This window comes from Podarcis cretensis (genome assembly GCF_951804945.1).
Source record: "Podarcis cretensis genome assembly, chromosome: 10".
In the NCBI taxonomy this organism is placed as follows: Eukaryota; Metazoa; Chordata; class Lepidosauria; order Squamata; family Lacertidae; genus Podarcis; species Podarcis cretensis.
This window is the reverse complement of record NC_137179.1, coordinates 28,807,015-28,949,506: the sequence shown is the minus strand read 5'-3', so window position 1 is coordinate 28,949,506 and position 142,492 is coordinate 28,807,015. Positions and strand designations below refer to the sequence as shown.

General features: G+C 45.5%; 6 protein-coding genes across 10 annotated transcripts; 4 read left to right on the top strand and 2 right to left on the bottom strand.

Moving 5' to 3' along the window:
• The first annotated feature begins 2,678 nt into the window (after positions 1-2,678).
• C1QTNF6 (C1q and TNF related 6) lies at positions 2,679-11,837 on the top strand. 2 transcript variants are annotated; one of them, XM_079993078.1, is made up of 3 exons: positions 2,679-3,071; positions 6,223-6,472; positions 8,084-11,837. In XM_079993078.1, exons 2-3 carry the CDS (start codon positions 6,229-6,231, stop codon positions 8,629-8,631), a joined length of 792 nt encoding a protein of 263 aa, XP_079849204.1. In that variant the 5' UTR covers positions 2,679-3,071; positions 6,223-6,228; the 3' UTR covers positions 8,632-11,837. The 2 variants fall into 2 exon arrangements, with proteins under 2 accessions (XP_079849204.1, XP_079849205.1); XM_079993079.1 differs by lacking the exon at positions 2,679-3,071 and adding an exon at positions 3,378-3,533.
• Positions 11,838-31,241: 19,404 nt separating this feature from the next.
• On the top strand, positions 31,242-53,746 carry IL2RB (interleukin 2 receptor subunit beta). 3 transcript variants are annotated; one of them, XM_079993767.1, is made up of 10 exons: positions 31,242-31,310; positions 34,232-34,354; positions 37,581-37,695; positions 39,999-40,074; positions 41,852-41,957; positions 46,530-46,675; positions 48,251-48,422; positions 50,002-50,122; positions 51,413-51,497; positions 52,438-53,746. In XM_079993767.1, the coding sequence occupies exons 1-10, from the start codon at positions 31,277-31,279 to the stop codon at positions 53,233-53,235; spliced, it is 1,776 nt and encodes a 591-aa protein (XP_079849893.1). In that variant the 5' UTR covers positions 31,242-31,276; the 3' UTR covers positions 53,236-53,746. The 3 variants fall into 3 exon arrangements, with proteins under 3 accessions (XP_079849893.1, XP_079849894.1, XP_079849895.1); XM_079993768.1 differs by having other exon boundaries at positions 31,292-31,536; XM_079993769.1 differs by lacking the exon at positions 31,242-31,310 and adding an exon at positions 34,081-34,150.
• Positions 53,747-69,020: 15,274 nt separating this feature from the next.
• TMPRSS6 (transmembrane serine protease 6) lies at positions 69,021-98,730 on the top strand. The gene is made up of 18 exons (XM_079992426.1): positions 69,021-69,063; positions 70,645-70,805; positions 73,026-73,162; positions 73,821-73,888; positions 75,780-75,964; positions 82,852-82,893; positions 84,628-84,832; positions 85,960-86,096; positions 88,232-88,344; positions 88,981-89,090; positions 91,381-91,526; positions 92,056-92,154; positions 93,165-93,278; positions 94,357-94,473; positions 95,287-95,455; positions 96,063-96,334; positions 97,320-97,456; positions 97,642-98,730. The coding sequence occupies exons 2-18, from the start codon at positions 70,655-70,657 to the stop codon at positions 97,801-97,803; spliced, it is 2,364 nt and encodes a 787-aa protein (XP_079848552.1). The 5' UTR covers positions 69,021-69,063; positions 70,645-70,654; the 3' UTR covers positions 97,804-98,730.
• A 752-nt stretch (positions 98,731-99,482) lies between these two features.
• On the bottom strand, positions 99,483-119,598 carry KCTD17 (potassium channel tetramerization domain containing 17). Its single transcript, XM_079993081.1, has 6 exons — positions 119,359-119,598; positions 116,242-116,350; positions 108,868-108,959; positions 106,940-107,035; positions 106,146-106,271; positions 99,483-103,147 (listed from the first exon to the last, which is right to left on the bottom strand). Exons 1-6 carry the CDS (start codon positions 119,572-119,574, stop codon positions 103,007-103,009), a joined length of 780 nt encoding a protein of 259 aa, XP_079849207.1. The 5' UTR covers positions 119,575-119,598; the 3' UTR covers positions 99,483-103,006.
• Positions 119,599-124,478: 4,880 nt separating this feature from the next.
• On the bottom strand, positions 124,479-133,494 carry LOC307225170 (3-mercaptopyruvate sulfurtransferase-like). 2 transcript variants are annotated; one of them, XM_079993014.1, is made up of 3 exons: positions 133,342-133,494; positions 127,521-128,173; positions 124,479-125,216 (listed from the first exon to the last, which is right to left on the bottom strand). In XM_079993014.1, the coding sequence occupies exons 1-3, from the start codon at positions 133,356-133,358 to the stop codon at positions 124,918-124,920; spliced, it is 969 nt and encodes a 322-aa protein (XP_079849140.1). In that variant the 5' UTR covers positions 133,359-133,494; the 3' UTR covers positions 124,479-124,917. The 2 variants fall into 2 exon arrangements, with proteins under 2 accessions (XP_079849140.1, XP_079849141.1); XM_079993015.1 differs by lacking the exon at positions 133,342-133,494 and adding an exon at positions 131,950-132,669.
• Positions 133,495-133,510: 16 nt separating this feature from the next.
• On the top strand, positions 133,511-140,736 carry LOC307225193 (thiosulfate sulfurtransferase-like). The gene is made up of 2 exons (XM_079993049.1): positions 133,511-134,303; positions 140,239-140,736. The coding sequence occupies exons 1-2, from the start codon at positions 133,706-133,708 to the stop codon at positions 140,535-140,537; spliced, it is 897 nt and encodes a 298-aa protein (XP_079849175.1). The 5' UTR covers positions 133,511-133,705; the 3' UTR covers positions 140,538-140,736.
• Positions 140,737-142,492: the final 1,756 nt, after the last annotated feature.

Sequence of the window (142,492 nt, the reverse complement as noted above, 5' to 3'; positions counted from 1 at the left end):
AGACTTCTTTCCCAACATTGTTGTAATTTGTTGTTTGATTTCAGCACTGAATAAATTTCTGCCAACAATCCAGAGAGTCTTTTATTGTCACACATGCTTCCCACATTTTTAAATATAATACATTATCTTATACAACATCACTCTAGTCTATGCCATATATTTTATTTCCAGTCCTCTACTGGTGGAAATTCCTGTTTCCTTCCATTTTGAGCCATTAATACTTGAGCAATGACAAACATATTGCCTAGCCTTTCCTGATACTTATTATGAATTAGCCCAGCCAGTCCACCAAATATGATAGCAAAACTGTGAGAACTATTACCAGCTTGCACCCCAGATTACTTTAACTGCACACATCCAACATTAAAAGGTACCCAATCTTGAGCTCCAACAGGATATGTTATGAAAGAAACAATTCACACAACCTTTGTTTCCTCCCTCACAACACCAGGACCTGGGTTCATACAATGAAGCTGAATGGTAGAAAATAATGGTTCAGTAGCACCTTGAATTATGGTGCTGGAGGAGACTCTTGAGAGTCCCATGGACTGCAAGAAGATCAAACCTCTCCATTCTGAAGGAAATCAGCCCTGAGTGCTCACTGGAAGGACAGATTGTGAAGCTGAGGCTCCAGTACTTTGGCCACCTCATGAGAAGAGAAGACTCCCTAGAGAAGACCCTGATGTTGGGAAAGATGGAGGGCACAAGGAGAAGGGGGCGACAGAGGACGAGATGGTTGGATAGTGTTTTCGAGGTTACCAGCATGAGTCTGACCAAGCTGCGGGGGGCAGTGGAGGACAGGAGTGCCTGGCGTTCTCTGGTCCATGGGGTCACGAAGAGTCGGACACGACTAAACGACTAAACAACAACAACAACAACAGCACCTTAGTAGCATGCACACGAAAGCTCATAAGCTCATACCAAGAACAAACTTAGTTGGTCTCTAAGGTGCTACTGGACACACACACACACACACACACACACACACGTATCTACTGTGTCAGACCAACATGGCTACCTACCTGAAGGTAGAAGATAGGAGCAGTCAAAACATAGTGCGTAGTTGAACTATGGAATTCACTGCTACAAGATGTTGTGTTGGCCATCAATCTAGATGGCTTTAAAAAGGCATGAGGGAAATTCCTGGAGGAATCATAAAATTATAGAGTTAGAAGGTCCTCCAAGGGCCTTCTAGTCCAATGCCCTGCAATGCAGGAATCTCTACTAAAGCATCCCTGATGGATGCCACCCAACCTCTGCTTTAAAACCACAAAGGAAGGAGTCCACTAACTCCCAAAAGGAGACCGTTCCACTGTTAGACAGCTCGTATTGTCAGAAAGTTCCTCCTGAGGTTTAGTTGGAATCTCCTTTCTGGTAACTTAATCCATTGAATCCTATCTTCTGAAGCAGAAGAAAACAAGCTTGCCCCATCCTCCACATGACAGCCCTTTAGATATTTGAAGATGACTATCATATCTCCTCTCAGTCTCCTCTTTCCCAGGCTAAACATACCCAGCTCCTTCAACGGTTCCTCATAAGGCTTGGTTTCCAGACCCCGTGATAATCTTGGTCACCCTCCTCTGCACAGGTTAGAAGCTGTCTTTTATTGAATCAGACCACTAGTCCACTTTGCTCAGTATGAAGAGGCATCTAGCCAAGTGAGGTGGGGAAAGGGCCACTCCTTTGTCACTATAGTAACAGAGCTTACTCTATGAGATGCTGATGGGTACTTAGCTGAGTGGTACTTAGCTGAGTGGGATGTGGGTGGCACTGTGGGTTAAACCACAGAGCCTAGGGCTTGCCGATCAGAAGGTCGGCGGTTTGAATCCCTGCAACGGGGTGAGCTCCCGTTGCTCGGTCCCAGCTCCTGCCAACCTAGCAGTTCGAAAGCACATTAAAGTGCAAGTAGATAAATAGGTACCACTCCGGCAGGAAGGTAAACGGCGTTTCCGTGCGCTGCTCTGGTTCACCAGAAGCAGCTTAGTCATGCTGGCCACATGACCTGGAAGCTGTACGCCGGCTCCCTCAGCCAATAAAGCGAGATGAGCGCTGCAACCCCAGAGTCGGTCACGACTAGACCTAATGGTCAGGGGTCCCTTTACCTTTACTTAGCTGAGTGGCTAAGGCCATGATCTTAACAAAGGGGCTGGTTTGACTGGTTCAGCAGGCTTCCTCTTATGGATCCTAACCTTACATACATTGGATCACAGGCCTAGATGGTACCCACAGATATCATCCAGACTAAACCCTAGAACCATAAAATTGTAGAATTAGAAGGGACCCCAAGGGCCATTTAGTCCAACCCCCTGCAATGCCCATGTGAGCATTGAACCCATGACCCTGGCATTATCAACAACACGCCAGCTAAGCTAACTGCCAAACCCACAACAATATTGTGAAATCTGGACAGGAATATGAGCTGCCACACCAGCCACCTAGTTCACCTTCCCCACTGTGATGAGCTGTTTCTAAAGCCACATCTATATCTAACAATTAGCAGCAGAAAGTGTTGTGGAAATCTTTTGGAGTGAGGCATCTCTTTTTGGGCGGGTGATGCTAAGATAATTCACCTCGGTTCTGACACTAAGGTCAGCATCCATTTCTGTGTTCCAACAGGCTGCAATTCCTTCACTTCCTTCCCTGGGCTGGGGGCCCAGTCCGCCTGCGCTTACTCCCAAGTAGACATGCCTCCCTCCACCCTTTCTCTGGCTCTCACCGGGCCCAGCAAAGGGGCCGGGATGATCAGGCACGGAGCCAGGAAGGAGGCAGGATCTGCTCTTTTTTGCAGAGGAAAGAGTTAACGCGGCAGAAACCTAACACCCGCAGGAGCCGTAGAGCCCAAACGCGGAGGGGAGAAAGGGGACGGGACGGGAGCCTCGCAGGCGGGCTGTGCCGGCGGTTTGAGTTTCCTCTGCCAACAACAAGCTATTAAAGACATGGGACTCCGGGCTGGCTTGGCTAGCAGAGGGGATCCAGTGTGCAGAGGGGACTGACCGGCAAGGCAGAGGAGCGGAAACTTTCAGGGATTTTGAAAGAAGGCGGCGGCGGCGGCGACGCACCACTCTTCCAGGGTGAGCCTGCTGGTGGTCACGGGCTAGGTGTCCCGAGGGAGGGATCCTTGGCCTTCCGCCCCTTTGCAGCCCCCCGTTCCCTCCTCCGTGTCACTTTTGCGCGCGCGCGTGTGTATGCTTAGCTTGCAAAACTCCAGCCCGGACGCCCCTAATCAAACGCACATGCCTCGGCAGCAGCAGCTTTTGCCTTCCCCTCGCGCTCCAGCCGTGCCAGCCCCTCCGCCTCTTCTGCAAGGCTTGCATATTCCTGCTTCCACAACCGCTCTGCAAACTTCCAAAGGGGTGGAGGGTCAAAAGAACACATGGATTATTATTTCTTCTTCTTCTTCTTCTTCTTCTTCTTCTTCTTCTTCTTCTTCTTCTTCTTCTTCTTCTTCTTCTTCTTTCAAATGCAAGGGGTGCTGCCTCACCAGAGGGCAGAAGTCAGCTGCCTTTTAGACAGTTTTCCGAAACGCACGCGAGGTAGGTCTTCACAGGCACGGTTTGCTAGAGCGGAAACGGAGCTCTTCTCTCCTTCCCCATCCCTAGGAGAAATAATATTTTTTAAAAAAATTTTAAAAATGTGCAAATGCCCTGTCAAGCAACAAAACTTCCCTTTGAATGAGGGTGTTTGGTTTGTGTTCTGGGTTTTTGTTTGTTTGTTTGTTTGTTTGTTTGTTTTGCTCCAGCTTTCCTTCCCATTTTGCAGATCACAAAACTGAGGCAGGCTATTATCTGGAGTTCTCAATTGCACACATGGGCAGACTGAAATTAAAACATCCTTTCAGATGTTCGGTTAGGGTGGGCACTGCAGATAAACTGCCCCACCTAAAAATTGATAGGGGGAAGGGCTCATTGGTACAGCATCTCAGGGAGAGAACACCTTTGCTGCATGCAGAAGGCCCCAGGTTCAGTCCTCTCAAGCATCTCCAGGTAGGCCTGGGAATGCCCCCTGCCTGAAACCCTGGAGAGCTGCTGCCAGTCCGTGTAGACAGAACTGAGCTAGATTGACAGATGGAACTGACTTGGTATAAGTCAGCTTCCGATGCTACTATGTTCATAAGATTTAAACACACACATACACACCAGACTTTTAACATTTCTAATACTACTGAGATTTCATTTTTAGAATAGGAAACTTTCTGGCAAGGAAGAAAGATCAGTTAATCTAAACTCTGCCTTCCTGACTGGATGAGCTGTGTTCATCCAAAATGCTCCCTGAATGGGAGGGATCTTTCAAGATCACTATAAATAATACTTATCTCAGTTAAGTCATCCTGGAGGGAAATATCCCCTTGTAATTACTGTGATGTCTGTAATCATGGCAGGGGGCTTAAGAATGATGCTGAAAAGGGGTAACTTAAGAAGGTTATTATATAAGGAAGGTGTACATTAGCACATATTATTGTTTTCCCGCTTATGGTACCTTTCTAAAGGTAACATGATAAATTATAGGAACAAGACTAAATGTAATGTGGAAGGTCTGTTGATAAGATCTCTTTATGGCTTCTTGTTTGGTTAAAAGCAACTGCTGGAGGAGGGGGAATCTGGATTGCAGGGTGGCAAAGAGGGACTACCCATCACACCCACAATCCACACCATTTCCCCATCTTAAATAAAGATGCGAACAAACAAAAAAGCGAAAGGGAGATACAGGAACAACACAGGTCCCTGTGGTTAATAACAATGCCTGATGGCAGCTGTAAATCAGAGAGACTTCACAGCAGGGAAAGTTAATCTCCTCCTCCTCCATTGCTGCAACCCTGATCCGAATCCCACTCCCATGGGTGCTTTTAACTGAAGATAAAGGACTCTGAGAAATCCAATCACAGATCTTCCACACCACATCCTGTTTGTCCCATGTGTAGCCTCTTGCCCTTATCAAGCTTTCCGTTGGCCAGTGAAGGAATTACTGGTTTTCAAGTTGTTTCTTTGAAGCTCCTGGTGATGTATCACCTCTACTACATGTTCTGTACAACCAATGGAGCGATCCTGTGCAGGTCTACTCAAAAGAAAAGGTCCATTGAGGACGTATGCAGAAGATTATGGCCCACAGGAGCTGTTCATCATCTCTGAGTGCAGAAGGAACAACCGTGTCACTTGCTGTAAAGTAATTTACCATCTGTGCAAACAGGAAATACCTAGAAAGAAGAGAGAGAGAGAGAATCGTCTTCACAGAGGTGCTATATCAATGCCTTCAGGTTTCAAAAACATGACTGACAACCTCTAATCATAAGAGAACAACACGTTTGGTATTTTAAGGGGGCTTGAGAGGTTGGGTTGTATAAACTCTTACAGTGGCGGGGTGGTACTCAACTAAGTCTTTACTTAGAGTAGACTGAAATTAACAGACTTTTAAATTAGTCTACTCTGAGTAGAAACTTAGTTGAATACCACCCCTACACTGTAAGACATGGGTAGGCAAACTAAGGCCCTTGGGCTGGATCAGGCCCAATTGCCTTCTGGATCTGGCCTGCGGACAGTCCAGGAACCGCTGCATGGATCGCCAGCATGCACGCTCTTTCCCTCTCCCTCCCTCTCTCTCACAGGGCAGCGGTGGCAGCGGTAGCGCCGGCGCCTCCTCCCTCCCTCCTCCTGGCTTCTCCCCGCCCTGCCTAGAGAAGGAAGGGAGCTGGGCTTTGTTGGTGCCAGCAGCAGCAGCACTTGAGCAGATGCCATTTTAAGCAGGCCCTCTCTGGAGCCCTTTTGTGCGCCGCTCATTGTCCTGCCGCCACCGCCAGCCCCTGCCGCTCACAAGACAGAGGTAAGCAGCCATGGGGGCTCATGGTGCTCTTGCATCATTTCTTTTTTCAAAATATAGTCCAGCCCCTCACAAGGTCTGAGGTACAGTGGACCAGCCCCCTGCTGAAAAAGTTTGCTGACCCCTGCTGTAAGAGTTTATCCAACCCATCTCCTCAAACCCCCCAAAATATCAAGAATGTTCCCTCATAACTAGAGGCACTCAGCCATGTTTCTGAGACCTGAAAGGACTGATATAGCACCTCTCTGAAGAGGATTCACTCTCACTCTTCTTTCTTTCTGCTTGCTTGCCCTACCTTCTCCTTGCTTCTGAGGCATTTTTAGTCACAGAGAATCGAGGCCCAGAAACACCCTGCCCTTTCACATCCTCTCGATTTCAGCTGCCTTTGTGTTTCCTTCTCTTCTCTGCCAGGCCACTATGGAAACCATCCAAATGCAAGTACCTTTGGTCTTCCTTGTACTCCCACTATTTGTATTTGGGGCTCCCGCTGATGCGTCTGGCCCCCAAGAAGTCACCATCACCTCGAGCAGTTGCAAACGTTGCTGTGATTCCCTGGATACACCTGGCTCCTCTGAGGCCAGTCCCGGCAGAAACAGTCCCCACTCCTTGCCGTATATTATTCCAGAGGTGCGTCCATATATCAACATTACCATTCTGAAGGGTAAGTGTATATTAAGCTGCCACTCCTCTCCCTTCATTCTTTCCTCCCAGCTTCACCTCAGTGCCTAAAATCATATTTTAAACTTCCCAATGGGCTGGGGGATGTACTTGAATTTTGCCTGTTACTTTGTAAACTTCCGTGTGAAGTGTCGTTACTATATACAGTGGTACCTCGGGTTACATACGCTTCAGGTTACATATGCTTCAGGTTACAGACTCCGCTAACCCAGAAATAGTACCTCGGGTTAAGAACTTTGCTTCAGGATGAGAACAGAAATCGTGCTCCAGCAGCGCGCCGGCAGCAGGAGGAGGCCCCATTAGCTAAAGTGGTGCTTCAGGTTAAGAACAGTTTCAGGTTAAGAACAGACCTCCGGAACGAATTAAGTACGTAACCAGAGGTACCACTGTATACGCTTGTGTGTATATAACATATATAGAAATGTAATTTGAGTGGTTTAATGTACAAAGCAACTGGCCATTGTGCATATTTACCAGGCCTCATGGAGAGCACATAATCCTTCCAAGAAGAGGAAAATGTGCACATTTCCTGGTCAATCAATGAGGCTTGTTGGGGATTATGCATGCTGGCCAGAGAATGTACAAAATTCAATCAAGATATGCACATTTCCCAACGTCTGTTGGCAATTAGGCATATTGACCATGAAAAGTGCACAATTTCCTCTTCATGAAAGGATTATGGGTAGAATTCAATGCCACACTAAGGCCATGTTCCATCAGCCCAAGCTTTTCAGATTGCCAGCTAAAACAATCTCCTCCACCACTGCACAGTGTTCAGGGTGTGCACAGTGTTCAGGGTCTCCTGACCATCCAAAGCAGAACTGGGGAGGGTATGGAGGGAGGAAATGTTGGTGGGAGGAGCTAGTGGGATTCACTGCCCTGGCTTTCCTAAGTGCAGCAACCCAAATGAATCTGACCCTATGTGAACATTCTCCATGAGACCCGATGAATGTGCACAATGGTCAGTCGTTACACATATTAACCATTCAATTCACATTCCCCTGAATATGTACAATATGATTGTGTATAAGTGTGTGTGTGTGTGTGTGTGGTGTGTGTCTAAGCCCAGTACAAGCTTGTTTGTAACTAAACTTGCCCACAAGTAACATTCCTCAATGCTGGGTAAGTTGCTCATCTGTCTGTAGCGGAACCATAAAAGTCCAAGGAATGGCTCCATTTGGTTAGAAAAGCCTGAAATCAGTTCAGGCCCAAGACCAAAAGTTATCCTCTTCAGGCCAAATGCAAAGCAGACAGAGGTTGCCAGCCTGCAACTAATTGAGGAAAGTCTGCCTAGTGGCAGCATATGTTTTACTTGGCTGCAGCCTCCTATCTCTGAAGGCTTCCAAAGACTTTCCTTCTCCAGCTGTTCTTGCATGTGGGACATAGCTGCTGCTTTTGCCCCGCCTTTCGTCACAGATCTTTCCCCACAGCCCACCTCCTTCGCTGGCAGCTGTGTCGCCCTTTTATCACGATGACTGCCAAGGATGCTGCAAAATGCATGGAAACACATTGCAAGGGAGGGTTCCAAGTCCACCCACCAAACCATGGGTGCCTTAAGCTTTTGCTTTCTCTTTCTCTCTCCCCCCCCCCACAGGAGATAAAGGAGATCAAGGAGAACCTGGGATTCCTGGGAAATGGGGCAAAGAGGGGCCCCCGGGTGAACGGGGAGCCCCGGGCCCGAAGGGCAGCAAGGGGCAGATGGGTGCCCCTGGAGATCCTTGCAAGCACCAGTACGCTGCCTTCTCGGTCGGCCGCAAGAAGGCGCTCCACAGCAGCGAAGGCTACCAGGCCTTGATCTTCGACACGGTCTTCGTGAACCTCTACAGCCACTTTGACATGTTCAAGGGCAAGTTCTACTGCTACGTGGCCGGCCTGTACTTCTTCAGCCTGAACGTCCACACCTGGAACTTCAAGGAGACCTACATGCACGTCATGCGGAATGACCAGGAAGAGGTCATCCTCTACGCCCAGCCCAGCGACCGCAGCATCATGCAGAGCCAAAGCCTGATGCTGGAGCTGCGGGAGAACGATGAGGTCTGGGTGCGCCTCTACAAACGAGAGCGCGACAACGCCATCTACAGTGACAACGTGGACATCTACATCACCTTCAGCGGCTACCTGATCAAGCCCAGCCTTGAGTAGCTGCTTGCCTCTCAAGCACCTCCGCTGCCCTCCTAAGCATTACTGTAACACTGCCTGTAAGCTGCTGCAAATCATACACAGAAGGACTGGAAGCATCCGAAGAATGCGGGGCCATTTGAGAAGACCATTTCACTAGAGAATTAAGATGGAAGAAGGGAAATGTTTTGCTGACCAATTCATAAGCCTGCTTGTTTTCAGACAAGATCGTGAGGTTAGAGCTGGGCTTTCTAGATTATCTGAAATCTTCACACCTGCTACCCCAGACATTTCCCTCATGGGAATATTGGTGCATGGAATTGGAAAGTGGTGCTTCCTTACTGGAATGCCCTAAGTGCTCTTGTTGTACATGAAGGACACAGCTGAATTGAGCAGTCTCAAGTGAGTGACATCTTCATATAAATTCCAAGCTAAACACACCCCGGCAGCCACTATTTTTGCACAACGAGTTCCCCTGGTGCAATGAGACCTTCCTCCCTCTTCTCCAGAACCTGGTTGGGAGGGTCAGGAGAACCCCCAATGTAGCTCATGCAGAGAGGGGAGGCAATTCTGCCTTGCAAGCAGAAATGCTTTCTCTGATGGAGCAATTGCCATAGCTCAACTCAGAATCCCACCCATTGTGTGCATGCCATGCTCGTCTCTGAACAGGTTTTGTAGCTCTGTAGGCTGAAATTTAGATCTCTTCAGTAGGCTGTGCACACAAAGGTCAGAATCCAGCCCACAAATTGTGCATGAGTTCAATGGGGCTTACACGACTGTGAACTGGATCGTATCCTGTAATTTTAGAGCTTGTCAGCTGAACAGTCATGGTTTAAAATAGGTGTGCAAAAGATACAGGGAAGTGTAAAGAAAGGAATGGTGCAACTATATTTTTTGTAAACTTCTGTTTGCCATTGCCATGCAGGGACATTTGCACATATGGGGAACATGGGCCTAGACTGGTTTAACTTTGATGATGTCTTAAGTGTTGAAGAAATAAGTCAGCTCAGGCTGGGGCAAACATCAAAGGAAAGAAGGCTTTTAGAGAGAACATTTTTTCTGGTTCTCATAAGTGAGACCTGCATCGATGTACAGGCAATGATCATTTTGCGTGGGGGTTGCTTTCATGATCCCCCCATACATATTGACAGAGCCCACTCCACCCCATTATATCCCCACCCCCTTTTCCAGCCATTTCCAGCTTGCAGTGATGCACATGTGCACAATCATGCATGCTTTAAAGCACTGTTGCCTCTACTACACTGTAGAGTGCTTTTGTTCAAGATTCCAACTAGCCAGCCCTACCCACTTTGAAGATACTCCATTCCATGCCCTTATTTCCTGCTTTTCCATCCCTCCCTTCCATCAGTTAGTCAGTATTCTGTGCCCATTGAGCATGCCCAGTCCTTAGGACTTTTTCCTTTAAAAAATGCGCACCTGTGCAAACCTTGGGTCCCGGTCCCACCCCCCAGCTCTCTGTAGCTATCACTTTTTTGAGTATTGAGGCTGCTCTTTGCTATACACCATGATCCAAACAAAGATCACGAATTCACTATTAATAATATATAGCACATTAATCCTGGGTTGCTTTAAAAAAAATGAAAGTCATATGGCAGGCAGTGGCACAGCACTGTCTAGCTCCTATTCCTGCAGGCAATTCATCAGGAAGCAGTCCGGGATAGAGCAGGGAATGGGTAGCTGTCCATCATAGGAAAGAGACCATAGCTCAGTAGTAGAAAGCCCCAGGTTCAGTTCCCCATGTCTACCTAAAAGTAGCAGAGCTGGAGACACCTTGTCTGAATATTTGGGAAGCTGCTGTCCTGGACTAGCCAGTCCTGGACTAGATGGACTGACTCGAGAGAAGGCAGCTTTAATGTTCTTCATCAGAAGAAGGAGTAGCAGATGATTTCTCTATTCACCTTGTACTACCATGTGGGCACGGTAGGTGGTAGCCCCCCCACGGTTCTTTGTCTTATGCATATCCAGCAAGCTGCAGCCAGTTTAGAAGCTAGCAAAAGCAACAACCCTTTCCCACCCACTGGCAAGCTAGTTTCACTCATCCAGAACCCTGCTCCTCCTGTGTTATATAGAGATGATGTTGCTGATCAGCCTTACAGGGATTTTGCCAGGACTGCAGATAGGGCTGGGCAATATCTGGTTTTCAACATCATGATATATCACCAGCTAAACATGATGTCTGAAATAAAGTTGGAGCTATCTAGAGGCATTGGCTGGCTTCACAGTTTTTCCTACATTGTAAATTTCACATAGCACACACAAACACATCATGATTCGTGATACATCATGATTCACAGCCAGGTCAAAAATTATGAAACCGATATCACAATATCGGTTTCAATCCAGTTTTGGACAATGTATTGATATATTGCCCAGCCCTAATTGCAGAGGTACTTTGAGTAAAGCACTCTGAAGTTTCTAAAGGGCTATGTAGTTGGCACATGGCTGTGCACAATGTTTAGCTGATAGTTTTTATGCACAAGCTGTGAATCTGCACATGCCCACCAAGCATACTCGCTGCCTCTCCCACTGCCATGTGGCCAAGTGTGCAGAGACAGCAGATAGGAAAGCAGAGCTCTCCTTCCAAGTTGACAGGTCTCTCAGGGGGCAAAGGACTATGTGGGGGCAGACATTTTTGCTTTGACCCCCATGGAGAGCCCTGCAGAGCAAGGTTATGAGAAAGAGTCAGGAAAGGGGGCTTTCTTCAGATGGGGAAGTCCGGGACTGATTGGACAAGGAACCAAATTCCTCCTCTCTGCAAGGCATAAACGGAGAAACCAGCTGTTGTATATTTGCAACGCGTGGCGTCCCTGTGTCTCTCTAGGGAACAGCAGGAATTTCTAGCACTGAATCGCTTCCAGACCTGAGCTCTGAATTCCTCGAGCCTCTGCCTCCATTCCAATGTCACCAGAGCTCTCAAATGTTCCTACCGAGAAGTTCTGCATTTAAAGTCAATAAGGCAAAGTGTGTGGTGTGTCGGTGTTTACTGCTTGCTTTTTGGTGCAAAAAAGAGGCTTCTGACTTTTAAAGAAGCTCCTTTGGTGCTAAACCAGGATCCTGGAGAATAATTGGTGCTTAATGAGAGATATATTGCAGATATAGTGGACTGTGGAATTTATGGTGCTTTATAGAGAACCCAAATCACCCAACCAGATTTCTTGTGTGTGTGTGTATATTTTCCTAAATATTAAAACTTCTTTATTGCACTTTGAGATGGTTTTTCTCCTTTCGTTCCCACCCTGTTTCTCTGTGAAGCAGCTATGACACTGTGTTGTGCAAGAGCCACGTTACATCCTTTCTACTTCTGCTCTGCAGGATCTGTCAAGATTTTAGCTGCTTAAGAATTGAACGTTTTGTTTCTTTGCAAAAGAGGGGCATTTCTAAAAAGAGGGGAGACCCGGTATAGAGGTATGGCTGGAAGACTGGAACTGGGGGAAAGCTGTAGCTCAGAAGTAGAGTATCTGCTTCCTACACAGGATGTCTCGCGTTCAAGCCTCAACATCTCCAGGTGGGGCAGGGAATGGCTCTTACCTGAAACCCTTGTGAGCTGACAGCCCTGAGTACATGGAGCAATGCTCTGACTCTGCTTCCTGTGTTCTTATGAACATGGGAAACCTCAGGCTCTGTTGCTCAACAGGAACATGAGCTCAACAGTTGACTTTGGGCAAGATACTGCCTTTCAGTCTTACTTGCCTTACAAATGTTGTGCGGCTAGAAAGCTGCTCCTTGGAGGAAGTGCAGGATAACATTACATAACATGAAAGCTAACTTAGGAGTAGCCCCATTCAGCTCATTGTGATTATCTTCTGGGTAACCATGCAGCGGCAGCTGTATGTTTCAGAATGTCTGGGACTGTTTACTTTGGAGAAAGGGCAGATAAGAGGTGACATGATAGAAGTTTTATCAAATTATTTATGGCATGGAGAATGTGGAACAAGACAAGTTTTTCTCCCTCCTAGCCCTAGAACTCTTGAAGAACCAATGAAGCGGAAGGTTGGAAGATTCAGACAGTACTTCTTAATGCAGCACAATCTTAAAATATGGAACTTGCTCCTGCAGTAGACGTGATGGACCACCAACCAAGGTGGCTTTGAAAGACAAATCCATGATGGCTATGCTTTACCTGCATACTTGAAGGCAGCAATGCTTCTGAATGCCAGTTGCTGGGAATGGCAGGAGGAGAGAGTGGTCTTGTGTTTGAATCCTGATTGCGGGTTTCCCACAGGCATCTGGTAGGCCATTTTGAGAGCAGGATGCTGGACTTGATGGACCATGGGCCTGATCCAGCAGGGCTCTTCTTGAATCCCAGAAACTAATCAGATGTTTGGCATAGCTTCCAACTCCACATGGTCTCGGCTTAGAAAGGATAACATCTCATGTCACACAGCCACAACAAATGCCACACGGCTAAATACTCTATAACTGCCACCTTCACCACAGCACATTTTGATTCTTATCAGTAATAAGGCAGAAGGCAAAACATTTAGCTTCTAGACTTCAGTATCTCTGGTGCTAGTCACCTGATAAATATCTGGTTTTAGTGGTTAACTGCATCCTTCCAGGATCCAGAGCACACCTAACAATCATATCACAACAGCAACAACAACAACAACTGGCTGATAGGTGAGGCCAGGCTGGTTTTCCCCTTGCCCTGATGTTGTGCCTCGGAAGCAGAGGGTGCAGTTTCCCAGTGGCCCTTGCTGCCCTGCTTGGTGGGAGAGGCCAGAGGATGCCTCCCTTTGGTTCTGCAGTCCTGGGACAACTTGCTGTTGGACCAGAATGTTCTTCCTTGTGGAAAGAGGGGAAGCAAACTCACTTTAGAGAGATATAATGCATGTATGCAGAACTGCATGCCTTGTGTGGTTAAACTCTAGAATTTGGGTTTCCATAACACAGAATTTGAATCTTTGTTTTAGTGTGAATGGTTTGCCTCTGACCTCAAGACTATTGCCCTGGTCCTCGCTGTGTGACATCAGGTCAGGAGTCACTAATACTGCTCCATCTCTCACTCTCCTTCTCTGGATGTAACTTGGAATTAGTGACCTTCACAAAACTCAACCTGCAGGGGTCACTAGAGAAGTACTGGGAAAGAGGAGTGCAAAGCCACTTGATTGACACTTTGGCCCTATAACTAGCACTTATGAAGCTGGAAATAAGAGTCTCATGGAAGAACAGGAACCTTTTTCTAATTGGCTAGGAACAGCAGTATTTCCTTCTGGATTTTTTTTGTATGTCCATTTTGTTTTAGGAACTGGCCACTTGATTGACACTTTGGCCCTAAAACTAGCACTTAAGAAGCTGGAAATAAGAGTCTCATGGAAGAACAGGAACCTTTTTCTAATTGGCTAGGAACAGCAGTATTTCCTTCTGGATTTTTTTTGTATGTCCATTTTGTTTTAGGAACTGGAAGTAGAGAAAAAACACACACACACAAAATCTCCAAATCGACTTTTACAAGCTTTGAAAATGATTACATGGGAAGAGCTGTGGGGTTTGATTCAAGGGCATGTGGGAAAGGGAAGTTTTGAGGCATCTCATTCATGGTTGTGGGTGAAGGGCTTGGACAAGCTGCAGAAATAAAACAAGTCAGATTGAATTGGTTTTGCTTGAGGGATCAAGGATAACACACAAAGGTCTTTCTGAATTTCTTTTCAGGGGTGCTGAGTGTGTTTAAATAATGTGTGTCCAAAATAATGTGACAGAAAGTGGAAGGACAACTGAAATATCCTATATTCCCTCAGGCCCAGCTCATGTAAACAGAGGAGACTGTAAACCTGTTTCTAGACTGTACTACTTTTAGATATAGGGACTCCCTATTAAAAATAATACAGTGGTGCCTCGCAAGACGAAATTAATCCGTTCCGTGAGGCTCTTCGTATAGCGGTTTTTTCGTCTTGCGAAGCAAGCCCATTGACAGCTTAGCGGATTAGCGCTATTAGCGGTTTAGCGGCTTTTAGCGATCAGCTGTTAAGCGGCTTATCAGCGGATCAGCTGATAAGTGGCTTAGCGGCTTAGGAAAAGGGGGGGAAGGGGGGAAACCCGCAGGAACTCGCAAGACATTTTCGTCTTGCGAAGCAAGCCCATAGGGAAATTCGTTTTGCGAAGCGCCTTCAAAACGGAAAACCCTTTCGTCTAGCGGGTTTTCCGTCTTACGAGGCGTTCGTCTTGCGGGGCACCACTGTAATAAAATCCCTTCATGTGGAAAACTCTTGTCAGGCTTAAGACTTCCAGCTTCACTTTCTCTCTGACATGCCATTTTCTCTGTGTATAAATATTTTCCCCTCTCAATACCAGTTTCTGGGGATACAAGGAAGAGTGGGCTGCGGCACTCAGGTCCTGCTTGTGGACTTTCCATGGGCTTGATCAATGCGAGAACAGGATGTTGGACTAAATGGTTCTTTGATTTAACTTAGCAGGGCTTTTCTTATATTCTTAAGTAAGCCTCAAGAGGGGGACATGGTAGAGATGTATAAAATTGTACATGAGGAGAAAGTGGGCAGAGATAAAAAATGTTCTCCCTTATAACACTGGAGCTCAGGAACATGAACAAAACTGAACGTTGGAATATTCAGGACAGACAAAATAAAGTTCTTCTTCACACTGTGCCTTGTTAAACTATGGGATTCACTTCCATGAGAGATAGTGGTGGCTGCCAACTTGTATAGCTTTAAATTTCATGAAAGTTAAGACTATCAGTGGCTACCAGCCATGGTGGCTAGGTTCTGCTTCTTCTGCTGGCCTCAGATTGAACGCAAGTTGCTGGAAATCCCAAGGGCAGAGTGTACTGCTGTTGACCGCATGTCCTGCTTGTTGGTTTCCCAAAGGCAGCTGGTTGGCCTCTGTGAGAACAGGATGCTGGACTAGATGGGCCTTTGGCCTGATCCAACAGGGGCTCTTACATGTTTCTGCTCTGTGTCTACCGCCAGTGTTGAACGAAGTTCTGTCCTACTTCTTGTATTGAAGGAAGCTTCAATAGCCCAGTTTGTTTTCATACATGGAAGGAGAAGAGAGGGCATCATTTTGTCCTTCACCTCAGTTAGCAGACCTAACTTGAACTGAGAAGAAACCTCTTTCGCCGGCCCTAATCTCCCTGTGAATTGTCACCTGCATTGCCTTTTCCCCACCTAACCCAACTCTGCAATTGACTGGGGGAGAAATGCCTGGGGTAAAGGAGGTTAAGAGAGGGGAAAGTTGCACTCCCCTCATTTTTTAGCCCCTTTTTGATGTTGAAAACACACATACACTTTGTTTAACAAAACCTGGCTGATGGTATCATGTTTCATTTGGCCTTCCAAATACTGACCCCAATGTGTGGTTTCCTCTTTCTTACAAGCCGTGAATCTGATAAAAATCTATACAAACAGAAATAGACTTTCTAGAAGGAAAGTGCTTTCTTCTTGGTACAGAAGTGTTTGGTGCCTTGTATATGTTGGCTAGGTCAGCCAGGGATGGTTCCAGGTTTGAGCAGGTTCTGGGCAAAGTGAATCCTGGGGGTGCTCATCAGGCAACAGTGGCAGCAGTGCTCTGAGCTGCACCAAACAACTGGGTCTAGCCACCACTTACATTAAGGCATCACTCTGGGGCAGAGGTTTTCAACCTCTTTGGGTCCACGGCTCCCTTGACCACATTCTTTCTGTGACACCCCTGTGGGTCTCAGGAGCCCAGTTATGTCACCCCTTGCCTGCAGAGCCGGCAGCCCCTCATCCCTTTTCGAACACCCTCCTTTGTGGAGTGTTCCTTCAGCCTCCTCTCTTCTCCCCTCTTCTTGGGAGTCCTCTGGGCAGCTGCAACCTCCACCCCGGTCTCTGAGCTGCCCCCTCCTGCCCCAAAGAGAGGTGCCTCCTCACACTGCCCCACAGGGACCCGGGAAGCACCCCATGGCCAGCCCCAGAGGCACCATTCGCCTGGGGAGCTTGTAGCCAGAGCTGCTGCAACAAACAGCTGTGCAAGCCTTTGGGAGGCAGAGGTGCAAGAGTGCATCAGAGGAACAGAGGGTAAAAAGGAGGGACAGAGGTCAGTGTTGCCCACGGCACCCCTGATCATCATTCAAGGCACCCCAGGGTGCCAGGGCACACTGGTTGAAAACCACTGCTCTGGGGCATTGTGAGAAATTTTAATGACTGCTGGACCCAGCAATCCAGCACTGCTCAAAGAACTAAAGCAGAGCTGATGTTTTCTGACAGGTGAGCCCAAGACAGGTGTTAGCTGGGGCTCTAGGCAGTGTAGGAAAGCAGTGTTTAATGTGGCCAGCAGCATGCTTTTGCAGAGGGCAGTGCTGCTGTGCCTTCCAAAACCTCAAAACCTCTCCCCTTTGCTCTGCCAGCTTTTCATATTCCAACAAGGCCAGACTTACACTAAAGCACTACCTGGTCACCATGAGCAACAAGGAATTACATGTTGATGAACGAGTGGGCTGGCAGAAGAGGGTCACAGCACCCTCACTAGGCTAGCATTTATTCATTCATTTATTTGCTTATTGCAGACTAGCAATTTTTGTAGACTTACTTATATGCAAGTCTGGGCAAGACTTCTGGACCTTTTAACACTTACAAAACCAAACAATTTAAGCGGTGAAGCTTTCTCCATCACTTCATGGCAAGGAAAGCCCTGCATCTACCTTGCCAGGCAGCTGCTAAAGTCACAGGAACTCTGTTGGAAGAAAAGTTGGCAGCTTTTCCATCATCAGTGCACACAGAACCAAATGGCAGAAGGCATGTCCTGGGCATGGAGCAAGAGGAGATTGCCAGGACATCTTGAAATGCACTATAGGGGTTAGAAAGCACCCCCATTCCCCATTAGAACTCATATCCTTTTCTTCCTCCCACCCCACATTTGCCTATAGGCTGTCATAACAGAAACTTACTTTCTTCTATACCCCACCTTTATCTTCCGAAGGATCTCAAGGTGTACATTATTCTCCTCCTCCCCATTTCATCAGCACAACAACCCTGTGAGGCAGATTAGGCTTTGAGAGGCAGTGGCTAGCCCAAGTTCCCCCAGCTTCATGGCTGAGTGGGGATTCAGATCTCCTAGGTCCTAGTCCGACACTCTAACCATTTCACCACACTGGCTTTCATGTACAAAATCATGCCATTCAAATTACAGAAAAACCACAAGGGAATACAAAGAAAGTATGCTAATTTAAACATGCCTAGCCTGTGCATTCCTGGTTTGCATATATTTTGTGGGCCCCATATTTCTTGCACTGAGATTTCCCTCTGTTTCCAATATTGCTTTCTAGCAGGGCTTTCTGGTAGTGCTCCTGGAGAATGGAATCCCTTCTTCTGGCTTCAGCAAATCACACGTAAATCACTTCCTTATTAATTCTAAGGCTGGGACTTACACAGCACTGAAGTAATCCACATTCTGTGCTAAGAATAAATTGCACAGATTAAGGACATTTGCATCTATTTGCTTTGCATAATTTGTTCTGCATCCATGGTTTGGTTCTTAAAAGAGGTCGACATTGTTTGACCGTGAAAAGAGTGGCAAAGGTCGGAAGTTGGGGGGGGAGGGAAGGCCACAGAGACAAGAGGGACCAGAAGAGACAGCAGACAATGCCCACCTGGCTGCAGGATTGCCAGTTCACAAGCTGGACACCAAGACACATTCTCTTAAATCTCCCCCACCCCAATCCCCCAGGAGGCAGTCCTACCATTAGGCAGAATGAAGCAGCTATCTCGGGTGGCAGATGTGGGGAATGAGAGTGGCAGCAGCCCCAGGTCACTGCTCCCTTTGCAGCTAGCCTGCCCTCAACCACATAAGCTCTGCTGTCCTCAGGTGGGGTAGCAGGGCACTGTCCTGCCGCTATCACTGACTAAGACGCAGGCAATTTGGTTTGATTCAGGCATATAATCCTTCGATTCAAGCAGCAAAATGCCTGAAGGTGGGGCCAGGCCTCCACCTTCCATCCTCCATTTCCATTGGCAACTGGGGAGAACTGGACTCTCTGTAGGCAAATCATCCCATGAGAATGCTTCTCCCCGCCCCCAAGATCTAGGTCCCCAACCCCTCCCTGCCATGGTGCCCATGCTGCTGCTGGTCCTGCCACTACAACTGTACCCTCACCTGCAACTGTGCCCATGCCACCGCCATAGCGCAGCAGCAGCAGCAGCAGCAAGGGTGCAGGGCAGTAGCGAGGGCAACAGGTCTGTGTTGGTAGTGTGAGCAAAGACTTGGCGGGGCTGGCAGCAGCCCAACAGTGGGGAGGGGTGAGGGTAGGATCTGCCACCCAAAGCAAATAGCTTCACCTCACCTAATACAGAAGGCCGCCCCTTACTGGACCCAGTGGCGTAGCGTGGGGGGTGCAGGGGGGGCGGCCGCACCAGGCGCAACATCTGGGGGTTAGGGTTAGGGATAGGGTTAGGGGGCGCAAATCCAGGGTTAGGGGGCGCAAATTACTTGCCTTGCCCTGGGTGCTGACAACCCACGCTACGCCACTGACTGGACCTCCTGGAGCAGCTGAGGGGGTCACTGCAGGTGAAGCCAACTTGTTTTGGTTCCTCCTCCTTTGTTGTTGTGTCAAATCAATGCTGTAGTACACTTACCGTATTTTTCTGTTTATAAGACGCCCCCATGTGTAAGACGCCCCCTATTTTGGGGGACTCAGATTTAAGAAAATGGGGGGAAGAGATGTATCTGTGTATAGGTAAAGGTAAAGGTACCCCTGCCCGTACGGGCCAGTCTTGACAGACTCTCACTTAATAGGCCAGGGGCCAGCGCTGTCCGGAGACACTTCCGGGTCACATGGCCAGCGTGACGAAGCGGCTCTGGCCAGAGCCAGAGCCAGAGCCGCACACGGAAACGCCGTTTACCTTCCCGATGGTAAGCGGTCCCTATTTATCTACTTGCACCCGGAGGTGCTTTCGAACTGCTAGGTTGGCAGGCGCTGGGACCGAGCAGCGGGAGCGCACCCCGCCGCAGGGATTCGAACCGCCGACCTTTCGATCGGCAAGCCCTAGGCGCTGAGGCTTTAACCCACAGCGCCACCTGCGTCCCGCATCTGTGTATAAGACACCCCCTAATTTTGGACATTTTTAAAAGGAAAAAACCTAGTCTTATACATGGAAAAATACGGTACTTAGCATCTAACCAAATTTGAATAGTGTCTGTCAGGATCCAGTGACTTGGCTTCCTTCCCCCCCCCCCTTTGGCCATAGATAAGCGGGACAATGCGAAACGAGTCCTTTACCATTTAAAGAGTCTTTAATAATCAAAGATCCATTTCTCGGAATAAAGGTGTTCCCAATTAAGGATTCTACCCACTTCCCTCCTAGTCACTTCCGTCTTGCAACCTGATCTCGCAACTACCCTGCTTTTTGTGTAGCCACCTTATCTGCTCTATGTGACCTCAGACTGATAGGCTGGACACTCTCCAGTGAGAAAGAGTCTGTTAGCTCTCTCTCTTCCAGCTCTTCTTCATTTTGCTGCTCACCCCTCAGTTCTTCCCAGCTTTTGTCTTCAGAACTATGCCCCTCTGCAAACCACTGTTCCGAATCTCCACTGCTCCTGGGCAGCTTCAGGATCCTGGTCAGGAGTGGAGGGGGAGGCTCCCCCCATTCCTCATCAGAGCAGTACTCCTCAGCCTGGTCTCTGACAGTGTTCCTCCTTTTTCAGTCTTTAGCAGATGTATAAAAGAGGGAACTTAAGCAGCTAAAGGTGCTCTTGAGTTACCCTAGTTGCAGAATAGGGAGAAATTCAGCAGGTGAATATTTTTCATGCATGAGGATGATAGGGAAGCTGGGCTTGAAAGATTTCTGCTTGCCATGCAACTGTTTCCATTTATTTGCTGCATTTTTATCCCATCCTTCCTCCAAGGAGCTCGTTGACTATAGCATTTGGAAGTGGGTCCATCTTCACAACTCTATGAATTCTCCCTTCCGCGTCTACCAGGAGGCACCCTTAGGAAACCGGCTTGCCACTGCAGGTGATGGCAGCAGGTGAGTGACAAGTGCAGGTAGGAGACATCAGGGCTAACTTCCCTCCCAGTAAATCAGGGGTTTCTACTGTCTGGGTTGCAAGATGGCAGCCCTATCCCACTCTCAGTTCCAGTTAAACAGGTTTTTCTTGTTTTCGTTGAACTCTGCAAAATGTATCTAGCTAGAGAGGTTGTGGGGCAAATATATATATATATATATATATATATATATATATATATATATATATACATACTATGTACATCAACCTTCCCAAACTTGATACTCTCAGGAGTTGTGGTCCAAAACATCTTATCATCCCTGTTCAGACATTATCAGGATACAGATGAGAAGATTATTAGGGGAGTGAATCTAAGATGTTGCATCACCACATTTTGAGAACTATGCTGTCACTCCAGGAATTTTGACAGCTACGTTTTGCTTCTCATGCCCTTTTATGGTGTGCCGTTCTGCATTCCACTTGTAGAAACCTTTCCTTGTTTGAAACCTTTGAGAAACACTTGACCACACCTTATTTGCATAAAGCTCTAGCCGTGGTCTCTTGACCATTTGGATCTTATCATCATGCCCAGCCTACTGAGGCTTCACCAGCACTTCCTCACCATATTTCTACCTGCACATCTCATGCAAATATTCCTTGGTCTTTTTAGATATTGGACCCACATTTTACTTTTTTACCTGCTGTTTCCCCCATAGTTGGCAATTGTGGCAAGTAGGATCCTACTCCTGCCTCCTTTTGAAGTGATAAGTGCTATTTTCTAGAAAAAAAGGAGCTGGTAAAGGTAAAGGACCCTTGGACAGTTAAGTCCAGTCAAAGACAACCATGGGGTTGCGGTGCTCATCTCGCTTTGAGGCCGAGGGAGCTGGCGTTTGTCTGCAGACAGCTTTCCAGGTCATGTGGCCAGTGTGACTAAACTGTGACAGAAACCAGAGTGCACGGAAATGCCATTTCCCTTCCCACAACAGTGGTACCTATTTATCTGGCATGCTTTCGAACTGCTAGGTTGGCGAGAGCTGGGACAAAGAAATGGGAGCTCACTCTATCATGGGTATTTGAACTGCCAACCCTCCAATCTGCAAGCCCAGGAGGCTTGGTGGTTTAGAGGAGCTGGGACTCACCATTGACACCTCCCTTGTTCAATAATGATGATGATGATGAAGATGATGAAGATAATAATAATAATAATAATAATAATAATAATAATTACTATACTCTGCCCATCTGGTTGCATTTCCCCAGCCTTGCAGAATATATAAAACATAATAAAACATCAAACATTAAAACAATGGCACCCACCTTCCCGCTGGGAAAAAGCCCTGGAAGTGATAGTATATATTTTTAAATTGTATCCTCCATTCTTTGTTATCTGTTCCAAGCTTGTGCAGCTGGTGTAAACAAAGGATACACCTCAGGAGGGACTGCCTGGCCCAGCCTAACCTTTTTAGAGCAACTCTGGCGCCGTTTAAAACTTGAAAGGGTTCTGTTTCAGGAGCTGCCCTTTCAACTGGATTCCTGTTGTCGCTTTTATGGTTATTTGCGGTTTGCACACAGGTTTAAAGTGGCAAATGGGGAAAACACCAGGCAAACCAGTTGTCTTTGCAGCTGGAAGAATGGTGACAGGATGCCACACTCAGCCAGGGAGCAGAACAGCTGGAGAGAAACTGTGGATCTCTCTCTCTCTCCACTGCCACGTGTTAAAAGGAAAGAAAGAAAGAGAAGTGGAGATGTAAAGAAAACCCTGAGAGGAACTCAGAAGGGAGGGGCAGGAACTCCAAAGCCAAAAAACCAAACCAAAACAAAGAGTCACTGAAAACAGAACTTCAAAATCCCAGCTGCAAGGGGGTGCGTTTAAAGGCAGTGACTGAGGCCAGGGGAGAAGGCAGTTCAGGTCTGCATCTTGAAAGGAGAGCAGGCACAGCACAATGAGAACTGGGGGATCAGAACTGGGAGGCAGAAGAAAATCCCCTTGTCTGTTCAGCAACTTCTTAACAGGCACAGCTAGGAATTCCTTCCTCCTCTGTTCTCCTGATTCTCAAAGACACACACACACACACACACACACACACACACACTTTACATGTGGTGTTGTGTTTCCAGGCCAGCTGTGTGATGTGGCTGATTTAGGACTGCCAGCTGGCTGCTATTCCATTTGTTCATTTGTTTTGCCTTCTGGGTACTGCCCTACCCCCTCCCTGCTTCCAAACCTTAGTGCTAGTTAGGGGAAACTTTGCAAACTCTTTAATGAATTATCAGTCATACGGAAAAGAGCAATGGGAGGCCTGTCTCATCTCCTCCCCCACCCAATCTGGAACGGCCAGCAACCCCTGGCTCAGCTAACATAATTCAATAGTACATCTGTGAGCCGGGAGGAAAAAATAGCCTAGCAGAATGGAAAGAGGATATGAAATCTTTGCAGTCCAGGCCAACTTATTTCTTGTTGGCCCTTGAAGCATGTGAGAAAAGCTCATGTGTGTGAACATGACAGAAAACCCCAGAACCTTTCAGAAATGTCACCCATCTTAGTGAAACCTCTAGCATCCCTCAAAATTTCTCAGATATTCTTCTCAAGCAACTTGTTGCCTGCATTGTGCCTTGAAAATCTCTCAAGGGAATGGAGGTGTATGACATTTCTTGGACATTTTGCTCAAGCGGGAACCTCCTGGCTTGCCTCGATTTTCACTTTAGGCGAAATCTGGTAGCAGCTCTAAGCTCCAGAGCAGCCATGCCTACCCCTTATAGAGGCATACAGTGGTGCCTTGGGTTAAGAACTTAATTCGTTCTGGAGGTCCGTTCTTAACCTGAAACTGTTCTTAACCTGAAGCACCACTTTAGCTAATGGGGCCTGCCACTGCGTAATTTCTGTTCTCATCCTGAAGCAAAGATCTTAACCTTGAGGTACTATTTCTGGGTTAGCGGAGTCTGTAACCTGAGGCGTCTGTAACCCGAGGTACCACTGTAATGTGTTCTCCTGCCTGGGGAGGCTCAATGCCTGCAACACTTTTCCACCAACGCTGTCTGCTTGTTAGGGTGGTCTGTGCCCACTTCCTGTTTTCCTTTCTGCCTGAGGTTACTACTATTATTTATCACCATAACAAGACCAATGAGACATGTAAAAGATACATCAGACACTATAAGTGATTGTTCCAGAAGATTAGCAGGCACCATCAATTTAGGCTGCATACACACCGTACCTCACCCACCCATAAAGGTTTTGTAGCAGGTAAGGCTATTCGTTGTATGTTAACTACAGTATGAGAGGCAGTACAGCGCTTTCCACTCAAGTTCTCATAGAAATCTTGTTGGCCATTGTGGGAACAAAGTGCCTGTCTAAATGGCTTCTTAAGGTGTTATACAGTTGTGTCGCAAATCCACTATCTTCTTTAGCACGGGTCCCTATTTTCCAGATCTGGATCATTATTTATTTAGGTTTTCAGTTTTACAGTAGTGTGTCTATATATAAAGGTTTCTGGTGCTGGCATGATCACATCACACAGCTTGACTCTTCTCTCTCTCTCTCTCTCTCTCTCTCTCTCTCTCTCTCTCTGTCTGTCTGTCTGTCTCTTTCTTACCTACCCAGACTCAAACTCTGGCTGCAATGGATAAACAAATATAGAGATTCCAGGGCTTTGCTTCTGCTCAGTTTAGATAGCACATTGGCCAACTCTATTAAGACCTCAAGTATGGGTATCAATGGGAGAGGGGGCAGGCAAGAGTGGCTGGCAGGTGAAGTGGCAGTTATTGACTTCAAAAGCCAGTGAAACTTCAGTCTTTATTGCAAAATCATAACAGGAAAAGATGGCTCAGTACAGTAGGTATTCAACCATTCAGAAATGTGAAATCGTAACAGTTTCTTACTCTTGAAAAAGCTTTCTCCCCACTCATCTAGAGAGACATTTCACATGAACAGTTGCCAGTAAGTCAAAGTGTTAAGCATTACATTCGCAAGATTTGCAAGCCTCAGCCACCCTTCCCTCCTGTGTAGCTGTGAGAAGGTTGCCATGGCCCCAGCCTCAGACTCTGAAGCAGAGGTAGATGAGCTGAGTGAGTCCAAGAGTTCCCAACACGGAGTCTGAGGCCAGCCTCCAGGACACCTATTCCCTGAGCCTGATTTACCGGAGGAGTCAAGTACCTCGTGCTCCACTTTACCCACCTCCCAGGGCAGGAAATACGCAAGGCAGGAAGACATAGAAAGGAGAAGTACTTGGCTTCAAAGTACTTGGATAGGGGGACTCATAAAGTAGGAGTGGGAGATCTTTCTCAGACCACTTTGGCTCCTGGACAGCCTCCCAAGGACCACGTGCTGGTGGTGGGTAGGGACACAACAGGGCCAGCCCTCCCATTAGGCAAGCTGAAGCAGCCACCATGGGCGGTAGAATCCCGCAAGGTGGTCCCGCATGGGTGCCCCACACACACACACACACACTGGTGTCACATGGCTGCAATCTCTTCCACTGAGATCTTGCAGTGGTGAATCTTCATGAGGCCTTAAAAACAAGAACCACAGGCTGATGTGTAAATGTGGAGAGCTGTACTTACAATTGGGAAAACAAGATATGGAGAGAAACTGAAATTGACAGATTCGCCCATCCTACTCGCACCAAAGCAATAATGCTACAGAAGCTGCTTGAGATAATCATGCCTTGAGATTCTGAGGCAGAAAAGCAAGAATATGTCAGGTTTAGACAGGGAGAAGTAGTCTAAGAGATGTAAGCATGTACATAAGGGGCAATGCTCCCCCCACTCATCACCGCGTAAGCATATTTATTTATGCACCTGGTTTCAGTTATTTTTGAGTTTTAGAAGTGACTATAGCGGAGGAGATATGGTAGGGGAGGAAACTGAGCTGGCCAGATGAGAAGGTAAAAGGGAAAGCGGAAACGGTCATTGACGCAAACACCAAGCCAGTGGCCCCATGTGCACACCACACTGCTGTTACTTTCCGCTTTATCTGTTTTAGCTACAATGCCTTGGCCGTCTTTACTTCACACACATGGGGACCACAGCCCCCTCCACCACCCACGCTCTTCCTCCCAGGGTCTGCAGCAAAGAGAGGTGTGTGTGAGAGAGAGAGAGAGGGGGGGGGGAATTCAACAAATTCAAAAGGTCACTATTAAGAGGCCAGTGACCTCCTTAATGATGTTACACACTGGTGTTCTGTTTGGCTGCTTTTCTGATGGGTAACTGTGAAGAGAAAAAGTCTCCCTAAAATAGCAGCTTATAAAATCTTTGGTTTTGTGCTGTCAAATTGCAGCATGAGCTTCAGAAAAAGCAAATTTCTAGCCAGTTACCTGCACATAACAAACAACCCAGTCGTTGTTCTAAATCCAGAGAAGTTAACATCCTGTTTATGTATTTGGAACAACAAACCACAAGGTGTTGAAACCTCAAATTAAAAAGATTTGGACTCCATTAACACAGCAGCCCTGTGATGGGGTATTCCTGTGTACTGGGAACTTTCATCAGAGGTCAGATATCATTGCTTTGTGTAGCAGGAGGCATGCAGGGGTGTTGTCACTCTTTTCCCCAAAAGAGCTGTTCACTCCATATAGCATTAGATTCACTTATTATATTGGTTGAGTGGAAATTTTGTCATGAAAAGAACTGGGAAGAGTATGTACATCTCATGGTTTGATTATTTATGTGTGTTTTAAAGTATTTTCATAAGATTTATATCCCAGCCTCTAAAAATACTTTCCAAAGCATCGAAAGAACATAAGAAGAGCCCTTTTGAATCAGGCCTAAGGCCCATCTAGTCCAACATCCTGCTCACACAGTGGCCACCCCAATGCCCATGGGAGACCTGCAAGCAGGAGTTGAGCAAAAAAGCACTCTTCCCACTTGTGATTCCCCACATCTGGTATACAGAGGCACACTGCCTCTGACAGATAGCTCTGTCCTCCTTGAATTTGTCTAATCCTCTTCAAAGTGTTGGTGCTGACCTTTAAAGCCCTAAACGGCCTCAGTCCAGTATACCTGAAGGAGCGTCTCCACCCCCATCATTCTGCCCGGACACTGAGGTTCAGCGCCGAGGGCCTTCTAGTGGTTCCCTCACTGTGAGAAGCCAAGTTACAGGGAACCAGGCAGAGGGCCTTCTCAGTAGTGGCACCCGCACTGTGGAACACCTCCCACCAGATGTCAAAGAGATGTCAAACAACTACCAGACTTTTAGAAGACATCTGAAGGCAGCCCTGTTTAGGGAAGCTTTTAATGTTTAACAGACCACTGTATTTTAATATTTTGTTGGAAGCCGCCCAGAGTGGCAGGGGAAACCCAGCCAGATGGGTAGGGTATAAATAATATATTATTATTATTATTATTAAAGCCATCCAAGATGGTGGCCATAACTATGGAGCAGACAATCTCACACAAACTGAGCACTTATTGTGCTCATCCAGCTTTGCTAGGCTGTGAAGTTGATCTTTAGGTTTCTAGCATATTTTTTATCAAATAATGTTCAGCTCTTTGATATACTGATTGCTGGTAATTAAAGGCCAATGATAGGGGGGGGAGGAGCTCCCGGGTTTCTGTTCCTTGATATGGTGCGTTCAGAATCTGAGTCACATCACTTCTGAAAGGAGTTTCATGCAGCACAGGTCCGGGAGGATTCTAAGACTGTGAACAACTGCAAGGTCCAAAGAGCCTAAGGAGGCTGTCCAGCGAGGTGGTTATGAATAGATGCCACCATCAGAGTCTAAACAGGTCCTTATTTGGGGGTTTTCACTGCAACTGCAGTGGTGCGTATTGTTGCTGAGTTGCGCTCAATTTGAAACAATTGTTCTATGGAAAAGAGCTTCCTGGAAATGCTAAGAAACAATGCATAAACATACCCACAGAGTTGCAAGGGTTGCTTTTAACCCAACTTCACTCCTGTGCCTTGCACAGCTTGCAGAGCTTTGCCTGCTAGGTCCTGCACATCGAGCTGGTGCTAAAGGCACAAGAGCAGATGTGTTTCCAGGTCAGTTGGCTACTCTGCATAGCAATCCAAAATACTGAAGGAGAGCAGCACAATTATTACCTGCTCCAAGAAGCCCTTTCAGTGCTTGGGATAGTCTCCTCTGAAACACATATGGAGCTCTCCTAATCCCCACTGGTATACAAAGCCATCCAAAAGATGCTATAAAGGTAATAAGCAGCTGGAAGTCTTCATCTAGTCTTGCATGCCAAAATCCTTTCTGTGTCTCAGACTGTAAAGATTCTAGCTTTTGAAAGTTATGGCAACATGCCATCTATTGTGAGTAGAGGGTAGTAGCATCTCTTCAGTGTTTGGTTCAATGGCTTTGGGTCAATGCAAATACAACATTTGCCTGATGCCGTGCCCATCCAAGAAGTACCGTTTTTTACTGATGCTAAAAAGCCTTCACTTTGTAGCTTTTTCAGTTTCTCTTGCACTGGGTGGCTGAGGGCAGCGAGACAGTTTTCTTCATAGAAAAGGGGTTGATTATAAACCACTTGGGAATTGTAGCTGTGTGCAAGGAATGGGGTCTTCTAACACTTCTTGGCACCCTTAATAAACTACAGGATTATTTGGAGGAAGCCATGACAGTATTCTGTGGTCACCGAGCATGCTCAGTACTCTTTGGGCAGTTGTGGGGGGGGGAGTTTGCCGTTTAACCCCCCTCCCCAAACCTTTCCTACTTCTGCAAAGCTTAGGGTTCCTATCCGCATGCAAATACCTCCCTCGCATTTCACAGTGGCTCTGTTTTGACTGCAGTCCTACTGGCACTCACCAACCGAGATCGCTGTTGGAGGGAATGGTACCGAAAAATAAATGTACAAGCACTGCTATGCGTGAACTTACCTCTGTGAGGACCATTCTGTCTCACGTTTGGAAGGTGAGGGGAAAAACATTTTCTGTATCTCAGAGTCCTTATGGTATTGGCTCTTCCAAAATCCTTGCAAAAGTGGGATGAGACAGTACAAACAGAACTGCAGAGAAATTAGAGGTTTCTTTTTTTCAGAGAAGGGGTAAGAAGCAGATTTAGGGATGGGCATGTATTGTTTGCAATATAAGTCTAATACATGTCTATATAATGGGTTACCAATGTGGTGCTTTTGTGTACACATGTGTCCCCAAAGGTCCACCATGGTGTTCCCAGGGATCCTCTCCCCTCAGTGGAATTAACTTTGAAAGAAGCGTTCTGTTACAGCCTATATAATAAGTTGCAGCATGTGTGTAATGCCTGCAACAATTTATCCGGTTTGCAGTGTGCAGAGGGGCAACTTCTGGTCTCTATCTTTATGGGCATGTTTGTGCAATAAATTTAAAGCTCTGCTGAGAATACATCTCTTCAGTCTGGCTTTTCCTGAATAAGCATGCAAGGAATACATGCTTGGTTAGAAGTAAGTCCCACCAATTTCAGTGGGACTGACTCTGAGCGTAGAATTGCAGCCTGACTCTCCTTTCACTTTTATTTCCCCAATTATGAGCCTATAGTCAGTGCTTTTTTTTTCTTACCTTTTAAAAATCATTGTATAGCACAGTCTGATAGAAGCTGCTGTCCAAAACATCTGACCTTGTAATTTGAAATTATCTTCATTATAGTGCTACAGGTTTGCAGGTTGCTTTCAATGGTCTCATTGGGTCTGCTCCATCTTCATAGGCGCCGACTCCATGGGGCCTGAGGGGGCCCGAGCCCCCTCAAAAATTCGTTTGGGGGGGGCTCTGCCCCCCCAATAATTTAAGAAAAACAAAGCCACTCCCGATCTAGAGAGGGGGTGGGGTTGCGGGCTCTCGACCCATCAACAATCTCGCGGGGCTGGCGTCCCTAGGGATTCCCCCTAGCTCATTAATATTCACCGCCCACGGCGGCAGCCAATCGGCTGCCGCAAAGGGCGGGCCCTCACAGGTTCACTTAAGGTCGGGGCAGCCCGGGGCTCGCCCCTTTCGTTCCCCCAGCAGCAGCGGTTTGGAGGTCTTGGGCCCCCCCAATATTTTTTATAAGTCGGTATGGGCCCCCGCCCCCCAATATTTTTTATAAGTCGGCGCCCCTGTCCATCTTATCTGTAAGATGGGAGTCTGTAGTAGAAGGAACAGCTGCAGTAGTCAAACCAGTCTCTTTGTTCATTTAATGACCCCAACTGAGCCTGCTAAGCGCCTTTTTCACATGTCTAATGAGTTGGCCCAGTACAGATGTGTTGCCATAAAAAACGATAAGCCAAGGGCTAGTCTGGGCTAGTCTCATCTGGAGCTGGTGGTTGAGAAGACACAGAAGTTTGACTTGCACCCTGTACTGAAATCAAAGCTATGGCTTTGGGGGCCTCGCTGGAAACCTAATAGGGGAGCAAGAGCTGCTGGAACATCAATGCCACAAGTCAGCTTATATATATGCATAAATAAAACTATATATCTAAAAGACCCCACCAACTCCAGTGACCTTAATTTCAAGGAAACTGAAACTGAGTTAAGCCCTACCACCCATGATGTCTTTCACCACTCAGAGACTAGGGCACACATAGCACTGACCTTAGAAGTGGAATATTGTTTCCTGGGAGAAGACCTGTGAACTAAGTGTTAAAATGGAAGAAGGAACAGCAGTGCTCTTGGAGCAGATTAAGTTGATGCTTCAGTAGCAAGTAGAGCAGCAAACCCAGTCTTAAAGGAGCAATGGAGACTTTTCACATGCAGCTGAAGGGGTGTTCCCACTTGAGGTGGTGAGGGTCTGTCTGATCAGCTGCTCTGAGGCACTGTGAAGGACCCAGAAGCCCAGTGCTTTAGATGTGTGGTGCAGATGTGGCCTGAGTTGGAGATGATATGGATATTCTGGCTACAAGTGATGTGTTTTTATTCTCTTTTTGCCTTGCCTCTTGGCTGATAGCCCCTGTGGCCATTTGAACTGTGATGGTTCTTTCACACATGCAAAACCCCTCAGTTGACAATGCACTTCTCAAGCAATGAACAATGTGCATGCGTAAACTCCTGGGATCTTCTGGTCCTAGTACTGCAGTTGACTGGCTAAGTGGTAAACAGAACCAGTCATTGCAAAACCTCTTTGTGCAGATTTTTTAAATGGGGATAGCCCCGGCTTCAGAACTGACTCAGTCAATCGCACCTGCATATGTGTCTTTTGAAGTGCTGACACTTCTTGATGTATGTCCTTGAATCACACAAAAACAAGAGCCCCACACCCTTTAAAACCTTATGTAACAAACATTAGCCTCTTCTTGGAAATGTTCAACCTCAACCTTCCCAGGCAGCTTAGTCAAGAGCTCAACTGCTCAGATGGTTAGGAACATTGTCTGATTATTAGATCATAGGACAAACAGAAAGGAATGGCCAGGAGCACCGTGCTTTACAGGCATGCTTCCCAGAGGCATGTAGTTGGCCACAACCACTAGATGGACATTTGACCTGATCAAGGATGGACAAAGGCTTGAGGCAGAAGACCTCCAGAGCCCCCGGACAGTATTGTCTTGGCAGTGAGCCCAGCTAAAGGCTTCCAGGCCTTTGACTCATGTTTAGGGAATGACTGAGGCTCCTTCTCCCTTGCCAGGGCCATGCAAGGTTAACAGGGGGCTATGGGGGGGGGAGAGAGGCCTGTCTCTTATCTATCAATCGTTTCAGTCTACTCTATGCTCGACACTTTTTGACACTCGATTCCCCACCCGTACACATCACCTTTACGAATCAGGAAGTGGGATGTGGTGTGGTCTGGGGCTTTCTCACTGTTGGCCTTGCGAGCCCTATTGATACTTCAGGGCCTCATCTCGCTCTGAGATGGCAAAGGAGCTGCAGTTTCCTGTGTCAGAGAGTAAGTACCAGAAATGAGTGAGTATGAGAGGGAGCTAGTTCGCTGTCTGCTGACAACTCGTGCCTTTCTGATGCCATCAACGGTCTACTCTGTAGGGTAGTGGTCTCACTGCAGCAGGCTGAATTCCAGACCAGCTGTCCTCATATACTGGGCAATCAGCCTTTGGCATGGCAGCTCCAACCTGACTCATGAGACTGCGAGACAAAGAGCACCAGTTTGCAGCCAGGTAAAGTACATAGGTATTAAACAGTTCTCTGCATAGGGATGACTTAAAGAGAGAAAAGCTTTTCAAGTGAGCTTTTGATCTGACAGGTTCAGCATGACTGAGAGTGCTTGTTTAATTATTGTGGCAATGCACAAAAGGAGACCTGTCGCGCAGTTGGTCCCATCTCCAAAGGCTCTTAACTTCATGGGACCCCTGCAAAGACCTAGGTCCCCCACTCGCTAGTGGGTAAACCTCATTGAGTAAATAATGTGTACGATTGTGCTGCACATCCCATTGGAAACACTGAGACTTAAGCTAACCAAAATTCATTTTTATCCATTTATTTCAAGGGGACTTAGTCACAACTTTGACTGAACATCAGCTGTGTAGATGAATGCTCCAGCTTCCTGACATACTGTGGCTGAATTCTTGGGGATAATTTTCACCCCCTTTCTTGCTAATGTAGCGTGACCACTTACACATCACCAAAAAAAAAGAAAAGAGGATACAGACTTATAATTTAATTTAGATGTATAATTTATATGCAGTGCTATTTTTCTAGAAAAGAGGTCTGGAACTCACCGTGAACTCCTCCCTTGTTTTCTTATAACGGCAATGGCACCTAGCTGAGAGGTGCCGTAACTGAGTTCTGGCTGAAGAAAAGCCCTGTTTATATGTATAAATGGAGATTCAGAAATATGATAATCTAATACATCTCACCATAGCTTGGAGGACTATGTCCAGGTGACCTGTATGCTTGCTCAGTCTGTTGCCCATGTGCCAACTGCGTTGCTATCTTAGTTGGCTAGGGTGTGGTGCGGTTAATGCCAAGGTTGCAGGTTCGACTCTCATATGAGACAACTACATATTCCTGCATTGCAGGAGATTGGGTTAGATGATCCTCAGGGTCCCTTCCAACTCTACAATTCTATGATTCTATGATCAAGGCTGTTGTTCTCTCTTCTTATGCTTCTTTATCTTTAAGCTTGACTTGGACCAGACAGCCCTACAAACAGGGGGTTGTCTTCTGAAGTTCTTCCAATGAAGGACTCACCTTTGAAAAGTAAGAACACATTGTCACCCTATCAGAATGACCTGAGGCTTCAAAAACAAATGACAGCACAAGCCTGTGAATGCTTGTTTCGAAGGAAACCCAACTAAAGGCCTCTGCTCCCATATACATGTGCATAGACTTTGATAAACCCATAGAGGATAAATCTATTCATGTCTGTTACCCATCTTGGCAAACAATGGCTTCAGAAGCAGTATGGTCGCCAGGTGCTGGGAACAAACGGTGGAATATCGCCAACTCCAGCATGCCCTGCTTATCTGGCTGGCCACTTCTAAAGGAAGGAGGCTAGGCTAGGCTAGACCTTTGTGTGATCTAGGAAGCCAGTTCTTACATTCTGATTCTTATCCTTTTGGAATCAGTGCTCATTTTACAAGTCAGTCATGGGCTCAGTTCTTCGAGGAACAAAAGTTTTATTCACACCTCTCATCTCTTCATAAAACAAATTCTACTAATGCTTGTGGGTATCCTGCTTTCATGTAAATGGTAGGACATATGTAGAAATAAATTATAATGTATTATAATTGTAATGGATATTATAATGGGTTGGGGGCTTCTGAATGATCTCTCAATAATTCTACTCCCACCACCCCGACCTATGAAATTGGTTGTAAAAAGAGATGGTTAAGGAGGTCAAATCAATTCAACAAGGTTAGCCTTGTAGATTCCATTTTGTTGGAATGGTGCGCTTTTGAGTAACTAAGGAGATGACCAAGTGTAGGTGATTTGTTGCCCTGGAAACAAATGGTAAGAGATGCTTTAAGAAAGGATCACCTGGCTGGATATTATGTCAACAGATCAGTGTTTGTGAATGAAAGAAATACCCTGGAGTCCTGGAGCTAAGTCCAAAAGGGACACAGACATGACTTGCTCCCTGTGAGAATACAGAGAATACAGCTCTTAGCAGTGTTGAACCAGTCATTCTGAGTCAGCCTTTGATTGTGAAATCTTCCACTGCAAGTTTAAATGTCATCACTGCTGATTAGTCTGTAATTACTGAGAAATGCAACCAGGAAAGGAGATATATGAACATCAGCCTAATTGATGGGGTAATGTCATCTTCTGATAAACTGGGGTCAAGGGAAAACCCAAGGAAAGTATGGGCCATAGTATTTTGCTGTTTCACATCTGTTTAACGTGTGTGTGTGTGTCAAGCTCCTTCCACAGAGAATAGAGCTGCACCAAGACATTTTGTTGCCCGAGGCAAAGAGCAGACTGCCGCTGCCGCCTCATTCAACTTAGAGAAGGGAACTGGACTGGCAGATAAATCTTACTTCTACACCGACAGTGGAACAGCCAGCAGAGCTGAAAAGGCTGAGTAGAGTCCCAGCTCTGATCTTCAACAGAGGGGAATGGACAGGGGATTAAGGAGGAATAGCCAGGAGGGCTGTGGCCCCCTAGCACCTGCCACCTGAGGCAATTGCCTCATGCTGCCTAATGGTAGGACTGGTCCCTAGCAAATAAACATGCAGGGCTTGTTCTCAGTCAGAACTCGCCAGAACTCAGTTTCGGCACCTCTCAGGTGGGTGCCATTGCCACTCTAAGAGAATGAGGAAGGTGTTCATGGTGAGTTCTAGAAAAATAGCACTGGGAATATGTGTGCTTGCTGTTGAGACTCCATCTTGATTGCCACTTTTTATCCACCAGTGTTTCACTCTGCAGTCATGAAGACCAGCCCTCCAGCACTGCTCTACATTCTGTCAATCTTGATGGCATTCACCGATATGTCTGCACCATGTTTGCAGCCTGCCCCATCTGGGCCTTCTCCAGGTAAGCAGCAGTGACACTGATGTTGGAAGAATGGCTCTGCCTCACTACAACAGCTTCTACTGTGTTCCCCCATAAATCCATTTCATATTAAGCTACTGTTATGTACTGAAGTTCTCACCCTGGACCAGCAGGGGGATACTGTAGATAGTTTTCACTCAGGTCCACATATGCAAATAAGGGATTGAAAATGATGTTCAGTGATTGGATAGTTACAGAAAATGGTTACTGTTGCATTCTAGTGGAGCTCTATATAAGCAGGTTGGCTGAACCCTTCAGTTCAGTTCTGTTCTGGCCTGTGAATAAACAAGAGCTGTTTGAAGAATCGCTGTGTCGGCTGATATGTTCACCCACAACTTAACAGCTACAAATGTTTAAAAACAAAACACAACATTTTTTAAAATTTAACTAGCTATAGAACATGTATTTTCTCTCAAAATATACATTTCAAAACCTATTTTGATATCCCTTTTTGAACTGAAAACTGAGTTGCAGCCTTCAGAAAAGTGAGCTGGATAGCTTTATTCCAATCCACACGCTGGCCAGGGAAGTGAGGATCAGACTGATTTGTATCAGAATATGCAAAGAGTGGTTTCTTTAGGTTTCCCCAAATGTGCCAGAAAGCAGGCCCTGAAATTCTCTGCCATGCACTGAAGTTCCACAGCAGGAGTTCTTCAACAGTCCAGTTAATGTGGGAAGGGTTTCCTTGAAGGTGGAAAATCACCAAACACCCCACCATAGTAATAAAATTTGTTGCATATAGCCAAAGGCCTTTGCAAACATCACTTAATTCATTCTGCAGAATTAACAACTGACAATATATGATGTACATCAATAGCATTCAAAAATACGTCATTGATAAAATCCATATCTACTATATTCACTGCTCATGTAACTCAACTCCATAAAAGCCATTAATAAAATGCATTTTTTAAAATGTGCATGTGATTTCTTGGCACCTGTGACAAATGACAGCACCATATAATAAGTTCTATAAAAATGGTTTATCTAATAATCACTCTGTCACAGTCTTGTTAGATGTTTGATCCGCCCACTGTAGAAAGATGAATGCTAACCATTTTTCTCATGGGTCAGCATATAACGGGCAGAATAATAAACTGTGAGTTGTATCACCATATAATATAATTGGAGCCAAAGTAACATTTGGGCTTCTGTTGTGGCATGCATATATTATATCCCTTGCAAGATACATAAATGGAATTATTTTGAAGGCAAGTCCTGTGAACACCCTAAGTAATTAGAGGAAGGTTACTGTCTGAGTATAATGTGCCCTCATATACAGCCCCTCCAGGCTTGTGTGGGGTTTTGCAGATGTATGTTGCAAAATGTCATTGACACAATAATATTGCATTAGTGGTGGCATTATGCAGAACCATCCACACATCATTCCAATTTATTCATTTTTGTTCAACACTTCCCTAGGGTTACCACATCTGGAAGGTCCCTCTTGTGCTATAGTGTGACTCTCTTGGCTGTGTGTATATGAATAAAAGCCAGTCTCCACTTGCAGCTGGAGTTGGGAATACGTAGAGGCCTGATATGCTCTCTGTGAGAATCCAAAGCAGTAGCTTTGGTGACCTCCAGAACCCTAATGGGGGACCGAGAGCTGTTGAAGTGTTAATACTCTGAACCTTATGCTCAGCTTGTGTGTGTGTGTGTGTGTGTATACCGTGAAGAGGTCACAAGCTCCCAAGGAAACCATACCCAAGATTTGCACAGAGACCCCGACTTCCATTTCTGCTTAGAGATTGGGGTGCATGTAGCACCATATCATAAATAGATGAAATTGTTGTACATGTCTCTGACAAGCCCTTTTGAGAAGCATATTGTTGCACACCACCCCAATCTGTGAGCAGTGTGCTCACCCAGAGTTTGTGTTTCTTCTTGGATTGAGGCTTAGTGGAGACTGTGTTGTCTTTATGATATATGGTTTATTTGCACAAATATACAATCTGAGCCTATGATGGAAGGGTCTCACAGCATTAGCACCCCCAGTAGCGGAAGAAGGGGGTGCAGGGGGTGTGGTCTGTCCCAGGTGTGACAAAATGAGGGGAGTGACAAAATGAGTTTTTTTTAAAAAAAAAATGGGCTCACGAACATTTTTAGGAGCAACGTGGTGGCTTAGGCGCCTGCAGGTTCTGTGCTGTCTGAAACAGCAGTGTGGGACTTGCATCTGCCTACTGCCTCTCCCTCAGCTGCCCTACAGTTGAGGGGAAGCCGGCAGAGAGGTTCCAAGCGTCAGAGAGGCTCACCCCGCCCCCATGGGTGGATCACCCCACCTCCATGGGCATGGATCGCCTGGCCCCCAGCTACAGGACATGCCCCTGAACCAGGCACCCAAGAGGCTAGGTACGCCACTCAGCACCACCAGAGAGTCTTGTTTCTCCCATAGCTGCAGCCTTGGATTCAAACAGAAATCAAATGTTGCTCAGGCTTGCTGCTTTGCTTCTAGCTCACATCACTGCCACTCAATTCCAGACTCTGGCTTCATCTTTCTCTGAGGAGAAGAAGAAGAAGAGTTTGGATTTGATATCCCGCTTTATCACTACCCAAAGGAGTCTCAAAGCGGCTAACATTCTCCTTTCCCTGCCTCCCCCACAACAAACACTCTGTGAGGTGAGCGGGGCTGAGAGACTTCAAAGAAGTGTGACTAGCCCAAGGTCACCCAGCAGCTGCATGTGGAGGAGCGGAGATGCGAACCCGGTTCACCAGAATATGAGACTACCGCTCCTAACCACTACACCACACTGGCTCCCGCCAGTGTTGAAGGAGGGACCCCACCCATTTGCCATCTCATACAGAACTCCTTTCCTTTGTTTCCCTGAATGGCCCATAACCCAGGCTATCACCCCAACAGGAAGCTAGCCTGGCTATATTTTAACACCAGGGGTTAGGAGGGCCTCTACATACAGCCTACTTCCTCCTCCCCCCAACCCCCCAACCCCTTATAACAACATTAAAAACAGTTTTCAGTGGGCAAAGAAAAGAGAATTCTGGTTGGAAAAGATGGTGCCCTTGCCTGTATTCAAGGTCCAGGTGGGCCACAAAGGTCAGCCAAAGGCAAATGGGATGCCCCAAAATGAAAGTAATTCTCTGAGCTTGTGTGAAACCATTCTTATACTCCCCAAACAGAATAACCTATCTTAGTATTTTTCACAGAGCATCAAATGAAACTCCGTGCTATTTAGCCTCACCTTTTCATTAACAGATTCCTCGAGTCTCAGTTGCTTTTATGACTCAGTGGAGATTCTCTCTTGCACTTGGACTCCAATGAAAAATATCACTGAAGCACAATGTCAGCTCGAGGTTCGACTTGAGTCAACGTGAGTAATGAGTGAAATATATTTATGAATGATAAAGAACAGCCTTGTTGTTCTATCAGGACTATTGTCCTCTCTTCGGTCTTGTTTTTAAGGATCATATGCTGCCTTGTAGCTCATGCCCCATCTGCACTATGCATTTAAAACAGTATCGTAGCACTCTAAACTTTCCCCAAGCAATTTTGGGTTCTGTGATTTGTAAAGGGTGCTGAGAGTTGTTAGGAGACTCCTATTCCTATTCCTCTTACAGGGACGCAGGTGGCGCTGTAGTCTAAACCACTAAGCCTCTTGGGCTTGCCGATCAGAAAGTTGGTGATTCAAATCCCTGTGACGGGGTGAGCTCCCGTTGCTCTGTCCCAGCTCCTGCCAACTTAACAGTTCGGAAGCATGCCAAAAAGTGCAAGTAGATAAATAGGTACCGCTTTGGCAGGAAGATAAACGGTGTCTCTGTGCACTGCTCTGGTTTCAGAGTTCCATTGCACCAGAAGCGGCTTAGTCATGCTGGCCACATGACCCAGAAAAACTGTCTGTGGACAAACACTGGCTCCCTCGGCCTGGAAAGCGAGATGAGTGCCGCAACCCCAGAGTCATCTGCAATTGGACTGTCGGCGCAGTGACGGAGGAACCCTCTCTGGCACCCGGGGCGGCACAGCCCGTACGGACTGCACATGTGTGGCGACCGTACGGGATGCCACACATGCACAGTCCTTATGGGATGCCAAACATGTGCAGTCCATACGGGCTGCCGCTTGCTTGCAGTGGCTGTACAGGCTGCCGCACGAGTGGCATCCCGTATGGACTGCACACGCGCAGCAGCCCATACAATCACCATGCGAGAGCAGCAGCCGGTACGGATGCCCATACGGACAGTGCACGAGAGCGGCAGCCTGTATGGATGCCGCACAAGCGGCGCTCGTACAGACTGCGGGCGCCCTCAGCCACTCAACAGCTGGGGGAGAGGCAGGGGCCATCTTGTCACCCCTCCCAGAGTGGCATCCGGGACGGCCCACCCACTCCGCCCCCCCTTCCTACACCACTGGTCAGGGGTCCTTTACCTTTTTTTATTCCTCTTACAGAGCTACAGTGGCTTAACAATTGATCCCTCTTCCCAGGGAACTCTGGGGATTTTAGTTCTGTGAGGGGAATCCTACCAATTCTCAGCACCCTTAACAAACTACAGTTCCCAGGATTCTTTGGGGAAAGCTATGACTGTTCAAACTAATATGATACTGCTTTAAATGTGTGGTGCAGATAGAGCCAAAGAAGACTGCTATTGCAAAGAATATTTACAGTATGTTTGCCTCTGAAAGTTATTGCAGTATTCTATGCTACTCCACCTATTTGAGGAAATGTTCCAGCTTGTTTTGAATATCCCTTATCATTTGCTCTGTGCTTTTAGTACTTTTAAGTACAGCTGGAATCTGGAAAAGCATATTGGGAGATAGCAGCTCCTCCCTAACCTCTAAGAATTCATTTAGCACTTGACTTGGTTCATCACACATAATGGTTTATTGCCTGACAACAAGAGCATGTCAAGACTTGCATATGTGAGCAAGCCATAGCAGGAATGGCTTGGTTGCTATGATTCATGTCTTGGTTAACCTCACGATTGGGCTACTGCAATGCACAATGCCCTGCCTTACAACAACAACAACAACAACAACAACAACAACAACAATTTATTTATACCCCACCCATCTGGCTGAGTTTCCCCAGTCACTCTGGGTGGCTCCCAATCAAGTGTTAAAAACAAAACAGCATTAAATATTAAAAACTTCCCTAAACAGGGCTGCCTTCAGATGTCTTTTAAAGATAGGATAGCTGCTTATTTCCTTCACATCTGAAGGGAGGGCGTTCCACAGGGCAGGCACCACTACCAAGAAGGCCCTCCGCCTGGTTCCCTGTAACCTTACTTCTCGCAATGAGGGAACCGCCAGAAGGCCCTCGGCGCTGGATCTCAGTGTCCGGGCTGAATGATGGGGGTGGAGACGCTCCTTCAGGTATACAGGACCAAGGCCGTTTAGGGCTTTAAAGGTCAGCACCAACACTTTGAATTGTGCTTGGAAATGTACTGGAAGCAGATGCAGATCTCTCAGGACCAGTGTTATGTAGTCCCAGCGGCCAGTCCCAGTCACCAGTCTAGCTGCCGCATTCTGGATTAATTGCAGTTTCCGGGTCACCTTCAAAGGTAGCCCCACATAGAGCGCATTGCAGTAGTCCAAGTGGGAGATAACTAGAATGGATGAAACAGCCACCAAACATGAAGATTCAGGAGCAGAGCACCTCACAGGAATTGTTTCTTACAGGTCTGACAGGTACAAAGGACCGGAGACATGTCAACTGCAAGGTATAGCCAACAGGAGCTGTGAGCTGAACGTTTTGGTGGGTAATCTAATAAGAAAATGCTAGCTAATGAGGAGAAGCTGTTTGTTGCTCTCATTATAATTGTTTGAAAATACATTTGCTGAAAATACATTTGCTGAAAATACATTTGCTGAAAATACATTTCAAGTGCCCCTAAATCAGGAGTCAGCAAACTTTTTCAGCAGGGGGCTGGTCCACTGTCGCTCAGACCTGGGGGGGGGGGGCGGACTATATTTTGAAGAGAGAAAAAAATGAACAAATTCCTATGCCCCACAAATAACCCAGAGATGCATTTTAAATAACAGGACACATTCTACTCATGTAAAAACACGCTGTTTCCCAGACTGTCTGTGGGCCGAATTTAGAAAGCGATTGGGCCAGATCCGGCCCCCCGGGCCTTAGTTTGCCTACCCATGCCCTAGATCCGGAATAGGCAAACTTGGGCCTCCAGATGTTTTGAGACTGCAACTCCCATCATCCCTAGCTAACAGGACCAGTGGTCAGGGATGATGGGAGTTGTAGTCCCAAAACATCTGGAGGGCCGGGTTTGCCTATGCCTGCCCTAGATTCTTCTACAATTTTAGTCTGTTTTCCCTTTGTGAGCAGCTGTGCCATAAAGTTGAAATTTCTGCCCCAGCAGCAGAGAATAGCTCAAAATTATTTACTGTTAGGATGCAGGGAACCAGAGGTTATACCACCATTACTCCTCTCTCCATGTTGTTTTGGTTATCTCCTTCTTCCTTGGAAGGGGGAGGAAAAAGGGGCAGCATTCCTCTGATATTCCTCCTACATCAGGTGCAGGGAACCTCTGGCTCTCCAGATGTTTCCAAACTGCAAAACCCATCATCCCTGGCCATTGGCCATGTTTAGTGAGGCTGATGGGAGTTGTAGTTTAGCAACATCAGGAGTGCCAAAGATTCCCCACAGCTGCCTCACACCATTCTTCTATGGATATATCTCTACAGCCTGAAAACTAATCTAATAGCCCTAGGATATGTGTTTTATTTTTTATTTATCTGTTACATTCATATGCTGCCTTTCTGCAATGAGAGCGGTCCTTAAGGGGCCTTACAATCACAATCCATAAAATTACTAAAGAGTACAAAGTGTTTAATGTCATAATAAAGCAACTCACCATTGAATGATGATGATGATGATGATGATTAACTTCATGATGAACCTAATTTGCCCTTTCCAAAATAATGCACAAACTGAAATGGGACAGCTCACCTAGTTAGAGCATGGTGCCGGTAATGCCAAGGTTGCAGGCTTGATCCCAATATGGGACATATGCATATTTCTGCATTGCATGGGGTTGGGCTAGATGATCCTGAGGGTCACTTCCAGCTCTAAAATTCTTTGATTCTATACATGTATTCATGAAAATTACATTATATTATAGGAAACTGCTTTGTAAAAATGTGCATGTTAGGCAAAATTACGTATTAAAATGTGTGTCTTAGGATAAATTCACACTAAAGTGCTGATTAATTTTCATGAAGGCTTTTTTGGGGGTGGGGAGGAAAGCGATATGGAAATGCGGAGAACTGAACTGGGAAAGTGAGAAACAGAGAGAGAGAAACCAAAACTGACACGTTCACCCATTGCTACTTCCAGTTACAATTTGTGAAGCTGGGTGGTGGGGTGAGCAGGTGTGGCACAGCTGTCAGGAATTTTTGACTCGCCAGCTGATGGGTTCAAATTATAGATACTAGCCTTTCCAACTATTATTTCCAACATCCCTAATGATAGTATAACTGATCATGATCACAATAATGCTTTTATTTGTCTTCAGAAATTTGACATGAGTATTACACACGCTATTCTTGTGGAAGTGTATTGCCATACTGGGCAGAACTGGGCGTGGATGCAGAATCAAAGGATGTGTCCTTTTCAGAACCGTGAGTTTAAAGTGCCTACATTTCTTGATGTGATGCACTGTGCTATCTTTTTGGACCATATAACAAGGTTCCTTCCAGATGTTGCTGGACTACAGCTCCCCTCGTCCCATGCTAGCTCAGACAGATGGGAGTTTGAGTTCATCAACATCTAGAGGGTACCATGTTGACTACTCTGATATCATGCCTTTACCTATTCACTGCACCTGAGCTCCCATTTGACAGCTTCTACACAGCCAGTTTGTTGTTCAGCTGTGGATAATAGGACATGAGTTCATCTCAGGGCAAATAATCTTGCCTGGATGGAAGCCATTGTGATGCTTCACAATCCATTGTAATGCACAGGCACCCACTGGGCAGCTATAACCCCAAACTGTCCTTGAAACCCAATCCCAAATATATATTCACACACACAACCAAGGCTGTGCCCTGCCTTGGTTCACATGATCAAATCTGGGGATTGAGCTCTATGCATCTACCCTCAGCCCCTTTACTCCAGCTTTGATCCTCCTTTGCACAGACCAGAAACCATGGTTACATGAAAACTGGGAACTATGGTTAATGGCTTCCAAATAATCCAGATCTAGAAACCAGCTTTGTACCAGGGTATAAAAGTTGGTTTCCAAATTCTGGTTTGTTTAGAAGCCAGTAGCCGTACTTCTCCAGTTAGCACATAACAAGAAGCCATTGTTTTACTGCAGGTTCTGGGTTTGTTTCATTACTTGGGTGGTGGAAGGAGTAAAGTGGCAGCAACTGGACTATGTGTGGGTGCAAGTTAGTTGTGCAGATCCCTGTAGAAGGGCTGTAACCCATTGGTATAGCATAGACCTCGGATGCAGAAGGTCACATCTCCAAATAGAACTGGGAGAGACACTTGCCTGAAAGCCAATCAGTGTGGAAAATACTGAGCTAAGTGGACCAATGGTCTGTCTCAGAATAAGGCTGCTCTCTGTGTTCCTGTATTATTAAATCAGGATTTGATTGTGTGAACGCAGTTGCTGTTTGTGTACCTTCATAAGGAGAAAGACACGTGGCAAACAACAGCCCCATGCACCTAAACCCTAATGATCGATGAATCATTAGCATCATAGAATTTTAGAGTTGGAAAGGACCCAGAAGACCATCTCATCCAACCTCCTGCAGTGCAGGAATCACAACTAAAGAACCCATGGCAGATGGCCACCCCTCCTCTGCTTAAAAGCCTCCAATGAACAAGAGTCCACCACCTTCCAAGTAGCACCAAAATAAGGTTGCAAAAAAGAGGTGCTTTATTTGTAACTAACTTGACATTAGCAGTCATCAAGGTCAGGAAAGGACAATGTGTGTGTACCAAGTCCATATAACTTAGAATGGGCCAAAGATAAGAGTAGGGCTGAGCCCAACCACATCTTCCCTCTTGTCATTTCATGTAGTATCTTATCCTGCCATCAGATCTCCTGTTCTTGGGCGTCAAACTGACAGTAAATGAGACAGACAAGATACTATGGCCAGGGTGGAGGAACTTCTGATTATCAGCCACAACAAACCCAATAAACTTACTCCTGTTATGGCTGTGACTCCTTTAAGATGGACTCCACTGGCCCCTAGACATGCAACAACAAGCGTTCAGCTCTTTCATTTCCTAGGTGGGCAGGGCTCTTTTGCCAAAGAATATGTAGTTATTTGCCCTGGTGGCTATGTTCTATGCCCACTGTCAGTGGACGTAATGCCTCTGAATACCAGCTGCTGGAAGCCACAGGAGGGGAGGGTGCTCTTCTGCTCAGGCTCTGCTTTTGGGCTTCCCACAGGCATCTGGTTGGCCACTGTAAAAATAGGATGCAGTACTAGATCGACTAGTGGCCTGATTCAGCAGGACTTTTCTTATGTTTAACTCTACACATTTTATTGGTGTTTTTCTTTCTCTCATTGTAATTCTATCTGCTGTCCACCACCCTGCTGTGTTTTTTAAAAAATAAAAATGTGGTCTATAAATTATTTTCATAAATAAACATTAAGTCAAAGGGGAGAGCAATGTAAATGGTAAACGTCTCTCTCTACCACCCCCTTCCCCTATAGCTGTTACAGCTGTGACTCCTGCAAAGGGACCCACCCCCAACAGAAACAGAGGGAGTGTGGCATTGGTTCCTGACTGTACAGCAACAAACACTTGGTTATTTCAGTTCCCCTACCTGCAAAGAGGGGACGCGGGTGGCGCTGTGAGTAAAACCTCAGCGCCTAGGACTTGCCGATCGTCAGGTCGGTGGTTCGAATCCCTGCGGCGGGGTGCGCTCCCGTCGTTTGGTCCCAGCGCCTGCCAACCTAGCAGTTCGAAAGCACCCCCGGGTGCAAGTAGATAAATAGGGACCGCTTACTAGCGGGAAGGTAAACAGCGTTCTGTGTGCTGCTCTGGCTCACCAGATGCAGCTTGTCACGCTGGCCACGTGACCCAGAAGTGTCTGCGGACAGCGCTGGCCCCCGGCCTCTTAAGTGAGATGGGTGCACAACCCTAGAGTCGGACATGACTGGCCCGTACGGGCAGGGGTACCTTTACCTTTACCTTTACCTGCAAAGATGTTCCATTTATTGTTCCTCCAGTAGTGAGTGACAGGTGTAAGTTAGATGGGAGGACAATGTTGTTTGTCTCACTGCAGGCATTGTAGCTGTGATCAGGGGCGGGGGAAGGGGGTGCAGTAGGGGCAGTTCTCTCTGGGTGTCTCTCCTGGGAGAGACGTGGTGGCTTGGGCAAGCGCAGGCTCCCCGCTGCCCAAATGGTCTGCCCGCCACCTGCCCCTCAGCTGTAGGGCGGCTGAGTAGGAGGAGGCCCCTTGGGGGCCCTGCGGAGTGCCCTGCCCTGGTTCACTCCTCCCCGCAGGCAGCTGGCCCCACCTGGGCTTGCTCCACCACTGGCTGTGATTTTCTATCTGTGAGACAGTCATGCAGAGAAGAGTGGAGCAAGGCCCGTTTTCACTGAGAGATTGAGGCTTACTGCTACAACAGACTGTGCTACAAGGACTGGGAAACTGTGGACTCCAACCTCCATCATCCCAAGCCAAGATAGCCAATGACTGAGTATTATGAATATTGTAACTTAACAACATATGGAGTGTCATAGGTTCATTCAGTTCAGCTTGCATTTTAATGCAAGCCTACATAAAACAAGGGAAGTAATAGTATCGTTCTATCCTGCCTTAGACCACACCTGGAGTACTGTCTAGTTTGGGGCGCCACCATTTATGAGCGATATTGATATGCTTGAACATCTACAGAGGAGGGCAACCAAGATTATAAAGGGTCTAAAAACCAAGACTTGTGAGGAAGGTTGAGGGAGCTGAGTATGTTTAGCCTGGGAAAGAGGAGACTGAGAGGGGAGCCATTTTAAAATATCTACAGGATGTCACATGGAGGATGGAGCAAGCTTGTTTTCTCATTTCTTCAGGAGCTAGGACTTGAATCAGTGGCTTCAAGTTACAAGAAAGATGATTCCGAATAAACATAGGAATAACTTTCTGATGGTATGAGCTGTTGGGCAGTAGAATGGACTCCCATGGGAGGAGGTGGACTCTCCTTCCTTGGAGGTCTTTAAGCAAAGGTTGAATGGTCATCTGTCATGTATGATCTAGTTGAGAGTCATGCATTGTAGGAGATTGGACTAGTTGACCAAGAGGTCCCTTCCAACTCTACAATTCTATGTTTCTATGATTCTGTGTAGCAAACCTTAGAAATTTGTACTTCTCCACATTTTGAGATGCAGTTCTCAACCCCCTAGAAATGCATTAAACTGTGTATATTAGTAGGAAAGGTGCATAAAAACACATTAAAAAGAGAATATTTTATAGTCTTAGCAAACTGCTTTAAGGTTTCATTTACAGTTAAGTGATATACAATTTTTTCTTAAATTGCATGCGTGTTTGAAAATAACACAAAATGCATTGCATTAGGGGAAACTGCAAAAATGTATGTATTAGGGAAAATTGTATGTGGCAATGCGTACTGTATCGTAGGAGAAATGCACACTTAATTGCTAGCAGATTTTCGTGAGGAGGATTTTTTTCTAATGCAAATTGGCCTACAACTGTTTTGAGCTGAGTTGAAGATTAGAAAAAGGAGAAACTGAGAAGAACTGAAATTGAAAGATTCATCCATCGCTACCTTTGGCTAAGGCACACAGTAGAGGCTTAAAATGCTGCATTTCATGTTGTGATTTGCATGCTGTTCTATACACTAGAGAGTCTTCACCTGGTGCAGATTACCTGTTGGATTTCCCTGCCCCTGCAGCCCCCCTGAACTGTCAATCATGAAGGTGTCATCTGCACGTGTGCAATGCCTGTCTCAAATGCACACATGTCAGCTTAACTGCCAAGCGGGTGTGGCTCAAGTTTTCCTTTCAGATTGAAGCTGGTTTCAGAGAAAAGGCACCAAACAAGATCATTTCTCGAGAAGCGACAGGATAGCTCTGTGTTGCGGGTAACTTCATGTGTAGACAGATTCAAAAGTCAGCAGTGGAAGAGCACTGGAACCACAGCAAATGTTAAGGTGTACCCAGCTCAGCAGTTTTGTTGTTAATGTTACCTGCTGGTCCTCTCTTCTTCTCTTTAGTTCAACTGCGGTCTCCTTGCAACGTCCAAATGGAAAATGACGACAAGCTTTCCTACAATTTAACTTGGAAGCTCTGTGCTCTCTCACGTTATTTAAAAAATGAGGTGGAGTACGAAATACGATATAAAAAAATAGATCCTAGCAAGGTGAGTGTGAAGAGACATCTATATGGATGGTAAAGATTTGATCGGGTTTATTCTTTTTCAGTCCACTTTCCTTTCCTTGGACCCAGAAAGCCATTTTAATACAAGATCCAAAACAATAAAGTGATACATTTTAGAGGTGCAGCAGAAATGCTACCTTCTCTTGAGAAAGCAGGGGCACCAACTATACCTTCCACCCCCTCAATATTGGTGGGTAGGGGACTGAACCCCCCAGTTTGGAGGGGGCTGACATCTCCTGCCACAGCCATGCGTTCCCCAGCCCCTACCTGGGAGATCAGGAGCGGGGTGGGGGCTGGAACGAGCAAAGGCAAAGATCGCCCTCCAGGTGTCCTGCCCCCACCCGGCACATGCTGGGCGACATCATGTGACACGTCACATGGCTGGGAAGCCTCAATGTGGGGGGCAAGTCGGTACCCCTGTGAGAAAGTGAAGTATTTATTGGTTAGCTGCCCATACTTTTTGTATTAGTAGTTAAGTTAGAAGGTCAAAGACGTCAGGCTCTTGTGCCTCAATCAGTTGATCAACCCTAACAGAACAGATCAGGATAATCACTGAGTGTGTGTCCATATAGAGATTAAGGAATTGTTGGGCAGGTCCCAGTGCAATACCTCAAGGAACACCTCTCTCTATATGAACCCACCTGGACCCTGAGATCATCATCTGAGGCCCTTCTATGAGTACCTCCTCTTTGAGAAGTCCCGAGAACGGGAGTTTTCTGCAGTGGCTCCCCATATGTGGAATGCTGTTCCCAGGGAGGTTTGCTTCGCACCTTCATTATACACTTTTAGGTGCCAGGCGAAAACTGTCCCCTTCAACCAGGCTTTGGGCTGATTGACATCCAATGCCCTTTTAAATGTGTTGTGGAAGGAGGGGATTATTGGATTGTTGCTGTTTTTATATTTATCATGTATTTTGCAGTTTTTATAGTGTATGTTGTGAAGCACCCTGAGATGGACAGATGCTCTACAAATTTAATGTAATAGTAGTAGCAGTAATGGATACAGCATTTGGGACTTTGTCATTTAGAGAAAAGGTGAGCTAGAGGAGATACGGTAGAGGTGTATAAAAACTCTGCTTGGTGCAAAAAAAAAAAGTGGCTTGTGAAAAGTTTCCCTGCCCTCTAATAACATTAGAATTTGGGAACATCCAATGAAGCTGATTGTTGGAAGATTCATAATTACTCAAGAAAATACTTATTTACAGAGTGCATAATTATACTACGGAATTCAGTCCCAAGAAGTAGTAGTGATGGCCACCAACTTAGATTACTTTAAGGGAGGCTTAGATAAATTCATGGAGGATAAAGCAATCAGTGGCTACTACCCAGGAACTACATCCACTGCCAGATGAGAACAGAATGCTGGACTAGATGGGTTCTTCTTACGTTCTTCTTACGTTCTTCTTACGTTCTTCTTACGTTCTTCTTACGTTCTTCTTACGTTCTTCTTACGTTCTTCTTACGTTCTTCTAGAGGGCAGCAATGCACAAACATGTTGGGTATAATCAAGGAGTGCACACAGTCTGAAATCATTCCCCATCTTTGACTCCATCTTGCAGGCTTACATAATCCACTCCAATATTCAGGATCAGAGGTGGATGAAATTTGAGACTCTTTCTCCTGACACAATGTATGAGGCCGCTGTTCGTGTGAAGGTAAAAAAGATCACGGCTCTTTACAACAGCACATGGAGCGAATGGAGCATGCCTGTAACATGGACGACCCATAAAGGTAAGGCTCACAGAACAAAACCTATAGGGTACTTGAAAAATGGGTCAGATAAGGACCCCAAAGCCTTTATAAATTTGGGGGTGGGGTGGAATTAGTGTCAAACAGGCTCTGAGCATGTAATCAGGGATGTATCTATGTACTGGAGCATGGGGGGGGGGGGAATCTTCAAGAAAAGCATATACTTTCCACCCTGGCTAGATCTACACAGCTGTTCAAAAAACGCTCTGAAAACACTCTGGAAAAAACCCGTTTTAAAGCTCACAATGGAAAATACTGAGTTGAGATTTCAGCTCTGCAGCGCCATCTGGTGCCTCTGTGTTACAACACATTTATAACGTAATTTGACTAATGTAGCTGTCAGTGTAAAAACATCTTGCATTATCACATACAGCCTGCCACTCTAGGAATGAGCAAATCAGACTATTTTTAGCCTGTGTCAATTTCACATGAGATCACCCATAAGTCTGTTCAGTCTCATTCAGACGTTAATTTGAGATACTGCATTTTTTAAAAAAAATTGCATGAAGATTCACGCTTAAAAGTGTAATTTTTTACATTTCCCCCCTTCAAAGTATGCATTTCCAAACCTTTTTGATCCTTGCAGGTTGCAGGCCTGAGCATATTTACTACATCAAGGTTGTCTACATGGGGCCCCTGAGTCTCCCCTTGCTGAAATTAAGTATTCAAAAAACAAAAACACAAAAAACCCTTCTGTGGTTGCCCATAAAATAGGATGCAGCAGTCAGGGGTGATGGGAGTTGTAGTCCAGCAACACTGGCAGGCCACAGGTCCCCCATTCCTATTCCATAGGTACCGTTTTTAGGCCCTTCTCAATTTTTCCCCCTTATTGTACATATCTGCTTTTAATCTGGAAGCCATCCTGGGACACTTTAGAGGTTATCAAGGTGTGTGTTCTCAAGGGAAGAGCAACAAAATAAAAGTGCAAATATTATTTGCTATTAATTATTCAAGGCAGCACTACAAAAAGTGCTTCAGCCACCCATATATAAATATTCCCTTCCACTTTTTTTGTTGAATGGAGACCAACACTTGCAGGGGTGCATTGAATTGCACACCCTTAAATCCATGCACTCCATCTGAGGATGAAGGCTGAGCCAAAATTTCCCAGAAGACATTTTTTTTCAGAGAAAAATTCTGAGATTGCGCTCTCTCTTTTCTAACCCCTTAGAGAAAATAATGCCACTTTGCAGAACTTTTCCTGAATACTCTCCACTGTAGGGGTGGGTGGGTGGGTGGGTGGGTGTTAGTAATGCCAACCATTCCTCCTCCCTTCTTCCCTCACAATTCCATGGAATGACAATAGCCCAGGATACTGTGGAGGTTGTAGGAAAGGGGCTAGCCTAACAAAACAGCACCACATGCAAAAAGAATCTTAGGAACCAAACACTGCTAAGAACCAACCCTGGGTTGGTGAATTTCTCCCACACCTGGAGAAATTCTGTGTCTCTGCACACCAATAGGGTGGATAATTTTAAGAGGCGATTTGTATACACCTGTTCCTTTGGTTCAGATGGGAATCAACTGTCTTCCATGAATGGCTAATTCCTCCTCTTTGTAGGGGATGCATCGTCTCCAAGTCTGCTCCTGACCGTTCTTCTCACCCTTTTGGGGATTCTCGTCTTCATCTTCCCCTTCTTCATTGCCATTTTCCTGAGGGGCAAATCACCGGCATCAAAACGGTAACAGGGAACAGAGATCTTGCTTCCATACTCTGACACTAACTGTTTCCTTTGCCAACAGCTAAAGTGTGATAATGATCACTTCTGCATGTGATGGGAATGAGGTGGTAGAATGGGCTGTAGCTTCTGACTGCAGCTGGAAAATTCCACTTTTAATGATCCTTGATGTGAGAACTTCCTAAGCAGAAAATTAGCTGAGCAAGGAAAGGACTCATCTTCAACCTTTCTCCCCTAGGCTTTAGTTTTCTTTGTGCAAGGAGTTTTCTTCTGAAGGGGAATCTTCAGACATGATACCCACACACACCTGCAGTCTGAAGGAGTACAGACTGTCTTCTCCACTGCCTCATGTTTCTACCACTGCACTCTGCTGAATGGGCAGAACCAGCCTGAAAAATGGCATCAAGGTTTTCTCTGAATTTTTGAGACCTAAGTCAGAAATCTCACATGGTTCCCAGTCATCCAAATCCTCTGTTTCTGTTGTTGTTGCTGAGGGAGAGGGAGAATGATGTGTCCTTAGATTTCATTCATAATAAGGACACAGGTGGCGCTGTGGTCTAAACCACTGAGCCTCTTGGGCTTGCTGATCAGAAGGTCTGTGGTTTGAATCCGCAAAACGGGGTGAGCTCCCGTTGCTCTGTCTGAGCTCCTGCCAACCTAGCAGTTTGAAAGCACACCAGTGCAAGTAGATAAATAGGTACCGCTGTGGCAGGAAAGTAAACTGCGTTTCCATGTACTCTGGTTTCCATCACGGTGTTCCCTTGTGCCAGAAGTGGTTTAGTCATGCTGGCCACATGACCCAGAAAGCTGTCTGTGGACAAACGCCGGCTCCCTTGGCCTGAGAGCTAGATGAGCATCGCAACCCCATAGTCACCTTTGTCTGGACTTAACTGCCCAGAGGTCTCTTGCCTTTCTTTTACCTACTAGGCAGAGGCTTTATGTTGCTGTTAATACCCTTTTTGCAATTGAACAAATTACATTTTTTATTATTTAATTGTTAAATCTGTATACCTCCCTTTACCTGTAGATCTCAGGGTGGTTTACAACATAAAATTACAATATAAAAAGCCCACTAATAAAAATAAGAACAAAGACAACCTAATAATCCCCCCTTCCACAAAATGTCTAAAAGGGCATCAGATGTCCATCAACCAAAGCCCTGGTTAAAGAGCTGCCAAACATTCACACGACTAGTCCACCACCCTCCTCCATTCCTGGCTACGCTTAGTTGTACTGTTGTCCAAACCCATATTCCCTTTGCATCCTTCTCACCCGAAGTTCTGTTTGCTTTAGCTTAAGGAAGGTACTGAAGATCCATTTGCCAGACCCTGCTGAGTTCTTCCCATCTCTCACTGCTGTCCATGGAGGAGATATCCAGGTAAGGTGGACTTGGAGGTTGAGGGGGTAAGGAGATGGAGGACAAGACTGCTGCCTGTAATTCGGAATGGATAGTTTTTGCTTATCTTAAGCTTCTCATTTATCCAACCTTAAGTGCAGCTTGCAACATTTCACTCTGCATGATTTTTTTGTGTGGCGCAGTAAAGACTCTCGGTCCCTCCTATTGTAGTATTTGTATTCAATCTGATTTTTGTCTGTCTGAAGGTTGCTATTGGTAAATTTAGACAAGTCATAATCCACAAAAATACTGCATATCTGTGGTAGGGATTAATCCATCAATTTCATTTTTTTTTCTCAGTTTCATATTTTTCCAGTCTTATGTTGAGTTTGCCACATTAGTGCTATTGAAAAAATAGTCATCACAAAAAATAATAATAGTGTGCATTTCTCCTGATATACTGACATTTATGTACAATTTCCCTTAATATAGTGTATTTTTGTACACATTATTTGCATGGAGAACTGCATCTCAAAATTCAGAGAAGTGTGAATGTTGAAGGAGGGAGCTGCTTTTCAGCCCACATGTTGTTTCAAGGAAGTGCAAATTTGGTAGAGTCATGTGAAAATTCAAACTGAAACACATTTCCCCCCCTCCAGTTTTAGCCCTTATTGTAAGTAGCATGACCACAGTTGTTGCTATTATTTATTTGTTGACATGTTTTAAAACCACCCTGCATCAGTTAGAAATCAGGGTGTTATACAAAAAGAGATAGCACCTGTGAAAATGGGTCCTGCCAACTGGATCCAATTCCCCAGCCCTGGATTATAGATCAGGGGAAGCTATTCTGTATGAGTTCAATTTATTGAACTACGTGAATGGAACACTCACCAACTTCTGCTTGTTTCTTTGATGGTGGCATCGCAGCTGTTTGAATGTTACCCTTTATTTTCTTTTTGTGCTTCCTCACTAAAACCAACAGAAGTGGCTGTCCTCACCAGCGCCCATGTCTTCCTTCTACCTGGCTGCAGCAGTTCCAGATGTTTCTGTGCTTGAGGTGATGCAGAAAGGCAATCAAGAGCCTTGCCTCCTCCTTCCCAAGGAACATCCTACTAATACAGATGCACCAGAGACTAGTGGACATTCTTCATCCAGCTGCTTTACCAACCGGGGCTATTTTTTCTTCCACACCGATGATTCCCTCGAGATTGAGCCCTGCAAGGTGTATTTCACCTACGACCCTCTTACCCAAGAGATCAGTGGCAGTGAGGACAGTGACCCTGACTCCTACAAAGTGCTCCATGAAACTTGGGATGACCGGTCGCCACCACCTGCCTACAGCATCATGGCAGACCAGGAGAGTGAGTCTTTTCTGCAAGAAGCAAAGGTCCCAAACCAGAAGGTTGGAGGTTGTCCAAGGACTCTTCCATCAGCAGAGAGCTTCCCCGTGACATCAGAAGTGAAAGAGGATGAGAACAAAGAAGGGAGTGAGGCCATTGCTCACCCCAACAAATCTCCGGAAAAGTATTCCATGGACTTTTCATGTGTCTGGGAGCCGTGTGGCAGCAATACTGATGGAACAGAAGCAATTGGAAGGGTAGACCCTTCTACAGGCTCTGTGGAAGACAATGGGCCTGCATTTCCCCAGCCTATGATTCAGAACTCAGGCCAAGCCAATGATCTCTGCAGAGCTGCATCTTCCAGTCAGGTGCTGAGTTCTTCAGAAGCCTACCTGACCCTGAGGGATCTTCAGGGCCATTGTGGCCATCACTCAGTCTGAATTCTGAACCGTCCCTGAAAGCAAGAAAGCATCAACACCATCAGTTAAACGTCATCAAAGAAAATGGAAGGGAACATAAGGCTTTTAACAGGCAATGGGACTTACATTTTAACTCTCCTCTCCCCCTCTCAATATGCAATAGTGACCCCCCACCCCGTAGTGTTGGGAAGCCAGGAGAGCAACAGAGCCCCACCCTTACCGCCTCACTGGATGCTACTGAAGTATAAGGAGAAGGTTTTGAGGTGCTGTAAGGGGGAGGGGGTTGGTGAGTTATAAGGGCGCGGTGAGCAAAGAGGGCAGGGGTACAGCCCCTAGTAACTAATGAAAACGGTAATAGGAACCAGATTTATGACACAGGGTGGGAAGCATATGGCTGCATTTTATCTTGAAAGTGGTTACCCAGAAACTTATAAATGGAGCCCATTGGCATCTGTTAATCCGTTTTCTTGAATAAATTCTTGAATTTTGGGAGCAAGTGATATGCCACTGAGGCATGTCTTTCCCACAGAAACCTCTGCTTTCTCCACGTGGTACACCCTACTGTGGATAACATGGACAATGGCATTCTTGTGCCCATTAGGAAGCAAAGATCCTACCTCGGTACAGTGGTACCTTGGTTCTCGAACTCGATCCGTTCTGGAAGTCCTTTCGATTTCCAAAACATTTGCAAACCAAGGTGTGGCTTCTGATTGGCTGATTGGCCCCAGAAACAATGCCGACAGCCAAAACGGACATTCAGCTTCCAAAAAACATTCGCAAACCGGAACGCTTACTTCTGGGTTTGCAGCGTTCGAGAGCCGATTTGTTTGGAAACCAAGCAGTTTGGGAACCAAGGTACAAGGTAGTGAATTGTTGTCTACAGGTCTAAAAGAATCCTACAAGTCTATGAAGCTCCAGTGGAACAGCACGTGCCCAGTAAATTGTTGCTCAGGAATGTAACTGAAATTTTTCTGGTGCTTTTTATTATATGGTTTTATACCTAATTGCTACTACAAAAGAATCTGATGCACTGAAGATGTGAGGTGCATTACCTTCTGCTGGTCTAAAAAACCCTCTATAATTCCATATGTTAAAAACGGATGAACATAGTTTACTGAAGTCATTGCATCATTTTAGCTAAGAGTATTGAGTTGTATCTGGTAGACCCACTGAAATGAATGAACCTAAGTTCGTCGTGTGTATTAAGTGGGTCTTTTCTGAGTAGGACTAGCATGGGTACAACCCATTATTTGTATCTTGGCTGGTTGTTTTAAATTGCTTTCAATGTTTGATCAATTGGGGTTACCTTTCTTTTTACAATTTAAGCTTCTTTACAGCAAAGGGAAAGGGCTTACTTCTAGCAATAACTTGTTTAGCTTTTGAATACAACTTTGAAAGAATCCCACTTTCACTCCAATTGTTGATTTTAAATTTTCCCTTGTTGGATGTGCATATGCCATTGATGTTCATTATATCAAGATCCCAAAATTTAATGAGCCATTTTCTTAGATGTAGGGCATCTGCAGTAGTCAGCATATCGCGGTTGTGCTACCAGGATTGTGTGAAAGAGTAATGTTCCTTTGTCTCTAGGAACTGCTTCCTTTAAAAAAAAAAATTCACTTGAAGGTCCAGAATCTTCTTGATCGTCTACAGAATGTGTAGCTTCTTTCTCAGAATCTAATTTGGTGTGGGTGGGTGGGTGGGTGGGTGTGGGTGGGTGCTTTTAGTTGTATAGCTTTATACTTGGAGGCTGCTACAAGACGGCACTATGGGCTACAAATGTGAGGCAGAAATTCTATAGATTAAAAGTTTTGTTAAGCCTACGCTGATGCTTGTTGAATATTGCAGAGCATATGCAGACTGTCCAGAAGCGTTCGGTTGCAAGTTGGCAGGATGAAGCAGGAACAAGATGCTGCTACTAGTAACTTGGTTACTTAGAGGTTTATTGCTTACAGCAGACTCACAAGTTGCTATATACAAGACACAGACACGGATCTTAACTCTCTCTCTGAACAAACTCCAACTAACTCTCAAACAACCACTGACCAACCAACCAACCAACACAGGAAAGTCATGAGTCACCATGCCTATATGGGTGACCTTATGCAATAGCAGAGTTGTATCCAAGGTTCCATATCACTAGGCAGAATAACTCCCCCTGCTCAGTCTTCCTGGCCTTCGGCCTACTCCTTAATTGTTTCTGTGGGAAGCTGCACATAGGCAAAGTCCCAACACCCCCTCACAGCTTCCCACAGGATCGCTTACCTGGCCCACTCAGTCGGCTCCCGTGCGCTGCACTAAACCGGTGCAGAGCAGAGCGGGGTCTGCCTTCCGCAATTCTGGCCAGCTTCCCATTGGCTGCAGGAAGCTCCTGCAGCCAATGGGAAGCTGCACATGCCTCCTCCGCGCCGGAAGGAGCGTCAGAAATAGCATTTGCACATGCGTGCATACGCACACACACACTCCAGCCCACCGTGGTGTCTGCGGGACCGTGAACCACAAAAACTTTGATGACCCGTGGTGTATGTGATAAAGGGTAACCATATAGGGGTGAAGGAGTCTTCTTCTATTTTCCCCCATGTCAGTTTCAGTTTGTTGGTTGAAACACCAGAGAGTTACCTGGCTGAGGCTGCATTTCTAAATGCACTTACTAAGGAGTAAGCTCCGTTGGATACAGCAGGATTTACTTTTGAGTAAATATACACAGGACTGCACTGCAGAGCAGACCTGGCTCTAATCATGGGCAGGCTAATCCTATGCTTGCTTGCTCTGAGGTAAGTCCCATTTGACTTCAAATGGCACTTTCCCCCCACAGAGGAAGCTGCCATATCAGATCAGACCCTTAGTGCGTCTAGCCCCACATTGCTCACCATGACTGGCAGTGGCTTCCCAGTATTTGCTACAGAGGGTCTTTCCTTTGCTCTGTTTTGCATGCAAGGCTCTACCACCGAGTTTCACTCTCTTCCTCTTGACCTTTGGGTCCAGACACGAAGCTGAATGAGTCAAACGACTACAGTTAAAGTGATTCAAAGGTTGATGATTCAAATTGAGAACATGACACTGTAATTGAAACAAAGGCATTTATTCACTTTTATTTTTACTGCCGATGAAGTGTAGTTTCTTAACAGCCTGTAAATCTTACTTCTGTTTTTTGCTCTCTTCATAATAGTGTTTTTGATGTACTGTGTTGAATATTTTGATGGTTACGCTCTTAGTTACTTAGTTCCTTTTGCAGAAGAAAATCAGACTAGAGAATATGCTAAATGCACTTACAACAGAACCATGCGTGCATGTTCTTCCATGTTTGAATACAGGAAACATTTTCACAGCAAAAGCCAATCTAATTTCCCATTTCAGCTGGAATATTCTAGTGATGTCACTCTGCCTTGCAGGACAAAATATCCCTCTTTCATTTGATTATGATAAGATTATTACAGAGCAGCACAGCTCATAGCCTGTGCCAGTGAAAAATCATCTTAATTGATATAGCCCATTCCATTGTTTCCCTTGCTTGAGGAAATAATCACATAATTAACAGAGATGATGGGTGAATCATCTCACAAAAATAAATACAGATCTGCACCTGTGCCTGAAACCAAAACCAAATTATTTACTTCAAAGCATTAAATATTCAATTAACATTTGACATGCTTTCTCCCTGCTTTGAGGAACATATACTACCATCACCATGATGCAGCACAGAGATACTACTTTTACCATGATGCAGTGGAAGGGTAGATAGCAAAAGATTGATTGCGTGGCTGCTGTGATGGCCATTTTCAGTAATCGCAATGTATTCTTTCTTCTTCATCATCATCTCTTTCTTCACTTGTGACAAGAATCAAGAAATATCAGAAAATGAATTCCTTTCACTTAAAATTTTCCAGAAATATCTAAGGATGGAATGAGCATTTAAGGAACCTCTCCAGTATTCTATATATATATATATATTCATTTAAAAACGGAAAGAAATGTGCTTATACAAATGTGCTGAAGTTAGGATTTTAGATCGTAAGCTCCTTGGGGCAAAAACTTGTCCTCTGTAAGGCAATATGCACCTTCTCTCTCCCTCTCATATCTTTTAATTCTATTGATCATATAGGAAAGCCAAAACATCTACATAGTTATATTAGATGCCTGTTACGTAAAATTTTGTCAGGCGAGGGAGAATTTATTGGGTGTGAATCTTATGATGGGGAAAATATTGCACTAAAGAGTTTGTCCTGGTTATAGAACAGGAAACCACGAAATACCAATGCATTTCTGTGCTGCCACCTCTGCAGCCGTGCATTGGTGGGTGGTTCGCCTGTTAATATTGTGCTTGCCACAGTGTGAGGCTAACCTCAGTTGTTTCCTATGCTCTTTGTTCTAAAAACAGGAAGTGTGTGTCAACACATTTAATTTTTGATGGTACTGATCTAATAACAAGCATACACTGTGTACACACAGGGTTGTTTGTTTGCTTGCTTGCTTGCTTGCTTGCTTGCATGTATGGGCATTCACAGGGCTGGATTTAGGTTTGATGAGGCTCTAAGCTACTGAAGGTGATGGGGCCCTTTATATATCCAGCTGTCCTTTGTCAACAACAAATTGTCACTGTTTTTTGTGTTGAATATATGCTATATGGTAATTTATGGACCTAATAGGCATCTAAAGCCATTTGCACATAACAAAATATGTATTTTATCAAAGTAATTATTGAACTGAAATACAATTAAGAAAAAGTATATTAATAGTGAAATGGGGGGGGCAAGAGAGTGGGGCCCTAAGTAGTAGTAGTAGTAGTAGTAGTAGTAGTAATTTATTATTTATACTCCGCCCATCTGGCTGGGTTTCCCCAGCCACTCTGGGCGGCTTCCAACAAAATATTAAAATACAATAGTCTATTAAACATTAAAAGCTTCCCTAAACAGGGCTGCCTTCAGATGTCTTCTGAAAGTCTGGTAGTTGTTGTTCTCTTTGACATCTGGTTCACTGTAACTTGGCTTCTTGCAATGAGGGAACCACCAGAAGGCCCTCAGCGCTGGACCTCAGTGTCCGGGCAGAACGATAGGGGTGGAGACGCTCCTTCAGGTATACTGGGCCGAGGCCATATTTCTCTAGCTTGTTTAGCTTATACATAAATACGGCACTGGATGTTCATTTGCACACTAGAGATGATTAAAAGAACCATTGAAGATGTATGAAGAAGTAGAGAATTTACTGACAGGGTGGCTACAGTACCACCAAGTTAATGAGATACTAAAAGAAGATAAAAAGAGGCTGGGATTTGAGGACAAGAAATCAAAATTTCATATAGACATTATAGAAGGTAAAAACAAATTACTGTCAAAAATGTATGATTTATTGTTGAACTGGTATACTAAAGATGAGGAGGTAAAAGAAGCCATGATTAAGTGGGCCATTGATTTTGGGCATAACATTGAATTAGAAGCATGGCATGAATTGTGGAATGTAAATTTGAAATTTACGACCAGTACGACATTGCAAGAGAATATATGGAAAATGTGACTGGCAGAATCCGAGACCAGGGAGAAGAGTCGGTGGAAGAAGATTGGAAAAAAATTAAAGATTATTTACAGAAATATTGTAAAATTACTTACCAAAGGGGTGGAGGGAAGTCTGAAGCTCGGCAGAGCCAAAGATATATGTGAAATTTATTTGTATAATGAATGTACATTTAATGAAAATCAATAAAAAATTATTGGTAAAAAAAAAAGAACCATTGATCATATCTTTGTGAAGTTCTTTAATAACCCTGTAGGGGGCTTACCTCTCTCTCAGCTGTAAAGTTGACTGTGATCTTGGGCCATTGAGTCTCTCAGAGATGTTGCATGGATAAAATGTGGGAGGGGGGATCAATGTGTGCTACCCTAAGCTCCTCAGAGGAACAATGGGATGCAAATGTAGCAAATAATAAAATTCCTGTATTCAAACAAGATTGCATTTATTGTGCTAATTTCAGAACAATTGGTTAGAGGGCAGCTCTCCCATGCCACACTGTATCTTACGATGCTTGCAATATATCTGCATTTCCATACTGGCTGGGAATTCATTTTGACTCTCTTGGCTCTCCTCAAAAAACCTCAAAGGGGAGCTACTACCCCCCTTCACAAAACAATTCCTTTCAGGATCCTTTGCTTGGGAGCCATGGAAGTGAAACAGACTTGGCACTAGGGTTAAGTGAAGAGATTCACTTGGCTTCTCATTTTTCTCGTCTCTCCATATTTCTACATCAGTTTGCAATTTTCTAAAAAACACACCCTCGTAAAAATTCATCATCTCTCCTAATGTACACATTTTTGAAAAGCAATTTCCCCTAACATAAAGCATTTCTGTGGTATTTTCACTAATATGTTCCATTTTCATGCACACTCTCCCTTGGGATGGGTGTTTTTGTACGCATTACTTGGCTGAAGAACTGCTTTGCAAAATTCAGATACGTGTGAATTTCAACAGAAGCCTGGGTTCCGATTTGCATATTTGTCAGGGAACTGCCATCAGTGCCGGAGGGAGAGAGCAAAAGCCAGAGGGATTCCAGAGAGCGTCCAGGGATCGGGAGCAGCAGCCCATCTTCTGGGGAAGAGAATCAGCGTAGCACCAGTGGAGAAGGGGGGCAGATGGGGGAAGCAGCGAGGCGGTCCCATGACTCCTTGCCTGGGACCAGCGGGGAGAGTAGGGGTCCTCCGCTGCCCACGCCCTCCTTGTGCAGAAGGCTTTCACGCAGAGAGAGTAGGAGGAGACTAGGCATCAAAGAGCTTCTTTGCTGGAAGAAGTTTAAGAAACGCCCACTCACGGATTCTGCCAGCGATTGAGTCAGGGTGAGTGGCTGTCCGGACAGAAAAGGTTCACTTAGGCAACCCAGCCAGGTGTTTGCACCCAGCCGGGGAGATAAGCACCGGCTTACGCACGAGCAACCCCTAGAACCATTACAATATTGTTTCAGAAAATGTGAGTTTGGTGAATCAAATTTGTCCCCCATCCATACTTAGAACTGAATTAAAAGTGGCTGTGTCAACAGTCACAGTTTGGGAGATTTGTCATCACTTTGCTTCAGGGGAGGGAGACTTCAGGCCCTGGGACCAAAGTAGGTGGTGAGCCAGGGGACCTTTGAAGATTATGCCTAATGGCTGAATAATGCATTAAATTCAGTAAATATATGCACATTCCCTAAGGCCAGTTAGGGATTATGCACAAAGTGCATATGTACAAAGGTCAGCTGAGACATGCTCATTCCCCAAGGAGTATTGTAGGTTGTATATATTGACCGGGAAATGTGCACAATTCCCTCTTCATGGGAGGATGATGCATGCATTTTCCATGAGGCCTGGTGAATGTGCACAATGGCCAGTTTTTATGCACATTAACTGCTCAGCTTACATTCCCCTTAAGGCATAAACTCCTGCTGCAAGTAAGTGCTATGCTTCTGCTTGGTTAATAGTGTCCAATGCATCAGGGAGATGGGCTAAAAGGCAACACTATACAGATCCCACAGAAGTAGAGTCAAGTGTTATCTACTCTTAATGCCAGTTTTGTCATCTAAACATGCCAGAGCCTGAAACTTCTGCTTGAAAAAGGAATGATCTGTAGCTGGCCTTCCTTCCCAGGAAGCCGAAAGGTCTGGCATGGAAGACCTTGGGACTGTGGTGTTTCAGCACTGCCATTTACTACACACAGTCTCCAAGGAAATGAGTGCTTGCAGAATGTCCATTAGCCCTCCTCAGGTGGGCGCCTTTGCGGGCGGGCACTGCGTCTCCTCTGTGAACTGGCCTATTGCTGGCCCAATCATACTCCTGCCGTCAGATTGGCCAATGGCAGCAGGAATCTAGGGGGCATTCACCTGAGCGCAGTGCCAACTGATCTATAGCTGCGCTCAGCATCACGTCCAGAGGAAGGATAAATACCCGGTTGGCAGGGCCTTTTGGAGACATTGTTGGAGCAACAGCCCCGACCCTGCTAGCATGAATCAGGAATGGAAGCAGACCAATCGCACCATCGGTCGCAGGATGGAGCGTTCCAATGGCCAGGTGATTCATCACCCAGACATCAATGTTAATCAGGAGGTGCTTTTCCACCGAGGTGGGGTCCACCTCTCGGATTCTGGCAATAATATCTGGCTATGCAATATAGTGGAGGGCACTGAGTGTTAGTTGCAGGCGTGAGTGCTTTGGCAGGAAGCCAAGAATGCCTCAATTGGTGGATACGCATTGGGTAAGCCAAGTCTTGGTTGGAGGGGAGGTTGTAGCCTCTGCCTGCCCCCTCCACAGGTAAGGATATCCTGTTAAAAGGATCCAGGAGGAGTGGCTCCTGTCCGATGCCCAGGTGGGGGCTAGGGCCATTCCAGTCCTCCAACGTGGACCGCTTGGGGGATGCCCTGATTTGATGTAGGTCATAGGGCATTCCCTCCCCCCCCGGCTGGCTTCACCCTTAGAAACACTCCCAGTGGACGGGCAGGAGTGATATGTCCTGTTGCTTACCTTAATGACTATGATCAAACCTTTCACATCTGTAACTGATAAAGTTGTGGCCTTATTTGATCCCCAAAGCTGTGTGTTGTCTAGTTATTTGCACCTTAGGGAATAGGGTGGTCGCAGGGCCATGCAAGTAACATAAGCAAAGCTGCAAAGAGGAGTTGACACAGCACAGCGCCTCACCAGCCATAGCAGAGAGGAGGCATTTTAATGGCTACTAGCCACAAGGTCTATGTTCTGTTTCCATGGCTGAAGGCAGTAGGCCCAGTTTACAAGAATCACAAGTATGGGAGAGTGCTGTTGTCCTCAGGTCCTGCTTTCAAGCTTCCCATCAGAGTCTGATTGGACACTGTGAGAACAGGATGCTAGACTAGAGGGGCTTCTGTAAGCAAGGCTCTTCTAATGTTCTCATCTTATTGTTTATCTTGTGGAGCAGGTGCAGCATGGGCAGGGGCGGTTTGGCATTCCCATTCAGCAACACCTTGACATCCTTGCCAGCGTGCCCTTCGCTTGTGGTGTACCCAGTGACGCACAACATTCCCATGGAAACATGGCTGTCGAGAAGCAAATTCAGCTCCGGTGGGTGGGTACAATTCCTTTGCAACCGGGTCTAATTTTGGCCTGCTGTGTCCTTGTCTTATTCAGACATTTGGATACCATGGCGATGAGCAAGCTATGAACGTCTGCATAGATTCACATTTGCTTCATTTTTCTTTGATGATCAAAAGCCCAAGAAGAATGCATTCCATAAGAGCACGAAGTTTTGCAGTGGCTGACATGCAAGCCTGGTGTCAAGGGAATCTAGATCTTTTTCTACTCCCCAGGATAAGTTTTTTTAAATCTCATTTTGGTAGTTACGCCAGGGATGGCAAAGGGCATCCTCTGGACTATGAATCATTTTCTTAAATATTTTCAGAATATTCTTAAAATTTTACCCTACCTATTGCCTGATGTGCATCATTATCATCATCCATCTTATTCTATCCACAAAGCACCTAAGCTTATTTAAAACTTAATGTCATTTCCTCAATCGTTCCAACTGGTTGCTGCAGTTAGGGTTAGGCTTCCCCCAGCCCACAAAATATTATCAATGGCATTTTTTGTTTCACTAGTCATCCAAATTGCTCTAGGCAGTGCTTCTCTCTGTAAAGGACCACTTCTCTTCACATGAACCTATCCAGACAGTGAGATTATCATCTGCGTTTGTTCTCTATGTGCCACCTACAAATGAGATCAAGAAAGAAACCACAAAAGCCAACGACAGAGTCCCAATGAGTCCCAATGAGACCTCTTGGAGGGGTTGGTCAGATCAAGATGAGGGATGAAAGGAACTGATGGAGTTATCAGTTTATGACCCTGGACATCATGCTTGCCATACTAAAGTCATACCCACTCCTATATAAGGGGAACCTAGGAGCAATACTGACCATTGGATCAATGTCTTAGCTTGTGTAGTCATGCCTTGCACCTGCTGCACTCCTGGTACAGTTCTCAAAAACCTTGGTACTCAAACAACTTGGAACCCAAACACTGCAAACCCAGAATTAAGTGTTCTGGCTGGCAAACTTTTTTCAGAAGCTGAACGTGCTCTGTTTTGAGTGTTAAACTTCTGATTTGAGTGCCACACTTCTGTTTTGAGTGTTACACTGAGGTCTGTCCTTTTTTGCTATTTATTTTGTGTTTTTCTTTTTGCGTCTCTTTTTGTTTGTTTTTTTGACTGTGTGGAACCCAGTTCAGCTACTGATTGATTGATTGATTGATTGATTGTGTGACTGCAGTACATTGTTTATTGCTTTCATTTTGTGGCTCAGTTACAGGTAGGTAGCCGTGTTGGTCTGCCATAGTCAAAATAAAATAAAAGAAAAAAAAATTCCTTCCAGTAGCACCTTAAAGACCAACTAAGTTAGTTCTAGGTATGAGCTTTCGTGTGCTTGCACACTTCTTCAGATACACTGAAACAGAAGTCACCAGACCCTTCTATATAGTGAGAAGGTGGGGAGGGGTATTACTCAGAAGGGTGGTGGGAATGGGTGATTGGCAGATAGCTGTGATGAGCCTGTTGACGACTCTTAACAACTGCAATAGGTCTTACAGGAAAAAGCAAGGGGTGAGAAGGTGAAAAATGGCTTTGTCATGTATAATGAGATAAGAATCCAATGTCCTTGTTAAGACCAGGTCTCTCCATGGTTTTAAGTTTGGTGATAAGTTGCAATTCAGCAGCTTCTCTTTCCAGTCTATTTCTGAAATTCCTTTGTAATAGAACAGCTACTTTGAGATCTTGTATAGAATGTCCTGGGAGATTGAAGTGTTCTCCTACTGGTTTCTCTGTCTTGTGATTCCTGATGTCGGATTTATGTCCGTTTATCCTTTGGCGTAAGGTTTGGCCTGTTTGTCCAATATAGAGAGCTGAAGGACACTGTTGGCATTTGATGGCATACACAATGTTAGACGATGAGCAATTAAATAGTCCCGAGATGGTATGTGTGATGTTGTTGGGGCCAGTAATGATGTTGTCCGGGTGTATGTGGCAGCAAAGTTGGCATCTGGGTTTATTGCAGGCTCTGGTGCCAGTGTCCGTGTTAAGTCTGGTAGTAGTATTATTGTGGGTTAGGAGTTGTTTAAGATTGGGTGGCTGTCTGTAGGCAATGAAAGGTCTTCCTCCCAGAGCTTGAGAAAGAGAACTGTCATTGTCCAGGAGAGGTTGTAGATCTCTGATGATGCGTTGTACTGTTTTAACTTGGGAGCTGTATGTGATGACTAGAGGTGTTCTGTTATTTTCTTTTTGGGGTCTGTCTTGCAGCAAGTTCTCTCTGGGTATCAGTCTGGCTCTGTTGATCTGTTGTCTAACTTCATCTGCTGGGTATTTTAGTTCTAAAAAGATTTGCTGTAGATCTCTTAGGTGAGAATCTCTGTCTGTAGAATTGGAACAGATGCGGCTGTAACGTAGTGCCTGGCTATATACAATGGACTGTTTGGTATGTTTGGGATGGTAGCTAGAGGCATGTAGATATGTTTGTCGGTCAGTTGGTTTACGGTATAAGGTGGTGTCTATGCGCCCATCCTGTATTTTTATAGTAGTGTCCAAAAAATGTATTTCTTGCATAGATTGATTCATTGTTAGGTTGATTGTGGGGTGAAAATCATTGAATTTCTGGTGGAAGGTGTCCAGGGTCTGTTGACCATGTGTCCAGATGATAAAAATATCATCAATGTATCGCAGGTACAAGAGAGGTTTGAGTGGGTAGGAGTTTAGGAAACGTTGTTCTAAATCTGCCATGAAGATGTTGGCATACTGTGGGGCCATGCGGGTGCCCATTGCTGTGCCGCTGATCTGAAGGAACAGGTCATCACCGAATTTGAAGTTGTTGTGGGTAAGGACAAATTGGCAGAGTTTGGTAGCAAAGTCCGCTGTGGTTTTATCTGAAATGGTGTTCCTTATAGCTTGTAAACCATCGTTGTATGGGATGTTGGTATACAGAGATTCCACATCCATAGTAGCTAGTATAGTATTGTTAGGAAGATTATTTAAAGATTGTATTTTCCTCAGAAAATCTGTGGTGTCACGTACATAGCTGGGAGCACTGATGGCATATGGTTTCAGAACAGAGTCCATATAACCGGAGACATCCACTGTAATAGTGCCAATACCTGAAATGATGGGGCGTCCTGGATTTCCTGGTTTATGTATTTTAGGTAGAAGATAGAAAGTTCCTGGTCGAGGTTCTGTTGGTGTGTTTGTGAGGATCTGTTCTTGGATGTGTGGGGGTAGCTCCTTAACAATCTTGTTCAGTTCTTTTTTGTATTCTTGTGTGGGGTCTGAGTCCAATTTTATGTAAAAGGCGGTATTGGAAAGTTGTCTGTGAGCCTCCTGAATGTAGTCAGTTTTGTTCATGATGACGACAGCTCCACCTTTGTCCGCTTCTTTAATTATAATGTCTGGGTTGTTTCTGAGATTATCTATGGCTCTCCTTTCAGCATGGTTTAGATTTTGTTGTAAGCGATGGTGTCTTCTGGTCACATCTGTTTGGATTCTGTGGCGGAAGCAGTCAATGTACAAGTCCAGTGTGGTATTGCGTCCATCAGGAGGGGTCCATGTGGAGTCCCTTTTTGTGTAACACTTTTTCGGCGGTAGTTGGTGGTCAGTGTTCTGTTGGGAGGGTGGTTGTTGTTCTCCAGTGGGTTGAGAGGTGTTGTGTTGTGAAGTTGTTGCTTGTTCTGCTTTGTCTTGTTGTTGTGTGTGTTGAAAATACTCCTTCAGGCGTAAACGGCGGAAAAATGCTTCCAAGTCCCCACAGAACTGAATCATGTGCGGGGATTTGGCAGGGCAGAATGACAGTCCACGTGAAAGGACTGATTCCTCAGCTGGGCTGAGTGCTTGCTGTGAGAGATTGACAATATTGTTGATCTTGTTTTGGTTTAAGGTACTACTGGAAGGAATTTTTTTTCTTTTATTTTATTTTGTGGCTCGATGGTCTTGTTAGATAATAAAATTCATTTTAAAATGCTGTTTTAGGGGTTGTTTTTGAAAGTCTGGAACGGATTAATCTGTTTTGGATTACTTTCTATGGGAAAGCCGCCTTGGTTTTGGAACACCTTGGTTTCAGAACAGACTTCTGGAACGGATTAAGTTTGAGAACCAAGGTACCACTGTACTTTGCTGAAGTACCATGCTTATTTGAGTATTAAAAGTTTTTGGCAGGAAATGTAGCCTGAGTCCTTTGTCCAGAGGGAGCCAGGACACAGGGTCCATTCATTCTGGTTTTGTTCTCCCAAGGGCAAATTGAGGTTGATGGGGCAGTGCCACATTTGCCTTTATGGGCCAGTCTTCAATCAGCCAAAGGGGATGGCAACTTATGCATTCCCCAAAAGGAGAAAATGCATCACACCCCACCAAAGAAAAACAGGACACAGATGTGTAGAAAAGATGGCACTCAATGCTAGTCCTACCTGCTGAAGTTAATGGATGTGATTCACTTAGGTCCGTTAATAACAATGGGTCTCCCTTGAACAGCTGAAAATAGCCCCAGATTTGCCAATGTATATGAATAGACACACATTTTAAAACTATGATTACACCTTAATTAGAAATACAGTATGTGTCACTGCAGTGTATGATCTGTGTGCCTGCTCAGTCTTCTCTCCAGGTGCTAACTGCTGATGGGCAACTTCGGTTCATCTGCAGCTCTCCTAAGAGTTCTTCATCTTTAAGCCAGACTTACTGGATAGCCCTTCAAATAAAGGACACATGCAGATAGATGAATGTCATTTGCAAAGTAGGACACATGGCCACCCTGCCTCTTTGCCTGTGATTAAACAGGTTTTGAAAGCCTATTTCTTCTATATAGGTCGCCGGTGACTGTTTCTACAGTCCTGCTGTTTTTACCTGTCATTGTGTTTCAATGGTTCTTTAATTGTTTTAAATTATTTTTGCAAGCCACTTTGCATAGATGTTATCCTGAAAGCTGGGGTAAAGGTATACACAATTTTAAAAATGCATTAAAGAAAGAATGATCGAAAGAGAAATTTATCAGCTGTGTGGCAAGTAGAAATGCAATTGGCATGGCCTGCAGATGCACAAAGGGGAAAAGATTCACTTGTTGGGTTTCTGTCAGGGAAAAATAAATGTTGGCAACTCTAGTTATGAACCTCAGGGAATTTTCACAGGGCTCCAAAATATTTGCACCCAGTAGGCACTCTGACTGTATCTAAGTTGGTTAGTGGACCTATGGACCAGACATCAGTATATAGCCATAGTGGCCCACAAGGGGCAGACATCCAGTTTGCCAGAGAAATTATTTGGGGTGATCCAAAGGTTGTTTTTGGATGAATTTTTGCTTATAGCCCAGTTCCTTTTTCAGTCAGTACCTTTTGAATGAGTAATGCACCAGGAACTGCAAATAAAGAACGAGAAACAAACACCAGCCTCATACAGGGCTATAATGAGTAAATGCGATTTTGTCTTCAAAACAGAAAGTGAGGATGAGGGAAGCAGAGACTCAAAGGGGTTCAGAATGTCAGGGCTGGTTGTATGAGACAGACTTTTGCTTGAGCTTATCAGCGCTGTCTGTTTGGCTAGGACTCTGCCAGCCTATCACTGCTGAGCCCATTTCATCACTCTCTCTGCTGCTCACTTCCCCTCCTTTATCCCCTCTGCTGACAGCCCTCTAGCAAGGCAGCAGAGATTTGACTGCCCCTACTCACCCCTGACTGTGCCTTTTACCAGCTGTGCAAGGTGCAGATATTTAAGGAACAAAAAGCACACTCCAGCATCTTCTTGAGGGGGAGGCTGCACCTGTTTGATTTGTGTCTGTTGCACAGCTATTGAAAGTGCAAAAGCTCTTCCAAGGGGGGAGAAACATAGCAGCTCTAAGATGGACATATAGGCATTAGTTCCTAGCAGAATGCTTCAGCCACCCACCCATTCAGCCATATTTTGACTTTATCCCCTTGGAGCAAATGAGTGTAACTAAGACAGGGAAAAGTTGCCAGGCAACTATTCAGCAGCCCTCTAGAGGGGGGACCAGAGGGAGGAGGAGGAGATGGTTGGGAGTAAGCAGTGCGTTACCTTGGCTCTTCAGAGCATCATTCATTCCACATCTTGCAAGCTGTTGTCCTCCAAACTGCCCTTCCCCACTCTCCCCAAGTGCTCTCCTCTGGCACTCCCCCATTTGAAAAGCTACAATGTCTTCCGCTTTTTGTAAGAAGAATTGCTACAAGATTCTCATGGAATGAAAGATATCAAATAGGTAAGGGGATGGCTTTTCATTGGGAAAAACATTGTTGTTATTATTATTATTAAGATTTTTAACTGTCCTCCACCACAAAGTCATATTTGCGCACACTCACACACACACAAACACAATTTACAATCAAAAGTCTAGAGTAGGTCCCAAAGCATCTTGCACAGGTGTCAAAAGCCCAGGTAAAGAGGTGTGTCTTCAGCATGTAATGAAAGCTATCCAGCCAAGATGCCAGATTTAGGGGCTGCCACAGAGAATGTCTTCTGCTGAGATGCTACACTGCTGAATTTCCCAGGGTGGTGAAACTACCGAGAAGGTCTCCCCACTGCCATTCTTAACACCCAAGAGGGTTTTTAGGGCACTAGCCACACATAAGCTATTGAGCGACACAGAACACTTTGTGAGGAAGAATGATGTGGCATGAGAACATTTAAGCACAGCTTTCAGTGCTGATCTGGAATAGGGCAAAGGCCGAAAACAGAGGACAAAAAGCATTGGACGACAGACCAGTCACAAGGAAGACTTTGGGCTTAAGTAAATATTCAATCCTGCTCAGTATTTACATTCGTGCATGTGTGTGTGTGTGTGATTTCAGATGAGACCGCACCAGGCCACAACCACAACGGGAAGCTGCAAAGGTAGGCCTGTCACTTTGGGGTCACACTGGTATTTAGAATTTCTCTTCCCAGTGAGGAAGAAGAGGCTTGGAGTTCTGATGCTGGGTTACAGGTGGCTACAGAGTGCAGCCCAAGTCTTCTCCTTATGGATGTGTTGGTGCAGGGCCTGTAGGAAAAAACTACAGAGGCAAAACATGAGGCTTCACATAATGGGCGTTCATAGGAATTTTTCTGGCAATCGGCAAAGTAAAAGCACTGAAAGGAGGAAAGAGGCTAGTTTCTATCAAAAAGTGGTAAGAATAGAGTCTGTACATTTGGTCACATATCTCAGGTCCTACAATTGCTAGAAACTTACTCTTACTTTTAAAATGAAAGCTGGGAATTTGGAGGCTATGGTTCATTACTGGGGAGCAATTGCCCCCTTGCCTCCATGGATATCCATTCTTTTTATTCTGACTCTGCTGGCCATGAATGTGAGGAGCGAGTGATTAGTGCTGTGATTTATCAGGAACGACTGCATTATTGTGTGAGGAATAGATTTATAGCCATGTTCTATGCCCTCTGGCAGGGGTAGGCAATGTGGACTACAACATTATCATTGGCTATGCTGTGATGGGAGTTGTGGTCCTGAAAGGCACCACACTGGCCTGTCCCGATCTGGTGCTTTCCAGATGTTTTAGACCACAGCTCCCATTATCTGCCGACCAATGGTTGTGCCAGCTAGGGCTGGTGGGAGTCATAATCAAAGCCATATGGAGGTCACTGGGTTGGGGAGGGGCTGGTATGCACATATATTTGTGTTCTGTTGTTGCTTCTTTTCACCCTCGGTCTGCCACATATAATTCTAAACTCAAGGCTGGTTCTGTCATTGGGCAGAATGAGACAGACACCTCAGGTGACAGATACTAGGGGGCAGGGAGTCGGACAGAAGAATTGTGCATGCCATATGCATCCCCTAATCTAGCCTGCTGCCCTCTGGTGGGATGGAGGACATTTTCTGTACAGGCAACAAAAAGTATGGGGCCATCCCTGAGAAGCCTCAAATGGAGGTCAGATGTTGCTGTTTTGCCTCACTGACATCTTACATGCTTATTAGTGACGCTTGTGACAGTTACCTCCTGATTGGATCAGAGCAGGATTTTAGTCCAACAAAAGGCCACATACCCTGTTTCGTAGAGGCTGTTTTAAGGGGTTCTTGGGTGGCGCTGTGGGTTAAACCACGGAGCCTAGGACTTGCCAATTTAAAGATAAATGGCCTAGGAAGGGGACAGCAGCAGGGGCCTGAAGTCACCCATCAGCAGTTAGACCTGGGCAGCAGACTGGGCAGGAGCGCAGGTCCCCTGATCACAGTCTTCCCCACTGTGGTAAGATGTATGACTATTAAAATTATTTAAAAATGCACTCAGTCTGGTGGTGGCTGCAGATTGGGATGGGAATGTGTGGGATATACAGCTGTGAACTTATGGAGATGACATAAAATAGAGGAAGCTTTGAACCCACCTTTCCACTAAGTTATCATGGTTTTATTGTGATGATTCTGAACCTCAGCTATGGAGAAAGGAGAGGAGGCTGATACCTGTACTTGCTTTTCTTGTTTGGTAGGTTGTCCACAATGGAGGGAGAGGAGCAGGAGGACCATTCAGAGGTGCAGCCTCACCAAGCCTCACACAAGCGTGGACTCTGTAACTGCCAGCAGTGCATCCCACTCTGGGTAGTCTTGGTGCTGCTGGGCTGTGCTGGAGCACTAACTTGGTATTTCATAGGTAACTGTTTGACTCTTTCGTTGTTCTTCTCTGGGATGGTTGGTGATCTGGGATGGGGTGAGAAATCCCATTCGGTTCACATTTAAATGTGAATTTGCCTGATTCACACTTTCCAAAACAATTGAGGAAGTAAACACAATGATCCTTCGAAATTCGCACTTATCTCAATTTTGCATCTCTCCAGCCAAGCAATGTATGAAAAAACACATAAACTGAAGTGTGCATCTAAATGCATGTCTTAGTGCAAATAACATGCAAGATTGTGTATAGTAGGACTTCACACAAAACTCTTAACAAATTTTCGTGAGGGCTGTAAAAAACAACAACACACACACACAAATGTGGAGAACTGAATTCCACTAATGTGGAGAACTGAATGGGAAAATAGGAAACAGAGGGAAAAATCACATCCCTGTTACTGATGCAGCATAGTGGGGGAATGAGGCCAGTTCAAGTGTCTCAAAGACACTTCCATCTGTACCTGATCTGGCTTAAGCCCTCCTGTTTGCTGCTCACTTTTGACATGGTGAAGTCAACTCCTCTTTCATGTGGCTGAATGGGGAAGTGATTGTATGTCACTTAAAATGGTTAGAGGGAGAATCTGCAGCTGAGATGCAGGTCAGCTTCATGGGAAGGTTGAAACAGTCACACAATCAGTCCACCGCACCATCATGGAAGCATCTAGGTCCAGCATTATCACAAAATATGCTAATTTAACTTAATTATAGATAGCTGGCTAGAGGAAGAATCTGATAGATATCCTGTTGGGATGGCTACATTTTAATTCGCTTAGGTAAGCATCAAGAGAAGTTGTCCCAAGCATTTTTCCCAAGAAGCACTGAAAGATACAAGTTTTGAATTTTATTATACATGAAAGAAGGGAGATTCTAAGTAAGTTACACTTGACATATTATGACAATGAGTTTAAAGATTTCGGGAATTAAACAGTTACATGTGGTTTAATTAAATACAGTATGCTGAAGTCTTATTTATATTATGGCTAAGTACTGCAGAATTTGTTCAATATAGCACAGTAATGATGGGGGCTGACTTTTTAGAGTGGGGGAGGGACAAGACTTGGCGCTAGAGCATCTGCCTTGCATGCAGAAGGTCCCATTCTTAATCCCCATCATCTGCAGGTAGGGCTGGGAGTGCCCCCTGTCTGAAACCCTGGAAAGTCACTGCTGATCGGTGGTATTTGCAAAACCCTGGTGCAGCACTTTGCAAGCCCCAACAATCAGCTGATGAGCAGTGCCTGCAAATTCCCTTTTGGCCTAGCCATGTCCTTACCTGTCCTTCACCTGATGTCAGGTATAGGGTGGCTCCAAGGGCCAACATGGGCCTAAGGTTGCTTACAGGACAAAGGTTCCCCATTATTGGTGTAGACAATACAGAGTTAGGCAAGGAGTCTGTCTCAGTATGAGGCAGCTACCTGTGTTCCTATGCTCGCTATAGAATTTCGTAATCCGGCATTTATTGAGTATATAATTTTGTATTTTTGATTTTAAAAAACCTTGATAAACAGATTAATGTTCTTGAAATGCATGGGGATTAAAAAAAATGTGCCTTCCTTCTTTCCTTCCTTCCTTGGCTTTCTCTTCATCTGTTTTTCATTCTCCTTGGCGTTCATTTTTCATCTCATTTCTCCTTCCCAGCAGAGGATCCTGTTGCACCATAGTGTGCAGGAAGCCCTGCAACAAGAATGGGCTGGGCACCAGATTCTTTGGATCCACTGGTTCAAAAGCCCCACAGCCCCTCAGCTATTCACCAGGCAGGAGGTGTAACAGGAAGGAAGGAAGGAAGGAAGGAAGGAAGGAAGGAAGGAAGGAAGGAAGGAAGGAAGGAAGGAAGGAAGGAAGGATTGGCTATCTCTCCCCACCTGCTCAGTTTAGCACCCTGGCCAGCGCAAGCCAGCCCAGCTTAGAATGTGGCAGGGGACCTGATGTGCCACTCCCCCACCTACAGTCTGAAGTGGTACTGTCCATTCTAATACTACTTCATTCTGCAGGTTTCATTAGGGTGGCCATACATCCTGCTTTGCAGATGAGGGCCTGCCATTTATTTATTTTACTTGGATCTCACCCTTCCCCACCAGCCTGGCTCCTTTGATGAAGTTGTCTGAGTGAAGTCTACCCATTTTAAGTGTGGTGCAGTGAGAGCCCCTGTGGTATCTTGGTTCCACTGTATGGAACTCATCCATGTGTCTCGTCTTCCTGGCAGACTACAGACCACGCCACACAGCATCCCTGCACTTCTACTCAGGCAGCCTGAGGATCCTTAATCGACAGTTTTCCCTGGATCACGGGCGGATGGAATCCAGAGGCTTCTGGACAGAGACAAGAAAGACTCAGAAGATGGTAGGGGCACGACTTCATGAGCTACAGACGGTGTTAGTGTGAGGCATTAGTACAGAGGTTATTAGTGTGCAGAATTGCCAGCTTCTCTATGGGTCCTCCTCCAGTATCTTTCAAAGCAGTTTAAGTTGTGACTTCGCCTGAGTCATTATTGGGTTTCCCCAGCAGGAAAAGCCTCGTCTGCTAAATTTCTACATTTCAGTCTGCAACAAAAGGCACATAAGCAGCCATAGGTAGGCAAGTGCCCTACTTTACAGAGGACATTCCTCTGTTTTAAGGTGTCCTCTATTTGAACACCGAAGCCCAGTTTACAGATAAAGACCCATAAGAAGGGAAAGCAGCAGACATGGCCTATTGACATGGTTAGCACCTAAACAGCAAACTGAGCAGGCCAGGCACACAGCTCACCTGGTCACAATCTTCCCTGCTATGGTAAAATGCATTGCATTGCTGCTTACATTATAGCAATTGTTTCTTTTTCATGATGCATTTGGGACAATTCAGAAGCAGCACCCTAGAGCAGAGATGGTAAAAATAAATATGGCAATACTGGTTCATGCCTGAATGCTGAATAATAGGTGAATTACATTGTGAGAGAGACTGGGTATTATTTTCTGATGACACCATTGTCTGGTAATGACTAGAGAGCATTCTTTTACAGCTGAAAGACCTCATTCATGCCACCGATTTGGCTCCTTACTACAACTCCAGCACTGTCTATGCCTTTGGGTGAGTGAAGCATTATTAGCCTGTTTGAAAACTGTCCTTAGAAGCTGCAGTGTGTTTATTTTACAGAGATGAAGAATCTGCCATACTTGTCCCCAAATGATTATCGGTCGTGACTTTGGGTTAATACACCTTAAAGCTGGAAATGTTTAGCTAGCTGCAGTAGCAGTGGCATGATTGCCACTATTGAAGCTGGAATAGCTCAGCTGGTAAAGCATGAGACTCTTAACCTCAGGGTCGTGGGTTTGAGCCCCATGTTGGTCCAAAGGATACCTGCACTGCATTGGACTAGATGACTCTTGTGGCCCCATCTAACTCTATGAATTTAAGATGCACAAATGGAAATGGAGAAGCTTTATTCTCATTACTACTTAATATTTAATTGAAGCTGCGAAGAGAGCTCATTGGGAGTTCTGGGGCAAGGTGCCCTCAATATGTTGGTAACATTCAGCTCCATTTCTCCATAACATCTGAATCCTAACTGGTCCACTGCCTGCCCTGGATGGGGTTGCGCTTCCTGTGAAGGAGCTGTTTGGGCAAGGTAGCCATAGTTGCTAGAAGTGTCTTTTCCAGCTCTGCCTGAACTTAGACTGTTCCTAACGCAGGAGTGGCTGGCCACAATAGTCCAGGCATTGGTGACATCAAGACTGGATGACTGCAGTGCACTTTATGTGGGCTTCCCTTGAACTTGACCCAGAAAAAGCAGTTAGTGCAAAATGTTGCAGCACAATTGCTGACAGAAGGGAGGCCTTGTCAGCATGTAACACCTCTGTTCAGAAATCTGCACTGGCTGACGATATGCTACTGGGTACAGAGGTGGAACTAGCTCCTCCGGCACCCAGAGCGGCCCATGGGGGCAGGGCTAGCCGCCCATGGGGTGCATCTGCAGCGGCACGAGTCCCAGGGGTTGTGCTGGTAGTGGGGAGCATCCCAGGGGGGTGCACCAGTGGCAGTGCGCATCCTGGGGGGGTGCTGTCCGTGGCAATGTCACCCCCCATGGCACCCGGGGCGGACCACCCCCACCGCCCTCACCTTTCTCCACTACTGACTGTGTCAAGTTCAGGATGTTACCATTGCTATGTAATGTATTGGGAACAGTTTACTTGAAGGAATACCTCACCCTACATGTGCCCATTTGACCGCTTTGATCTACAGAACTGGCGCTATCACATGTGCCGCATGAGACTCGTTCTGCAGTTGTAAGAAATTGATCTTTAGGTGTGGAAGCACCTGCTCTTGGAACTCCCTGCCAATTGAAATCAGGCAGGCCCTTCACTGAAAATTTTTCAGCACCTGCTTAAATTATCTTTTTGTTTAGCAAGCCTATCCAGGCATGTAGATGTTTCCACATTTTAATTTCTTCTATCATTAATTTTAATGATTTTAAATGCTTTTTGGTGGGGGGGATTATCAATGCTTTTAATCCCATAGAGGTTTATTGCACTCAGGTAAAGGTAAAGGTACCCCCTGACCATTAGGTCCAGTCGCGTATGATTCTGGGGTTGCGCACTCATCTCACTCTATAGGCCGAGGGAGCCGACGTTTGTCCGCAGACAGCTTCCGGGTCATGTTGCCAGAATGACTAAGCTGCTTCTGGCGAACCAGAGCAGTGCACAGAAACACTGTTTACCTTCACACAGGAGCGGTACCTATTTATCTACTTGCACTTTGACCTGCTTTTGTACTCCTAGGTGGGCAGGAGCTGGGACCAAGCAACAGGAGCTCACCCCATCGCGGGGATTTGAACTGCCGACCTTCCTATCGGCAAGCCCTAGGCTCTGTGGTTTAGACCACAGCGCCACCCGCGTCCCCTTTATTGTACTCAAACCTTATATAAATTTTGTTAAATGAATTAAAATAAATTAAAAATCCATTTGTTTTCTCCATTTGCTAGGGAGGGATCTCTGACATGTTTCTTCTGGTTCGCCCTTCAAGTCCCCAAAGGCCAGCACAAGGAGATGACTGCAGAGAAAGTGAATGCCACGCTCTACAAAGAGCTTCTTGGCAGCATCGATGGAACAGGACACCTCTCATACCAGACGGAATACAAGGTTGACCCAGAATCCTTGGTTTTGCTAGGTGAGTACTAATCGCATATGTGCAGTTTGTACTCCCAAGAAGGAAGAGCTGCCTATGATACCTTTATAGTCTGAAAAAAAGATTGATACCTTTATAGTCTGAAAAAAAGATTGCCTGACTCCACAGAAGAAAAAGATGAGAAGAAACACAGGGTGGAGTGAGTGTGTCTGTAAACAGCATAGGATGCTGACAATATAAGACCAAGAAAGGAAAGATGCAGTGAGATGGATCCAGACTTAGTCATGCTTGGATTAGAGCAGATGAAATAATGACTAACTTAAATCCCATTTATTTCAGTGGGTCTACTCTAGGGATGAGGGAGAAATTCAGTTTGTATTTTAATGTAGTCCTATCGAATGTGCACTTCCCAAAACAATGCTTGAACTGAAACACAACTATCCGTCAAAGTTTCCACTTTTCCAAATTTGGCTTTGTACTTCTCCAACCAAATAACTGTGAGCAATAATGTGTATGTTGCGGGGGGGGGGGAGTGTGAATTAAAATGTACCAAAAAAACATTATATGAAGGGGAAATGCTTGCAAATTTGTATCGTAGGAGATATGCACACTAAAATGCTGGTGGACTTCCGTGAGGATTCTTAACAAATTTGCAAATGGATGTGGAAATGTGGCAAAACTGAACTTAAAACTAGAAATATGAGAAAGCAGATTTGACAAATTCTTCAATTTCTCATCTAAGCATAACTGAGTCTACATCCAACCCAATGTCTCCCCTTTTTGAAAGGAATGCTTTCTGAAGATTTATAAATCTTCCTCAAAAAAATCATGTGATAGAAGTCCTAATTTTTATAACAACCACCACCAATGGTGTCACAGTGCTTAAAACTAATAGTATACATTCCAGCCAAAAATGACTCTTCAAAGTTCCATTGACCCAAGTGGCAAAGTTATGTAAGTTTTCCTTCTTTATCTGAACAGCTGATTATCTGGCTGCATCCTGGGCCACTTGGAAAAATGAAGATGTACTATATATTTCATACCTTATCCAGCAGAAGTATCCCCTCTTTGCTGGAGATAGTATCCCATTCCCAGATCTTTGCATGCTAAAATCTTAACATGCTCACTCACCCTCCAAACAGATGGTCAGCATTGTCCGCTTCTCAGTGATCAGCTGGCTGTCACATCTGATCAGCCATCTTTTAGAGGCATGAGTAGGAAACCTATAGCCCTCCAGATGCAGTAGGATTCCAAATCCCATCAGTCCCAGGCAACAGGGACAGTCCGCAGGGATGGTGGGAGCTGTAGCTCAACAACATCTGGAAAGCCACAAGTTCTGTTACTTAGAGGATATGCACAGGACCTAATCTATCAGCTTGCTAGATGTAGCAATTCAAAAGAACAAGTACCACCCACAATGGAAACCTGTTCCCAAGACTAAATCGCACTTGCTGGCAGATAGACTTTAAACATCCCCATAAACCTTCCCCCCCCCCCACTGCATTGCATTGCACCTGACAGCAAACTTACATCTCAAACTCTCTTTCAACAGTTTTGCCTTCCTCTTGTTACAGTATACCTTGCAATGTTCCCTGTGGAAAAGCAGGCTGTGTTTTTCCAGTATGTGTTTATTGACTCTCACTTCTACACTGCTGGTGAAACACATATTCCCTCTTTTCAGAGAACGCAGAAAATTCCAGGGAGTTTTAGTATTTAGCGGTGGGAAGAGTTGGGATTTGAACAAAATATTCTCGGAATCATCTTGAATTAAAACTTGGCTTGTTTGCAAAAACAAAACAAAAGCCCATGACAAACAGTTAAATGAAATAAAGCTGATGCATTTGCACTACAACTCTAATATTTGCCTGTTTTTACAGTCTTTCCTCTTTCAGTGCATTGTGCCTGCCCATAAAACTGGCCTTATTATTAGCTCTTTGTATATTAGATGCTTGCCCCTTTTGCCATCAAACATGTCAATGAATGGATTTTGGTTTCTAATTTATCTACCTCACCGCTGGCAAAAATGTTAAATGAGACCAACTCTATATGCTTCCGAAAATCTCCCTGCTAAGAAATTACCATCATTCATCATTACCTTTTATTTACAGTTTTTTTCCATTCCTGAGGTATTCTGCGTGATGCTGCTCAGCTCTAAGTAATTTGTGTATTATAATTTTGCAAATCACACTTAGCAAAGAGCGGAAGGACACATTTCAACCTATCTAAGTGACAAAGGCTATGCCCTGGCATCATCAAGTCTCAAACCCACTGTCAAATCTCGGTGGGATTACAATAGATTATGTTATCTGGAGCTTCTGAATAATCTTCAGTTTCCATCACATAGGTAGCCATATTGGGTTCAGACTTACTGGTGCATCCATTTTGCACAATACACTGAACGCAAAATGTTTTATATTAAAAAGTGAGGCAAAATAATTGCGCACGGGCAACAGAAAATGCATAAGGCTGTAATGCCCCCCCCAACACTCTTAGGATGAACCATATAAATAAAGCCTTTAAAGCCAAATTACCCTGCATCTTTTGCCTGACAGTATGTTTTTGCATTCGTTATACTCGTTCTTTATATCTTTCTGTTCAAGTGCTTCAATCCAGCTTGTTATATGTCTAAGTGAGTAAAAAATAGATGTACTTTCCTTTGTTCCGTTTGTCTGTGGCTTTTACATAAGAATCCCATGCAAGCCACTTGGATGTTTCAGTGCTGCTGAGAATTCGATATGTTCAAAGCTGAACATGTCAGCCTTCCACCTAAGCTGCTTCCCTCTGTTCTCTATATCGTAGGAACACATGAAGATGCCTGCCGTTTCAGGCCAGTCGCCCATCTAGTCAAGTTTCCTGTTCTCACAGTGGCAAACTGGATCCCTATGGGAAGTCCACAAGCAGGGGCCAAGCATGCTCTCCCTTCCAGTGGTTTCCAGCAACTGATACTCACATCGGTGTAGCGTGGGGAGGGGGCAGAGGGGTGGTGGCCCTGGGCACAAAATTCTGAGAGGCATACAACCAGGCTGAGCTCCTACCGCCTTCCAGAGCCATGGGAAGCCAAGCCACACCCGGCCTGGGCCTTCGGGGCTGGGGCGGTGCCTCCTTCTCCACATGGCCAGTCAAGGGACTCTCACTTGCGACCTCCTCCTGGGCTGGCCAATGAGGTTAGACCAGCTCGCCCTTCCCTCCACACTGGCTCCTCCACCGCCATGCCTCCACCCCAGCTTCCCAGTCCACCAGAGGGGCATAACACTTGCCCCACCCTGGGTGCTGGCAACCCATACTTTCAGAGTCAAGTAGGTAGCCATGTGTGCATGCACACAGAAGCTTATACCAAGAACAAACTTAGTTGGTCCCTAAGGTGCTACTGGACAATTTTTTTTATTCTTTTATATATTTCCACTTTCAGAGTATACAGCTTACCGTATTGGCCCGAATATAAGCTGCACCTGAATATAAGCCGCAGCTTTAAAATTTGGGGGGGGGGGGAGAGAAAAGAAGACAATATCCAAATACAAGCCGCTCCCTTAAAATTCTGCAGGCATTCACACCCGTTTCATTTTACCATATGTCTATTTCAGCAGCGATATTGTAAAAGCCACTTTAGGTAAGGTCACAAATTTAAGCCGTGCTTTAACTTTTCACAGACAGAATTTGGAAAAAAAATCAGGCCAATACGGTACTTATAAAGCACATTCCCCACCCCTAAAGAATCATGGGAGCTGTGGTTTACCCCTCACAGAGCTGTGATTCCCATAACCCTTAATAAACTACAATTTCCAGGATTCTTGGGGTGTGTACCTTAAATACATGGTGTATACACAGTCTTTTTCTGCTTTGCTACCTGTATTAAGGCCATCAGTCTGCTTGGTGCCGTGCACACTGGTGGTACTGTATAAATAACAACAATAATACTTCCCTCTAATTGGAGATAATCATTGCTTTCCTTCCATGCTAAGTGCAGAGAGGCGTGATTCATTATTTAATGGGTAACTGTAAAGACTTTTAGTTCCTCAGAAGGAAGCCTCGCTATGATAATTGTCGTATTACATGGTATGGTGACAAATTCTTTTAAAGCTTTAAGAGCTTCTTAACTAGAGGGATTTGTCCTGCATTAACTCTCCTGATTTTGTTTGATTTTTTAAAAATCAAGAACAGATTGCCTTTTTTAAAAAATACTAACTAGGTTCTGAAATAAATTCTAACCATATAAATGTTGGTTCAAAAAAAAATTCTTTGAGACAAAATAGGTTTAGGAATGAACCTATTAAAAGGAAATAGATTCAGAAATATATATATTTAAGTGCAAAGTTTTGTAGACTTTTTGTTGCTATTTATTTTGTGTTTGGTTTAAGGAGAGAATTGCTTTAGATAAGATAAATGAATTCTCTGGATTCCCAGATCCATGTGTGAGGCAAGTACTCTTTGCTGGGGGACGCGGGTGGTGCTGTGGGTTAAACCACAGAGCCTAGGACTTGCCAATCAGAAGGTCAGTGGTTTGAATCCCCACGACGGGGTGAGCTCCCTGCTCCTGCCAACCTAGCAGCTCAAAAGGACGTCAGAGTGCAAATAGATAAATAGGTACCACTCCAGCGGGAAGGTAAACAGCATTTCTGTGTGCTGCTCTGGTTTGCCAGAAGCAGCTTAGTCATGCTGGCCACATGACCCGGAAGCTGTACACCGGCTCCCTTGGCCAATAAAGCGAGATGAGCACCACAACCCCAGAGTTAGCCACGACTGGACCTAATGGTCAGGGGTCCCTTTACCTTTACTCTTTGCTGAAAGAGCCCCAGCAAAGATTTAAAATCATGAAACATGCAGCAAAAGTGGAAATGTAGGCTTAGACTTTTAAAATATCCCCTTTTAAGTTGCTTCCAAAGTTCCCCAATTCCCTTATCATAGAAAGAGACCTCACGCTTGATGAGTTAAAAATGGTTTACTTACAAACTCTTCAAAGGTCAGATTCATGTGCTTTCCCATACAGCGGCAAGAAAAGACAGGCAGTTTAACTTCATTTCAAAATAGTAAGAATTTCTAAATTATTTGTATAAAAACACAAAGATGGCTGCAGCATCCAGCTTAGAACTCCTTTACTGGTAGGGTTCACATCATGGTGGAATAAAAAAGAACAAAGTGTTTGGTAACCCTTGCTCCCAAGGTGTGGGGTTGTGATCTGGCTAAGCCTGGCAGACAGCTTACTCTATGGTCTTAAGCCCCTAATGTGTTTATTAGAGTTAAGCATGTTGGTTACAGGAATCTGATTTATCCCAGTTTTTTAAAAAAAATTATTTTAATCAGTTTAATGTGCAAATGGGATGGAACACATGTGAAAGTGACTTGGACTAAGATTAGTCAGCTCCATCTAGCCCTAGACTGAAGGCTACCAGTTTAAAGTGCACTTTTGTGGATGTAGGATTGATTGGAAAGAATGAATTACTAATATATTTAGGACTGCCAATTCCAGCTCTGTAATCCCTTTGCCTTTCATATGGAAATGGAGTGTTGTGAGACTGCAATTAGGATAAAGCACTGTGTTGGGTGCAATGTGGGATCACAATGGCCTTTCCACTTCCACTTCTTTGCACAAGTGGAATAATTCAGCATTGCTAAAGTGTTCTAGTCTGGAAGCACCTACAAAGTACAAGAATATTTCCTCTCCATTTCCTCCCCTCTAAAGACTGATATCTGGGTGTATTCCCACCCACCATTCCACTTCTTTTGACTCATCTCTAGTCTTACAAAGCTATAAAGGGGGAAAACAAAACCCAACAACTTAATTGTCTTTTGCTTTGCTTTCCCTTGTCAAAGCCATCTGACATTAAAGAACAGCTCAGTGTCTCTTCCATTGTACATCATTCACCCCAGCTTGTTTTTCTTCCCACATCCTCCCCGCCTCTTGTTTCCTCCCCTGCATATTCAGTTCAGTGGGAATACTTGTAGTAGAGATTTCTGAAAAAGGCATTCGATAGCTTAAAGCATCCTCTTGATGACTGATCCCTTTGAATGACAGCATCCCCACCCACACCCACCCCAATTTTGATAACATTTAGCCCTGATTCAGGAAATGTCTATAGCTCAGTGGCAGAGCTTTGCATGCACAAGGTCCCAGGTTCAATCCCTGGTGTCTCTATGTAGGACTGGGATAGACCTTTGCCTGAAGCCCTGGAAAGCTGCTGCTAGTCAATGTAAACAATCAGTAGCGTTTCCAGGGAGGACAGTGGCCCCAGGTGCATTTGGGGGAGGGGAGGACATTTTGCTCCTTGCCTCCCTGCCTGTCCCATGCCATTGGGTTGGAACCAGAAGCCTTGAATCTCCTTTTCTGGTTCATGTAGGAGGAGAGAAAAAGGGGGTGCTTGAGCAGGCAGGCTCATACATATACTGTAGTGCTGAACCAGTGCCAGATTTACATATACGCTAAACAAGCTATAGCTTAGGGGCCCACTCTCTTGGGGGACCCCCCAAAAATATACTTCTTCTTAATTGTATTTCACTATTAATATACTTCCTTTTAATTGTATTTCAGTTCAATAATTACTTTGATAAAATACATGTTTTTTTATGTGCAAATGGCTTTAGATACCTATTAGGTCCATAAATTACCATATAGCATATATTCAACACAAAAAAGTGACAATTTTTTTGTTGACAAAGGACAGCTGGACATATAAAGGTCCCCATTACCTTCAGTAGCTTAGAGCCTCATCAAACCTAAATCTGGCCCTGTGCTGAACTATGGTTTGACATTCTATTCAACCAATTATTGATAATGGGAAGGGGGGAAGGATTTATGGTGTGTATGGTGCAACATGAAAAATGGAAGCTGGGCATGAATGGAGTGGATCTTTCTAGCCTTTTTAAGTTTTTAGTTTTTGGTCTTGCAGGATCTCATGTGGTTTTGTTTTTTTCTTTGTGTGTGTTTTTTCTAACAGAATCCAGTGTGAAAGACATAAAAGTCCTGAAATCCACATTGGGTAGGCTGTTTATTTCTCCCTTATTTTATGTTTCTTGCATTGAAGTGTGTGAGAGAAGTTTATTTTAAAAAATCCATAAACCAATGTGACATTTTATCTCTTGAATTTATATCCCGCCCTTCTTCTCAAAGGAGCTCAGGGTGGCAAACAAGTGATGAAACAATAAAAATATTTTGAAAACGGCAGGAACTAATAGCTCTCGGCCTCATTTTCATAGGTTGCATTCTTATATATTGTTATTGTCCTTTGTTTTGTGGGTGGATGTTTAATCTGATTCTTCTGAGCATCTTTGGGTTTACCTTCAGTAGGGAAAAGTATCATAGTGGTTGGTCCTTGTCCTCATGCATTGATTCTGTTTTTAATACCTCTAACATCAGCATAGACTTGGAGTTTGCTGTGGGTATGCAATGTGTGAAATACACATGCCTTTTTTAAAAAGCAAATGAGGAACGTCTAGATGTCTTAAAGAATATTTTTATGAGCACTTGTCATTTGTGTGTATGCATGTGGATGTTGGATGTCACACTAAACCATAGTTTAGCGTAGTGTAAATTGATCTAGCCTTCTTCCAGGCTTCTGAGCTCCTCACTCCCCTTCCCATCTCTTGCAGGACTGAGAGAAAGAGATCAGAAGCTTTCATTTCCACTTTTGCTGAACCACAACTTACCATGTTGTCCAAGCTGGGAACCATGGTTAATAATAAATATAGCTAGTTTAAACAAGCCTGCTTCAGAAACTACCCTTCAAAGTGGTCTTGTTTTAAACTAACAATTGTTAATGCTAACCACAGTTTCACTCCAGATTACACAACAGAACCATGGTTAATTAAAAGGAAAATCTCCCCAAAGGAGGAGGGAGCATCCAAACCTGGGAGGAGGCTAAGCTTGTTAACTTCATGCTAAACCATGGTTTAGCTGACATCCACAGGTTGTCTTTGCCCATGTATATGTATATGTATATGTCTTCGGGGGTTTTTAACATTTGTGCTTATACTCCAGAGTGGGGACTGGATCTAGCTGCTGGCCAAGATTCCTAAATCCCCCAGCCTGGTGGGTGGGAGCAGCCACCTGTCTCTCACCTGATCATAATGACATAAAGTATAACACATATGCTTTGAAATAGCTACTTATTACTTTTACTATTTTGTAATTTTATTCTCCCTGTTCCTATGACTGTTTTATTAGTGCTTTAAACTTTAAAAATGCAAAAATGCAAAAGGTGTTTAAAAAATACTTTTGACAGTGCACTTTTAAAATGTCATTTTGTAATGAAACAGTTTGGAAATGAGCAGAAATGAAGAGCACCATTGGGTCAAAGCAAAGCATTTTTTAATAACAATTCTGTTGATTTCAATCAGAGATTTAAGCATATCTTTCACCTTTTTCCATTGAGACAAAAGGACTTGAGCACAGTATTTGGAGTGACAAGGACTGAGATGGCTAGCAATGCTTTAAAGAGAGAGAGAGTGGTGCCACTGAAGAACCAGAATGGTTACTAAATTTTGATCGTATCAAAAGAACCTGGAGGAATGCAGAATGCAAACCCCTCCTATGTTACTTCACAGGCTGCAATCCTACAGAACACTCACTTTCCTCAGAGTGAGCACCATTGAACTCAATGGGGCTGAATTCTGAGTAGGCATGTCAGTGGTGGTGCTGTAAGACCCCTTTTCTGCAAGACAACTCCCCCCCTTCAGTCTAGTGGGACGCTCTGCAGTTTTGTTTCTCTTTGTAGGTTGCTACAGGTACAGCTACATCAGGGAAGATGCTGTGCTCAAGCTGAGGGGCCCGGACTACCTTGCCTCTAGCTGCCTCTGGCATCTCCATGGCCCCAAAGGCCACATGATCAAGCTGCGCCTGGAATGGACCCTCTCCGAATGCAGAGACCGACTGGCCATGTATGATGCAGCAGGACCTCTGGAAAAGCGACTCATCACTTCGTAGGTAGCTTTGATGCCATAGAAGTGTGAATGGCAAAAGATGGGGCCATGGGGCTGCTTTGCGCATCACAGTAAAGCCGTGTTTAATGGCTTATACTGAATGAGCACATAGCAACGTGGCACGACCGTCTTGGCTTGGGGCTCGTCCACACTTCTGCAAAACATGGATCCAAGAGATTTTCCAGTTGCCCGATGCTTTCTAGCCATGGATCCAAGCGGGGTTTGGTTTTGTTTTTTGTCCCACTGCTTTCCTCAGGAAAACTCACTATTTACTGCCGAATCGGAACAATCACCAATCTACAGAGAAACTGATTCGTTCCAATTCAGCAGTGAACTGAGAGCAGAACAAGCAGAAGTGTGCATGAGCCCTTGGCTGGTGTAATATTTGAGTGGGAAATGGTGGTTCATTTCGCTGAAACATGCCACAGTTGGGAAGCCCAAAACAATGGCTTTTTTGGAGCAAAAGGAATCACAATTTCTGCATTAGACATAACAGTAAGCCAAGGGTCATGGCCTGGTTTCCACATTAGTACTAGGGTAATATGACCAGAACTTTTGGAAAACATTCAGGAAAACTTTCTGACAGCAAGAGCTGTTCAGCAGTGGGACAGACTCCCACAAGAGGTTGTGGACTCCCCTTCCCTGGAGGTTTTTAAGCGGAAGTTGGATGGCCATCTGTCATGGATGCTTTAGCTGAGAGCCCTGCATTGCAGGGGGTTGAACTAGATGCCCCTTAGGGTCCCATCAATCTCTATGATTCTGCAAATACAAAACCCACTTAAAAAAAACACATACACAGGCATGTTCTTTAAAAAACGTTTCTAGCCGTCCTGGTGATTAAGGGCTTATCCATAAGTCCTCTTGTACCACTGCTTTCCCCCACAGAAAGCTGCTCTTTAGTGCTCAATCAGAGCAAACAGCAATTGGGGGTTTCCCCCAAAGTGGGTTTTCCCTTGGAAAGGAGCTAGGCAAGGGAGAAACTGCTCAGACCCATGCTTTCTAGCAACAGCAGAAGTGGAAATGTAGATGAGTCCTCATCTCCCCCCTTCGAAGTCCCTTCGTTTTCTCTCTGCCCTTTCCCACCTTGTCAATACACTCATCTCCTCTGTTTTCACCCTCTGCCCCAGGCTGTATGGCTGCAGCCGCCAGGAGCCTGTGGTGGAGGTCCTGTCTTCAGGCCCCGTCATGTCTGTGGTGTGGAAGAAGGGGATGTACAGCTACTATGATCCTTTCATACTCTCTGCACAGGCTGTGCCCTTTGAAGGTGAGGAAGGATCCCAAGAGGTCTGGAAAGAAAAAAAGAAGATGCAAACCCTTCACTTCCTTTGCCAAACATCACTCATCATAGATATAGATATTTATTACAATTTCAGCAGCCAACACCATATCTGAGATGTAGAGTAATTGCTATCTATTATGGAATGGAAGCTTTGCACAATAATTTGGTCCAAGAATTCACTGATGTTTGGAAAGCAACTTAGACACTAAGATAAGAGCAACCTTTATATAAGAAGATGTAAGACAAATTTCCACCTTATACTAAAACCAGAATCTGGGACAGAAGATTGCACAGTAATTATCCATTTGGACAGGAGAAAGCTTAATACTTAGCACCACATCTACATAGTTCTAACAGAGATGAGCCACAGAAAAGCATATCTCCTTCACATGCAAAAATATTCCAGGTTCATCTCCTGGCATTTCCAGTTAAAGTGATTTCACTTTAGGGCTGGGGAAGGCCTGTGTGTGAGGAGCCAGTCATCATAGACAATACAAGGCTACATGACCCAGTGATCTGACTCTATATAAGGCAGCTTTGGGTATTTACGCCATCACCACAGGGATTCTCTATCAAAGTTAGCATTAGGATATCCAAACAGCAACCTCTTAAATTATGGAGTGGGGAACTTGTGGCTCTCCAGATGTTGTTGGACTCCAATTCCCACCAGCCCCAACCAGTATGAGGGCCAGGTGTTGTCCACTGCTGTTCTAAGTAAAACTGCTCTGAGTGGTTCTCTATTTGCTAAAAAGAAAGTAAATGGACTTGAAGGTCCATAGCTTCTGATTTGCAAGGAAGTGAAAATGCCTCAGTCAAATGCACAGGCATGCTTCCCCGCCACACACAAACACATGTGCACATGCACTGGCTATACAGAAAGGACTGTGCTATCCAAAGAATTCCCTTATACCATGTCCAAACCATTGATCCAAGTTCCTCAATATTGCCTTCACTAACTGGCAGTGGCTCTCAAGTGTATCAGACAAGAGTCTTCCCCCAGGGCTACCAGGAGATCCCAGGGTCTGAATCTTCACCACTTCCTCTTGTTCATTGGATTGGACATCAGGGTCTGGAAATTGACAAGGTGCCTATAGGCAGTCCAAAAACACAATCAAGCATATATTTCCTCAGTATATATTCAATGTCAACATGAGGAAGCTCCTTCACATCTCCGAGATCTGTTATCAGTCTGCCATGCACAACTGCAGATTTGCTAAAAGGTAAAGGTAAAGGGGGGGACGCAGGTGGCGCTGTGGGTTAAAGCCTCAGCGCCTAGGCCTTGCCGATCGAAAGGTCGGCGGTTCGAATCCCTGCGGCGGGGTGCGCTCCCGCTGCTCGGTCCCAGCGCCTGCCAACCTAGCAGTTCGAAAGCACCTCCGGGTGCAAGTAGATAAATAGGGACCGCTTACCAGCGGGAAGGTAAACGGCGTTTCCGTGTGCGGCTCTGGCTCGCCAGAGCAGCGATGTCACGCTGGCCACGTGACCCGGAAGTGTCTCCGGACAGCGCTGGCCCCTGGCCTCTTAAGTGAGATGGGCGCACAACCCCAGAGTCTGTCAAGACTGGCCCGTATGGGCAGGGGTACCTTTACCTTTACCTTTAAAGGTAAAGGGACCCCTAACCATTAGGTCCAGTCGTGGCCGACTCTGGGGTTGCGGTGCTCACCTCGCTTTGTTGGCCGAGGGAGCCGGCGTACAGCTTCCGGGTCATGCTTCTGGTGAACCAGAGCAGCGCACGGAAACGCCGTTTACCTTCCCGCCAGAACGGTACCTATTTATCTACTTGCACTTTGACATGCTTTCGAACTGCTAAGTGGGCAGGAGCAGGGACCGAGCAACGGGAGCTCAGCCCGTTGTGGGGATTCAAACCACCAACCTTCTGATCATCAAGCCCTAGGCTCTGTGGTTTAACCCACAGCGCCACCCGCGTTCTGCAGATTTGCTAGCAACGGTTAAATCATTGCATCAACAGAAGAACTATAACTCATTTCTCCCTGAGACAAAGGACTGTCTAGTTTTACAGTGTTTCTATGAGCAGTCCCTTCCTCTTAGTGGGAAGTATAAACACGAGCAACATTTTTTTGAGTGGCTCAGCTGGTGTCAGAATATTTCTGTCTTTTCAGCCTGCCAGATGAATCTAACGCTACGGGGAAGCCAGGAGATACAAGGGAACATCAGGACTCCGTATTACCCTAGTTACTATGCGCCCAATACGCAGTGCACTTGGCACATGACGGTGAGGTCTCCTTGTCCTTTGCTAGATGAAGATGGGCTGTGTGTGTCCTTCTGCAACAAAGCAATCAATTCAATTCTGTACCAAAAGAATTGCATTATGCACTTATTATTGTTATTGTTGTTACATTTACACCCGGGTCCCTATCTTGAAGGATCGCACTCAGAGGAGTGTGCATGGCTCTCTTCCTGCAGGCTCAGATTTCATTCTCACAACCACCCTGTGAGGTTGTTTAGACTGAAAACTAGTGTGGCTGGCCAAAGGTCACTAGGTAAATGTAGATCTGAACCCAGATCTCCCTGGTTGCAGCCCTAATGTGTTCTCTTATTTTGCACACTTTAAAAAAAACAAAAAACTGAGCCTCTTGTTGAGGATACTAAGTCTGCATGTGCTCATCTCTCTCCCCTTCTTCCCCTCATGCTTTGCTGATTCGCTTCTGTATTCAAAGCCCCTTTACCTAGCGTTATGCAAATACGATAGTTAACGTCAGAGACGGGGAAGCTGTGGACCTACAGATGCTGCTGGACTCCAACTCCCATCAGCTCCAGCCAGCATGGCAAATGGTGGGGGATGATGGGAGTTGTAGTCCAACAAGTTCCCCATCCCTGGTTAACATGGACAACATCTCCATCTTTGCAGGTCCCATCTCTGGAATATGGAGTCGTCCTTTGGTTTGATGCTTACACTCTGAGGAGACAGAAGCATGACCTCCCATGTACCCAAGGGCAATGGACCATCCAGAACAGAAAGTAAGGAGATTGTGACACTTTGGTATGGCTGTTTATGTCCCTTTCTTCGTGGACGCTCCAGCTCACTTTTTATTGGGTTGGAGTTATCTCCCGGACTTCTGCTTTTGTTCTTCCTGCTGCCCATCATTCAAAGAGGAATCTGCTGGGAAAGGTTCTCTCCACCTGTTCCTGCGACATCATATCCTCTGTGCTTTCACTTCTTCTAGCTCTGCGCTTTGAACACCCACCTGACAGGCAGAAATTCAAGAGGTGCAGCTCCCCCCCCCCCATTTTCCCCACTATATCTCCATATCACTTGTTGTATTTCTGCCATAGTGTGGCTTTTAAGAGCCCTGGTCCTCTGGTTGCTTCTATATGAAGTGCATATGGAACACCGTCCTGATTTGTTTTCACAAAGTTTGCATGGCAGTCATACGCAATCACCATCAACGGGTTGTTATCTTGAATTTTCCACTGTAGTTTCTGGTCACTTTTCTTACAGTAAAAAGTTATTTTTTTTGGGGGGGGGGAGAGGATTTGTTGTCCAAGAGAACCTTGTTTAGCAGTTCCTATCTATTGCAATGTATTTGCTTTCTTTGTGGTGGGTTATAAAGGCACATTCTTATTGTGCAAGGAGCACATACTAGCAACTAGCCTGTGCAAAAGTGTGAGAGCCTGGAAGTGTCAGAAGAAAAGGTGGCATTCCTAATTTACTTGCAGTCATAGCTGGAAAAAGGAGGTGCACCTACCCCAAGCATTTCCAGTTCCCTTGCTTTGGTATGTGCATAAAGTAACTTGAGGACTCCTTCCATGTGGATCAGTCCTAAAAGTTATCCAAACGTGAGATTTTATCCAAACTTGAGTTTAGACTCCCCAGCTTGTAATTCCTTCCTTCTATATTTTCAGAGGTATCATCATAATGAATATCCGTAGGGCACTCCTTTTTTCAGGGCTTCAGTTTCAAACCCACCTCCTGTTTTTGTTAAGCTGGCTACAACCAGTATCTGGCATCCTTGGCTAGTAATCAGGGTTCAAGTGCCCTGGCAGAGAACACTGCTAATGGCGTACCTCATCCTGCCCTCCTGCACCAGCTGGGTAGCTGGGTCTTAGAGATACACACTATTTTATTTCCCACAATGCCCTGGAACCTAAGGATCTGCCTTATACTGAATCAGACCATTGGTCTATCTAGTTCAATGTTGCATTGTCCGGCAGTGGCTCCCCAAAGTTTCACACAGGGAGTTTTCCCCAGCCCGAGTTGGAGATTGAACCTGCGACCTTCTGCATGCAAAGCAGATGCTCTCCTGCTGAGCTGCGGCCCTAGAACAATTCTTCATAGGGAATCAAAACAGCAAGCAGTTCAGTCGCCTGCTGCTGCCCACTGTGCCTGCCATTAGTTGCAACTATGCCTGCCCTACTAGGTTGGTGGTTCTACTGGAGCCAGTAGCAGATGGCATGGAGGGGCAGAGGTGCTCACCTGACCTCTGGCCAGTGATGTCATTGCTGCTTACTGGAAGGTAGAGGGAGGAGAACAAGAGGGAGGCAGTAGCAGTGATGTGGTTGATGCAGTGCAATCCAGGATTCCTGCTGGTGCTTGCACCATGCTGACTTAGTGTCAGGCTTGGGGAATCGGCTTCCTCCCCTGTGGCTATAGAGAATAAGATTAAATGAAAGGAATGCCTTACCAGTTAGAATCTTTAATAATCACAGTGAGAGAACAAAGGACACATCTCCAGGAATGGCGGTGCTCCCAATTAAGTGTCACCCCCCTCTCCGTCCCTATTAATCTACGTCACTCCTACATCTTGTAATCTGAGCTTGTAGCCTCTGCGCTTTCTCTTCTGACACTTTCTGAGCTCTCCATGATTTTGGAGAAGCGGGGTGGATACTACCCAGAGACTGTGAATCTGTTAACTCTCTCTTCTAGTGTTTCTTCTGCTAGCTGTTCCCCATCTGGTATGTCCCAGCTTCTGCCTTCTGAACTATGGCCCTCTGCAAACCACTGTTCCAAATCTATACTGTCCTCCTGCTCCTGGGAAGATTCAGGATCGGGGGGTGTGTGGCTCCCACCATTTTCCCTCAGTGCAGCCCTCCTCAGCACGGTCCCTGACACCTAGCTGCTACTTTGTCCCTTCCCATCTACCTCCCAATAAGCAGCAGCTCTGCAGCTGAGCACTGCCACCCCATTGCACTGTCCACTGCTGACCAGCAAACTTAACTATGGTGGGAGGCTCAAACATGGACTCAGCCTTGAATGAACACTTTGCCAATGTCATATTCTCCTGCCTGCTCTTCTTTTCATTTTAACCAGGTTGTGTGGCTTGCGGACTTTGCAGGCCTATGCTGAAAGGATCCCTGTCGTGTCCAGTGCTGGGGTCACCATCAACTTCACTTCTCAGAACTCCCTAACGGGGCCTGGAGTGCAAGCGGCTTACAGCCTATACAATCAGTCAGACCGTGAGTTCAAAACATGCAGTTTAGCAGCTGATCAAAGTATTAGGGAGAAATCCCATCATACCCTGCTCTTGGATCTTTGCTGTCTTGAGGGGTGTGCATGCTTTATGCTCAATGAGTGTTGCAATCTGTGTACCAGGCTGGGTACACAAATAATTCAGCTTTGAGGATTTGGCGAGCGCCCTGTTGCTATAAACATGCAATGCAGATAGAATTCAGAAAGGCTGCAATCCTACCTTTCCTTCTCATGTCCCAGAACTTTATAACATTGATTTTGAAAACCTATACTCTGCCTGCCTCCAAATGGAACTTGAGGTGGGTTAGGAGCAGTAAAATAGAAAAATAATGCATGCAATATTTGAACTGACCTTTAACTTAGCATGCGGACATCACAGTCCTATGCATCTCTACTCAGAAGGTAGTCCCATTAAGTTCAGTGGGGCTGACTTACTCCCCAGGTAAGTGTGTAGGGGATTGTAGACTGAATGAACTAACATTATTTTATTTTATTCATTTATTTTGCTTTAAAAAGCATGCCCCAGAGAGTTCCTTTGTTCCGTGAATGGGCTTTGTGTGCCAGCTTGCGACGGGATCAACGATTGCCCCAATGGATTAGATGAGAGAAACTGTGGTGCGTGGCTATTTACTTTTTTCATTCTCCTCCATTCACACTGTTAACTGCCCTTCCTTAGCAAATGCCCCTTCAATCCATCCTTGGCCAGTACTGTTGGTCAGCTAAACCCAAGATAGAACATTGGAGGAGGGAAAAAAGTTTCCAAGGCAGCCTTCCTGAACCTGGTACTCACAGTTCTTTTGCATTCAAACTTCCATCTGCCCCAGTCAGCACAAGAAATTTGTTCTAAGGAGTTAATCTGCTCTGATCAGAAAGCCTCTGTTTGTCATTTGTTCTCATCCATAAGTTCAATCAGCATTAGAGATATTCCCTTGAATCTTCATTCTGTAACATTCTATTGTTTGAAGGGAATATTTATTTCTTGTTAAAGTATTGATACCCTGACTTTCAGCTTCGTAGTGGGGCTAAGAGCACTAGTGCAAAGTGATTTCAAAAACTGATAATAAAAAACACACAAAAAAATATACAAGCTGAAGCAGAGAGCAGCAGCAGGAACATTATTAAAAACAGCAAGTAACCATTGTAACACTAACCACCAGACTAGGGTTTCTGCAATGTGTTATTGATGCAATCATAGTGGCATAGTGGTGGGTTTATACTGGACCATCCATGCATCATTCTGCTTTATTAGTTGTTCTGCAAGGCTTCCCCAAACCTACTACATTATTTCAACATAGAGCAACAAAAGCAGGACAAAAAAAATAAACCAGAACATTTGTGATATAAAAAAGTTACAGAATTTTAGCCGGAAGTTATGAGACATGTACTGATTGTAAAAGTAGCCGTATGTCCAAGTTGGAATTTTTGCAGACACAAATAGTATTCAAAGTGGGATCGTGTATAATTGCCATCATGAGCACAAATCATCATGAATGCACAACAAAAAGCACAACGGAAGGAGCCCAAAATAAAATAATAGTCCGCCCCACCTCTGCCCTTCTTCAGCTTGAAGACTCTCAACACCCATCTCAGTCCCTCTTCTCTTCCTGTGTTTTGAAATTTGCCAGTATGCCCTGCAAAATTCCAGTGTCAGGAGGACAGCACGTGTATTGAGTTCTCCAAGGTCTGTGATAAACACCTGGACTGCATCAATGGGAGTGATGAGCAACAATGCAATGAAGGTAATGGAATCAAGCACCTACATCAGAATACCATTCCAGAACTTTGGCGCCACAGGGCAGAGTGTTAACACAGGATACTTATTTATCCTTCTGAATGTTATGTCAATGTCACTGCATTGCCAGTAGTGATCTTCCTGCAGCAAATAGCTTCTTTGGGGATAAATAGCAGTTTCAGTGGGAAGATGACACGAGGATAACAAGTTAACCCTTTCCCTCCTGGATTGGGGGTTCCTCCCTGTTGTTTTTTATAAAAAACACATGGCCACTTCTAAGCATTTTAGTGTTTTGCTTTTTTTTTTTTTAAAAAAAAAAGGTTATAACATAACATAGTTTGATCATACATTGTCCATAATGTATCTGTAGTGTCTCCGTCATATCACTTGTCCAACCCCATCAACCCCAGTATTTACACCACCCATCATTTTGCTTCCCCCAGCCCCCTTACAGCTGCCTATTCCGGCCAGAGAATTTTTGATTGGGCAAATTGGGGAGGGGGAGAAGTCAGGCATGTTGGCCTGTGCCTGAGGTCAAGGAGGGCTGTACCCCATTTTCCCCCCTGAAAATATAGGCCACTTCACTATTTAATATTATGGGCCAATTGACCATGTAATTTCCAGTAGCAGTCAGGGGCCTGGGGCAATGCTGTTTATCTGACCTCATGTCACTGCTGTTACCATGGTGTGTTGTGAAGAGGAGGGGTAAGGTGGCAGTGAGGTCAGCATGGCGTAAGCAGAGCAGCAGGATCACCATATAGGCTCCACCAATATAACCTCACCATTTCATCCTTCCTAATGATGGCAATGGCGGGAGGTCAGGCAAGCAGTGCTGCATGCTAACCACTAACAGTCTGTATAGCACACTGCTTGTACCAGGCAAGCATTTTGGGCATAGAGAAAGTAGTTTTAGCAGTGGATGGTATTCAGTGCTATGCCTACTCAAAGTAGACCCATGACATTGATATACACAACTTAGATCCATTGATTTTAATGGGTCTACTCTGTTTAAAACTTAGTTGAATACAATCCAGTAGAAGTAACACTTCCCATTCCTTTCTACATCCACAAATCTCTCCTTCCAGGAGTTCCCTGTGGACTTTTCACTTACCTGTGTGCCGATGGGAGCTGCGTGAAGAAACCCAACCCTCAGTGTGACTCAGTCCCTGACTGCAAGGATCGCTCTGATGAAATGCACTGTGGTGAGATGTTAATAGAAGATCTGCCCTAGTTAAAAATAGTGTGGGCAGCCAAATCAGAGGAGACCCTTCTATTTATAGTGGTATTGGCAGAGGGGCTCTAAAGAAGATCCCTCTGTCATGAGCTGAGTCTATGGGGCCTCTGCCCATACACACTAGCCAGCAAATAAGTCCTATTGAACTTAATTGGACAGCGATGGGGAACCTGTGGTTCTCCAGGTACTGTTGGACTACAGCTCCCATCATTCCTGACCACTGACCATGGCTGATAGGAGTTGTAGTCCAATTATCTCTAGAGAGAACCAGGTTCCCCCACCCCTGTAACGGGACTGACATTTGAATAGGCATGCTTAGGACTATGCTGTTAAAGCAAGTATGAGGAGCCTGTGTCCCTCCAGATGTTGATGTGCCAGGACTCTCGCTATCTCTGACCAGTGGCCATGCTGACTGGGCCTGATGAGAGCTGGAGTCCAGCAACATCTGGAGGGACCCAGCTTTCCCATCCCTGTTAGCATCTCAGATGGTAATAATGATGTCTTGCTAATAGCGCTGTCAGGGTGGGCCTTCAGGGATGCGGCAGATGCACTGCAGTTAAATGCTCGGCTTGGAGATGATCCAAAATGCTTGGTTCATATTATGCTGAGGCACCATCCTTGGCTTTCTGCATCAATAGTATTTGTTTATAATAAGCACAAGGTGAACATGTTTGTCTGTCTTCTGAGGTGATGATTTACAGGAGGTGCCAAAAAAGATGGGGATGGCTCCAGTCCTTGTTTTTTAAGGACTTGATTTTAAGTTGTTTCCCTCTTTCCTCAGACTGTGGATTGCAACCTGCACTGAACCGCATTGTGGGTGGTGCCCATTCTGTGGAAGGGGAGTGGCCATGGCAAGCTAGTCTCCAGGTGCGGGGTCACCATGTTTGTGGTGGGACACTGATTGCAGATCGCTGGGTGATCACCGCCGCTCACTGCTTCCTGGATGACAGGTGAATGGGGGTGATGGGGAAGGAGAGCTGGAACCTCTAGATAGGATACAATTCAAGTAGTTCATTAGCCACCACTCAGATAAGTCTCCCATCTCTCCCTGATGATGTTTGGGTCCACGTCTACTGTTATTCTGGGTCTCCTTTATTTGACTCCAACGTCCCCCAGGGTGAACCAGTCAGCTCAGAATGCAACAGAATTCTCCAGCTAAGGAATTGTAATTGTAGACCTCTGCAGATAGGGGGCACACTGCTAATGGAAAAGGGAGGAGGCCACAGCCCAAAGGGACCCAAAGTTCACAGGTTCGATTCAGGGCAGCTCCAGGTGAAAGGCTCAGGTAGCTAGTAAGGGGAATAACTGCTGCCAGTCAGAACTGGTCTCCCACACTGTGAGAACTGGATGCCGGACTAGATGGGCCATTGGTGTGATCCAGCAGGCTCATCTTATGCTCTCAGTAGCAACGCTGAGCTAGGTGGATAATAGTGTGACCTGGTGTGAGGCAAGATCCTCCTCCTGTCCCCCCTGAGCAGTCTTTAGGGAGCTGGAGAAGAGGAGCTGCATGCGTGCAAAGATCTTGCCGAAACCCTTCCCTCCCCTTTTGCTTTCCAGGCAGGCTTCTCCCACGGTCTGGACAGTCTACCTTGGCAAGCAGCTTCTGAATGTCAGCAGCCAAAACGAGGTCTCCTTCAAGGTGATTCGTATCCTGCAGCACCCGTACTATGAAGAGGACAGCCATGACTACGACGTGGCACTGCTGCAGCTCGACCACCCAGTCCTCTATTCAGCCTTCATCCAGCCTATATGTCTGCCTGCCAGCTCTCATCTCTTTGAGGCAGGCCTCCTGTGCTGGATCACAGGCTGGGGTGCAACTCAGGAAGGAGGTAATCTGCAGTATATATATATCACATCCTTTCCAAGAGTCCCCTTTCTGCAGCTTTAAAAAAAAAAGAATCTAACTGAAGCCATGCAATCAGCAGCAACCTTGCAAGAACACCTCTTGAGTTTTGCAGAAACGGTGCATGTACAATGCTTAGGTGTGTCCTGTCCTGTCAAAAACCCAACTCACCATCATAAAGTAGTATGACAAGCTAAGGCAGAATGTTATCGCTGAAACCTGCTTTGCAGTAAGATGCTCCCAAGCTCCCCCTAGCGAATCTTTCCAGAAAATCATGCAAGCGTATGGATGGTATTTCAAAGTGTGGGGTTTGCCAATAAGCTTGTTTGGGGGGGGGGTGGATATATGGGGAGGTTTTCTTATAGAAATAGGGTAAAATTAATGAGTGTTAGAAAAATGTTGGAATGAAATTATATGGCCTTATTAGAAGTGTTATAAGGAGTTAAGCATAAATAAGTATTATAGTATTAATGGAAATAAGGTTAAAATAAGTTATTTATATGACAGAAAATAGTGAAAGATGGAAAGGATTTGCTGAAACAATTAATAGAAGTGGAACACAAAAAGGGAGGTGAGAGGAAGTCGATGAAACAAGGGAATGAAAGATAAGGCATTGAAATGGTATGATGTATGTTTTTAAATTGTTTTTGTTCTGTTTTGTTTAGTTTAATGCGTTAATGTTGTGTGGTGTATTGTTTATATATTGTATTGTTTTTTCTTTCTGTTGTTTTCTTTCTTCTTTTTTCTCCTTTTCTTTTTCATCTTGTTTGTAAGGTTTAAAAGTAATAAATATTATTTAAATATATATATATATATATGGGGAGGTTTTCACTGCCTCTCCTGCCTAAGACCTACTGAATGGGTAGGAAATGCAAATGTGGAATAAAATATGTGTTGTGGAGAATTTCATGAAGAGGTAGGATTTCTTTTTCCTTCAGTCAATCTTGTTGACCTTTGTACCCGACATGCAGGTCCCAGCAGTAAGATTTTGCAAAGGGTGAGTGTGCCGCTAGTGCAGCAGGACATGTGCAATGAAGCCTATCACTACCAGGTTACGTCCAAGATGCTCTGCGCTGGCTACCACGGTGGAAAGAAGGACTCTTGCCAGGTAACTGGGTGCACCACATCCCACGGCACAGAAAAGTCTTCTCAGGCCCTTGTCAACAAACTTTCTTGTTTCCATGCAACTCATTGCATGGCCAGTTTCAAAGCACATTTCTCCGATTTGTCTCCTTCTCTTCCACTTTTCCCCCCTGACCTGACTGGTGTTTTTTCCTTCTCCTTTCTTCCTAGGGCGACTCTGGGGGACCCCTTGCCTGTCAGGAGCCGAGCGGCAGGTGGTTTCTAGCTGGCCTGGTGAGCTGGGGAATGGGATGTGCACGTCTGAATTACTACGGGGTCTACACCAGGATCACCAGTGTAATGGAATGGATTAAGCAAGCCAAGAAGAGCTGAGCAAATGCCCAACCCGTTTTCTCTTTCGAGGCAATGCAGGCTGTGTGGAGGAGCCACCTGTAGGCCTCACCCCTCTCTCTCCCATGTCCTATATTTGTTGGGACATCCCACATCAGCTCATGTCCCACTTAATATTCAACTGTTGCTAGTCAAAGATACAGTGCTGGGTAGCAGAAAGCATCTGCAAGGACCACAAGTGAGGTGGGACTGATATGAAACCCAAAATGTGAGGTGTCCCTGACTAATGAGGAACTGCAAGTAATGCTCCCCTGCCATTTGGTCAGTTGCGTCTTTGGTGCTACCAAAGGTAGTGTCTGTCATTGGTTTGTTTTCTACGATAACCAGAGATGGGTAATCTAAGAACAAGAATGGGGAACCTTTGGCTCTTCGGCTGTTGCTAGATTCCAACTCCCATCCTTCCTGTTGGCTGCAGCAGATGGGAACTGGAGAAATGCTTAAGCCTTCACCTTAAGCACCCCAAAAACTTGGGCACTGATCCAACACATGCTCAATTACTAACTAGCTACATTTCAAACATTAAATTTGGCCAGAGTAAAGCAAGTGAACAGCAGAAAGCATATTGGAGCTGCTCACAAGACTAGAACTCTGTGGAACTCTGCTGAGAGTGGGACGCAACCCCCCACAAAGAAAAATCAGTGGGGGTGACCGAAGAGTTTGTGGAAACACATAAATGCAGTGGGGGGGATAATCTGAGGGCCCCCAGTTGCTGCTGGACTCAGTCTGCCACCATCCGTAACAAGAGATGTACACTTTCTAGAAATCTTGAGGACTGGGGGGGGGGGGGTGGAGGGAGAGAAAAAGAAACCAAATATATGCAATACTAAGCTTCTTATCAAACCCATTTTTACTGCTTTACCAGCATACATCGTCTTATAACTTAAATATAAAATTGTAGCATTTGACATATTTATGAAATTTGAAATGATCAATGCCTTAGCTTTGTACAAGCAATATTGCAAATGTAGCCAATTGTGGCCTATTTCGTTTTCTGGGTCTTTGTCAGGATTCTGTTCCCATCCAAACCTTTTGATCCTCCAGTAAGGCAAGATAGCAAGTGCCTTGTTTCCTAGTTTGCAGCAGTGTGTTATCCGAGGCTGGAGATAGAAAGGTCAACCAGAAGGTAGGACCAGATGAAAACAACAGAAGCAGCAGGGTGTTTGCTTCTGCCATCTCCAAAGGTTGCCAGAAGACAGCAAGCAGCAATTCATAAGCAATGAAGACCCTGTATGCTTCTCTCTCAACGGCAGCACATCAGGGATGAGAGAACCTGTAGCCCTCCATATGCCATTGGAGGACAACTCTCATCATCCTTGACTGTTGGCCATACTGGCTGGGGCTGATAGGAGTTGGGGGCCAACAAGCAACAGGAGGGATCCATACCTGCCTTAACCCATCAGAGAAGGTTAAGTCCCAAGTTTCATAACAAAAGTTTTATTGCCCTAGATTTCATCTCTAGGTTCTATTCCTTTCTTTTAAGCCCGATGGAAATTATCTATCCTATGACCATTTTCAAATACTATGACAAGCAGAAACTGGTGACATGCTCCTGAAGATATCAACATGTATGGGCTGAAGGACTGCAGCCACTCCTATTCCAAAACACACAAACCGAGTGTGGAGTTTTGCCTCCTGGAGAGAAAAAAACGTAAGACAGCTGGCAGAGTTCAAATGCCTTTATGGAGAAAACGGTTCTATACATAAAAGAGCACCCAGCTCACATACGGTGAGATGACGCGAGACAGTAGTAATAGTCTGTGGAATTTATTCAGGAGTTATTACACAGCAATCTCAGGCACAGTTTTGTGGCTACCATCCAATCTTAACGGAATTAGCGGCAGAGCCTGCTGTAGTAAAATGGGACTGGCTTTCTGTTAGAGGTGTTCTCTTCCTGACCTAACACTCCAGGAAGTATCCTCCTGTCATTCCCATTTATTGAAATAAAGCAGAACCAGTGGCCCTACAGTTGTTGTTGGGACTCCCAACTCACATCAATCCCAGCCCGCAGGGTCAGTGGCCTGGAATGATGGGAGTTAAGAGTCCAACACCACCTTGGAGGACCACAGATCCCCTGTCTCTGAAATAGTGTTCTATTCAGGAGTGAGTGTATTTGTGAGTTCAAACCTATCAAGAAACTGCCTCCCTACAGAGCAAACATGGGAATTTGGAATGGGAGACAAAAAAGCTGTAAGGCTGTGCTCTGCTGTTCCCCATAGGGGTCGCTGTGACTGTGGTCCAGTTCACATGCCACACTAAGTCAAACCATGGCTGAGAGTGAAGCCATGAGGGTCCAGACTCCAGGAGAGGGGATTGTGACTGCTTTGCTCACCAGTTGCTCCACTGATACAAGCCATGACTTTGCCTAGCCTATCATCCAAACCTACACTTGTGATTTACCTCTCTCCAGACTAACCATGAACTCTAACCAAGATTTGTGGCTTATGGCTCATGGTGTCTCTGCAAAAGTTAAACCATGAGCCTGGGTTCAAATTACAGTTGTACTTTGGAAGTCGAATGGAATCCGTTTGACTTCCAAAACGTCTGGAAACCCAAGCGTGTCTTCTGATTTGCAGCCAATTGGAAGCTGTGGAAGCCCCGTCGGACGTTTGGGTTCCAAAGAACGTTTGCAAACTGGAACGCTCACTTCCAGTTTTGCGGCGTTTGGGATCCAAGGTATGACTGTACTTTAAATCTAGGCTTGGCACAGCTCATAACAAAAAGGGGGAATGTAAAGCAGCGGAAGCAGCAGCAGCCTCCTCTCCTGTAGGCCAGGTGCTCGCCCATCTGCACTAAGCCATGGTTTGCCTGGGGGTGGGGGCTGTGAACCAGGTCAGCATGAAATGCCAACCCTAGGGCTTGTGGGGCAGGGGAGCGGAGAGATCTGCTGAAGGCAAAACACACACCTCTTCCATCCGTGTAAGAGTGGCTCATAATTTGTGACAAACGTAAAATGCTGTGTAAAAAGGTCCACAATGCAATATTATTCTAACTCCACCCGCACCCCCCTGGCTGTTTTTTTTATTATTTTGAAAAAAGTACAGTACAAAAATAAAGACTTTAAAATTAACATTAAAAAAACAACATTGATCAGCATCATATCCTGAGACATCTGGTTTGTAACAGCTTAAAGTGACAAGAACAAGCAAAGCCAGAGAAGCCAAGTGAAAGGGAGAAAGCCGGAATAAGACAGAGGAAGAGGAGGCAGAAGAGGGGTAAGTGGAAGGAGGGAAGGAGAGAGGGGGGGGGCAGGGGTCATGCACATAAAAGCACTAGTAGCCTGAAGGGTGATGTGATATTCAGGCCACAGTGGATTGCAGAGGTTCCTGCACAGAAGGAGAAAGGAGAAGCCTGCACTCCTAGAACCAAATTCTCCAGCTCTCATTGCCGAGGACAATGAGGGCTTCTTCGTAATGGAAAAGACAGCCCTTCTGCTAAATCCTGAGTTCTAATTCTGAGGAAGAGGCAAGTGCATCTGAGGGAACGCTTCTCATGGGTCAGGAGCTACAGTGCAATATCTGTTCCTGCCAAGAAAACATAAGTTTTTACAATTATCGGAAGGAAGGCAGATGTGGGAACTTGCAAGCAAAGTACCAGCAAGATCCACACTTCCCCTCCAAAGGATTAGATAGCTGCTTCTAGGAATAGAGCTTGTACGAAGATACTGAAAATGATTGCTACACTCTTCTGTTTCCATCTTCAGTTGAAATCAGTAGCCTTAAGAGCACTTAACTCTGTATTGGATTGTGGGCAATGCCTGGCCACAGAATCTGGCTTCTTGCAAATCCAAATTTTCAGTTTCTAGGCTTCAAGGTTGTGAGCTTGTTGCAGGCGGAGGCGGGTGCGCTAGGAGAGAGGATGGGCAACCATGAGCAGCCACTACTGAAAATGAGTAACCAAGGCTACTGGGGGAAGCGAGGTGGACATGGAGCAGATCTGCTATGTGTTGCATCGATTCCTGCCCCTCCCCATCCTGCACCCAGGCCCTGATTTCTCCTCCTCCTAGTTTTCCCAGACCACACCGCTTGCCCTCCGCAATAGTTCTTAAGCACCATAACAAGAAAGAAGCATATTACATGCAATGCAAATCTGCATTCATTTATTCTGAGCACAGATACATGGATTCCTGCAGTACAGGATGTGGGTTTCTCTGGTTTAGCACCAAGTGCCTGCCCTGCTGCTGGAGAGAAGCATGTTTTGCACACAGAAGGCTCCAGGCTCAATCTCAGGCTTCTCCAGCTATAAGGGTCAAGGAATAGCGCTTGGACTCCAGACAGAGACCTTGAAGAGCTGTTGTCCATCAAAAAATAGACAGCAGTAGACTGGGTGGGCTATTGGCCTACTCTACCATAGAGCAGGGTGGGGAACCTGTGAACCTCCCACTGTTATTGGACTCCAACTCCCATCAGCCCCAGCTGGCATAGCCAATCATCCAGGATGATGGGAGTTGGAGTCTAACAACAGCTAGGAGGGCAACAGGTTTCACATTCTTGCTATAAAGACAGCTTCACAGGTTCACTGCATACAGCTATCTCTCCCCTGCTCCCTGGCTGAATTGCATTCCTCTTCTGCCCCAAGTTTCTCCATCCCACTCCGGGGCTGCAAGGGCTACCCTGGAAGACAAATTCAGGACAAGGGTGCACCTAGGCCACCCAAATGTCCGAGCAAAGGGAAGGGAGTGGGAGTCACTCCTCCAAGTCTGGGAGTGCAGACCAGGGCTGGGCTGGCAGAGGAGGAGGAGGAGGAAGAGATCTAGGCTGGGAAAGAATAAAAGACCTTTGCTGGCTCAGGGAGAGAAGAAAGAAGGTGAGGAAAGAAGGATTGGCAAGGCAGGGAGAAATGTGCATGAGCTGAAAAAGCCAAAGTGAAAAAGAACCCAGAAGGGAAGAAGACAGGGAGGGAATTGGAGGGATTCTGGGGTAGACACAATTCCAAATTGCAACAAATTCAGAAGTAAGAAAAAGAAAAACACCACTACACACACGTGGTTTAGAACTAAATGCAGCGGCTTCCGAAATGAACTGATCTCCCCCCACCCTCCCTGAGCCTTTGGCCACCAGGTATTGCTTCCTCCCTGCATAAGCATTACCTGCAGAAGCAACCCTTTCGTGCTTCCCCCCACCTGCTCCCGCCAGAAAAGGGAGCATGTGGCTTTAAGGTTCGGTATTGGTTTTGTTCCTGGCTGTCTTCAGAGGTTGGCTGCACCTTTCTCCTCCTCTTCCACTCCGGCTTCCTCTCGCTCCTGCTCCACCACCTTCTCCTCTTCCTCCTCCTCCTCCTGCAGCTCCACTTCCTTCTGCTCTTCCTCCTCTAGGTCCTCCTCTGTGCTCTGCATGCAGTACAAAAAAGGAAGGTGGAGAACAAATACTTGCAAGTCTAGCTACTAGATTGAACCTGTGACTTTCTGCACACAAGGCAGATGCTCTGTAGGCGAGGATTTGGGTTCTCAAGAGGTTCAGTAAAAGGGCGGCCAAAATTATCAAGGGGGTGGAGAGACTCTCCTATGAGGAATGATTGAAGTCTTTGGGACTTTTCAGTTTAGAGAACAGGCAAGTAAGAGGGGGCATGATAGAAGTTTATAAAAAAAAATTAAGCATGGCATAGAGAAAGCAGATAAAGAATACTTTTTCTCACTCTTTCCTAACCCTCGTGGACATCCAAAGAAGCCAAATGTTGGAAGATTCGGGACAGATAAAAGAAACTAGTTAAACTATGGAACTCACTCCCACAGCAGGCAGTGAAGGCCACCAACACTGATGGTTGTAAAAGAGGACTGGAGGATGAAGGGACCAATGGCTACTAACCAGGATAATAATAATAATAATAAGAAGAATAAGAATAAGAATAAGAATAAGAATAATTCTTCATTATTTATACCCCGCCCATCTGGCTGGGTTTTCCACAGCCACTATGGGCAGCTTCCAACAGAATATTAAAAACACGATAAAATATCAAACATTAAAAACTTCCTTAAACAGGGCTGCCTTCAGATGTCTACTAAAAGTCAGATATTTGTTTATTTCCTTGACATCTGATGAGAAGGCGTTCCACAGGGTGGGCGCCACTACTGAGAAGGCCCTCTGCCTGGTTCCCTGTAATCTCACTTCTTGCAGTGAGGGAACCGCCAGAAGGCCCTCGGTGCTGGACCTCAGTGTCCGGGTAGAATAATGGGGGTGGAGACGCTCCTGCAGGTATACTGGGCTGAGGCCGTTTAGGGCTTTAAAAGTCAGCACCAACACTTTGAATTGTACTTGGAAATGTACTGGGAGCCAATGTAGGGCTTTCAGGACTGGTGTTATATGGTTTTGGCAGCCACTCCCAGTCACCAGTCTAGCTGCCGCATTCTGGATTTGTTGTAGTTTCCGGTCACCTTCAAAGGTAGCCCCACGTAGAGCGCATTGCAGTAGTCCAAGCGGGAGATGGTTATGCTCTGTCTCCACAGAGAAAGAGGAAGAGGAAGAGGAAGAGGAAGAGGAAGAGGAAGAAGAAGAAGAAGAAGAAGAAGAAGAAGAAGAAGAAGAAGAAGAAGAAGAGTAGTTTGGATTTGATATCCCGCTTTATCACTACCCAAAGGAGTCTCAAAGCGGCTAACATTCTCCTTTCCCTTCCTCCCTCACAACAAACACTCTGTGAGGTGAGTGAGGCTGAGAGACTTCAGAGAAGTGTGACTGGCCCAAGGTCACCCAGAAGCTGTATGTGGAGGAGCGGGGACGAGAACCCGGTTCACCTGATTACGAGTCCACCGCTCTTAACCACTACACCACACTGGCAATAATGCTTCTGAATAGCAGCTGCTGGAAATAACGGAGGGCAGCTCACGGGCTCGGATTCTGCTTGTGGGTTTCCTACTGTCATCTGGCTGGCCACTGTGTGAACAGGATGCTGGACTTCTTATAATCTTATGAAATAATTGCAGTTCTTGGTTCAAGGAACTGGTATAATATGGCAGCTAAGAGGCTCAGTGATGAATCAAAGCCCCCAGTTCGAATCCCACCTCTGCTGCAAACTCACTAGGTTAGGGGTGGGGAACAGCAGAGAGAGTGCTGAGCAACAGACCCAGTTCCTGCCTGTATTCATTAGGCACAAACCTGCCATGCAAAATTCAGGATTCTTCACAAACGTGCTGTCTCTCTCCCTCGTGCACAGAGGCAAGCAAGAGGCATTTTCACAGAACTAGAATGGCAAAGGTTTTTGAGGTAAAGCTGAAACTGACATGGGAATGGTGTGACTTGGGAGATGGGCTGTGGCCTGAGAATCAAGGGCCAGATAAGAGGGCTTTGGAGGGCTGTATTTGCCCCCCCAGTCCTGGGCTTCCCCACCACTGCATAAGACAGACCTAAGCAAACCACCGTCTCTCAGCTTCAAACCTCGCAACGGCAATATTGGGGATAATATTGATTTTCCTGACAAGAGTACTATAAGGATTACAACTAGATAATGCCTGCGAAAAGCTCTGGACACTTGACAGCACTACACAAACATGAGGGATTCTTATATTTCTCAAGTCAGGCCTTCTGGGAAATTCAACTTGTTCTGGAATAGCAAGCAAAGGACCACATAAGGCAGGTATGAGATGCCTGCTCTCTGGTGGGGGGTTTTTGGACACAGTATCTGCCACATTTCCATGTTAAGCAAAGAAAGTGGGCATGAAATTATGTTTGGTTTGATTTCCCCTCCCCTTCTCATAATCCAAGAATTTGAGGGTCATCACCCAATGAAGCTAAAGAGTCCAAGATTCAGGACAGACCAAAGGATGTATTACTTTGCAATGCACATAGTTAAAACTATGGAACTTGCGGCCATGGGATGTGGTGATGGCCATCAACTTAAGAGAGCTTTAAAGGGGAATCAGGCAAATTCATGGACAATGCAGCCATCAATGGCCACTAGCCACAATGGCTAGATGTTACCTCCAGTATCAGAGGATGCATGTCTCCAAGTACCAGATGCTGAGAATCTTAAGTGGGAGAGGATGACTGAGCTCATGTCCTACTTGCAGGTTTCCCATGGGATCTAGTTGGCCATTGTGAAAGATGTCCCATGCCTTCCATTTGATGTGAAAGGGTGCCTCATGGCCCAAAGCAAAGTAGTGTAGTCTTAACCAGCTTGTCATTTAGATTCTTCGCAGCTCAGCTGGTTAGAGTGTGAGACTGATAACATCACAGTTGCAGGTATGATCCCCGTATGGGACAGCTGCATATTCCTGCATTGCAGGGGGTTGGACTAGATGATCCTCAGGATCCCTTTCACAAGTCTACAATTCTATGATTCTATATCTGAAAACATGGGACTGGTGAAAATTCGAGATGCTGGTGATTTGCTCTCACCTTGGCTTTCCGGCTGGGCTCAGTGCACAGGCCGCTGGGTGAGCTGAGGAGCTCTTTGGAGACCACACACAGGAACTCCGATTGGTCCTCGTTCCCATAATTATAGGACGACCCAATATTCACCAGCTGAGAAGTGGAAAAGGAGAGAATACCTTTTACTGCAAAGTAAGCCAAGTGAGGAACATTCAGTACTCCTCTGAAACAAAATTCAGTAAAAATGGGAAGCTCCAAGGCTCTGTAGGCCACCTTTGAGCAAACTGTTTTTGAAAGTAGTGAAGGAATGCTAAAAATGAAGCAGTAAATGTGTACACTTCCTGTCTTTGTTGGTTGGTAAAGATTTGGGCATGTGGCCACTTTAAAAGCACACATGATCAAAAAGAGCAGGGATGGGGAAGTTGTTGAAGTCTAACTCCCAACAGTCCCAGACAGCAGAGCTAATGGCCGGGGGGGGTGGGGGGTGGGAGAGGTGGTCCAACACTCCCTACATGGCCACAGGTTTCCCATCCCTGAAATACAAAGAAAGGACACAACACAAACAAACAAGTAATGGGGAGAGTTGGGGGGTAATAGACACCAATTCTTAAGTTACAAGGTTTTGCTAAGGACCAGCATGAATGGAAACAGCTGAGGGAGAGAAGCCCAACATAGCTGGTCTCTCAGTGGGTCAGATTTGCTTCCCATATTCCCCTCTGTTGTAGCCAAGTGGCACTTGTCTGGGTGTCTGAGATTCTGCAGAAGCTAAACCCTGGTAAAATCAATTTCCTTTTTATATAACCCCACCTCTTCCTGCATACCTGTTCAAAACGCCATCCATCTGACATAGTAGAAACCATTTGTGTGAGTTCTTCCTCCTGACACTGCAGAACCCTGTACACGTGTTTTGGAGGCACCTAGGAAAAAAGCAGGAAACACCGGTATGAGAAGTGAAAGCAGACCCCTTTGTCCATGCAGATTCTCATTAGGAGACCAAGCCAGATGGGGCTATCAACATCACTGGGCATTAGATAGTTCTGCCTGCACTATCTACTTGTTGCAGAAAATCAAAGCGAGGGGCAACTGGTGGCTGTGAGCATTTACATCTATATCTGGGGAGCAGCTGTAAGCTCAGTAGTAGATCAAATGATCTACCTGTGAAAGGGCCCAGGTTCAAGCCCTGGTATCTCCAGGTACAGCAGGGGAAAACTGTGGAGATCCACTGCTGGTCAGCGGAGACAAAACTGAGGTGGTTGGACCAATAATAGCCTGGCTTGGTATAAGGCCCCTTCTGATGCACCTATGCAAATAATTATTTGAGGCCTTCCTCATCAATTCAGTTGGCTGCCAGTTCCTGACTCAAAGGCCTCCTCTGTCCCTCTCACATGGCAGGGAAACAGTCAGTAGACTGGATGTGTTCAGAACAGGGATGAGACAGACCACAGTTCACAAACAGAAGGTCCCAGGTTTCAAGCCTGGCATCTCCAGTTAAAAGGATTCAGCAGCCCATGCCGTGAAAGACTTCAGCCTTCCAGCCACTGCCAATCAAAACAGACAACACTGAGCAAGATGAGCAGAGTGCCTGGCCTGCCTTAAGGCAGGTTGCTAGATCCTTTCTTTGAAAGTCGTGCTAAAAATTCCCCAGGCACATTTTGCAACAGGCGCAGGTCCAACGGCAACCACACGGAGACCTCTGCATGCCAAGTTGGTGACAGACATCTCCACCTGGCTGGCCTCTCCTCTCCAGCTTTCTTAAGTAGGTAAGCAGAAGCACTTATTTATACCCCACCTTTTCCTCCAAGGAATCCCTCTCCTCAGTTAATTACAACAACGACCCTGTGAAGTAGGTTAAGATGGGGTTGCCATATTTCAAAAAGTGAAAATCCGGACAGGTCCTAGTCCTCCACTCCAACTACACTACACTACACTGGCTTCTGCTATGCAGCAGCTATATAAATTAAGCAGCTAAAAAAATATGGGGGAAGCAAAATGTCACTTAGAGAAGGATCAGAGAGATTCCCCTTGAAGCCTGAATTTGTTCTATTGAATGTTTTAATGTGTTGTAAACCGCTTTTGAGATTCGCCCCCTTTAAAATGTAAAGTGGTATGGAAACGAAATGAAATAATAATATATTTCATTGGGTGGAGGGAATGGAGCCTAGCTGTCCTGCTGTGGCGACCGTAACCTAGGTTTTGGTGCCATTTGGCAATTGCCTTATATATCTGAGCTTCTTACGCTGCTTGAAAGGTGTGCTGGCTTCTTGTCATACTGCTACCATGAGGGACAAGAGCCCAGGAGTCTGGAACTCCATTGAGCGTCCACAGATCTCCCTCTGCTTCTCAAACAATTTATTTTCTCCAATATTCTTTCTGTTCCTGCCTCCCCGTATCTCCAAACCATGCAGAGAAGCAGAATCTCAGGAGTATCCCTCCCAGCAATGATTCACCACCCTTTTCTACTTTGCAATTAAAACTGTAATCTGAGATCCAGGCTAGGGAGTGCTCAGAAATTAAAACAACCAGATTCATTCACTTCCTCCTCTGGGGGGATGAAAGATTGGCCTTCTTTCTTCTACCAGTTCTGCAAGATTTCCTGCTTGCGCATCCTCAGAAGGTGGAATTTAAGATTTTCTGCCGTTCTGGGGAGGTGCAAAGCCCCCTGGTTTTCATCTCATACATGAAGGCTCCCTGTTATTGTTAGTATTTTTCTTTTCTTGCCAAAGGCTTTCTGGGGCCATTCAGTTCACACCTGTGTTATAGTGTAGTCCTTTTCTTCCAGTCTGTCCTTGATTAGCCTGATTAGAGACCCGATGTTGTAGAATTCGGCTTCTTCCAGAACCCCTAGAAATAAAGGCAGAGCATGCAAGAGATAAAATAATGAGCACCAAGCCACTGAGCTGACTCATTGTCAAGCAGCTCTCGATAAAAATACTCATCCTTTGTTACCATCATCTAGTCATTCTATAACCAGACAGCTGGTTAATTCTGGATCCCGAGCCAGAGTTATATTGCCGCAGAGGTTTAAAGATTACACAGATGAAATTTTGAAAAGCAGCCTACCCTAGGGTAGGGCTCATACCCTAAGTCCATGTAAAGCGAGGGAGGGTGAACTCACTGGGCGCTTGAGCTAACTGGGCACTTGAAAGACGAGCAGATTTATTGTGCCATACACACCTTGTGGAGCTAAAGGCTTTCATTATTATTATTATTATTATTATTATTATTATTACTGTTGAGTTTAATTTATTTATTAAAGTTCTTATGTTAAATCGGTAAACGTTACCATATTACATGACAAGGCTTATTGTACTATAATTTTCAACTTGTATACAAAGTTTATATACAGTAAAAGAAAAGGGGAAAAAACAGGGCAAAAAACTTTTCCAAAATCATATATATACTAACACTTTAGGCTTCCGGTCTATCCCGTTGTATATTCCTTTTTTTCAAATGAATGTACTCTTATTATTGTATATTTCTTTACATTTTATCTAATACATTCCTGTATCAATATGTACCCTTGGTCTTATTTCTCAACTCAGTCTCTCTCCAACGTCAATCAAATACTTACCTGGCAGGGGAGACACCTTGATCATGGAGCTAAAGGCTTTCAATGGCTACTAGCCATGATGGATATGGTTTGCCTCCATGGTTTGAGGCAACATGCTTTTGAATACCAGTTGCTCAAAACCACAGGAAGGGAGAGTGTTATTGCACCCAGGGCTTACTTAGTGGCTTCCCATGAGCATCTAGTTGGCCACTGTGAGAACAGGATGCTCCACTAGATGGACTCTGATCTAGCAAGCTCTTATTTTCTTATGTGTTCCTTTGTTGCTGGCTCCATAGGGATGCTTAGATCCCATGGGTAGGTTGAATCACATGTGTACTCCAAACCCATCAGAACCAACTAGCAAGGCCATCCTATTATTTACTTTCATATATTAAATATATATATACATTTTTTTCCCAAAATACAAGCATAACAAATAGAGAAATAAAAACAGGAAGGACATAAAAAATACAATTGACTTCCCATCCATCTTCCATGGTTTCTTTAAATTAATGGTTACTGCTGCATATTCTATTTTAAGCAAAGCCATTTTACCTCTATATTTCCCTCCATATAGTGAGTAGGATTGGAATATTACTTGTAGTTTAAGGCTGAATTCTGGACACAATAGAAACGTAAAGGATTTGGATTATCATAAAAGATGCGGGAGAAAATTATTAATAATAGGATCCACAAAGGGGAGAATGGAAGTCCAGGAGATTCCTTGGAATCTTGTTTTTATTAATTTTGTTTGATACATCTCTGTAAAATGTTACTTTGAAAAACCAAATAAATAAATTTATAATATTTCCCTCCATATAATCTTAAACAGTTGAGCTTACTCCAAACCGACTAGTGCCTTAACATTTTTACAATAGTTTTTCAAATTATCTACAAATGCTTTCCAATCTTCTTTAAATATAGTCTCTTCTTGTTCTCTAACATTACTTGTTAGATTTGCTAATTCTGCATACCCCATCAGTTTCATTTGCCATTCTTCCTTTGTGGGTGAAGCACCCTGTTATGTACATGGCCACCCCATGTTTCCTGCAAGTTCAATGCACCATGCAAAGCTCTCCTCCACCCCTTCTATTTTTAAATCCTCACACCCGTGAGGCAGGTTGTTAGGCTTGAGAGCAATTAATCTCAAGGCTACCCAGTGTGCTTGGTGGGGCAGATGGGAGTTGTAGTACAATATCCGGAAGGCACTGGGTTGGCGAAGAGGAACTAAACTGATAGCTAAAGTGATGGGCAATGAAAAGAAACCTAGGTTTCATAACATAAGCAAAGGATTGTTGGCTCTTCTTTCGAAAATGATAGTGGTTCAATTGTGTCTGGGCAGAACTCTTAAGAGAAGATGAAGAAAACACTTTTAGTTTTAAAGCTTGTTTCTGTGCACGCTGCTTGAAGCCAAGACTTCCACAGCACTGTGGAGTCAAATGAGTCTAAATTTCCTAGAGGCAGGGAGTATACAAGTAACTGCCGTCTACATACCAAGCACCAAGATACAACTTGCAAGAGAAAAAGATTCCAAACCTAAGTAAGTTGATAACTATGTTCAAAGTAGGGGTTTTTCAAAGGGCGTGTAGTGAGGAACAGCTATCGGCTTAATGAATGCCGGACAGAGTTGATTCTTGCTATACAATGGACACCAGAAAGGAAATTCACAGCTAACAAGAAAATACGGAGAGAAAAGAAAGCTACAGGGGTGGGGGGAAGGGAATGTTATTACTACTAATGTTTAAATAAATACTGAAAACTATTATTATTATTATTATACACCCTTCATCTGTGGATCACAGAGCAGTTTACAATATAAAAACACAAAAATTCATAATGTAGTAACGAACAAAAACAATAACACACCCCCCCCAGTTTAAAAGGTCAGATTCTTTCATTAGCCATGGCCTGGGACAGGCATCCCCAAACTTGGCCCTCCAGCTGTTTTGGGACTACAACTCCCATCATCCCTAACAGGACCAGTGGTCAGGGATGATAGGAATTGTAGTCCCAAAACAGCTAGAGAGCCGAGTTTGGGGATGCCTGGCCTGGGAGAAGGGGAATGTTTTTGCCTGGTGCCTACAGATATGTTATAAAGGCGCCAGGTGAGGCTCCTTAGGGAGAGCATCCCACAAACGGGGAACCACTGTAGAAAAGGCCCATCATTTTATTATAGTATTTATTTCTACCATTGGTATTTATGCCCTCTGCAAAGTAAAAAGATTTCGCAGGGATGCCACAATTATAAAGATGTCCCAGTTGACCTTAAGGATGGCAACCCCAGAGGGGCACTTGATGTAAATGAGAACAAAGGAAGGAAAATGCTGCAGCTAAATGTTGAAAATGCAATCCAGCACTCTTTTAACAGTGCTCAAAACTAAAACGGCAAATGGCCACTATATACACACACACACACGTATACAAATGTGGGAAGTGTACACATGCACAGCCACAGAGAGCGAGAAGCTGGGTGGCACATACCACAGAAGTTGTAAATCTGAGTTGTTAAATTGGAAGCAGAACCTAGCACTTGAAAAACAAACAGCATGTCCACATATATTCAGGACAATACCAGTCTAGGTCCTGGAACACCTTTAGAGCACATTTACCTTTAATAATGCGAAAGCTGGATTTCAAATGCCTTTGGGGGTGAAAACTATAACAAAATTAATTTTGTGCAAGAATGTATTTTCCCCCTATGTAAACACTGAAAAAAATGCTATGATTAGTCTATCCATATTGCGGGGGGGGGGGGGGGCATTGTGCCTGAAAAAGCATAGCTCACATATTGCTATACTAACACTTGGGAGAGGGGCTCAGAGAGAGAGTTGCGTATGACAATCCTGCAGTGTTGCTATCCAGGGTGCTTTAGGGAAATGCCACTGGAAAAAGCTAGTAAGTTGACTGCAGCAGCAGCAGCAGCACAGGGGGAGAAGGGGAGTTTTTATTTATTTATGTATTGCATTTATTTCCTACTTTTTTTCTCTCTCTGAGCAGCTCAAGGTGGCCTGCATGGTTCTCTCCTCATTTAATCCACATACCAACCCTGTGAGGTAGAGTAGGCTAAGATGCCGCAACTGACCAGAGGTCAGAATGATTATTGGAAATGTGCTGTTGCTGCAAATATAAACACTTAGATGGGTATATATTTGCCTACCAAAGGCTCAAATCCTTTTGCTCAATAGAGATGGAGTTGCAGGGGAGGAGAGTGGCTGTTTCGACCTGTAACCAAAAAAATGCTGAATCTATTACTAGGGAGGTATAAATTATTAAAATTATTAAATAACAAAAAGCATTATTAAAATGCACTGCTTTTTGAATTATCAACGCATGGGCTCCCAGACTTTGGTTGACATAAATATCTTCTGACAACTTTCTCCACCTGCAATCCAAAATGCCACGCCTACCATTACACAGAATGTAGTATCGATAGCCTAACAATTTCCGATGAGCTTTAACAATCAATCCCTCTTCCCAGAGAACTCTGGGAAGTGTGTCCCTTTGAGGAGAATAGGTGTCTCCTAACTCACTACACCCTTAACAAACTGCAGTTCCCAGGATTCTTTTCTTTTGGGGGGGGTGGAGCCATGACTGCTTAAAGTGGTATGAAAAGTGCTTTAAATGTATAGTATAGATGCATCCTACTTGTGTGACAACAGGTTAAACCTTCCCTAGCATGGAAACACAATTATGGGAGTAGCTCCTCTTCTCAGTTAGATATCTTCCTACATGGGTGTGCACACACAGAGAGATTTGTTTTTTTGGCCCTCCACTCCACCCACAAAAGATAGTACAAGTTTGCATGTGACACAGAGCATATGCAAAATGTGGTACAGATTTGTCTCCTCTTTTGCGAATGGAGCTGAGGGCCCAATCCACACCTTTACCAGGGCCCAGCAATCCTGTTGGCAGCCCTGTGCCCTCGTGTGTGGATAGCAGTTTCACATAAGGATGGAATTCTGTACCTATTGCATACTCTTAAGGGTGATGAAGAAATATATGAATAAATCAATAAGTACGGAGAACACTTTAAATGAATACAAGCACAGAGTGCCAAAGATAGAGGAGACGATAATCCATGAATACATGGAGCTGGTACTCAAATGAAGGCGACCCATTTAGGTTAAGCAGAGAGGAGGGAATAAATCAACTGTCCCATTATTCAGTTTGGGATTAATGCAGGTGAAATGGTTTCTATGCCCCTGAGCAGGGTTCTGGAACAGCCTCTAGTGAACAGTACTAAACAGAAGGGCAAGCTGTGAATCATGAAAAATGGAAAATAATTATTGAGCTCTCTGATGCCCTGCTGGAGCAAAGACTATTCCCCCCCTCCTAAATTATGTTCTATCGCAGAAGAGAAATGGGACATGGAACGATGGGAGGTGCAAATGAGGTCAGCTTCAAGAAAATAAAGTCTCTGTACAATGAACCCCTTTTAGTCAACCAAGGAGAATCAACTAATCAACAAGTTTTGAACCCATGAAGAAGGCTACCCTCTCCAGAAAGACAAATTAGTGACCTCAGTAAGAGATATAGGGATATATATTGCCTTTCGGTCGTTAACATGAGATGCTGCTTCTTGCAACATAGGCAAATAAGCATTTGTCATCTGCTATGCTAATCTCTGGTTATTTGCATCCATCACCTCCCCAGAGGCATGTACAACCTCCTCCGCTGCCTAGTTAGCAATAGCAATAGGCACTTAATGAATCCACAGTGGAAACAGAAGGATGCTTAGGAACCAGCATTCTGTTATTACCCAGAACCCGCTCAGACACACCATCTTACTTCAAACCCTGACCTTGCAATATCTTTGTTTCCTTCCGCAGAAGCAGATGAATAAAGAACTATGGCCACTGAAAGCTTCAATCCCAGGGGGCAGTGGGAGATGAGGGAGAGGACCTCCCTTTTCTGACATGACCACAGACGTTCTAGTCATCAATGTTTAAGAGGACCTTCATGAGCTTTCTGATTTCTGCCCATGCCCAATGTTCCAGATCCCAGAGATGGGGTGAGGATAAAAGTAGAATACCAAAATTGCACCACGCCACCAGTCAAGGTCATCCATAACTGCTTGTCAGAGCAAGCATAATGACCAGGTTACTTGAGAGGCCTCCTTATTCCTTATGTACCCAGTAGGCCACAGCATTCTACAGCAAAGCGACCTCTTCAAGTTCCTAAAGTACCCACTCCACAGTAACTTGGAGCAGGGCTTTCAATGTGGTTGCCACTGTTCTGTGGAACATCATTCCTGTCAAGATAGGATAGGCACCCACTATCTGAACTTTCCAGAAACAGATATTAAGATATTTTTGTTCAAACAAGCATTTCCAGCTGGATGAAAAGTTCTTGGCCTTAGATTTTCTTTTTGTATTGTTTTTAAACCTCTCTTCAGTTATATTCGGTACATTTCTTAAAACTATTTTCGCTCTTTCCATGATGTTTGTAAATTGCCTAGATACACACACAGAAGACGACATAAATTAATATAGTAAGAATGGAAGCGTGTGGATAAGCCAAGTCCAGAATCAAAAACAAGGCAAGGAACACAAAGATTTACATAGCACAGATGCAATTGAAGTAAGAGATGCAATTGGAATAAGAAGTCTCACTTCAGCTGCCAACTGATTCCAAAGGAATGGAGCTGCAAAACTTAAACGCCTGCTTTCTAGTGCATACTAAGTGCACCTCTGGAACACATAGTGCTCTTAGCAGTGCACCATCTAAGGAGCACAGTTGCCTGTCAGGCATATATGGTGCTTTGTGATCCCTTAGGCAATCTGTTCTGCTTGCCTCTGGCTCAGAAGGGAGGGAGGGAAAGCAAGTGATGGTGAAGTTCCCAGTGCCTGCTTGTTTATTGACTATGTCTGGCAAGCATGCAAGTGGTAATAATGAGGCGGCAGAGGAGCAACAACCTGTAAAAACAATGGCAATGGGGGCACAGACTCACTGATGGACCCCCCTCCAAGTGAGGGCATCGTGCCCAAGCTCCCCTCCCGATAAAACCTGAAGCTGGCACCTTATTCTTCATGGCCCTGGAACAAAGTGTTTTGCTTTGAATTCTCTCTTTGTACCAAGAGGACAAAACTTGAAACAAGTGTATTCTCAAGGATCAAAACATTATCATCACAGAACAATATATTAGCTCCATTCCCTGTACTCTGTAAATGGAACTACGGTAAATGTTGACATTCCTTTCACACACACGTCATGGATGCAGGGACAAAAAGTTGAGAGAGAGGATCTGTCATAGCACAACAAGAGCTATGGCACCACCACTCTGTTTACAGTGGATGTTAGCAGCACTGTAAACAAAGCATTTCCTCGAAGACTGTTACTTTGCAGTTTAAGCCTTTCCCCCCAAAGCATCTCATGGGCCAAATGGGGAGGCCCGTGGATCAGAAGCTCCCTACCACTGGTTTATAGGCTAGTTCATCCACTTCTTACACTCAGCTTAAGTCATGCCTTGATGCACTCAGTTTGTTCCATTGGCCACGCCAAGCAACATCAGGCAGTCCTGTACTCGGGTATCAGGCAGTCCTGTGTGATAATTGCACAGGTCTGAAAACTTACCTTCCTCTGCCATATCTTTATCCAGTACTAGCTTCCCATGCCGGAGGAAATTCAGAATGGGTCCAAAATAAGTGGGATCTCGATCAATGAGATATGCACCCGTCTCATCCTAAACAAAAGAAGCAGACAACAAACAAGCGTAAATCTTGTCTCATGAACCACCCTTGAGAGTGTTAATAAGCATCTGGATAGGGGTGATCCAATATACATTGTTGTGTAGACTTAGCATTCATGAAATAAGAGGGGGGAAATCATCTTATGGGTCAGAACTTGACTAAAGGAGAGGAGGAATAAATGGGCAAATCTCACAATACAAGAGATGGGCTCCTCCAGTGATCTGTATAGAGACTGGTGCTTTCTAATTGTTTTGCATATGACCAAGGGTCAGGGGTGTGAAGCAAGGTGGCGAAATTTGCTGACGACAAACCAAATTATTCAGGATGTACAAACAAGAAGTGATTGTAAAGCAGTTCAAAACTGGGAGAATGGGCCGTACAATGACAAATGCAGTTCAATGTAAGCAAGTGCAAAGTGAGCCACTGAACCAAAATCCTAACCACATTTATAAAGGTGGAAGGCAAACTGGGAGTAACCAACCAAGAATTGGATCTTGGAAGTCATGGTGAAGAGCTTAAAGAAAATGTTGATCCAGTGTGCAGAAGTTGTGGAAACAGAAATTACATGCTAGGGATTGTTTGTGCTCTAAAACAAAACTGTCAATACCAAAATGCCTTTAAACAAACCTATGATGTGGATTATAATGAGTACAGCTCTAGTCACCATAGAATCGTACAGTTGGAAGCCACCACAAGGGTCACCTAGTCTAACCCAAGCCCCCCACCAATGCAGGAATCTCAACAAAAGCAACCAAGACCGACGGCCATCCAACCAACCAGATGGAAATAAAACTGCTAGCAGCATAATGCTTTTAGCTTACAGGTGGGGAACTGGAAGTGGCTGGTGGACTTGATCATTATCTTCTCCCAAGTTTTATAGGTGGGCACGTCTGCCCACCTGATAGTCACCTGACAGCACTGCAATGTCAAGTGAGTCTTTTTAGGCATGTGTAGGTCTTGCAGAGCACTTTGCAAGGGACTTCAGAGGACGCTTGCAAAACACCGTCTTGCAGGGCCTGTTTTGGCTGAGCCAGATAATGATGACCTGCCACATACCTTGCACAGTGGTACCTCGGGTTACTTACACTTCAGGTTACATACACTTCAGGTTACAGACTCCGCTAACCCAGAAATAGTACCTCGGGTTAAGAACTTTGCTTCAGGATGAGAACAGAAATTGTGCTCCGGCAGCACGGCAGCAGTGGGAGGCCCCATTAGCTAAAGTGGTGCTTCAGGTTAAGAACAATTTCAGGTTAAGACGGACCTCCGGAACAAATTAAGTACTTAACCCGAGGTACCAGTGTATTAGGTATAGGGCAGGTGGGCATGGCTTGACCAAAACAGATTTGTGGGTAAAATGAAGGTGCCTAGTGGGCCTTATTAGGCCCATGTGCCAGAGTTTCGTCACCCCTACTTTGGACAAACCTTGGAATATATTGTACAGCTCTGGTCACCAAATCTCAAAGGTAGCAAGTGTCCAAAGATGCTTGTGTCCAAACACAGCATCCAATTTGTCAACAGTCATCTGACTGATGGCCAGCTGTCAATAGTCCATGGTATGTCCCCTCTGTTGCTGTGATGTCACAGAATGCTCATAAATCTAACTACTAAGGAAGACTCTTAAGTCAGCATTACTACTGTGAAGGAAGTGAAACATTGGCTTGAATGGGAAAGAAGCTTCTCGCAAGCTGCTTAAGGATAGGGGAAATTGAATGCAACAGAATACAGTGGCTAGAAAGTGCTGAGCTGGAAGGCAGGAGGCCAAGAACAGGAGCCAAGGCGGCAGGAAGCCTCAGAACAGGATGATGCTATTGAGAGAAAGGAATCGGGAGAGATTGGGAAGGCAGAAAATGTTGGCTATTGTAAGCCAAATTTGCAGGTTTGGCGTTACTTCTTTCTTCCATCTGCTCTCAGCAGCTATGACTTTTAAAACTGGGAAGCTGAAACTTTGAAATTGCATACAGTACTTCAAAAATTCGCTTACTCTCTCTGATAAAACATACTTTAAGTATTTATATCACTGCAAGAGCAATCAAGAGCCAAGATCAACTATTGGTCTTCAACACTGATACATCCTACTCATCTCTACTCAAATACTCCCCACTGGATTCAACGGAACCGACTCCCAGCTAAGCGAGTCCAGACTGCAACCCGAACGCCCCACCTTGGGCTCTGGGACACCTCCTTGGATTCGCCGCCCGGAAGGCTGGCCAAAAGAGCCTTCATGGCGCGCCACCCTGTCCTGACGACCAGCGTCCAGTGAGGGCTTGGCGGGGCAAACCAGCAACGCGGGAGAGGAGAGGAGAGGCAAACGCGGCGCTTACATCGCTTTGGGCGCTCGTATTTCTGAGGGTGCGCCCATCAGTGCGGTCTGTAAATCAAGCGCATCTGAGATCCAGAGCGCGCGCCCAAACACCCCAATTGCCTCCCCGGGGAAACTGATCATCACACAAGTAAACTAAGCGGGAGGCGGTGCTGCAATTGCCCGGGCGCGCGGAGGGAAAACGCTGCTGAGTAAACAGGCGTCGTTTCATTTTATTTTAATTCTGCGAATACTGTATGCTCAGTACGAGGCTCCTTCCCGAATCAGGCTCCTCCTCCACGACTTGATTCCTTCAGCGGCTGCGTTTCGACGGCACGCCTCTTCCAAATCTCCCAGATGCCAGAAAGGAGGCGAGAGAAGCTTGTACAGTATATACTGACCGGGGGTGGGTGCATGCATGGAAATCCAGCGGCCCAGCAACATTTGCAATGCAAGCCTTATGACTTTGCAAAAATAAAAAATAAGCCGAGCCCGACTCCTTCCAGCGAGCGCGCTTGCAAAATTGCACGGCCGAGCGAGGGACACAAGAGCGGCGGAGGGCGCTTCCTCCGGCGTCTCCTTTGTTCTCCCCTCCCGGGCCGAAGGCGCAACCGATCCCCGCGGCAGGAGCAGGGCGCGCACGTGTCCCGCGAAAACACCACGATCCTTTGCGCTGGCACGCCGGGCTCGCTCGCTTACCCGATCCGACTGCAGCTCCTCTCCCTGGCACAGGCGGCAGAGGAAGGACTTCTGCTCGCGACACAGCGTTTGCCGGGTGGTGAGGAAGATGGTGCCGCCGACGTTGAGCCTCACCCACTTGCCTCGGCTGCTGGGGGGCAGAGGCTGCTGGGAGCTCTCCCACGCGCAAGGAGCCCTCCGCACGCCTCGCGTTGCCTCCCCTCGATCCATCCTCATCTCCCTTCCTCGCCGCCGGTCCCTCCTACTTCCACGGGGAGGCGGGGCTCCGGAGGCAGGTGGGGGCGCCTGGAGGATTCTGGGGCTTGGAGTTCTCCTCGGGTGCAGCGCCACCACAAAGGAGGCTTTCCCAGTGGGCTGGAGCGGCGCAACGCACAGTTAGAGTACAGCGGAAGCGCGTTTCGTGGGTTCATGGAAAAATAATAGGTATGCTTGAAAAAGGAGATTCCCTGGATGCCAAGATCCAGGTTTGGGGCAAGTACTGGGTGAGAGATTCAAAATCACAAACTATCAAGCCAGTCAAGCATGGAAATAGAGGCTATTAGACCTTTAAAAATATGCACTTCTAAGTTCCTTCCAAAGTTTTCCTCTTCCTCCAGCACAGGAAAAGACCACACATTTAGTACATTAGAAATGGTTTACTTACAAACACGCCCAAGGTCAGATTCATGTGCTTTTCTATACAGCATTCTGAAAAGTTACCCAATAAGCATAAAACTTGGCTTAGCTACAAAGTGGTGAAGGTTCCTAGATTATTGGTACAGTATAGGAATTCAAGAGTGGCTGATGAGAGCCATGTGGTCTGAGCTGGAGCAACCAGCTCAACGCTCTTTACATGCTGAGCTCTGGTGAACTGAGAGAGAATGATAGGCCTGATAGACTTGTTCCTCCTAAGGTAAAGGAAGTGGACATAGCTAAGCCTAGTAGGACAGCTAACTCCATGATATTAACCCCTTCATGCATTAATTAGATTTATACATGTTGGTTTTGTGAGGCTGGTTATCCCACACATTTCCCCCTGGAATATTCCTGGGAACTGTAGCTCCCCCCAACAGAGCTGCAATTCCCTGCACCCTTAACAAGCCACAGCTCACAAGATTCTTGGTGTTGGGTGATATGCTTTAAATGTATGGTATGTATGTAGCCTCAGTTTGAAGGAGGAGCTGTGTGCGTGCCTTTCGTTGTTATCAGAAACTAGGACAAGAGTTGGCAGAAGGTCAATTTAGGTCAGTGGTTCCTAATCTTTTACAATTCGCTGCCCCCTTGGTTCTATAACTCTTATCCCCAGTGCATTATTCAGAATAGCCATTTGTGTGACCCACTAAGGAAGATAGTAACACAAAAAAATCAAAACAATAACAGTTAATTGCACATTTATGCAAACTTGAATTAGAGTCGTACCTTGGAAGTTGAACAGAACCATTCCGGAAGTCCGTTTGACTTCCAAAACGTTTGAAAACCAAAACACAGCTTCTGATTGGCTGCAGGAAACCACTGGTCTAGATCCACTGGAGAGGCTCTGGGTGATTTACAGCAAGGTTCTGGACTCTGGGCAATTGCCAAACACAGTGTTCTTCAACCTTGGGTTCCCAGATGTTCTAGGATTCCAACCCCAGTCACTCTTTACCACTGGCTGAGAATGATGAAAGCCTTCCCCATCACCACCATTGCTCACCTCCAGAATGAAAATTAGGCTGCTGAGACAAAGGCTGGGCAGGGAACCAGGGCTCAGTTTTCCTAAGAAAGGATAATGAGGCCAGAGTGGCTCATCCACAGGACACATTCACAGCCAGAGTAGTTTAACAATCAGTCTTCTTCTTCACAGGAAACTGAACTGTAGCTCTGTGAGAGAAGTAAGTGCCCTTAAACTACAACTCCCAGAATTCTTTGGGGGAAGCCATGACTGTTTAAAGTGGCATCACAGTGCTTTAAATATACGGTGTGAAGGCGGCCCAGTTCTGGTGCTGAAAACAAATTCGTAGGCGATTTGTAGGCGAGCATGTCTTCAAGCATCATGAAATGTCCACCCACCCCAGTCACTATTTTTGCACCTGGCTCCAGCTGATTAATTGAATCAGGATTCTATTTAAAAAGCATCATAGATCCCAGAAGGTGCTAGCCTGCCTCCACCCACCTGTGCTAACAGCTCCTTTGAATGAGGAATGCATACAGAACATGGTTATGATTATTCCTAGCTCAACAAGCACTCAGTCAGATCGACATCTCTTACAGTGCTCCCCACAAAGTAGATCCTCTGGGATCCTGATCGCTACTTATTTGCATGCTCAATGACTTCATTGTAAATGAACACACTTGCCACAGGCATTGCTCTATATTCAGTGGATCTGTTTCCAGATCCAAAGGTGTACAGCCTTAAGTTTGTTTAGGTGTGCATATAAAGTGTTCATGTGATCAGTGTTTGCAGATGGAAGTACTTGTGTTAGAGGGTCAAGACACTAACTCCAGCTTTTAGCTCCATATATATCAGGTGGCATGGGTGGTGCTGTGGTCTAAACCACTGAGCCTAGGGCTTGCTGATCGGAAGGTCGGCAGTTCGAATCCCTGCGATGGGGTGAGCTCCCGTTGTTCGGTCCCAGCTCCTGCCAACCTAGCAGTTCAAAAGCATGTCAAGTGCAAGTAGCTAAATAGGTACCACTCCGGCGGGAAGGTAAACAGCGTTTCCGTGCACTGCTCTGGTTTGCCAGAAGCGGCTTATTCATGCTGGCCACATGACCCAGAAGTTATCTGCGGACAAATGCCGACTCAAGCAAGATGAGCGCTGCAACCCCAGAGCCATCCGCGACTGAACGGCCAGGGGTCCCTTTACCTTTTATATCAGGTGGCATAGAGCTTTGGGAGTTAAATGGGCTTTCATCCACCCTTTGCAATGGTTTTAGAATGAAAGCTGGGTGGCGGGGAGGGGATAACCACATAAATTACTACCTGTGAAATATCCCTGTATATTGCACTTCAAACCTTCCTATCCAAGTTCCATATCTGAACAGCAGAACAGCGAATTAGCGAAATTCAAATATCATTTTATATATTTCTTCCAGGCTTGTTGCTTTTCAGCGAAGAAGCCTTTATCAAAAAAAACCCCTCCAATGCAGCTGAACAGAACAGAGCTGGAAGGGTCGATATGCTGATAAGAGTGGCTCTCAGATATATACATCTGAGCTACTTCTATCAGCCAAAAGGACTTTCGCATTTTAAAAGCATATCATATCAACACTCTGCCAGCTTAACAGGAGCACAATCCATTTTCTCATATATGCTTCTGCTGATGATGTATAATTCATATCTATTCTTTTGCCAGTTTTTTGGGGGTGGAGGGGAGGGACTCTTCAGTTAATAAATGCCTGTGTTTCAATATACCAAAGATTAAACTGCAAAAAAGAGCAATGACTTTTAAAGCGCATTTGCAATTGTTACTTTTTATATGTCATAATAGCTATAGCACTGTTATCAAGGGCAGTCAAACAGTGTACTGTAATGACCAAGGGCTCCGACTGCTCATCTTCAGGGGAAAACCTCTTGGATTCAGAGGACATATTTGACAGGGAAGAAGATTTGCCCTCTGAGCTGGCCTGTGACATCCCTACCTCATAAGAAGTTCCAGCACCAGAAGGGCCCATGATGCCTGCACATCTCCTGCCTAAAGCTGTCACATTACGGTCTGTGATGTTGGAGGCAACAGCACAACCACAGTCTCCTCCACATCACCAGAATCCACAGCTCCTAAAACAGGCTGGGTCCCTTTTAGAGAATAGGGTTGACCCTCATTGGAGGCTAGAGTCAGCTGCTTAAAGGAAGCAGCAGTCCTGTTTAATGCAATATAACTATATGAAATATTCACCCCTGCCTTGTCTGAGTCCAGACTAACTTCACCTGGAGATATCAAGGGTGCTACCCACCTTGCTTGTTTGCTTTTTGGACTTTGATCTCTGCTTTGCCTGACCTTGTTTTTCTGGACTGACCCTCTGCTTTGGCTGAGCTTGCCTTGCTTGGACTTGACCTACACTTGACCAACTTTGCTTCCTGGATCTAGGACTGGTGGTAGCAGTCCTAGCTGTTGACATTTCCATTCCACCTTAAGGAGGAGAGGTATGGAATTGTTGCGTGTCACATGTCTGTTTACATTCCAGCACAGCTTGCTGGGAACTTCCATTGTGTATAGTTTTTGTTTTTCTCTGTTCTCTCCGAGACGAGAGAGAGATGACATGTTTCTTTGTCCTGATTTATGATTAATAAATCTGTAGTTGTAGTATGCTTCCACAAGCCTCACGCCTATTCTGTGTGCGCAGTTCAATCTGCTGATAGTGTGCCCTGGCTGTGAAGCCCAGGTCACTGATTTATGTCGGAGCAGAGGTGATGGTCTTTGCAGCGGGACGGCTGGAAGGAGACGGCCCAGCTGGGGCTAGCCAGCTGGCCTCCTGGCCCTCTCCATGCCGACACCAGCATCCCTGAACTTTGTGTCCAACCTAACTCCGCGTTTGAGCCAGAACCCCACTCCCCAACTGAGACTGTTGCCTTGGGCAGAACAAACGTACACCACTTTTTAAAGTGAAGGAATTTGTGGCTTTGGCATGCTTACCTGTAATCATTCATCAAAAACTAGGAAATTGACTTTTAATGATCATCTCCAGATAAATAACAGCAAGTTACCTGAAACATACAGGGTTTTCCCTCACCATAAGATGCTCCTGCCCTTCTATAACACCTTCCATGGACGATTAAGAACCACCTTCCCACCTTGGCCACAGAAAGATCTAAGACAGGCATAGGCAAACTCGCCCCCCCCCCGATGTTTTGGGACTACAACTCCCATGATCCCTAGCTAACAGAACAAGTGGTCAGGGGTGATGGGAATTGTAGTTCCAAAACATCTGGAGGGCCGAGTTTGCCTATGCCTGATTTAAGAGCTCTGTGTAGCCAGGAAGCTTGTGCATTTCCCCGGGTACAGCTTCATTCAATGGGTGGCGATGCCCTTCCAATATTTATGCTGTTGTGCTCAAGTGCAGAACTGTGTTAACTCAAGTTGTGATCTACAACATATGGTGTACTGAACAAAATGCTTTAGAAGCCACTACATCAGGACAAACAAACACACTGAACAATTAAAGTACCTTAAGATGCTTTTAATTAAAAAAAAACAACAGAATTCACTTTTTTAAAAAAAGTAAACCAGATTTCAATTCACAAGGGGGAAACGATTGGTACTGTGTAGTCGAGATAATTTGCCATGGTCAAAGTGCTAACTTGATTCCGTACGTAACCCTTTCCTGTGGTTTGGCCCATGTGACTGGACTTCCACAACTCCTTTGTGGAACCTGAAACCCTTATTTTGCCATACCATGATCAGTGCATTCTTCCACCCAGACAAGCAGCAGTGAACAAAGGACATCATTCATGCCCAACAAAGGGACAGCAGAACCCCATATTTGCTGTTGAAATGCTTCACGCATTGGCGAGAACATCTTAAGACAGAATTTTTGAAGGCCAGGCCCTTCCCTTGTACAAGGCAAAGTTTCTGCCCCTTGTTGAGGCGAGAGGCCCAAAAACTCACAGGCTCTTCCCCTTCCCTTCTGAGATGATGTGCTCAGGCCGTGCCCGCATGAACCACTCCACCCAAGCGCCATCATAAATGGCCACGTCAGCCTTGCCACACAGATAAGCCCCCAGAGCCACGTGGCAGGCTGTGACCCCAGAACCACAAGTGGCCACCAGGGGCTTGGAGAGATCCACTTTCTTCTCCTGAAACAAGCGGCGGATGTCCTCTGGACTCTTCTCCAGGCCAGACTCGGTCAGGAAGTCAGTGAAAGGGATGTTCACCGAGCCAGGGATGTGACCAGGTTCAATTCCTGGAGAAAGTTAAAACAAAATAAAAAGCATAAAAAACTGTTATACCAACTGCTTAGGACACACACACGCTCAAGAAGCAGATTTACAATGTTCATTTTCTTCTTCCTTGCAGTTCAAATCGCCTTCATTTAAATCAGACATCCCCAAACTCGGCCCTCCAGATGTTTTGGGACTACAACTCCCATCATCCCTGACTACTGGTCCTGTTAGCTAGGGATGATGGGAGTTGTAGTCCCAAAACATTCGGAGGGCCGGGTTTGGGGGTGCCTGATTTAAATCAATCCATGTGAGCAACCGTGTGTGAGCATCCTCTGTGGAACTTGGCCTATATATAAGCAGGATCTCACCTATGACAGTGAGACACAGCTGCAAACTTGCACCTGCTTGATCACTGAGCTAGCAAGTGGGGAGGAAACCCTTTAAGCCTAAAGTGTGTTCCAGGAATCATTGTGCACTTGAGAAAACAATTTTGTTTTTTTACAGTATCCCCAGCAAAGATCTTAACTGTGCATCGGGCACAGTAAGGTAAATCTTTCTGCACTGAGAGTCTGCAGCCCTCCAGATGTTGTTGGATTCCAACTCCCTTCAGCCCTGGTCAGCATGGCCCATGGTCAGGGATGGTGGGAATTTTAACCCAATGATATCTGGAAGGCACTAAGTTCTCCAGTACAACCCTACAGACTTCATCCATTGAATACATGTGACTTGAGGTAGAAAAAAAGCCCCAGAACTCCAGAACCAAGACATTGCACTCATGTCTATCAAGCGGTTGACCAGGCCTTGTATGAAAGGTTCTTAGGGATGGAAAAGGTGTCCCTTCAGATGCCGCTGGACTTAAGCTCCTTATGGCTGTGTTTCAGGATGGGGAGAGAAGTCAGGGATGCTGCACACAGCAGGTTGCCCAGTGATGGGCAAATTCCAGGGGGAGACTCCACAGGGAATTACCCCTTGGATGTCTCCTCTTCTGGGATGTCATTGGGGGCCAAGGACCACACCCACAGAACAGTGGCTGATAGATGACAGAAGGACCTTGAAGTGAGAGGTAGGGAGGCACTCCCAGGTGAGAGCTGGGAGGGTCCGCCATTTTCTGTGGGCTGCCAGGATGGAGAGCTACTTTGACTAGAGAGAAGATTCTGAATTTGTGCAACATTTTTGTTATCTTAGATACCCTGTGGCTGATTTTCTCCTCCCATGCTATTGCGAGAATCTATATTTCATGAGAAAACGTATTCTGTGATGGATTTCATATCAACTGTATTTACATAACTGTTCCAATTTTTATATTGCACAGATACTATTTTAACGCCCTGACATTTGTGTTGTCTGTTGCAAAGCACCCCATGGTGTTTTGATGAAGGGGGTGGTGGTGGTATATAAATGTAATAAATAATAAGAATGGTTCCAGCCAGCATTGCCAGTGGTCAGGGATGATGGGATTTGTAGTAGAGCCTGTAAGACAGAGTTGTTCCGCCTGGCCTTTGGCTTGGAATCAATTTGATTCCTTCCCCCTCTTTCTTTTTTTTCCTTTCTCCTTCTGTGTTGGAACTCCTATTTGGGGACTTCCCCGGCTTTTTTCTGGCCCATGTAGGACTAGTCTGGATAGTTAGCCTTGGTGAAGACTTGATGTTTTTATCCCCAAAAAAGTTTTTGCTTGAGTTCCACTGAAATGAGGCTGCATTTTAATGTTTTAATGTTGTATTTTAGTTTTGTTTTTTAAGCTGTATTCTAATCAATTGTTTTTATATTTGGTGTTAGCCACCCTGAGCCCGGTCTTGGCTGGGGAGGGCAGAGTAGACTGTATTTTTTGCTCTATAGGACGCATCCAACCATAGGACGCACCTTGTTTTAGAGGCGGAGAACAAGAAAAAAAAATTCTCTCCCTCTCTGCGCAGCGCCTCTCCAGCGAAGCAAAACCAGGAGAGCAAGAGGGATCGGTGCGCACTGACCCCTCTCGCTCTCCAGGCTTCAGCAAAAGCAACACAAAGCCTCTGGAGCGCAGCGGGAGCACTCCCACTGCGCTTTGGTGTCTTCATGATGCTATCGCTGAAGCCATGGAGCCTGCATTCGCTCCATAAGATGCACACACATTTCCCCTTAATTTCTGGAGGGGAAAAAGTGTGTCTTATAGAGCGAAAAATACAGTAAATAAAATTATTATTATTATTATTATTATTATTATTATTATCCCTGATCTAGAGGCTTCATATCCTGCACTGGTGCCTCTCCCTTGCTTCTTTCCTTCTCAGTCACTGAGCTAAAGAAAGCCAACTCTTCTACCCTCAAGGCCTAAAGAGATGTGTTACCTTCCCGGGGTTCTGCCTCCGTCCCAGTGAACCTCCCGGCTGACCGAGCATCCACCACCTGGAAGCATTGGGCCTCAATGTTCTCCTTAACATCCTCGTGGGCTTTGACTAGTGATCTGTCCAGAGAGGCATGGAATTCCGCAGGGACAGGGCGACTCTTCCCAGAGCTGACGGGGTGCCCCTCGCGCAGCCAGTTCTTCAGCCCGCCATCTAGGACGGAAACGGCGTCATGCCCAAAGGCCCGGAACATCCACCAGACACGAGGGGCAGAGAAAGAGCCCTGGTCACTTGCATCGTAGACCACGACATGGGAGTCGCTGCCAACTCCCAGTTTGCTCACGTACTCTGCAAAAGCAGCCGGGCCGGGGAGCATGTGGTCGTACGGCGAAGTGCGGTCGCTGCACTGGTCGATGTCGAAGAAAGACGCTCCGGGGATGTGGCGCTCCTCAAACTCGCTCCGGGGGTTGCGCTTCATTTTGGGGAGGTACCAGGAGGCGTCCAGGAGCCGCACAGCCAGCCCAGCTTGAGGGGTATTGATGGCTTCCGAGACCCATTTGGCCGACACCAGAGCCCGGTAGAGAAGCTGCTGAGACATGGTGCTCAAGTCCTGTTTGGGTTCAGGAGGTATCTGGGATTCTGCTGGACTGTCCACACTATGGTGAAAGAAGATGATGCAACAAACGTCATCCCCACAAGAATAGGAAGGAGTTCACCTGCTGTGATGCAGAGAAGGGGTGGGGAAGCTCCAGCTCATGAGCCAGTCTTGGCCCAAGTGGAGTTCCAGTTTGGTCCACAAAGCCATTTTCCTCCAAACCATGCCCACCTGTCCATCAGTTCTGGGTGATGTCAGCTGATCGGTAGGGTGTCAATGCTTCTAGGTGCTGCTTTGCCAGCATGTTCCCAACAGGGGAAGCAGATCCCTGCAGAGGGCAGAACTGAACCTACCACCTGAGTTCAGTCCTGCTGGGTGCTGCTTCTGTGGAGAACATGCTGGCAAAACAGATGTCTGCCGCACTTCCATGGGTCAACTTTGACAGGTGGGTGGGACTGCCCACCTATCAAGTCACCTGATGTTATCATGACACCAGATGATTGACAGGTGCCCGGCCCACCCACCTATCAAAGTTGGGTCCATGGGGTGGGTGGAGATAGAAAAACTGGCCCATTGGGCCTAAAAGCTGCATAGCCTCAATGTAGACAAATAGAAAGATAAATTTAGCCTATTATGTGGTTGAGTTAGATGCAATGTTCTTGATCCAACAAACTTACCAACTTGTGGAAAGCAACAAAAATGGCAAGGGGCTGAATGAGTTTGTGTGCACACTGTCTTGCGTGTTTACCGGAATCAGAGAGCTATTGTTTCTTTTGTAGATTAAATATGGTTAGAAGCTTGTGCTAGATTGGACACCCGAAAGGACTCTCTCTCAAATCATGGGAACGTTTCCCTGTTTAGCTGCAGGGAGCAAATAAAGATTCAGGACCACTACAACAGTCTTCAGTTATCTGCTCAGTCTAAAGTGTTGTCTCAAAGAATTAGGTGAACTGCTGTCTGCAAGATATGCTGGGAGAGGGAAGTCAATAAGAATTAAGTTCAAGGAGAAAGGGAGCAGATTTAGGTTGGCTGGGAAGGGAAAGCTGAACACCTTCTTTGATATAAAAGAGCATGCAGCCCAGGGAAAACATATCCATCTTCTCCTCCGGAAGTTTTTTATACAGGAGACAGAAAGACTATTTGTCAGAGGTGAATGAGTATGTGTGTTTCACACTTCTACTCTTAGTGTGTGCAACTTACGTTGGTGCTGTAAACATTGTCACTTGTGGTAATGTTCACAGCAGTAGACACTCACTGACCTACTTCCTATTTGTTTATTAAGTTTTTAGGAACCATGAATGGTCTCACACTCAATGTTGCTATCAGAGAGCAGACCATGTTGAGTTGCACAAATCCATCTCAACACAGCAAGCTGTAAGCTTTAAACAGAAGTTTAAGTGGCCATGTGACCGCATACACACACACTCCTGGTGCTCAAAAAAAAACCTCCGTACAATCTTCCCCATTAAAAGCCAATTTTCTGACTTAGGACAGCCAGGTTTTCCCATGGCACAAGTTGCTAATAACCAATGCATAACCTGAGACACAGCTCAGAAGGGTTGAGTCACTGAACCAACTTCAAATACCGGGGCTCACATCTGGCACATGTGAATCGATTTTTTAAAAAAACAACAACCAGTATTTGGAGTGCCTTCCGTCATTGCAGAAAAGCCACATTTGGTCCCAGTATAAATTAATATATTTTTTTATAAAGGCACTATTGATTTAAAGGAGTTTGTGTTAAGCTGCTGTTCAGTTTTTTGAGTGGCATCACACACAATGGTGGAAAGATGTCTATAGTCCGCTGCTAACACCTGCAAGTTTTAGAAATTCTTATGTATGTGGTTTTATATATATGTATATATCAATTTGTGAAATCAAATTTGTGTATGTCTTTTTTTATAACTACTGCCTAAATTGAGAAGGCATGTGTTTTTTTTAATGGATTCATCTAATTGATTATATTTTTGCAGCCCTAAACTCAACTCTAATCAGACTAGCAATCCCCTCTCCCATAATTCCTAGCTCTGCGGAAACTGACTAATTACAGCTGTCAGCACGAATGCACTCTGCACTTGCTCAGAGCCGCATGCTCTGTGGCTGACCACTGACAGTTGTATAAGAGAATGAGCTGCATGAGACTTTGCAGAATTAGAGGTAAGAGTATGTGGGCAGGGGCAGGTCTGACTTCCGAAAGAGCCCCAGCTCCTCTTTTTGCAGACATGGAAACTTCTGACTTCCAGGAGACAAGGAAGTGATAAGACAGCAACTGCCCTCTGCCTTTAAGAGTTTGCTTTTATTTCTGCCCCACCTTTCTTTCAAGCAGCTTAGAAAAGACGGTAAATGAGATGAGGGTGTGTGTGCCCAGGTGAGACGAAGTGTAAGTGCGAGTTTTCCCCATCTCTTGGGGAAGCTGAATGTTGGAAGACTCAGGGCAGGCAAAATAAAGCACTTCTTTACACACACATATTCCAACATATTCCAGGGGACGCGGGTGGCGCTGTGGGTAAAAAGCCTCAGCGCCTAGGGCTTGCCGATCGAAAGGTCGGCGGTTCGAATCCACGCGGCGGGGTGCGCTCCCGCTGCTCGGTCCCAGCGCCTGCCAACCTAGCAGTTCGAAAGCACCCCCGGGTGCAAGTAGATAAATAGGGACCACTTACTGGTGGGAAGGTAAACGGCGTTTCCGTGTGCTGCGCTGGCTCGCCAGATGCAGCTTTGTCACACTGGCCACGTGACCCGGAAGTGTCTCCAGACAGCGCTGGCCCCCGGCCTCTTGAGTGAGATGGGCGCACAACCCCAGAGTCTGGCAAGACTGGCCCGTACGGGCAGGGGTACCTTTACCTTTACCTATTCCAACTATGAAACTCTCTCCCGCAGGAGGCAATGATGACTACCTACTTGGGTCAAGCTTTAAAAGAGGATTAGACAAGTCAATGGAAGAGAAGCTCACACGGGCTGTGTTCTACATAGATAGCCAAGGGCAACAGGCCTCTGAGGACCAGTTGTTGGAGATCCACATGGGGAGAGCACTGCTTGCACTAAGGTTCTGCTTTCAAGCTTTCCACAGAAGCATCCGAGAACAGGCTGCCGGGCTGTGTGGGCCTTGATTTGGCCTGATCCAACGGAGCTCTTTATGCAGCAGAAACAGTTCTTCTATTTGACACTGGACAACAATCCTATGAGGCTGGGTAGGCTGAAAGTCATGCGCCTGGCCCAAGGTCACCCTTAAAGAACTGGTGGAAAGAGCTGCAAAATAGTGCTGGTGATCTCAGCTGGGATACCTCAGTAGGTAGCATAGAAGCCAACTCTTAGGGTTGATGAGCAGTGCCATTCAAATAGTGTGCATCATGTGCCATGTCATGTGATCGATGATGTGGGGTGGGGATTACCTGGTGTGTGCCCCCCCCCACAATATTTTATTCAAGTTGGCACCTCTGGTAGGTAGAGCATATGACTCTTAAGCCATAGCTGTCAACGTTTCCCTTATTTTTCCCCTATTCCAAATAGGATTCCTCGCAAGAAAAGGGAAAAGTTGACAGCTATGTCTTAAGCTCAGGGTTGTGGGTTCGAGTCCCACGTTGGGAAAATGAGTCCTGCACTGCAGTGGGTTGGACTAGATGACCGTCGTGGTCCCATTCCAACTCTACAAATCCACGATCTCCTCGGATCGAGCGCCCACGTTTCCCGTCTCTTCCTGAGCAGGCGAAATGCTTGCAGAATCCGACGGCCTCCCGAGCACATGCGGCGGGCCTCTCCTCTCTGCAAAAGCCTTTACGGCTTCACGCCCCATTCAGCCACCCACCCCCGACAGGATCCGTCTCCCCCTGACCAAGGTACCTCTTCGTCCTTCCGACAGATCCCGCCGAAGACGATCGCGCTCGCTCCGAGGGCCCCGCACCGCTACCGCCCGCCGGGGCTGCCTCCTTCCCCGTCCATTAGGCCGTTACGTGCATTTTGGGTGGAGACAAGGGACACGTCCCACTTTGCCAACCAGTGGCAGAAAGGAGTTTGCCGGGGCAAACCAAGTCGGGGCAGGGAAGGAGGGGAAACCGGCGCGACGTCTCCGGCCCCAATGAGCAGACCGGGTCCCCTTCGGGACCGAACCGCGGAGGCAGCCTCGCTTTCCTTCCCTGGCAAAGAGAGGAGCGAGACTGGGCGAAGTGCGAAGCCCTCGGGAGCCTCTTTCGGCTCGGGAGCAGTAGCCGCGCTCCCCCCGCCGCCTCCCTGCAGCAACAGGCCGCTGAACCTAAAAGAAAGAGGCGTGTATATGTTTTTTTTGGGGGGTGCCCCAAGTTTCTTAAAGCGCGGCCAAGGGGGATAAGCAGCCTGCAGGGAGTGTTCCCAGCCGTGCATTGGCCCGGGATCTTCCAGCTAATGTTACACCACAGGGATCAAAGTCTCCTGTCTCCCCATCGAACCCCTTTTCCTGAAAGCAGACAAAGCGGCGTTTGTGGAAATTGCAGCTGACCCAATAACGGGGAGTAATCCCTGCTACCTCGCTCTTATTGGCAAGGACAGGAGGAAGGAGGAACACTTGGAAGGCGGAGGGATAGGCAGTGCGAAGAGACAAAGATAGTTATTAGTCACTTCTGCTTGTTAAAGGTCCTGGGCGCGTGGATTTAGTTCACATGCTTCCTTTGTAAACTTGGGCGAGTTTTGCAGCGTTACTGTGTGCTACTGTAAACAACACCCTGTTCTTAAAAGGAATCGGGGTTCTCACAACCTCTGAACTGCATGGAACCCGGCTGTCTTATATATGCTTTCCTGGAAATAAAGTTCCCCCTGCGTTTCATAGGGTTGACTCCCTAATGTGGGCTTTAGGGCTGCAGCGTTCAGACCTCCCAATATTTCCTCTGGATTAGAGCCAAGAGACACTCAACAGCGTCTGCTATTTTTAACTTTTTGCTCTGCCTCTCACTTCTGGGTTAATTCTCAAATTCGTTGGGAACAACTATATACACACCAAAGGCATGTCCTGCATAGGCAGCAAAAATTTCCAGTGGGCTGCCTGCCTGTGAACCTGTAACAGATCTGGGTAGAGTTCTGAACAGCTGGAGGGTGTTTCAGATCCATAGCCTGAGTTCTCTCTCAACTTTTCCTCTTTGCCCTTTGCGACCCCACATTCTCAGCCTTCTTGGGAAGCTTATTGGTAAGTTTCCCCTTTCAGGTTAGCCCTTTGCCCCACTGCCGGTTCAGCCAATCACACCACACTCTTGCACCCTCACTTACTGTAGCACTTCAAACATATTTTTTTCTGGTTACAGCACGTCCCGTAACAGCTGGTGTAGAAGGGAACTGGGAGAGCTTTTTTGTTCTCTGCTAGGACTTGATCGAGGTACTTGAAACAGACTAAACGTTTAGGGAGAAAAGGTATTCTGGGATTGGCAGCTGTTGGGGGGGAGGGCCTGTGTTCACTCAAAGGACGGGTCTGCATACAAATGGACATAGTTCGTCCTAGTTTCTCCGCCCCTTGCTCCTTTATTGGTGGGGAACCAGACACCAGAGCTTGTGAGTTTGAGACCCTCCCCCTTTCTCCTGCATATTCCCTTCTGCTTGCCTCTGTCTTCATCCATCCAAAAGCACCTTAGCTGACATGGTGCAACAAGTGCTATATAGAGCTCTGGTCTCCACCAAATGGCTAGCAGAAGCTGTGCGGGCCAATAAGATTGGGCCGGAGCTGCGGGTGCTGGACGCCTCCTGGTATGAACCCGGTGGCAAGAGAGATGCCCAGAAAGAATTCAGGGAGCGGCACATCCCCGGAGCCTCCTTTTTCGACATCGAGGAATGCAAAGACAAGTCATCCCCTTACGAGGTCATGCTTCCCAGCGAGAAGCACTTTGCGGACTACGTCGGCCGCCTGGGCATCAGCAACCAGACCCACGTTGTGGTGTACGATGGAGACAACCTGGGCACTTTCTACGCACCGCGGGCCTGGTGGATGTTCCGTGTCTTCGGGCACCGAACTGTCTCCGTGCTGAATGGGGGGTTCAAGAACTGGGTGAAAGAAGGGCACCCTGTGACATCAGAGAGCACCAGACCAGAGCCGGCCATTTTTAAAGCCAGCCTGAACAGATCGCTCCTGAAGACCTATGAGGATATGCTGGAGAACCTGGAATCCAAGCGGTTCCAAGTGGTGGATTCCAGATCTGAAGGGAGATATCGGGGAACAGAACCTGAGCCAGGGACACAAGGTAGGAACGGTATCTGGAACCACCTTCAGCTGCAAAGGAGTGTTTTCTGGCATTCATTCTGATGTGACCCTCTCTCCACACTCATTTCCCACTAATGTAGATCCATTCCTTTAGTCCCCTTGGGCTACAATCCTGTGTGTACATGCATGCATAAAAGCAAAAACAAAGTGGGATATTTATGAGTAAACCTGCACAGGGCCAAGGTGGGTGTCTAATAGGGAGTCCGTATTGGCAGAACCTTATATCCTTCAAAGTCTGGACACAATTAGACTTCGGATTCCCCACCAACCATCTATTAGAAGAGTGGAATGACCGGAAAATAGCCCATTGACAGATCTTTAGTTCTGATTCCCTCTCCTCCTCCTATATATGGCAAAAGCAGTTAGTTATATTAACTATGGGTAGCCAGAAAAGCAGCAGATGAACTTATTTTTTGTGCTCTGTGTCTATTTCCAACAATCTCTATTGGTAACAGCTGTACTCTTGACATTTATGTTTGCCACTGACAATTTCCAAGATTTTTGCGAGTATAGAATGGGGAGGGGGAGCACCACAATCTCCTTGGCGGAAAGTGAGGCATGAATGTAATAAGAAGCACGTTAAGTTAAAACAGGTTCTCCGGTAACTTGATGATTCTGCAGCTCTTTCAAGAAATGCAGCTCTTCCTTATATATTTCAGAGAACCAGCTTGACTAGTATTTGCCTCTTAATTGTCCAAAAACCAGCCTGTTCAAACAAAAAGTCTGAAATTACTGCCTCACATTCTTGTATACTCTTCCCCCTCCCTGGGAATGCATGGGAGACTGCTGAGCTGTTACTTTTGATCAGCCTGGACAAAGGGCAAAAGCCAAAAGGGTGGGAGTGGCAGAAAGTTGTGTGCATCTGTGCATATGTCAGAGAGGAATGGCAGCCTCATGGTACAGAATCCTGAGATAAACACCAAGTTAACCAGGGTCGCCATGCCCAGCCACTCCAGCATTGTATCCCCAGCAGAAAAATTATAGGATTGATCTCTCCGCTCTTAACACGTTTTCCTACGGAGGAAACACTTCCGTGTAAGAAAATATATATATCAAAAGCACCAACAAATAAGATAAGAGAGTATTTAAATTGTAGGTTGGTGATATAGATAAGAGAATTTGCATTCATTCCTGTAATCTACTCGGTGACGGCCAGTTTCTTTAGATTTTTCCTCCCTTTTATTTATGCACTGTGTAATATCTTGCATTTGTACTGGCACTGCTCAGATCCGCCTACCGTTTTGAATCGTCTACAGTGCCCCAGGACATTTTCATTTAAAAGTGTGGGCATGCAGCACACAGCAACCCAACCTTTAGTAAAACCAAGATGGGGGAATGACTGGGGGGGGGTCTAACTGAGTAAGAGGATCAGCACTGGTGGGCCCTCCTAGATTCCAGGAATTTCAGGTGGTGACCCTAGCCCTGGTTTGTTTTGTTGAGTGATAACTAAGTCCTTCTGCCCAGCCTGTGATTACACACAATATACCTAGTTCACAAGGCTTATATTAGTTTCATGCTAGATGGTTTTTCTCAAATAATCTTCAGCATTGTGGTTGGCTTTGAATACAGATGAATGTGCATGTGGCGATTTAGCTGTAGGTACATGTGTTTTGTGCTCCTTATGGGGCAGTTTGTCAAAGCTTTGGTCGCCACCCTGAAGTCAGCAATCACCTGTGGCTCCTAGAAGATATCAGCATGCGACGGCAGCCACACCCTGAGAAATGGCTTCCACTGGTCGGCTAAACCAAGTGAGAGTAGCCAATGGATCCCAATCCCTCGGTGTGTTCGGGACTTGCCCTGCATGTGAAGACAGGCTCCAGCAGATTGAACAGACGAGACCAGTAGTGGGTCCAACGGTCAAGAAGTTGGTTTTTGCATGTTCTGTAGAGGGAAGTGAGGGGCAGATGGGGCTCATCAACCTGGGGAAGGTAGCTTCTCAAGGAGAAGGAAAACTCTCATCCCAGACCTCTGCTGCCTTGTGGGACATCTGCAGGAGAAGAAAAGGCTAAGGAGCAAACCCTACACAAATCCAGAGCGGAGTCCCTAAGATGGTTGGATGGGGCCTTGTACACCTCCTTCCGGCAACTCCTGCAGCCAGGACCTCCATATACACTGTCCAGGCTTGTGCCCCAGGGAGGTCACTTTGGTGCTGCAATTGCAGCAGTGTGACTTCACCCCCAGAGGCACACTCCATTGTCTTTCAAGACAGACGGATGCCAGCAACATGTGGTAAACTACATAGGCATGGATGTGTGACAAGTTGCATGTGGGGTTGGAGGTTCATGCTTCAGAGAGCATGCTTCAGAGAGCCGTGTGTACATAAATACCTATAAAATGTCACATGGCTATGTTCACACAGCTATTATCTTTCTTGGAAAAGATTAAGGGTCAGTTTGCAAGTTTTACTCTGGCAGCTCACTATCTGCTTGCTAAAGCCCTTTTATATACTAACTGCAGCTGCATGACCTGAAAAAAGCAACATTTTGGATAGGAGTAGCCTCTGTGGGAGACAAGTGCACATTTTTTTTTAGCTTTCTGAGTCCTGGTCCTTCACTGTAGGAAGTTCTTATCCCACACAGGTTTCTTGCAACTTGTATGAAGGACATTTAATAAAGATAGGAGCCCCAGATTCTTTCTGCATACTTTTCACTTACACCAGGTCAAATGGGAGCAACCTTCCAGGGGCCACATGTTGGTGGTGGGCCAGAGACAAGGTGCGCAGGGCAATGGATGTAACTCTTCCGTTTGTACAGTAAGCTACATTTTGGCCACCTGACACCTTTCAGTCAAGCAAAAGCACTTGAGAAGGGCATGGAGCAGAGCTAGCCAGGGTTATGGTCTGGGCAGGGGGCATGGCCAATGGAGAGCCCCAGGGACCTAACTTTTATGTGATACTACTGAGAAAGTAAACATTGAGGATCTGTTTACTATTATATTCTGTAGCTTTTCTGGTTTTCTTCAAAGCTTGGGCAGATGGAGTAGTGGGAAGCTATTGGATGTGCTATGATATCAAAACACAGTAGTCAAAAGGGAAGGATGGGGGGGTTATTAAAAAGTCAGTTCTATTTTTTTTAGCTCTTTAATGTTGAGATAATGTCCAGGGGACGCCATGAGCTCCAGAGCCAATTCCTGCGGAGCACAGAAGAGACAAATCAAGAATCAAATGAGACGAAAAATGTCCATCTGGAATTGTGGAGAGAGACCAGCTGTGGCACGTTTCCAAAAGAATTGCTGCAGGTTCAGCATTCCATTCGCTCCTCTTTGTGTACAGTGTGTGTGCACAAGCTATGTGTGTGTGTGCTATGTGTGTGCACATGGACAGAAATGCAGTGGTGCTATCAGGGGCAGGTGGGGGGAAGGGCAGAAATCCAGGGACCAGCCTGGCAGGAGGGCCCCCAAATACAGTAGATCTGGCCTACCACATTACAATGTAAAGCAAGCTTCCTCAACCTCAGCCCTCCAGATGTTTTGAGACTACAATTCCCATCATCCCTGACCACTGGTCCTGCTAGCTAGGGATCATGGGAGTTGTAGGCCAAAAACATCTGGAGGGCTGAGGTTGAGGAAGCCTGATCTAAAGAGTAGGATCCCCACAAGACCATTACAATCAGAGTCAAAAGTGGTGCTAATTACTAAACTACTCCACTTTGTGTGTGTGTTTTACTGGGTGGAGGGGAGCCAAGCACGCCATAGGTAAAGATAAAGGGACCCCTGACCATTAGGTCCAGTCGTGGCTGACTCGGGGGTTGTGGTGCTCATCTCGCTTTATTGGCCGAGGGAGCCGGCGTGCAGCTTCCGGGTCATGTGGCCAGCATGACTAAGCCGCTTCTGGTGAACCAGAGCAGCACACAGAAACACCATTTACCTTCCCGCTGGAGCGGTACCTATTTATCTACTTGTATTTTGAGGTGCTTTTGAACTGCTAGGTTGGCAGGAGCAAGGACCGAGCAACAGGAGCTCACCCTGTTGCGGGGATTCGAACTGCCGACCTTCTGATCGGCAATTCCTAGGCTCTCTGGTTTAACCCACAGCACCATAGTTTATTGCAACTTCACATTATGGTGCTACCTGAGTGTAAGCAGATGCTAAAATGCTGTCCCATTGCAAGACACTTGACCAACACTGACAACACAAAGCCCTGACCCATGAGATTTAAACTTTCTCAAAAGGGGGGGAGAGGAGATTCAGATGAACAGCTGTGGCAAGGAAGCCTGGATTGGGTGATTGTTTTGATTACTTGGTTAAATGTCCTGAGCTGACCTACCAAACACAGTTCACCCCAAGCTGTGTATTTTGTGTGACTTGTCTCATGGCTCTGGTAGGCCCAGACAGGCAGCAAAGCCAATAAGCTTGATCAATGGTGGTTGACATTCTTGGCTGATGGGGTTTTCTTCATTTAGTGGGACATGATACATGGTTTCCAAATGTGTCCTCTACCTGCAGAGACTTTTAATATGCTACAGCGGAATCCCTCCTTTTCAATATGAGTCAATCAAGGGAATTTGCTTTCTCTATCAACCACCATCCTCACATGTGCTCAGTATATGCATGTTATTTAAGGCAAATTTGAGAAGTATAATTCTACCCAAACAGCAAGATTGTGGCTTATCACCTCAGTGGAAGCACCTGTAAATGGCCTGTGAGCTAGTTGGTAATTAGGTTGCCTAGAATATTTCAAATAAATTATCCATCATACATATAAAAATACACAAAATCAGCAGACCGCCCTAGTGGTTTCTTCAGATTTTTCATATGAACTCATCCTAAATCTGTGGCAATTGGGCAGTCACCCCAGCCAGAGTTTAGTGAAGCTTAGCCTACAAACATTTATGTTACTGGATATTTCACACAACAATCAAGACATTACATTTGATCATGTGCGGAGTGCCTGTTCCTTACCATCAGGTAATCAAAACCAGCCATGACATTTCTGGAATTTGTGAGACAGTGAGCGCTTCCAGTACAGCTGGAGTGTTGCAAACCGAAACTCTGAACTCTGCATATCCTTTCTTTTAAATTATTTCCATACTATCAAAATTTGCATACCTGTGGTTTCCATTCTAAATATAGATATGAGAAAAACACTTTTCTCATACTCAGAATATCTAGTGTTATCAATTTGTCCTGTCCATGATATTATCATTACTATCATTACTATTATTACTATTTATTGACTTTTTTAGTCCATTTATATTGCCCAGGGCAACCTAAAGCAACCCAAAGTAGCTTATGTTGATTCAAGTACTGATTAAAGAAAAGTACAATTTTGCAATGTTGCTTGAGAATTACATTGCAAAACTCAGAGAAGTGCAAAAACCAAAGGGTTACAACGTTCCAATTCACATATTAGTCTAGGAAGTGCAGATCAGGCTGATTCATTTAGACCAAACAAAAAAATTTAAGATCCTTTCTTGATCTCCCAGTTCAATTTTACTGAGTCAGTGTTGTTTGTGAATATTTCTGGCTAAATACCTTGATTCATCACTTAATGCAAGTTTTGTAGATGTGTCCCAGATTATAACTGTTTTGTATCAGAAGTAGTTTATACCAGCCAGATGGGCAGGATATAAATAATAAATTGTTGTTTGTTGTTGTTATTTGATCTTTAAACTCAATTCATTTTACATTATTTAATTTAATTTACATTATCATCATCATTTGATCTTTAAACTGAATTTATTTTACATAATTGCAGGTAGCTTCCTTCCTTCCTTCCTTCCTTCCTTCCTTCCTTCCTTCCTTCCTTCCTTCCAGAATTGCCTTTTTAAACCCTTTCTGTCAGCATATTCTCTAACCTTTTCTTGAGATACTTTGCCTCCATAGTTTTTTGATGCTTCAACTTTAAGATGTCTGCATTGGTTTATTTTGCCACCATATCTAAATAGAGGCTCTTTTCTCTCTTCCTTCTATTCTAGGGCTTGAACCAGGCCACATCCCCCAAACTCTGAACATGCCTTTTTTCAATTTCTTGACTGAAGAAGGATTTGAGAAGAGCACGGAAGAGATCCGGAGCATGTTCCAGGAGAAGAAAGTGGATCTCTCAAAGCCTCTGATTGCCACATGCCGCAAGGGGGTCACAGCCTGCCACATTGCCCTGGCGGCATACCTGTGTGGCACACCAGATGTGGCCATCTACGATGGATCTTGGTCAGAGTGGTTTCGGCGTGCCCCGCCAGAGCTTAAAATTTCAGAGTGGAAACGCCATAAGGCATAAGCAAAGCAGTATCAGTCTGCTGCGGTTATTCATGCACGAGGTTTGGGTTCTTAATTATTCCTGACAAAGATCAAGGGCTGGGGAAATGTGAAGTTCGTAGTCTTTTATAATTTTTTTAGTTTTCTAATTGAACACTATGGTTTTTTTTCCTATTTCTTTTTTGTAATTGGTAATGGAATAAAGCAGAATCTCAGGTCAAGTGGCCTTTTACCTATGTGAATTTTTGTTATTTCTCAGTACAGTGGTACCTCAGGTTACAGACGCTTCAGGTTACAGACTCTGCTAACCCAGAAATAGCACCTTGGGTTAAGAACTTTGCTTCAGGATGAGAACAGAGATTGTGTGGCGGCAGCAGCGGGAGGCCCCATTAGCTAAAGTGGTACCTCAGGTTAAGAACAGTTTCAGGTTAAGAACGGACCTCCAGACTGAATTAAGTTCTTAACCCCTAGGTACCACTGTAGTGTGCAATTGAGGAGCCAAGCTTACTTCAATAAGCCACACTGAAGTGAAGGAAATTCTAAACATTAGAACCATTTACCAATAATGACAGTCAAGGAAGGCTAACGAAATGAAAACACCTTTGGGGAATTCGAGTGCAGAATATAAGATAACAAGGCTAGCTTGCCTCACCCTAATACACACTATTAAGAGTCACAAACCCCCACCAACAAGCTTCATCCAGGCACACATATGTGGCTGTTGCAGTTCACAATCCTTCATCTGAATGGGGGCAGTTAGACCCAGGTCAAAGACCAGTTTTTATACTATAAGAAGAGTAGGTTTTGTACAGAAGAGGTGATTTTGCTTCAGCCAATCAGGGCCTAGGTACATATTTCGCCAGCACTAGAGAGTGTACGTGCTGGAAGAAAATGCAGCTACTCAGTGGATTTCTACACAGACCTTGATGCAATCTTGCATCATGCAAGATGAACTAATTAAACAGGACTTTTTTTCCCTCTGTGAAGATTGCACTGATAATCCTACATAAGACTTCGTTGTTGTTGTTTTTTAAAAAAGCCAAAGAAATGGGGATTTCTTAACCCACGCACATGTTATTCCTATTGAATTCAACAGTGGGACTTTCCGCCAAGCATGATGCATAGGATTGCATATGTGCACTGCCTCATTTCAAGAGCTACAGTAGACTTTTGTCATATATTTGAGGCAAAGAGCTGTAATCGGGTGCAGTTTTTCATCATGTGTACATGCAGTGCAATGAATATGTCCTAACCCCTTCAGATACGAAAACACGCTGTCGGGGAACTGCCATCGGCTCAGAGGCGAGAAATAGAAGGGCAGTTGTGTTACAGGGAGCCTCCGAAAATCTTGTGAAGCAGTTCCTCTTCTGGGGAGGAGGAAAACCCCACCTCCAGTGGGGAAGAGGTGCAAGGACCAGAGGATGCTGGTGGGAGCCTTAACACCGCTCCTGGGCAAGCCGGACAGGAGGGAAACACGCCCTTGCCATCGCCCATCCTGTGCAGTAGTCTAAGGTGCAAAGAGGGAAGGAGAAGGCTGGGGGTAATGAAACTCTTATGTTGGGGGAGGTCCAAAAGACGACCACTCCCGGATTCTGCTAGCGATTGAGCCAGACATGAGCTTTGGGGCTCTTCACTGTAAATAGTTGCACCAAAATAAAGCATGTAAAAGACAGGTTGGAGTCCTGCCTGGCTACTCTCAAGCAACCTCAACAGCCATCTGACACACGCATCTCAGTTATTTAAAGTTGCCCATAGTCCAATCTATTCAAGATTTATCAAATATCAGGCTATTTCTGATATTCAGTTGTGTGAGTACTGTAGCTTATGTAGCCGGAATGGCACAATTCTGACACCATGCATGCACACTCGAGAGGTACCAGAATGCTTGAAGACCAGATTTGGAGCTGTATTTGACTTCCATATAGTGTGTTTGAGATTGGGGGCAAACCCCATGTGACTGAATCTTCTAATCCTTTC

Coding starts and splice junctions, on each gene's coding strand:
- C1QTNF6 (XM_079993078.1), top strand. CDS start 6,229: ATGGAAACCATCCAAATGCAAGTACCTTTGGTCTTCCTTGTACTCCCA. Junction 6,473..8,083: donor CAACATTACCATTCTGAAGG/GTAAGTGTATAT, acceptor CCCCCCCCACAG/GAGATAAAGGAGATCAAGGA.
- IL2RB (XM_079993767.1), top strand. CDS start 31,277: ATGGCAAAGGAGCTGCAGTTTCCTGTGTCAGAGA. Junction 37,696..39,998: donor GAGGTTCGACTTGAGTCAAC/GTGAGTAATGAG, acceptor TGTTTCTTACAG/GTCTGACAGGTACAAAGGAC. Junction 50,123..51,412: donor AAATCACCGGCATCAAAACG/GTAACAGGGAAC, acceptor TGTTTGCTTTAG/CTTAAGGAAGGTACTGAAGA.
- LOC307225193 (XM_079993049.1), top strand. CDS start 133,706: ATGGTGCAACAAGTGCTATATAGAGCTCTGGTCTCCACCAAATGGCTA. Junction 134,304..140,238: donor ACCTGAGCCAGGGACACAAG/GTAGGAACGGTA, acceptor CTTCTATTCTAG/GGCTTGAACCAGGCCACATC.
- LOC307225170 (XM_079993014.1), bottom strand. Junction 125,217..127,520: donor GGAGGCAGAACCCCGGGAAG/GTAACACATCTC, acceptor AACTTTCTCCAG/GAATTGAACCTGGTCACATC.
- TMPRSS6 (XM_079992426.1), top strand. CDS start 70,655: ATGGAGGGAGAGGAGCAGGAGGACCATTCAGAGGTGCAGCCTCACCAA. Junction 82,894..84,627: donor AGTCCTGAAATCCACATTGG/GTAGGCTGTTTA, acceptor TTCTCTTTGTAG/GTTGCTACAGGTACAGCTAC. Junction 84,833..85,959: donor GAAAAGCGACTCATCACTTC/GTAGGTAGCTTT, acceptor CCTCTGCCCCAG/GCTGTATGGCTGCAGCCGCC.
- KCTD17 (XM_079993081.1), bottom strand. CDS start 119,574: ATGAGGATGGATCGAGGGGAGGCAACGCGAGGCGTGCGGAGGGCTCCT. Junction 107,036..108,867: donor AGGACTACACTATAACACAG/GTGTGAACTGAA, acceptor CTTTTTTCCTAG/GTGCCTCCAAAACACGTGTA. Junction 103,148..106,145: donor AGCCCAGCCGGAAAGCCAAG/GTGAGAGCAAAT, acceptor TACTGCATGCAG/AGCACAGAGGAGGACCTAGA.